At 38.6% G+C, this 105,242-nt stretch overlaps 12 protein-coding genes and 1 pseudogene across 12 annotated transcripts; 4 read left to right on the plus strand and 9 right to left on the minus strand.

Moving 5' to 3' along the window:
* Positions 1-1,323: 1,323 nt before the first annotated feature.
* Positions 1,324-4,417, minus strand: LOC136276887 (uncharacterized). Its single transcript, XM_066160602.1, has 4 exons — positions 3,857-4,417; positions 2,521-3,520; positions 2,046-2,213; positions 1,324-1,772 (listed from the first exon to the last, which is right to left on the minus strand). Exons 1-4 carry the CDS (start codon positions 4,415-4,417, stop codon positions 1,324-1,326), a joined length of 2,178 nt encoding a protein of 725 aa, XP_066016699.1.
* A 4,394-nt stretch (positions 4,418-8,811) lies between these two features.
* On the minus strand, positions 8,812-9,747 carry LOC131789586 (histidine N-acetyltransferase-like). The gene has a single exon (XM_059106742.2). The coding sequence runs from the start codon at positions 9,745-9,747 to the stop codon at positions 8,812-8,814; it is 936 nt and encodes a 311-aa protein (XP_058962725.2).
* Positions 9,748-11,377: 1,630 nt separating this feature from the next.
* On the plus strand, positions 11,378-18,599 carry LOC131789625 (uncharacterized; annotated as a pseudogene).
* A 5,869-nt stretch (positions 18,600-24,468) lies between these two features.
* On the minus strand, positions 24,469-25,644 carry LOC131789624 (RYamide receptor-like). Its single transcript, XM_059106783.2, has one exon. The coding sequence runs from the start codon at positions 25,642-25,644 to the stop codon at positions 24,469-24,471; it is 1,176 nt and encodes a 391-aa protein (XP_058962766.2).
* Positions 25,645-27,183: 1,539 nt separating this feature from the next.
* On the minus strand, positions 27,184-28,362 carry LOC131789620 (substance-K receptor-like). The gene has a single exon (XM_059106780.2). It carries the CDS (start codon positions 28,360-28,362, stop codon positions 27,184-27,186), a length of 1,179 nt encoding a protein of 392 aa, XP_058962763.2.
* A 7,270-nt stretch (positions 28,363-35,632) lies between these two features.
* LOC131789596 (RYamide receptor-like) lies at positions 35,633-36,808 on the minus strand. The gene has a single exon (XM_059106752.2). The coding sequence runs from the start codon at positions 36,806-36,808 to the stop codon at positions 35,633-35,635; it is 1,176 nt and encodes a 391-aa protein (XP_058962735.2).
* Positions 36,809-38,759: 1,951 nt separating this feature from the next.
* LOC131789619 (substance-K receptor-like) lies at positions 38,760-39,938 on the minus strand. The gene has a single exon (XM_059106779.2). The coding sequence runs from the start codon at positions 39,936-39,938 to the stop codon at positions 38,760-38,762; it is 1,179 nt and encodes a 392-aa protein (XP_058962762.2).
* A 1,867-nt stretch (positions 39,939-41,805) lies between these two features.
* On the minus strand, positions 41,806-42,807 carry LOC131789590 (small cysteine-rich protein 8-like). Its single transcript, XM_059106746.2, has 4 exons — positions 42,695-42,807; positions 42,464-42,596; positions 42,233-42,371; positions 41,806-42,019 (listed from the first exon to the last, which is right to left on the minus strand). Exons 2-4 carry the CDS (start codon positions 42,588-42,590, stop codon positions 42,013-42,015), a joined length of 273 nt encoding a protein of 90 aa, XP_058962729.1. The 5' UTR covers positions 42,591-42,596; positions 42,695-42,807; the 3' UTR covers positions 41,806-42,012.
* Positions 42,808-45,301: 2,494 nt separating this feature from the next.
* LOC131789588 (cilia- and flagella-associated protein 70) lies at positions 45,302-68,187 on the minus strand. The gene is made up of 31 exons (XM_059106743.2): positions 67,998-68,187; positions 66,516-66,705; positions 65,119-65,217; positions 63,967-64,046; positions 63,317-63,381; positions 62,289-62,403; positions 61,285-61,338; positions 60,839-60,909; positions 60,379-60,528; positions 59,820-59,996; positions 59,105-59,291; positions 58,254-58,328; positions 57,739-57,830; positions 56,547-56,607; positions 56,223-56,284; positions 55,821-55,886; positions 55,225-55,291; positions 54,647-54,778; positions 53,866-53,949; positions 53,686-53,727; positions 53,010-53,090; positions 52,593-52,645; positions 52,380-52,495; positions 51,974-52,198; positions 50,701-51,032; positions 49,818-49,970; positions 49,124-49,285; positions 48,699-48,788; positions 48,073-48,174; positions 47,669-47,716; positions 45,302-47,165 (listed from the first exon to the last, which is right to left on the minus strand). The coding sequence occupies exons 1-31, from the start codon at positions 68,073-68,075 to the stop codon at positions 47,082-47,084; spliced, it is 3,393 nt and encodes a 1,130-aa protein (XP_058962726.2). The 5' UTR covers positions 68,076-68,187; the 3' UTR covers positions 45,302-47,081.
* A 2,660-nt stretch (positions 68,188-70,847) lies between these two features.
* On the minus strand, positions 70,848-79,188 carry LOC131789591 (neuronal acetylcholine receptor subunit alpha-7). The gene is made up of 6 exons (XM_059106748.2): positions 78,965-79,188; positions 75,661-75,809; positions 74,773-74,817; positions 73,944-74,053; positions 73,276-73,511; positions 70,848-72,404 (listed from the first exon to the last, which is right to left on the minus strand). The coding sequence occupies exons 1-6, from the start codon at positions 79,017-79,019 to the stop codon at positions 71,689-71,691; spliced, it is 1,311 nt and encodes a 436-aa protein (XP_058962731.2). The 5' UTR covers positions 79,020-79,188; the 3' UTR covers positions 70,848-71,688.
* A 10,128-nt stretch (positions 79,189-89,316) lies between these two features.
* Positions 89,317-90,446, plus strand: LOC131789617 (histidine N-acetyltransferase-like). Its single transcript, XM_059106777.2, has one exon. The coding sequence runs from the start codon at positions 89,317-89,319 to the stop codon at positions 90,268-90,270; it is 954 nt and encodes a 317-aa protein (XP_058962760.1). The 3' UTR covers positions 90,271-90,446.
* Positions 90,447-93,207: 2,761 nt separating this feature from the next.
* On the plus strand, positions 93,208-94,845 carry LOC131789608 (histidine N-acetyltransferase-like). The gene has a single exon (XM_059106771.2). It carries the CDS (start codon positions 93,268-93,270, stop codon positions 94,186-94,188), a length of 921 nt encoding a protein of 306 aa, XP_058962754.2. The 5' UTR covers positions 93,208-93,267; the 3' UTR covers positions 94,189-94,845.
* A 1,812-nt stretch (positions 94,846-96,657) lies between these two features.
* On the plus strand, positions 96,658-98,313 carry LOC131789594 (uncharacterized). The gene is made up of 2 exons (XM_059106751.2): positions 96,658-96,810; positions 97,411-98,313. Exons 1-2 carry the CDS (start codon positions 96,718-96,720, stop codon positions 98,254-98,256), a joined length of 939 nt encoding a protein of 312 aa, XP_058962734.2. The 5' UTR covers positions 96,658-96,717; the 3' UTR covers positions 98,257-98,313.
* Positions 98,314-105,242: the final 6,929 nt, after the last annotated feature.

The raw sequence follows: 105,242 nt of genomic DNA on the forward strand, positions 1-105,242 counted from the left end.
ATTTTGCTCAAAGATACCCTTTGATAAACTATTTTCAAAAATCATGTTTTTAAGTTTCAGCGATTATTAAATTTTCATAAATTTGCGAAAATCTGAAAACACGGTTTTCAGGCTTCCGGAGCTCAGGCTCCGCATGACGCACGGTCAAAAATTAACTGCAAAAAACCAAGCCCCGTTTAAGGATGAAAATGGAATCAATCAACACCAAACTTCACACGATATTAGGACAGCTATTCTCATTCAATTCTAGTGAGTGATTTTTTTTGGGCACATCGATTTTGGGATTACTTAAGCCCTTGAAAGAACATCCTCACAGACCGCGTAAAATGGCAGCGAAAAACGGGTGATATTTCACGCGAAAAAAATGTACCTGGTACCACATATTTTAGATTTTCAACAACATATTCGTGAAATATTGCTATTTTCCATTCATTGTGGAAAGTGTGATGCTCGGAATCGCATTGCTTCCCTTCGAAAATGGCAGAAGTGTTTGTGACTTGAGCGAGCAAAATGATGCCAAGTGTGTAAACAAACAACAAGGTAATTTAATCAAATCGAGTTGTTAAATCTCCAAATTCAATCCGGCCTCTGCTGTGTCGGTTTGTAGCTCGGAAAATGTAAAGTGACAAGTAAATTATTCCGTAAGATATTTGAAAAGGTTCTACAAAATATTTTTTGGCTAAAAATCTGCAAGTGAAGTACATATTACATTAGCACCAACTCACATTCAAGTAATGCAAAAGATACATTCGAGAGAAGCTACTTAGTAGATTAGTACTTGATTCCATGCTGATAAATTAGATTTTTTTTATCTTTTACTTTGAGAACTCATTTTCTGTAGGTTTAAATACATGGAAAGGCGACTTTTGACCTTCAAAGTAATTAAATGCAAGGCGACAGTTCTTGTTATCCTAGTGATTATCAATGTCACGCAACGTAACGCCATTGGAAACGTGTCGGGGGTGCTGAAACATACCCGCGTAGAAACCGCAAATGAAATAATTATGTCGTTAAATTATAAAAAGAAATCCCGCACTTCAAAATGAGCGGAAAGAAATGTAGGTTGAATACTCTCACGTCTGTCAGTTTGCATGTATCAGCTACCAGATGAGTAAACTTCATTACCGATGTGAAGACCAGAAAAGGAAAGTGAGGGTCAATATTGGCATGATTAAAAGAAAAACAGAACAAAACGAAAGAACTTCTAATTACTCTACGAGCTTTAAAAATGAGATAACTAGTAACTGACGATTAGGAACGAGTCACCGTTAATTCGTTTCTTCCTCACTTTTCTATTCTGCTAAACTAAAGAGAAAGTCAGCATCACGATGACTTTTGGCAAGTACATTTGCTGACAATCTCTTTCAGTAGAGCCAAGTACGGGGCCTTTTTACGCATGGGCTTTGATGGTATATCGAGGCCAAGGTCTTCACACATGTGCTGCAGCATGGGTAGCTTCAAGATCTTCAAAGAGTCATTTAGCGCCATTTCACAAAGATCGTACTGATCGTAGATCAGGGGATGGTCAAGTTGTATTGACGCGACAGTCTCCTTTGCTTCGCTAAAATTACTCTCCTCTTGAGCTGCTCGGATATCAGCCTCATCAGGATCTCTCTGGCGTACTAAGGCACTCTGTCTTGAGAAGAAGGAGGTGATCTGGGTGGTTGTGAGGAATTCCGATGACTGGAATAGTCGTGCACCATCGGTGCCCCGGGCACGCCGCATTTCTCGAGCAACTACCTCTGCGTCAAGCTTGTGGCCTGTCGTCTGCCCTATTCGAAATTTAGATAAAAGTTACGACTTTTGCTTTTCACTGAACCTGTAAGCCTTCCTTACTACTCTAAGAGCCCATCCTTCTTTCAGAGAAACACGAGAATCTTCCTGTCGTACAGGGGCTTGAAGCGATGGCAGCTTTCCCACACCTTCCTCCAAATACGATTTGTAGCCAATTTTTGCCAAGTCCATTAAAGAATTTTTTTCTGGTACCCTGGTACATTTTTCAAGTGACAAGTGCTTTTATAAGGCTGAAAGCCTTTGAAAAACACGAGTGCAGCCGTCTTGAGGACATGAATACACCCCTGCTGCCTGGCCACGTTCTATGGAAGCTGTCTCTTCAGCCACATTTTCTTCCCCTGACGATTTGTGTGGGGTACTTTTATAGGAACGGAAATCTCCTGCAGAAAATGATGGCTGCAGAATCCCTTGTCCAGGACCTTCAAAAGATATAAGAGAAATATAAATATGACAGCCACACAGCTAAGAAATAATTATCTTGCATCAACGCGTAGCCCTCAAAGGCAGCCCACGACAGAATACCGTGTAAGAGGGGTTTAAAATACTCACCCCTTTTTCTTGTGTTTTGTTTGTTTGAGCAGCGTTTTGTAAACATTTAATCTCTTATGGAAAGTCTTTTATGATGCATTGCGGATAAAATTTTTCCCTTATTAATAGAAATCTTACAGAACAGACTGTCATAAACTAGCAGAAAGGCCTGGGCTCATTCAAGAACCATTAACTCACCAGAAGAGGATTTTTCAATTTTGATCACTTTCCCTTGGCCGACGGAATATGCGCGCCAACAGGAAATAGAGCCCACTGAACTAAACTCAAAGTTGTTCAACTTGGTGATTCCTGTAATGGTTTGCACATCGTCTGGCGTTTCTTCGATGGTATCCAGAGAAACCACTCGTACACCTTCCAAACCGCCATGGGATAGCAGAGCTTCCTTCAGGTCGCTGGCGGTGCAGACATCATGGCCTTCATTAATAAATGCCCTAATGTGGCTTTTACAGCTCGCAGCTAGTCGATCTGCAGCCCCTTTCCCGCCTTGCGGGTCGCTGAAATCAACGCGGACTATCTTCACTCCGGTGTTCGCTGAAATTTCTTGGCACTTCGTTAACGTGCGGGAGGAGTGGTAGCAGCCGGCGTTATCTTGCCTGAAGTAGGCCTTGTTGATTTCAGGATACTCTTGCTTCAATGTGGCTAGAACATGTTGCATAATCGCGGTAACAGCAGAACTTCCTTGGGTACAGGACTGAATCACATGGATAAAGGCTTGCCACTGTAGCACACCCTCTATTCGTCTGTATACCACAGATATGTGCCAAGAAATACCCCGCTTACCAAACCAGTCTGTCTGTGACTCGCGGTATCTCTGAGGCAAGAACTTCATGGCCCAGTCATTTACAATGAATACTGTTCCAGAATTAAGGGCATCGATGACGTCCAAACGAGCCTGATCTTGATGGGTCGACCTCAGCAAATGGCACTTCCATGACTGGATGGCAAGCGTAGCAGAGCTAACGAGAAACAAAGCTTCGTCTTTGTCTTCTTCTGTGGTAAAAGATGCTTCATCGACCGCAGTAGATATGTCGTTCAGGGTCGAATGCAAGCTTTCACATTGGTCACAGAGCTCGTCATGGTTGTGTTTGCATTGCTGCCGCAGGTCAGAATCTTCGGTGTCACTCAGAGCAAATACACTGCAATGACTTGCAACGGGAGAAGAAGAGCTCACGTGAACCTGAGTGAAAATAGGAAACACAGCTTGACACAAAGCATGGATTACCATGTTACTGCAACATTAACGACAAAAAATATTTGCAATATGTATGCTTCATGTTATCTAAATCGAATAACCTCAATAATCTGAGAAGATAAAATCTATTACAAGCATAATTTATACTGATAAAAAACGAATAACAAGAGCAAAAACCGACGTATATTTCCCAGTCAGGGTGGACCTGTCATCGGAACGGTTTTTTCGTGCCATACTTCCATCCATTTGTGAAATAAGATCACCCTGCTTGAAAAACATAATCCAATTTTCTTGGAACTCTTGACACTTTCGGTTGCTTACCTTGAAATCACCCTTCAGGTAGAATTTGGCCACCTTTAATGATTTCACGTATCGCACTTGCCACTCCTTTCCACGACCAAGCTCCCCCAATTGAAGAACCAAGCCTTCTAGTTCATCGAACGCACGCGCCCCGTCTGCTGCAAAATAGTCAAGGCCTTGGAGAGACTTTCTGGTCGAGGCCTTGCATTCATTTAGAACACGCAGCATCGTCCGCTCGCTGAACGCCTCAAATCCAGTCTCTTTGCAGTACTGGGTATACTGACGCACTATCCTTTGCGGTATCATGGTGCGAATAACATTGGGTACTTCAACCAGTTGTCCAGAGGAGAGCTTCAGTGTTTTTTGTCCAAATGGCAGATCTTGCACCAAATGGGGGCTTGTTATATAAGATAAAAAGTGATCCAGTTGTCTTGGGTCGACTCTTATCTTTGATGAAGGCTGGGGGGTCACTGAAGCGCCGCTTCCGTGCTGAAGACGATGCAGACTAGCTATGGTAAAACGATATCTACTTAAGCCAGGTATGAATCTAGAGATATCATTATAATTGGAAACGCCACTCATCATCGAAAGAATTTGCCGTCTTGTGTCCCACCCATGGGCTTTGTCATATGCCTCAGCTAAGACCTGGAGGTAGCATTAGGAAGTTTCGGAGAGTTCGTCCAGCCCGAGTGCTTTGTTCATGGCAGGATAAGAGACGACTGCTTGCCAAAGAGAACCTGCACAACTGGGTGTTAGGTCGTGGAGCACAGAAGAAAAAATCTCTGCGGTTCGTCTAGTATACCGAAGCTTAGTGCTGTCACTGGCCTTTTCCCACTCAACCCAAGGTTGAGAGACAGGTTCAATGTTTTTGGACATTAGATACTCGTTCAACTTTTCACGGGAATTTGGCTTTGAGGTGATGCTCTCTTCACTCGTTGAGGAGACGAGGCTTGCAGTATCGGGACTGAGAAACGTCTCGTCATCCTTCAACCACTGGGATGATATTTCCAGAAACATCAAGTCCGTCTCTAGACCATCAGAAGATGACTCACTGCCAGCACTTGATTCCTCTCCTGGACGGTCTGTTTCCATCTCATGAACCTACGAAAAGGTTTGCTCTATAAGCATCAAATCTCTAAAACTGATTTCTTTGTATATGTTTGTAGGGAATCAGTTTCGGGTAATAAAAAATCTCAGCAGCACCAGGTACTGTTTCGGGACATCCAGAAAACAAACAAATGTGGGACAGGAATTAGCCTACCAAAGTGCGGCATAGCACCGCTCCCCTTCCCCACCCCTCATATAAAAAAAAGTGACCGAAAAGCAGTGAGTTTTACTGGTCAACGAAGAAGCCTTGTCCCAGATTAACAACTGTGTTTGTCACGCTGTGTTTGTGTTTGTCACGGGTTTTTTTTTCCTCGATTTTTTTCCCAATTTCTATGCTCTTCTAAAAATGACTCTTTTCCTTTTAAAAAACAAGATTGAGATCATCAATTCATATTTGAAGCTTACCATTGTCTGTTGTTCAGGTATCTGCACCACTCGAGGCTCTTTAGGGGTAGACACAGTACTTGCTCCAGCGCCCTCCGCCGGCGTCTGTTCATCTGCAACTTGCCTGCAGATAAACTCGTCGCATCGCCTACAAATTGCTTTTATTAAAAAAAAGTAAATAACTCATATCAATTACTATTTCTAGGTATAAAGTAATCAATCTGTTATCAATCAATGGATTATCAGCTACTCAGACGAGAAAAAAACGTTGGCAATATAAATTGCAGTTTCCTCACAAATATAAAATTTGCTAGCTTGAGGAAGTTGAAACTTATAGTGCTTTTTTTGTGTGTAAGGTATAACAAATAAACGTGAGAAAAAGCAATTTCATGAGAACATTTATCAACAGAAGCAATTCAACTTACGCGACCCAACTGGAACTAAGGTGTTGGTGTTGCAAAAAATATACATCGATTTTCGGCTATCCACACGGTTGCTTCCTTTGGCACTTGAGGACTTATGTGTCGCTAGATCCTTGGGAATTGCACAAAGGGTTTTCCTAGTCCTCCAACGTATGCCAAAGTCTTCCCTATGGCGTGGGCAAATAGTCAGGGTAAGATGTTTTTGCTCAAATGAGAAAACACCTGTAAAAAATATAACACCAATTAAATCTGTTGCAGCACTCATTCATAAGCACAATAAAGTTACCTGAAAACACACAAAATCAATATTTACCGGCTCTGGCTAATAGCAGCTTCATTTCAGTTCTAGAACCTTCATCTGCACTCAGTCCAAGAGTCGATAGATGTCCAGTTACATCTTTCGTGCAATCCTCGAGTGTAATGCATTCCACCTGACCAGGATAATCAGGAGATCGCCCGCAAGGGGTCACCTTACCAACTAGCGTTATATAGCTACAGAGAGCCATAAAATGACAAGAAATAATAACTTCTGATGAGAGCACGTATGAAAGCTCAAGACTCGTCCGTGAAATAACTTTCCTTAGATCTGTTACGAAATTTCAACCATTTGCGCAAGAGCTTCGTGGACAGTGATGACGTGACAGGCTTTACCACGAGAGAAAATTGTGTTTGAATTACAGCATCTTGGTCAAGATGGTGCGAGATGTTGGAAGCTCAATGAAAATACATCTGAGATTGAAGTATAATAGTGTTATCGTGTAGTTATCAGACCTTGAGTAAAGTTTTTGTTTTCAGTCTTTGGTATATTTCATGATGACAGCCCATTTAGGGTCTCATGTGGTGCGGCCAGTGTTTGTTGGGACCGGATGTCGGTTAATTATGATTAATAGGAACAATTCGCGTTAATACACTGAACTGCTTGTAAAGAATGCTGTTCTCCTTCTGTATTCGCTGGAATTCTTGATTTATATATACATATATATCTAAAACAAACTAAAACAAAGCCCTTGCAGATGAAATATTTAAAAGTCATTCAACAGACTGATCAATTGTCACAATTTTCGTAATCGTAATACTTGTAATGGTGATCGATGAAATGACTGTAAGAACATTTTCGACGGTGATTTTATTTTCTCTCAGCTCTCACACAACTCTGAATGTACGACTTCACTATAACTCAATATTTTGTGGAATACAAGTCAAACATTTCCAGAATTAAAGTTTATTTTAAAACCTTTTTCCACCAGGGAAGGAATGATAAGATTAGCGTTTGTTTACACAACACACATCATTTTGCTCGCTCTGGACACAAACATTTGTGGTATTTTCGAAGGGAAGCGGTCCGATTCAAAGCATCAAAGTTTACTCAAGAAATAAATAGTATCATTATATTACGAATATCAAGTTAAAAAATTGAAAAATGAGGTACCAGGTACACTTTTATCGCGTTAAATTTAACCTATTTTTTGCTGTCATATTAAGCGCTCTTTGAGGGTGTTGCTAAGAAGACTTAAAAATTCTCAGTATCAATGTGTACAGAAAAGTTAACATAGTGGAAATGGATGGGAAGGCTTTTTCTTATATCGTGTGAAGTTTGGTGTCAATTGAATTAATTTTAAGCCTTCAACGGAGCTTGGTTTTTGCAGTGAATTTTGGACAATTTGATAGGCGGAAAACCGCACTTAAACCGCGTTTTCAAATTTTCGCCAATTTCTAAAAATTTTATAATCGTCGGAACTTTTAAACTTGATTTTTGAAAATAGTTTACCAAAGGGTATCATTGGGCAAAATATGAGCAATTCACCAAAATGGTCGTTGACGGACGATTCTCGATCCTAACAGGCAGCCATTCTTAATAACTGTAAAATCAGGTAGCATAAAAGGTTTTTACATAAACAATATCTAGAACCTAATAAATGAGTGTTTTAAAGATAAAGTATGTGGTGTATTTTCATTATTTGAATGTAAGGGGGAAAATCAGCATGGAGAGGAAAGAGCCCTCTACTTTTGAAGTGGCCCACATTGGAGCTGAATTGGCTCTTTTTAAAGGGGCCATTTGTGAGAGGGCTGAAATTTCGGGGGCTGTTTGGCCCCTATAAATTTCAAAGTGGCCCCTGTAGTTTTCAAATTCACCTTTCACATGGTCCAATTTGGCCCCTACAACGGGGTCAATTCAGCCCCAAAATTGGTGCCAAAAACAGCCCCATTTCAATGGGGCCGAATTGACCCTTAGCGAGTACTAAACTGGACTCACTCGTTTTGGCCCCATTTTTGGGACCAAATCAACTCTTTTAATTTTACAGTGTAGGGGACAGTTGTAACTAAATTGCCTTCAAAATCGAAACCAAAGGAATCAGAAATACCACTTAGAAAAGATTCCAGGGAAATATTGCAAGGGCCTCAAAAGAACTTAAGGGAGAAACAACAGCATCAAGAGAACGGCTTGGAGCAGGGAAATAGCAGTACAGTATTTGTTTGTTTTGTTGTTGTTGTTATTGTTGTTTTTTTTCCATAAAAGTGGTTGAGAGGGTACTATATTAGTTGAGGTTGCGCCTAAAAAAAATTATATTTTCAGTTTTATACAACAATTGATTTGGCTACGTCTAGAACGTCAACGTCACCAGTTTTATTTCGATTTCATCTTTGGTTATACTATAACACTACAGGCCGGAGTTGCTCTTAGGATAACTGGATAAAGCTATCCAGTGGAAAGGGCAGTGCGATTTTTTGACACAATTATTAATCTGTTAGTTAGTGTTATCTACCCGGTGAACAACTGGGCCCAATATATAAAGACTGAATGAAGAGACTGGCTTAATAAGTTATAAATTTAGCAGGTATTTCTGTCTTGCTTAATTACTTCAAATCACATACAACTTGCTTTTCATGCAGAAAATTGTAACTGGTGGTATAAAGGTGATACAAATGCTATGCTGATAATCTCGTCACACTTGGATTAACAGAGAACGCCTTGCATGTTGTTATATGCATCAAACCAAAGAATTTCGCCATACTTGGGATAGATGTATGGCTTTCTAATAAAACAGGGGCTATTCGTACCGTTTATGCTCCTTGGGATTGAATCACATTTTCACAGAGGAAGAAAGTGGACCATGCTTTGTCAAATTCTACTTGAGGCAAACATTCTCTGAGAAGTCTTCTCCCTCGATTTGACAAACTTTTGTCTTGGATAAAAGAAATAAAAAACTCGCCTTTAATAACATTGAACGCATGCTGTAGTTGATGAATAACTTGAGCTTCGTATAGGCTTGGATCACTTGTATAAATAGTGACATTCCAGTTCGTGCATTCTACCCTTGGTGACAGAGCGCCAAAACTGACAGATCTGTGAATACCATCTTCGCCACATTTATCAACAGCGAAATAGAAATCATGACCAAGTTCATGTTGGAAAATATTGATGTTTGATCGCGAAGCCTCCATGGGAATCCAATCAAGTGCAATGTAGTTATCGGGAAACAAGTTTTGCGCAACAGGGCTTGAAAAGATCGTGTCACAAAGGTACTCTTTCGTGCAAGGCTCTATCTGGTATGAAAAATTGACTTTGATAGAACTGAGGGCGAAGAGCTTCTTATTTACAGCAGAAGTCCTTATATTTGTCATCTGTGTAATTTCTCTCGCCGGGGAAGGACACGCAATAGATGTAAATATCTCTCGCTGTACATCCGGGTAACGCCTTCGTACGAATTCGTTCATTGCTTTTGATAGCCGTTTGTAAACACCCTGACCACGAAACTCCAGTGATGTCCTGGCAGCTCGTCGCACTGCTGTTCTTCCATCGTCAACAACCGAGCACTGAACCAGTCCAACAAGTTTTTTGCTCGCGTGAGCTAACATCACCGCAACGTTGTCCATTTGCATCCAGTTATGAAATCTGATTGGAAGATAGTCTTGGCCATCATAGACACCCTCTGACAGTATTAGGATCTCGTCAAAATCGCTGGTTTGAGCAAGGCGGAATGTAAGCTGAGTATTCATAGCTCTCTTTGTAGCACTGCTTGAGGGTTAGTCGGTCTTCCCAAAGGAACGAGTGATCATGTCACTGCACTTGAAAGGCTGGCGTCATTACCATAACAATTGTTTGCTGCGTGTAAAAAACATAAATTGGCCACTGTAAAGAGTTTAAAGGCCGACGTCTCGAGCGTTAGTCCGTCGTCAGAGTACTTATACACCACAGTTTTTTTAGAAACTTACCCCTTTATTAATTACCATATCAATTTGTTTGGTGCGTTTAGCAACGTGTTTATTACATGCAAATCGCCTTTCTAGAAGGAATGAATGAGAGCATCACAACATCTGATGGTCTGTTGCTTGTTTCTTTTTTTCCGGCCCGAGAAGATGCGACGAAGATTATTATTGATGACTAAGCTGCAGCTAGAACATCTTTCTTACTGAATAGACCTTCAAAATTTTTCATTGTAATAAGATTTTGTAGGCTTAATCATTTTACGAATGTGATATATTTATCATAACTTTGTTATTTATATTTACATTACACGCTATTTTTAGTTTGTAAATTAATTCCAGTTGCCTAGATTTCCTAATTATCTGTCAATTCTCCTTCGGCGCCGTCTCTCTGAGCTAACAAGCCAAATGGGAGCAGGTCATCATGCTGGTTGCAAATAAACCCGTGACGTGTGAATAAATGACTGTGAATGTATAAAAATCATATATGTAAACTGCGGTGGTTTGAGGGAGGCGGAATGTAAGCTCAGTATTCATAGATCTCTTTGCAGCAGTGATTGCGTGTAGATCGCTTTTCCAGAGGGAATGAATGAAAATATCACTAAATCGCAATAATGTTTTTTTGTTTTTCTTTTTTTTTCTGGAAGATTTGACGAAGATTATTGTAAATGATTAAGCTGCAGCGAGAGCATATATTTTTCCACCAATAAACCTCCAGAACTATGTCCATCGCTGAAAGGTTCACCCATACAATATAATGATAATCATAACTCAGATAGTTACTCTTCCGTGTCAAGCTTTTTTAGTTTGTAATTTACATCGAATAATCAAGATTTATTGTCTATCGATTTTTTTACGATGTTACGTTGTACTGTGTAGTCTCTCTATTGTCAGAATAAGTAATTATGTATATCAAGTAAAGGTAACAAAAATTGCTTTATCATTTTGGTTTATTGCGTTCATCGAAGCATTGACAGCATGCAAGTCTAATGATTTCACCACAACACCTAATTGTTAGTTGCTCATTTCTTTTTCCGGAAGATTCGACGAAGATTATTGTCGATGATTATTAAGCTGCCACGAGAACATTTCTCTACCACAGAGGACTCTAGAACTTCCCGTCGTAACAGGTTTCATGGGCTAAAACATTACACGCATCGGATATAATTATCATAACTTAGTTATTTATATTTGCATGTCAAGATGTTTTCAGTTCGTATTTAAATCGAATAATCAAGATTTCTTAATTGTCTGTCAATTATTTTACGGTGTTGTTCTGCATGGTCTCTCTATTATCAGTTTAAGTAATTATAATTAATTAAGTACCTGTGTGAAATCCTATTGTCGAGCCAGGTGACAGCTTAGCCCAAGAGCAATTGTTCCGCCGCACTTTCAGAGGGTAGGAACTATCTCATGATTTCACATGAAAGGATGCTATGGTTTTTCCAAGGGAATCGAGGTGGCAGGGAAGCTTGTGGACAGGCAGTTGCAGATAATTGATGACGCTCAACAAAAGGCTGCAGATTTTCTGAAAAAGGAGGTCAGTAAATACGACGCGGGGAAAGAGGAAAATAAAACTGTAAGCCAGCACCCACTGCTCATTATTTAAGAGGAATCCTACAGAGTTAATTTTGAATCACTTCAGATCGGTGTACACCAACTGAAGATCCAGAATAAAAAAATTTCATCCATTTAATTGGGATCACTCGAACAAAACCGTTCGTCTTAATTATTCAATTTTTCCATGAGCACGTTAGGATTGAGATGGTAAAAGCTAACAAGGCGCCGAGCTGCCTATAACCAATCTCGTATCTAACAAGTGCGAATGGACTACAAGGTAACTCAGAATATGAGCTGATAACCGAAATTGAGTAAACCAATGAAAAAACTAGAAATGCAATATTCGAAGTTGAAAGTCTAATAAATCGGTATTCTCCAATGAAAGCATCCAGGCAGGTGATGGCATCATTCTTGGCAGGCAGATACATTGGCAATAAATAAATCACCCAAGCAAGTTTCCCGATGGAATAGGGAACGTTTGGCTGGACTGTGTCCATTAGCCTTTTTTCCCTCTCTCTCTCTTTCTTAACCACTGATTCAAAATTGGGAAAGAATTACCAACAATGATTCCTACAAATCACATGACATTTTAAAACAGACGATTATTGCCAAAAAAAAAAACAAAAACAAAAACAAAAGAGACATGTGTTCAATGAGATAAACATGCTCTTCAGGCTTTATCACTTCATAGCTCTCAAATATTAATTCTGTTATGGGATAAAAGAGGTTAATCTCCTACCCAGATCGTACCGTGTAACTGTAACTAATACACAACCGCTTAGCTGTGAAAGGTCTAGGTACGTGACATGATGTGACTTGCAAAGAACATTTACCTATGTCACTGGATATTGCAAATAACACAGAGGCTGATCGAAATGATGGCAGATTTTTTCTTTTGATTGATTGATTGATTGATAGATCAAACTTGACATCACTCCAGACAAAGGATGGGAAAACGATGATTTGTTTCTCCCCGCTGGATACCACATCGATTCAAGTGTCTCAGGAGGCGAAGAGTCGCCAAAAGAAGGAGGTGAGACTCCTTATGTGTTTCCCGCTGGCCTTGGAACGGCACTTATGAACGGGTGCCGGGGAACCGGATACAAAGAAACTGATCCTTGCTATACAGCAAAGTGGAAATCAAACGTCTGCCAGGTCAATAAACATTAACTGCGAATTAATTATGAGCGAGCTAAGATATGAATGCTTCTCTGGAAATTCTTTTTGTGACTGTGAATATTTGAAAGTCATATAATGTAGACTGCGGATAAAGACGTGAATTTAAGAGTTTCAGGGCTCTTGATGAGGGTAGACGAGAAGACGTTTTAAAGTATCACGCGCCTAAGATTTTAAGCTTTGTGCCAACGACTGTACAAAGACAAATTTAAGAGATTTAACTGAAGCAATTCGGCAGTGTCGTATAAAGTAAAAAATCCCCCAAAAAAATGGCACTAGAGAAACATAAATCTTTTCTTAAAACGCTTAAGTTTTTCTGTGAGGAAATCTGCGTCTCGCTTTGTATATATGACAGTGAAGTCGTGTTTAAAAGCCTGTCAATCTCCGTCATTCCTAAGTGGATACTCTCAGTCTTCTATTGCTCATTAAAACTAATTTGCCATTTTTTTTGGTATTCCTGAGCTGGTGTTAATTAATACAAAAGTTATATAAAATATTAATAAATAGCAGCAATTAAAGAGGTGCGTACCTCACCCTCCTCTAACCCCACAACAGTCAATCAATAACAAGTTAGGATTGTTTTTGGGTTAGGGGAGGGGTAGTTGCGCAGCTATTGATCCAAACTATCGTAACAGCTCCTTTGACCGCAATTATTTTTTGTTTGGAACAGAAATCTCATTCGTTCGTATCATTTAATTCCTGGCAGTGATTACCTATGCTTGAGTTGTGGAGGAGATTAAAAAAAAAATTTTGATTCGTAATGTTTCCTCGGACAGAGTATGATCGATGGTGCAGCTTTTATGGGAGTTGGTTTCAATGGAAGAGGAAAATACAGCCCAGAATCCAGAAAAATAAGTATATTTCAAAGAAATTGTGCCAACAAAGCCACGTAAGTTATTTGAATTTGAAAACCATACTACCCCGGTCACTAAAACATCGATTGCATTGAAAAAAAAAAAAAGAAAGAAAAGAAAAAAAAAAAACCTCCGTGGATATCATACATCTCGAACTACTCTGGTGTCATTTTCTCTTTAAGGTACGATGGCGTGGATGTTCCTGATACCATGAACGTCCACAGTATCTATGACACATCTTCCTCGTTAGTAACGTACGAGAGTCGTGAGGAATACCAGAAGTACATTCAACAACAGGCGGGCGTTTCTGGCTCATACTTTGGTTTCTCTTCAGGGGTTAAAGAAGCCTGGGGAGATTCTACAGCATCTGCTCGCCAGAAGTACCTGGCAGTAATGGATGTTGATGTTGACAGGTAAAATTTAATTTGAAGCCTCTAATGAAGCCTGAAAGTTGGAGGGGGAAAATAATACTCAACCAAGGAAACAACTATGAAGATGGGGATGTGTGATCTTAGCAGTAATAAACACTACTTTAGCAGTAGTGAAAGTAAAGCCTGAAAATATTTAGGCTTGCACGAAAGTGGAACCCATGACCTCTGCTATATGCATTGCTAATAACTGAGCTAACAAGCCAACTGGAAGCTGGTAATTCTGTTGGTTCGTGATAAACCTGTGTAGTGATGATTGGACAACTGTAAATACCTGAATATGGAGATGATGATGATGTTGCCGTTGATATCGTTGGGATGACATTACTGCCACAATTGGCAGTAATGATGCAATCTGATTGGAATAAGCTGATCGCCGTCTGATAAGAGTACTGACAACGCTGCTCGCGTCAATGTGTCATGTACTGAAAAAAAACCGTTTTACTTGACGTCGATATTGTGGTAAAAAATAATCGACAGTGGCAAGAGAATGTGATTTATCACATAAACTACGATGTTATACAGGGATTTTCGGCCTTGAGAAAAGCCGTCCCAACACACGTGAAAAAATTTGTGTTTTTTCACGTGTGTTGATATGGCCAATCAGCTGCTGACACACCACTCGCCTTTGGCGCCACTCGGCCAGGTTGATGAATGAACGGCAAAGCCTTCACGATCCTCAATACAAGTTGTTTGTCGGAGTTTCACCAAATTATGACAGCTAAAACATTTAAAAATCCGTATCGCTGACAGACAGAGAGGTTCAAACTTTCCTACAAGGCGAAGAAAACCAATAAACTAAAAGAAAAACCGAAAGTTACGCATTCAGTGGCTTAAGTGTTGGCATTTCTCTCGGCTGAGAATGAAAATCGACAACTGGAAGATTTGCCACCGGCCGATTTGGCCGTTTACCTGAAAGACTTCTTCTGTCGGTAAGGACAAAGTCAATAAATGAGAATTTTGTAAATTGAAAGTTACGACCATTGTTGTTTTTGTAATCATGATTCAACACATTTTTCCGTCTTAAGAGTTAGCGCCGACGCACTCTACGATTGTTATTTGGGGATTGTCGATTCATTTATTTTCATTCATTAATGAAGGCAGATTTTCTTCTCAATAAAGGGCTATTGTGTTTATATGATAAACAAAATAATACATGGTTGCTTGCAGATATGGAATTTCTCTTCTCGTGTTCAACTCGTCATCTCACTCTTTCGCTGCGCCCATGCCACTCGTGAGCTATCGAGTTAAACACTCGAAGAGAAATTCCATATCTACGCACGCCCATCTATTATTCTCTATTTCTTAACAGGGGTCAAAATTTGTTGCCTCGTGAGTCCACAACACTTGACCACTGTGATGAGGAATATCGCTGTCGATAAAGTACAGACCACGCTAAACCACTGTTGATCCGTTAAATAGACTACAGTCAGCTATTTTTCTATTTCAAACAAACCAATTTTTTTTGCCTCTCAGATATGAAATATTTATGGATGAAGTCAAGCCACAAGATCTTAGTATGTCATTTCTACGAGAATTTATGAATTTACCAACTTCCTCCTTCTTGGCAGGCGGACCTCTGAAATACCGTTAAGTATCTTTTAATGACAGCTGGATGAATGTAAAGCATCAGCTTTCCATTAAGAAACTCTGCCCTGACTTTGATCGACAGGTTGTTAGGAAATGGTTGTGAGCAAAATGTCGTGAAGAATGACAATTCTATAGAATTTCTAGATCAGCTACGCACCTTCTCCTCCCCTGACATAACAGTATCCTTAAATTTTCATCAGTTGATTGTTGCTGGGTGACGAGAGGGGTAGGGGTTCTGTTGCTCTGATAATGACACAGATCCGAACTTCTCATCCAAAAGATATAGGCCTCATTCAGTCTGGTTGAGACAGCGATTTTTCACTGATTAATGGAAACTATGCATTTTAAAACAAACCGATTAATTATTTTTAAGAGTCTAGGTTTCAATCTGCATTAATTATTCAAACGTACAGTATCTTTGATTCTCTAGAAAACTTTATAATAAAAACTATATAATATAGAAAAGATGTTTCTCGTCTTGTCAAAAGCTTGAGACAAAGAAAAATTCTGAGTCCCCATGAGGAGTCGAACCTCAGACATTCGGATTCCACGCCCCGATGCTCTACCACTGAGCAATAGAGACTCTATGGTGAGCGAGGTCCATTACGAAGTTCTTATGACAGGTATAAAACTTAAGGTTTTCGGTTCTTTTGGGAATCCAACAGTAATCTTTTACATTAATTAACTTAAATGACTGCTACATTGGTATAACGGTGTACGTACCAAATTGGGATTGCTGATTCATGCGAATGAAATTAGAGACTACACTGCATTGAGCAAGAAGAATGAGACTAGGAATTAAATAACTTACGACGTAACAATTATTCTTTATTTGAATACCCCTAATTTGTATTTTATTTAAGGGTGTAATGTCTATTTCTGATATCGAGTTGAATGCCTGCAAATCACAAAATGACCAACCCTTCAAAGATGATCCAATTGCAAAGAGTCCCTTTTTTAGAAAGTGGTGAGATTCCAACTTGGACGAATATCATGAAAGACAGCACAACTTGGAAGGTATCATTTGACATGGTAGACGATCTTCCCAATGCACACCGTTCAATATTGGTCATGACAAGACCCGCCTTGTTAGATTATATAAAAACAAATGGTATAAAAGCGACAGGAGTAATTCTTTTCATTTGTTCGGTGTGTACAGTAATAGTAACACCAACAAAGTTTCTCTGAGAAAAATGTCTATTTTTGGACTTGTGCTTACTTTTAATGAAGCCGATGGCAGTCTTGTTCTGTACCCCAGCAACTTCAAGGCATCGAAAACTTTCTTTCCTCTCTAACGGAGGAAATGATCGGCACTCAGTTAGCACGGGTGTATAAGTTTTCCACAAGATCTGACAAAAGATCCACATCAAGTCAGCCTCCAAAATCAGTCCAACCCTGCCGTGTAAAATGGTCAAATGCGCTTCGATTTGATCCAACGGACACTAAGGGTAAATGCTTGCATTTTACTGCATCATTGTTTGTTGTGTTCGCAGCTTTACCTAAGGAACCAGATTCGCCTTCTTTAGTGCAAATATCTCCTGGCATGATTTCTACTTATAAGGTAAGACTTCGCGATAGAACTTCAATTTTTGATTTTTAAGAAGAAGCAATTGTTATTCCTTTTAGTGTTAAAATTATAGGATATTCATTCAAGATAACACTGGAACTAATCTAGATGCTGAGCAGAACAACACTTTCCACTCCTTTACAAAACTTGGGGCCTTGTTTGCAGTTGAGTGTAATTGTTTATCTCTGATAGTGAGACCCCAGGTACCACTTCACTACAGTGTGTTTACCTTGTGAATAACCACAACCTTTTTGTGACGATGATTATACGATCAATAAATTTGAGTTTGGGTTAATCTTTCCTAAAATGCAATTAATTTGAATCTGAGCTGTTTCCAACTTCAAATTTACCTTTTTATTCAAGTGTTTCATTATCGATCATTACCTCACATAGGGTACTTCTCTAAAGACATCAACATCAAACCTAAACGCTCAGGCACTTGGAGATGCTTCCCTTTATCAGTCGTACTTTGTTTGTATCACGGAATCGGAGAAGAGCACCCTTATTGAGTATGGAAAGAGTCTGGGTACATCTGAGAGTGGAGATATTTATCTGAACCTGATTGATAGCGGCAGACACCTCAACGTACGATTCTACGTGTTTGGAAATGATCAAAGTCCCGCCAAAGTAATGAATGCCCACATCGTGTCTCGCCCTTTGACGAAATCAGAATGTAAAGGAGACACAGTCAAAGATTTGGAGACAACCTTTGCGTTCAGAAGTGCCATAAGGATTGCGATCCCTTGGCTGGTGAGACCTGCAATCGAAAAAAGTATCAAGTTTTAGATTTACTTCAAGTTGTTCTTATCTTTGATTCTCGCTGTCTACTTTTGTTATTTCTTGTTTTAATATTGCAATTAGTGAATTTATTTGTCGATATACTTTTAACAGCTTGTACACATTTGGGTCACAACCCATCCTTGGTACTGCATAACATCAAAATTTCTCTCAACTTTGCAGAAGAATTCTCACAAACAAACTTTGCGTTTGTTTTAGTGAATATTTTAATGCCCAGCTATAGAGCTATGTTGAGATAAACAAAAACGTTGAGGTAACAAGAGAAATAAGACAAAAAATGTGGTTGTAGCGCACCTCAACATTCAGAGCAGCACCAGTGGAGAATAGGAAAGCAAACTTTGACCTATAATCCTAGAATGAAACCTTGCCAACTTTGTTAGATTGCGCCCACACTGCGACGAGGCCACGTTATGTCCAAATAACGTTCAAGTGCCCACCCACATCTACCCTAAGCCCGTTTTAGATCTTTCAAAGAACAGTTTACATGTTTTATCACTTGGATATCCGATCAAAATACAAACTTCTGTTGTTTTTATAGGTTGCAAGTCCCCTTACAGCGCCCAATTTCCTGAAGGATGTAACGCTTGCAGAGCTGCTCTTGACGTAGAGCAGAATAAATGCATACCTGCATGTCCAAAACACAAAACACTGACGAAAGACAAGAAATCGTAAGCGTCCGTAAGTGTCATGATACTCTTTTTCTTTTTAAGATTATAATAACCGCATAAAATTTAACAGCCTCTATTAATTCAGGGATCTTCAGGTGAGTGTCTATTTCTAACTGGGTATTCAGGATGCTCAGATACGAAGATCGCTTCCATATCCGTTTCTTTGTCTGCAGTTGACATAGATAATTTTCATATATTTACAGTCATTTATTCATCACTTCGCTGGTTTATTTGGAACCGCTTTTATTTTGACCAGCTCCTAATTGGTTGTTTGCTCAGTTGGTAAGGCTCTGCACCGGTATCGCAGGGGTCATGGATAAAGGAATTTGGCAAATAACCCGGCCAAAATCGACTTCCTAAGAAAATTGCTGAATCACCGATTGTAAATGTCTTCGGAATTTTGCTTTAGATTTTTTCTCGGGAATTTAAGTTCTTAGCTTGCAACCCAATGCAGTAACTCTGAATTAATATAACTTGTTACCATTCATTCTTCACCGCAGTGTATCATAAGCGCTGTTCCAACTTTTTGCCTTCATCCATATACTATTCTTAATTTTTTTGGCAGGCTAACGCTGCAACAGTTGGGAGACTTGCCGTGGCATCAGTTTTGTGTGACTTGGTCCGTTTTTACAGGAGTGATTCAGTACTATTTAGACGGAAAGAATATTTTATCAGCCACCTACCGTCAGAGAGGCGAACTTCGAGGAGGGGGAAAACTGATGGTTGTTAACAGCCGCGGACCCCCCCCCCCCCCTTTCCAGGTCGCGTTAGATACATATACGAGAGATTTTCAGTACAAAATCTTAAATAGAATATTATTTACTAACTCTGAACTATTTAAGCTTAAACTGGTTGAGTCACCTTTATGCTCATTCTGTGATAAGAACGAGGAAACCCTTGAACATCTTTTTGTTTTTTGTGAACACTCTAGAGCTTTCTGGAAAGAAATCTCTAGTTGGTTACATGAATGCGGTATTGAAACGCTTCCTGATCTAACAGATCAAATTAATATTATGTTTGGCTTATTTGATGTCGATAATCACTTTATGCTTTTAAATCACATCATGTTAATAGCGAAGCAGACCATCTTTCTCTGCAGACAGAAATCTATTACCCCAAGCTTTATTATCTTCCTCGCGCACCTTAAAAAAATTTTTAGAATAGAAGAATACCTAGCTAAAGAAAAGAAAAAACTAAACCTGCACTTAATGAAATGGGAAAAACTTTTACAATCCCTCAGTTGAAATAACTTTACCTTGGGTAGCCTTGTATTAATACTTTTGTTTATTTATTTATTTATTTATTTACTGACCTTATACAATTTTATTTACTTTATACTGCTGTAATTTTTTTTTCTTCTTTTTTTTTTTCTTAAAAAATGTAAAACGGAAAAACACAATAAAATATTAAAAAAAAAAACAGCCGCGGACAACTTATCACAGAGGTTAACGTGTGGGATCGAGTCCTTATTGAAAAAGAAATCAGTCAGAATCTGAAAAATGTGGTGCTGGTAAAGGCAATATCGTACAGTGGCATCAAGGCTTTGAATTCCTCAAAAAGAGCAAGAAAATGTACTTCATCCCTTCGGTTTAAGAAGCCCCAGGTTCAATACCGGTCTTGGTTCAAGACAAGCTGAAGACTTACCCTTGGGGATGTCGTGAATTTGGACGATAATTATTAATGTTATCATAGACAAAATATGCAGTTTGCAGTTATTATACCTAGAGGTGGGAAATAATGCTAACTGAAACCAATCAAGTCCAGAAATCGGAAGGAGGCTGTGTTAATGAAACTTTCATTTCATTTTCTTTTTGCAATGGAAGGTTAAATCATATGAAAAGCTCGTCACATTTTTCAGGTAATTGCACGGTGACAATGTAACAGAAAATGGAGAACTTTTAAAGATTTTGAAAATAAATTATTTTCCCAAGTAAAATAATGGATTTCTTCAAAGGTTCTTTGTGTTCTTAATTGGTCTGTTTCGCCTGTTTCTGCTTCTATTTTAAAACTTCCCTGTGTGTTATGGTCTTTGTGATAATTACTTCCGAACGACGCTTTGCACTTTCTTCCAAAGTTGTAAACAAGTGCTCTTTGATAGTTGTGTGCTCGACAGTGGGACTTCTGCTCCGCGTTCGAGCAGTTCTTTCTATTTCAATCAAGCTCCAGTGGCGAATAAAATAAATAAAAAAAAAGATATCGAGTCTCGTTTCTGAAGAGTTCATTAAATCTTAATCCTAAAATGAAATTGTGCACAAATCAGAGAAGAACTTCTTTAAAATTCTTGTGCCTATATTTTGAAATTGAAAATGAAATGAGGTGTGTCTTCTTTTAATCATTCAGTGGAGTTGAAGTTGAAGATAATCTGTTCATAACTTTATGCATTAGCCTAATTCAGCTCTATCTTTATTTAATCTAATGTCCGAGTACCTTCGGAGTGTTTAAGATTTTGAAGTTCAATTTGTTCTTTGTAACAAATTGCGTACTGTTTATCAAATAACTGTGAGATCGTTAGACCAGCAAATATCGACTGTCTCTCAGCCAACCAACTGTTAGGGATTTTCTAACGCTCAGGGCAAGTTTTTTTAAACCGCTATTCTGCCGTCATACTAATGATAGAATAATTTGCGAGAATGTTAAACTCCAGAAAGACCCAACGCCCCCTCGTGAATAACTGCTGAGTGGATCAAAGTACCATCCATTGTTACACCCTGGTTAATATCGACACCTATTTCAAAGTAATCACTTGAATGATGCATGCCGGTCAATTGAAGAAAGGTATCAATCTTAAGGAATGAAATTAAAGTCATCTCAGTAAAAAAACTTGTCTCCTAATAATGTTGAACAGATGTGTTTGTGAAAGCTAATAGTCGTGTGGTGTAAAGGTGAAGTAATGAAATACATTGGATGGGAGAAAACGTACATGATTTTCAAAGTAAAGACTTTTAGGTATCTTAGTGACGGCTGATTTAACTCAAATATCTTTAGTCAGTTATTGCCTTAATTTAAGCGTATGACAGGTCGAATGTGTCATTGTAGAAGCTCAAAGTTATTTGGCGTAAGTTGATGTTTGTATACCACAATGTTTTAATTATGAACTTAATGAGCCGAGCTGGCGTCAAACAACCGATGCTGTTCTTCTAAACTGCGTCTCAAAGTTACTCACGTGAAACTACAATTGGTGTCATTAGGATGTCATCAATGATTAACTATTACGTTACATCAACAATTAAGGAGTGGCTTAGAGGGTTTCCAAATTGTATCGCCCTAGTGCTAATTTTTTTCCCTCTAAAAACTTCTGATACCTTCAAGATGGAAGGCAGCTAAGAACGGACAATTTTATATGGCGGTAGGGTGTTCAGAATCTTAGAATTCAGCATTATCATGGCTGATGAATTAGACTTCTTAGAGAAGGAAGCTTTCGCCCTGAAACAGTAGCTCAGTTCGATCAAGATTTCCATCGTCACCAGCCATTAATTTATTTTCAGTATTCCTGCATACACAATGGGCTTTCACTTTCAAACATCATAGCAACCTAGGAGTTTGGATGCTCACCACATTTTTCAGTTGATGGCACAGTGACAATGTAACAGAAAATGCTATCTAATGAAAAAAGTTGTGGTTGAGAACTAAAGAAATATTTAAATAACTTTCTCATTGCACATTAGCAATGCTGAGTTCTGAAATAATTCTATTTGTGTACTTCACAGTTATTTTCCCTCACAAACATTGCCTGAATCTACCATACCAAAATCCCTTTCATACAAGAAAAGAGATTCATTCGTATAAAACTCATCATGCTGCAAGTTTAGTTTCTCTTCCAGTGTCTTTTTTCCAAGGTTCCTCAGCCCTTTGTGATGGAAAGACACAAAAGTAAATTCTTCCTTGATAATCTTGCAAGCGTGGTAGTAGTGTTGAATAACATGAGCTTCAAATAGCCTTGGGTCGTCAGTGTACACTGACACGATCCACTCCTTAACTTTTGCTTTCGGTGACAGCCGACCAAAGCTAAAAGACCTCGGCATCTCGTATTCGTCACATCTTTCGGTCAGTAATAAATCGTCGTCTTGTAAAATGTAATCGATATTTGAACAGAGAGCCTCGAAAGGGCACCAGTCAACAATTAGGACATTAAGTGGGAAGAGTTTGTGTGAAAATGCGCGAGACAGAATGACTTCTGAGAAATATTTCTTAGAACATGAAACGAGCTCTGAATTTTTCACCGAGCAAGGCATGTGAGGATCAAGCGGTAAGTGCTCTACTCTGTACCCTAAATTATCCAACTCTAAAACCATCTTCGTTGCAGACGAGTATTCGCGATAAACATAGTTTGTAAAACGCAACCTCCGAACACTTGGGAAGTTCTTCTGAACGTAGGCATCCATGGCTTGCGAAAGTTTTCGCGAGAGACCTCTGCCTTGTAAGTCTGGAGCGAACCGCATCGCCTGACGAACAAATGTTTGTCTCTCATCCACGATGAAGCAAGCTTGTAACCCGACTAACTTCTCATCGACAAATGCAAGCAATATGGCCAAATTGTTCATCTGAAGCCACTTATTGATCTTGTGCTGAAGATAGTCATTTCCACTTGGGAAAACTTCACTTGATAACCTTATAATTTCGTCAAAATCGCTTGGTTCTGCTATACGAAATGTGAGAGGGAGATCTTTCGAAAGATCCGCCATGTTTTTCAGGCCTTCGTTACTCTACAGCCAGCGGAGTATCAGGGCTGTGGTGTATGGGTCACTTAGCGTGACAGGTCCAAGCGCGGCGGCCCAAGGGTACACTGTGTGATTTTTAGGTATAAAGGTCATCAATAGGAGTAGATAATGAATTTTAAGAGCAGAGAAAAAGAAGAAAAAAATACAAACAAATAGAAATGATAATGAAACAAGAAATATAATGTGCTAATTCTCTTTACCTTTACTCCGATGCCGCCTTGTCGCTTCCGACCGTTTTAACGCTATTTTGTCGACTCCCTACCGCACAACACACGGAAGGAAGGTCGGAACCAGTCCCGAGGACCAACCGTCCCCACTCGAGGGCCAATAAATTCAATAACAGTTGACGGATCTCTTCAAAATTGCTACCCCCAAAGGCGAATAGCAACTACCCACTCGCTCGAACACAAAAGTTTCCAAATTTCGCCTTGTCGGCCTTTGAGGCACTCCCTTTGTTGTTAGCCTAATTGCCAACAGCCTTAATTTGGAATATCAAATATCAAAGAACATCTGACCAAATAAAGGACTCTAGTGGATCGATAGGAAGGTTGTTACTTTTGTCCACGAGCTTATGGTCTCTTGCTTATGCCCAATTGTCAAACAACACCATGCAGGGAGTTGGCGCGTGTAATTCCACCCGAAATTTAAAGCTATGATTATTTTGTTGTTGTTTCTTTTTTGTTTATTTTACTGTTAGCAACGCGTTATACAACAGTGTCGGGCTGTGTCATCGACATGATCTGCATCGCACAGATCACATGACAAGTGTCAAACAACTCAGTGTTGATTCACAATGGAAGGCTTGACTTCCTTTGGCCTAAGGTCTTGTAAGGTCTAGTTTTCTACTGACAAAAATTGGCTGCGGGGTAAGGTCGATCCTATTACTACCATCAGGTAAATACCTATGGACAGTATTGGCAGAGATACGATCTTTGAAAGGACTAAGTCGCTCGTGTCAGTTTAACTTTCCGCTAAGTTTGTTAAGTGGATGCATAAATCATTTCCATTTATAGCTTGCAAGCTGTGGAATAGGCTACCGTCATACATTAGACACTCAGATAATCTCAAAGTGTTTAAAAGGCTCTTCAAAAGTTCAACTTAGAATCTTTATACTAGTTTTTGTCTTGCATATGTTATTAGGTTCTTATTAGGATCTCACAGCTCAGTGGTATCAAAGCGCGTTCTGTCCGTTCTAGAAGCAGTAGTAGCTGTCGTTCGTTCTTCTGACGGGAGCACTTGATTATTGCCGCAGCGTTGACAAATCTTCCGAAAACAGCAGCATGAAGCAATTTGCCTCAAAGCATGCAGGTAACCTTCTCGAAAACTCTGATTGAAAACAGGGTAGATGTACGGTGTCGCTGCACTGTTTGAGTAGCACAGGAAATACCTGATGTAAGCGAAGTCATCATTGTGGCACATTCTCGGTGGTGGCACATTCAAACAGGCCAAGGCAACCCAAGTTGGCATCCAACAAATGCAGAATGCAATGAGGACTGCAACAAGCATAGATATCACCTTACGATTAACTGTACGATTCCGGGCAGCATTGGCGGCAGTTTGATTCCCTGGAGTTACTCGAGTGCACATTTTCACCCCAATTACGATGTACAATATTGTAGTCGTAGCAATCGGTATTCCAGTCACGAGAATAAAATCGCAGATCAAATAAGAACGGAAATTTTCCTGTGATTTCAAAAGATCTCTCACAATACGGTTAGCACAGTATGTCTTTCCATTTATTTCTACCAGCGTTGCGTAATGGAATACCAGAGCGTAGCAACAGCATGACAGAATCCATGTGAAGGCGATTATTCCAACCATAATTTTTTTGGTCATGGGGCGTCGGAGTGGAAAAAATACTGCTAAGAATCTATCCAAAGCGATAAACGTAAAACTCAAAGTAGAAACGAGCAAAGCAACAAAAGGTACAGCGCTGGTGACTTTACACAAGAAAAGAGCAAACTTTCCTCTTATCAACAACTCGTAACCCACCAACAATATGGATATTATACGTGGTATGTTACATACAGTAGCAAGCAGATCCGCCACACTTAGATTCACAATCAGATAGTTGCTCAGAGTTCGCATTCGTCTGTTCATATTCTGATAAACTGAGGAAATTGTGAGGAAATTCCCAACCAGGGATAGAATTATGACGATTGCCAAAGCTGGAACTTTAAAAACCGTTGAAGCTAACGGCTCCTTGACTAATATCTGGTTACCGAGTGGTCGAGGAACCGTAGCATTGCTGTTTGTCCAATTTGAAGATCCATTCGACACATTCGAAAATAAAGAAAACGATTCAGCAAATGCATGGATGGCGAAACTCATGATCACTGCTCGAAAGACAACGTTTAACCAAAGGTTTCGACACAATTTCTTCCCGTCTTGCTACTTGAAAAGCTGTTAGTTCAGCCAACAGATGTTGTCAACATAATATTAAACTGTGGTTGCAATTACAACGGCAACTGCTCCTTAAAGACAATCATATGAAAACAGTTATTAAGCCGTTGTTCTTGTGAAACGATAGTCTTTGTGTCTTGGCAGCTCACTTCTATCAAAAGAAGACATCTGTATTTAATCATTCGTTGAAACCAATTAGACCTTCAAAAAAGCTTCAAAGAACTTGTCATAGGTATATTAACTTTTTTGCTGAGAACACCTTTCCAATTGACTTTTGCACTCAAGCTGTTAGCGCTTAATAGAATTCAAAGCTCGAGAAAAACAAAGATATGAGTTACATTGAATGGCTGTCATGGTGAAGACAAGCAATACGTCAACACAAAGCAAGATGTTAATTGTTGGCTTCATCGCTTGCCAAACTTCAAAGGAGTTGTTAAATAATCATGTTGTCAGAATTTAACTGCCTTATTCTAGACCTCTTATTGATTTGTTCAACGTTATTTAATGTATTATCAGTTTAAAGCGACAACATGACCGATATCTAGCCTTATAGAATAAAAAAATTGAAACAAAACAAACACTCATGTACTCAGGCGACACCAAAGTTATGGAAACCGAGCTTAGAGATGTTGAATTATCTATATTTTTTACCGTTACATCATTAGATCGTAAAAGTAAATAATTTTCATTTGGTACACTGAGAGAAGCAAAGTGATAATTTTTAGCTTTATCTGTTGCTCAACTTTAAGGGTAGTTTTTAATCGTGCTGTCGATCAAAGTTTAATTGCCTTATTCTAGACATTTTATTACTTTCTTCCACGCTTTCAATGTGTACTTAGTTTTATAAGACATCTTCACCGATTTCGCGCCTTATCGAATGAAAATATTAAAAATTAAAAAAGAACAAACAAACGAAAACATTGATGTACTAAGGTGTCACAAATAATTTATTTTTGACTATTATACCATTGGCACCCTTAAAAAAATTTAACGGACACGTACATTTCTTGAGGTCCAAAAGCAAGAGCAGAACTGTTAGCTTCATCTATTTCCGCACTTAAAAGAGTTCTTAATAATGTTTTCATCAAATTTAACTGCCTTATTTAAGACCTTTTATTAATTTATTCATTGCTATTGAATGTGTTCTCAGTTTTAAAAAAACATCATTATCGATTGCACGCCTTATCGAAAAAGAAAATTGAAACAAAACAAATATTTGTGTACTCAAGAGTCTCCAAAAGCATTGTGATCTTCTGAGCATTATCATACACTCTTTCAAAAATCGTGCAGGCGCGTGCTCTTTCTTGAGGCAAAGAAGACCTTTCTTAGGAGTTATTTCCTTTGTTATTTCCTATTTTTTGCTTGTTTCGGGCCTCTCATGTTTTTCAAATTGCAATAAGCACCCCGTCAAGAGTCCCATCAGATAATTACAAGCATCCCGAAGTAATCCTATCGATTTTTTTTACATCAGAGCTCAGTTGTGTTTAAACACAATCTTTCAGTTCTACTCGAAGTTGTGCCTGGCTTTTCTTCCTGTTGAGGGAGCACTTGAGCATAACTGCAGCAGCGGCACATCTTCCAAAAACAGCACCTCCCAGTAATTTGCGTAAGAATGTACACATATCCTTCACGGAAGTTCTGATTAAAGACAGGGTAGATGTAAGGCGTCACCGCACTGTTAAAGTATGACATGAAAAACTTGAAGTAAAAGAAGTCATAACTGTTGCAGAATCCCCTTTGTGGCAAATATAGACAGGCCAAGGAAGCCCAGGTTGGTATCCAGCAAATGCAAAATGCTATAAGGACCGCAACGAGCATAGATATCACCTTACGACTGACCATACGATTCCGGGCGGCATTGGAAGCTGTTTGAATCCCAGGGGTTACTCGAGTGCACATTTTAAGCCCAATAGCTGTGTAAAAAGTTGTGGCAGCAGCGATTGGAATTCCAGACATGATGATAAAATCGAGGATAAAGAAGGTACGAAATAATTCTGGGGTTTTCAAGAGATCTGTTTGGATAGAAGTGACACAATATGTCTTTCCGTATATATCTTTCAGTGTTGCGTAGTGGAATAGCAAAGAATAACTGCAACATGGAAGAATCCATGTGAAGGCGATTATTGCAACCATAACATTTCTGGTCATGGGGCGTCGCAGCGGAAAAAATACGGCAAGGAATCTATCCAAAGCGATGAACACAAAGCTCGATGTGGAAACGAGCAAAGATAGTGAAGGAACAGTGCTGGTTATTTTGCAGAGGAGAAGTCCAAAGTTGCCCCCGATGCGCCACTCAAAACCCACCAGGAGAATAAGTATCATTCGAGGCATATTACATATAGTAATAAGCAGATCAGCAATGCTGAGATTGACAATCAGGTAGTTACTCAGAGTTCGCATCCGCTTGTTCACGTTTTGGTAAATTGAGCCGATTGTGAGAAAATTCCCGACAAGCGAAAGTATTATGACAATCACCAAGGCCAGAACTTTGAAAACCGTTGAAATTAGCGGTTCTTGAGCCACAGCTTGATTTGCAATATTTATGATAGGAAGGGAAACCGTTGCATTGCTCTTAGTGCAATTTGTAAATCCATTCTTAATTTCCGCATTGATGCAGATTAAGTAAGGAGACGAGGTGTTGTTCATCGTAAGGAAGTGCACTGTAAACTGGAGGATTCAAAGGAATCAGTTCTTCTTTCGTTTTCCCTGCGAAATGTTTGTTATTTCAGCCTTCAGATGTACTCGTAGGATTATCAAACACTAGCTGACTTTTCAATGTTAAATGTTTATTTATGGCAATTTTAAGTCAACAGCTATTGCTGCGAAGCGGGTGTTTCTTCAAGTAAGATCCTCCAATTTTTTTTTCTTGCGAGTGACTTCCGTCAAAAGATATTTATGGTTATCTCACCCAAACGCTTCTAAACAGAGTGAAATTAAGTCTGCGACGGTAACAGTTTTTCCACTGAAGATTTTTCTCACTGAAATCGATCCTATCCATTCAAAGCATGAGAAAATGCAAAGAAACTAACAATAGAAAATTCCCAATTAATATTATTGAGGACAATTTGTACGTTCGCCAACTTTATTAAAGATTTCAATTAGGTTGTCTTTGAAGTTAAAACGCGCTATTTCCGATTTTTCCGATGCAATTTACTTTGTGTTCCGTATTTGAGTACATTCTCGCTATTTTCTCACCCTACTCTTTTAGAATGCTTGAGACAAAACAAATACAGCTTTAACTTTGGCGACACCGAAATTGTAATCTAAGACCCGTTAATGAATTGAACCCTTGGGGATCGAAAAAAAATGGAAATATTGTGACTTATTCAAGAGGCCTTTTTTTTCTTCCATGCCCAAAGGAACTGCACAGTTTGCATTGGTGTCGGGGCTGTTAATATTAGTAGCTGCCGAGACTTTCGAGTTTTGATCTGAGTATCCCGTATCGTGTTTGATGAGTGTCGAAACTGTAAGTTTACTTCCCACACAAAACTATGAGTTGCACTCGCATCGTCTTTTCCATGGAAGAGTTAATTCGAAAGATCCTTTAATAGCATATTCGCTAAAGAACAGAGTTGCATAATTTTAAAATGCAGTTTCATTAAAGTCTAGTCTCAAAAGTGAGCTAATAATTTCATAAAATGTCCTTGCATTTATCCGAAAAAGGAAATATAATGAGTCTTCTTAGAATGCGTTATTTGAGAGTTGTGTACCGTATTTCATAGCATATACTACATGCATCCATATTCCGTTATTTTAAGTTCTTGTCCGTTAATTTCAGTGCGTTTGAGATGCTCAAAGAACCAAAGACTAGCCTAGATTGATTCAGGTCTCATCCACTCAATCATTTGTTGGGTGTTCATCGAGTGCTCTTATCAGTAATATGTACTAATCATAACCTTTGTGACACATTTGAGCTAAAGTTGAAAACTGAATTTCGGTGACTTGTCATTAAAATGCAATTTTGAGACTAATTTCAAGATTTTGTTTCGGAATATTTACAATCCATAATAAGTCACTTTGAGTTGGATTTTGAATGATAAAAGGTCTCATTTCTTTGAAAACATTAATTTAAAACAACGGCCAAAATAAACACGTATTTCTCGAAAGACGGCTCATGAGTCACATATGATTTATCAGCACTATAAATATGTATGAACATGAGAATAAAGGTAAAGACAGACCGGCAAGGACTCCCTATGTGGCTTTTGTGGTCGCGTCGCATTATTGCCTTCAAATTGTAATTTTGCTCTCACAGGCACGTCTTTAAGGGATTTTCCCTTTTCGCACGAAATGATCGGAGGTTTTGTAAATATTTTTTCGACAAGGGTTGATTGTGTAACGGACTCGAATTTTCCATCAATATTTGTTTCATATTTTTAACAGCCAATATATTGATACGTGTCTCGCTTTACAAATTTATTGTTGGTTACAGTTGCAATAAAAGGGTTAACCAAGTGAAACTTATATTAAGCAACTTAAGAATCTTTTCATTGTGTAATGTTGTCAAAGCTGCCAATAATTAACGACTGTGACTGATCAACTGTAAAAAAGTGGAATTGAGTGGGATGCATGACCTAGTAATAAAATTTACAGGGTTTTAATTTTTCTGGATCGTCAAAGTCCAGCTGCGGAAGATAGATAAGCGAGCCCCTGCTGTAATCCATTTTGCAATTTCAATGAATGGAAACAAAAAAAACCTCATTTCCATTTCTTTCCGAAGCCGAGACTCCAATGTGAAGACTATACCTCCCCGCTCCCTTCATAAACTAGTCCCATGTGGATCACATTAACATGTAATGAAAAGTCTGAGAGTATCAAATGTGCACACATCAAGTAATGAAGTCCACTGGCCAATAGAAACAGGACAGGAATTTCGTTGCAAATGTAAATAATAATAATAATAACTTTATTTGTATAGCGGTATATACAAAAGCTCTATATCGCTTTACAGTCAAAAAAGAAAATAACTAACTTACAATAACACTAAAACAAAAAGTCAAATGAAAGCGAGTCTGAAAAGATAAGTTTTCAATCTAGATTTAAAAACATCAACTGATCCTCTTAATTTAATGTCTAAGGGAATATCATTCCATTGCTTTGGGGCAGCGACCGAAAAGGCCCTGTCCCCATAGCTCTTCAGGCGCACATTCGGTACTTCTAATAAATGTTTGCCAGCAGACCTAAGATTTCTTGTAGGGTTATATGGGACTATAAGTTGACTTAAATACGGAGGCGCCAGATTATTGAGAGCTTTAAAAGTTAACAGTTATACTTTAAAGGTAATTCGCTGCTCCACAGGTAACCAGTGTAGCTCCTTAAGGACGGGGCGAATGTGCGCAGCCCTAGGTTGCCCAGCTACAAAATCTGAAAACACGACTGGTGTCAGTTATTCTTCTGTTTGTTAACCCAAAATACCGACGCAGTTTATCAAGAGCCGCGTCATACAGTTACTCGCGTGAGACTACTCTAAGTCAAACTGTGCTATTTTTTTCTGTTATTTTTCCATTGAGTGATATTTCCCTCTGGCAGGTATTTATTTGTTACATTAATGATTCACGAGGCGTACTGCTCATGTTCAAATAGTATTGTCTGAGTATTGATCAGTACTTTGTTTTCTCGACCTAGAAGGAAGATTTTTTCCAATAAACTACCAAGCTTTCAAACAAAAGGGCGTCTGAACCTTCGTTTTAAATTTTGAGATATACACTTTGATCACAAAGTTTCCGGTAATTTGAATCGACGCCAAGTGAATAAATTAAAATTTGGCTTTCTTATGATTAATTCCGATTACCAATTAACCCTGACCAGTGGGTTTATCAAATAGTAAAGATATTTGCAGAACTTTTAAGGAGTTTGAAAATAATTCATTTTCCCATGTAAAATGATGGATTTATTCAAAGTTTCTTCGTGTTCTTAACTGGTCTGTTTTGCCTGTTTCCTGTTTCTATTTTAAAACTTCCCTTTGTGTTATGGTCTTTGTGATAATTACTTCCGAACGACGCTTTTCTCTTCCAAAGTTGTAAACAAGTGCTCTTTGATATTTATGTGCTTGACAGAGGGACTTCTGCTCCGCGTTCGAGCTGTTCTTTCTATTTCAATCAAGCTCCAGTAGCGAACAAAATAATAAAAAAAGGTATCGAGCCTCGTTTCTGAAGAGTTCATCAAATCCTAATCCTAAAATGAAATTGTGCACAAATCAGGGTAGAACTTCTTTAAAATTCCTATGCCTATGTTTTGAAATTGAAAATGAAACGAGGCGTGTCTTCTTTGAATCACTCAGTGGAAGTTGAAGATGATCTGTTCATAACTTTATGCATTAGTCTAATTCAGTTCTACCTTTATTTAATCTAGAACTAGAGTACCTTCGGAGTGTTTCAGATTTTGAAGTTCAATTTGTTCTATTAACAAATTGCGTGCTGTATATCAAATAACTGTGAGATCGTTAGACCAGCAAATATCGACTGTCTCTCAGCCAAACTCTGCTGTTTATTTTAATCACAAAGTTCAGATGGAAACAAATATATATCATTTAAAATATAACTTAGCCTAAAACCAACTGTTAGGGATTTTCTAACGCTCTGAGCAAGTTTTGTATTAAACCGCTGTTCTGCATTTATACTAATGATAGAATAATTTGCGAGAATGTTAAACTCCAGAAAGACCCAACGCCCCCTCGTGAATAACTGCTGGGTGGATGTGGTCAATATCGACACCTATTTCAAAGTAATCACTTGAATGATGCATACCGGTCAATTGAAGAAAGGTATCAATCTTAAGGAAGGAAACTAAAGGTATCTTATTAAATTTTGTTTCTTAATAAGGTTGAACAGATATGTCTGTGGAAGCTAATAGTCGTGTGGTGTAAAGGTGAAGTAATGAAATACACTGGATGGGTGTAAAAGTACATGATTTTCAAAGTAAAAACTCTTAGGTATCTCAGTGACGGCTGATTTAACACAATTATCTTTAGTCAGTTATTGCCTTAATTTAAGCGTATGACAGGTCGAATGTGTCATTGTGGAAGCTCAAAGTTATTTGGCGTAAGTTGATGTTTATACTCCACAATGTTTTAATTATGAACCTAATGAGCCGAGCTGGCGTCAAACTACCGATGCTGTTCTTCTAAACCGCGTCTCAAAGTTTCTCACGTGAAACCACAATTGGTGTCATTAGGATGTCATCAGTGATTAATTATTACGTTACATCAACAGTTAAGGAGTGGCTTAGAAGGTTTCCAAATTGTATCGCACTAGTGTTAACTTTTTCCCCTCCAACAACCCCTGATACCTTCAAGATGGAAGGCAGCTAAGAACAGACAATTTTATATGGCGGTGGGGTGTTCAGAATCTTAGAATTCAGCATTAGCCGCGTTCATGGCTGATGAATTAGACTCACTAGAGAAGGAAGCTTTCGGCCTGAAACAGTAGCTCAGTTCGATCAAGATTTCCATCGTCACCAGCCATTAATTTATTTTCAGTATTCCTGCATACACAATGGGCTTTCACTTTCAAACATCATAGCAACCTAGGAGTTTGAATGCTCACCACATTTTTCAGGTGATTGCACAGTGACAGTGCAACAGAAAATGCTATCTAATGAAAAAAGTTGTGGTTGAGAACTAAATAAATATTTAAATAACTTTCTCATTGCACATTAGCAATGCTGAGTTTTGAAATAATTCTATTTGTGTCCTTCACAGTTGTTTTCCCTCACAAACATTGCCTGAATCTATCATACCAAAATCCCTTTCATACAAGAAAAGAGATTCATTCATATAAAACTCATCATGCTGCAAGTTTAGTTTCTCTCCCAGTGTCTTTTTTCCAAGGTTCCTCAGCCCTTTGTCATGGAAAGACACAAAAGTAAATTCTTCCTTGATAATCTTGCAAGCGTCGTAGTACTGTTGAATAACATGAGCTTCAAATAGCCTTGGGTCGTCAGTGTACACTGACACGATCCACTCCTTAACTTTTGCTTTCGGTGACAGCCGACCAAAGCTAAAAGACCTCGGCATCTCGTATTCGTCACATCTCTCGGTCAGTAATAAATCGTCGTCTTGTAAAATGTAATCGATATTTGAACAGAGGGCCTCGAAAGGGCACCAGTCAACAATTAGGACATTAAGTGGGAAGAGTTTGTGTGAAAATGCGCGAGACAGAATGACTTCTGAGAAATATTTCTTAGAACATGAAACGAGCTCTGAATTTTTCACTGAGCAAGGCATGTGAGGATCAAGCGGTAAGTGCTCCACTCTGTACCCTAACTTATCCAACTCTAGAACCATCTTCGTAGCAGACGAGTATTCGCGATAAACATAGTTCGAAAAACGCAACCTCCGAACACTTGGGAAGTTCTTCTGAACGTAGGCATCCATGGCTTGCGAAAGTTTTCGCGAGAGACCTCTGCCTTGTAAGTCTGGAGCGAACCGCATCGCCTGACGAACAAATGTTTGTCCCTCATCCACGATAAAGCAAGCTTGTAACCCGACTAACTTCTCATCGACAAATGCAAGCAATATGGCCAAATTGTTCATCTGAAGCCACTTATTGATCTTGTGCTGAAGATAGTCATTTCCACTTGGGAAAACTTCATTTGATAACCTTATAATTTCGTCAAAATCGCTTGGTTCTGCAATACGAAACGTGAGAGGGAGATCTTTCGAAAGATCCGCCATGTTTTTCAGGCCTTTGTTTCTCTACAGCCAGCGGAGTATCAGGGCGGTGGTGTATGGGTCACTTAGCGTGACAGGTCTAAGCGCGGCGGCCCTAGGGTACACTGTGTGATTTTTAGGTTTAAAGGCCATCAACATGAGTAGAAAATGAATTTTAAGAGCAGAGAAAAAGAAAAAAAACAAAAAACAAATAGAAATGATAATGAAACAAGAAATGTAACGTGTTAATTCTCCTTACCTTTACTCCGTTGCCGCCTTGTCGCTTCCGACCGTTTTAACGCTATTTTGTCGACTCCCTACCGCACAACCGCGTGTTGTGCGGTGGGGAAGGAAGGTCGGAACCGGTCCTGAGAACCAACCGTCGCCACTCGAGGGCCAATAAATTCAATAAAAGTTGACGATCTCTTCAAATTGCTACCCCCAAAGGCGAATACCAACTACCCACTCGCTCGAACACAAAAGTTTCCAAATTTCGCCTTGTCGGCCTTTGAGGCACTCCCTTTTTTTTTTAATCAATTCTGGCCTAACTCGCTTTGTTGTTAGCCTAATTGCCAACAGCCTTAATTTGGAGTATCAAATATCAAAGAGCATCTGACCAAATAAAGGACTCTAGTGGATCGATAGGATGGTTGTTACTTTTGTCCACGAGCTTTGGTCTCTTGCTTATGCCTAATTGTCAAATAACACCATGCGGGGAGTTGGCGCGTGTAATTCCACCCGAAATTTAAAGCTTTGATTATTTTGTTGTTGTTTCTTTTTTGTTTATTTTACTGTTCAGCAACGCGTTATAAAACAGTGTCGGGCTGTGTCATCGACATGATCTACATCGCACAGATCACATGACAAGTGGTGAACAACTCATTGTTGATTCACAATGGAAGGCTTGACTTCCTTTGGCCTAAGGTCTTGTAGGGTCTAGTTTTCTACTGACAAAAATTGGCTGCAGGGTAAGGCCGATCCTATTACTACCATCACGTAAATCCCTATGGACAGTATTGGCAGAGATACGATATTTGAAAGGACTAAGTTGCTCGTGTCGATTTAATTTTCCGCTAAGCTTGTCAAGTGGATGCATAAATCCTTTCCATTTATAGCTTGCAAGTTGTGGAATAAGCTACCGTTATACATTAGAAACTCAGATAATCTCAAAGTGTATAAAAGGCTCTTTTTCAACTTTCAAGGTTCAACTTAGGGTCTTTATACTAGTTTTTGTCTTGCATATCTTATTAGGTTCTTATTAGGACCTCACAGCACAGTGGTATTAAAGCGCGTTCTGTCCGTTCTAGAAGCAATAGTAGCTGTCGTTCTTTCTTCTGACGGGAGCACTCGATTATTGCCGCAGCGTTGACAAATCCCCTGAAAACAGCAGCATGAAGCAATTTGCCTCAAAGCATGCAGGTAACCTTCTCGAAAACTCTGATTGAAAACAGGGTAGACATACGGTGTCACTGCACTGTTTGAGTAGGACAGGAAATACCTGATGTAAGCGAAGTCATCATTGTGGCACATTCTCGGTGGTGGCACATTCAAACAGGCCAAGGCAACCCAAGTTGGCATCCAACAAATGCAGAATGCAATGAGGACTGCAACAAGCATAGATATCACCTTACGATTAACTGTACGATTCCGCGCGGCATTGGCGGCAGTTTGATTCCCTGGAGTTACCCGAGTGCACATTTTCACCCCAATTACGATGTACAATATTGTGGTCGTAGCAATCGGTATTCCAGTCACGAGAATAAAATCGCAGATCAAGTAAGTACGGAAATTTTCTTGTGATTTCAAAAGATCTCTCACAATACGGTTAGCACAATATGTCTTTTCATTTATTTCTACCAGCGTTGCGTAGTGGAATACCAGAGCGTAGCAACAGCATGACAGAATCCACGTGAAGGCGATTATTCCAACCATAATTTTTCTGGTCATGGGGCGTCGGAGTGGATAAAATACTGCTAAGAATCTATCCAAAGCGATAAACGTAAAACTCAAAGTAGAAACGAGCAAAGCAACAAAAGGTACAGCGCTGGTGACTTTACACAAGAAAAGAGCAAACTTTCCTCTTATCAACCACTCGTAACCCACCAACAATATGGAAATTATTCGTGGTATGTTACATACAGTAACAAGCAGATCCGCCACACTTAGATTCACAATCAGATAGTTGCTCAGAGTTCGCATTCGTCTGTTCATATTCTGATAAACTGAGGAAATTGTGAGGAAATTCCCGACCAGGGATAGAATTATGACGATTGCCAAAGCTAGAACTTTAAAAACCGTTGAAGCTAACGGCTCCTTAACTACCATCTGGTTTCCTAGTGGTCGAGGAACCGTAGCATTGCTGTTTGTCCAATTTGAAGATCCATTCGACACATCCGAAAATAAAGAAAACGATTCAGCAAATGCGTGGATGGCAAAACTCATGATCACTGCTCGAAAGACAACGTTTAAACAAAGGTCTCGACACAATTTCTTCCCGTCTTGCTATTTGAAAAGCTGTTAGTTCAGCCAACAGATGTTGTCAACATAATATTAAACTGTGGTTTCAATTACAACGGTAACTGCTCCTTAAAGACAATCATATGAAAACAGTTATTAAGCCGTTGTTCTTGTGAAACGATAGTCTTTGTGTCTTGGCAGCTCACTTCTATCAAAAGAAGACATCTGTATTTAATCATTCGTTGAAACCAATTAGACCTTCAAAAAACTTCAAAGAACTTTTCACAGGTATATTAACTTTTTTGCTGAGAACAATTTTTCTATTGACTTTTGCACTCAAGCTGTTGGCACTTAATAGAATTCAAAGCTCGGGAAAAAATAAAGATATGAGTTACATTGAATGGCTGTGATGGTGAGGACAAGCAATACGTCAACACAAAGCAAGATGTTAATTGTTGGCTTCATCGCTTGCCAGACTTTAAAGGAGTTGTTAAATAATCATGTTGTCAGAATTTAACTGCCTTATTCCAGACCTCTTATTGAATTTTTCAACATTATTTAATGTATTATCAGTTTAAAGCGACAACATGACCGATATCTAGCCTTATAGAATAAAAAAATTGAAACAAAACAAACACTAATATACTTTAAGCGACACCAAAGTTATGGAAACCGAGCTTAGAGATGTTGAATCATCTATATTTTTTACCGTTACATCATTAACTCTTAAAAGCAAATAATTTTCATTTGCTACACTGTGAGAAGCAAAATGATAATTTTTAGCTTTATCTGCTGTCCAACTTTTAAGGGTAGTTTTTAATCGTGCTGTCAATCAAAGTTTTATTGCTTTATTCTAGACATTTTGTTAATTTCTTCCACGCTTTCAATGTGAATTTAGTTTTATGAGACATCTTCACCGATTTCGCGCCTTATCTAATGAAAATATTAAAAATAAAAAAATAAAACAAACAAACAAAAACATTGATGTTCTAAGGCGTCACAAATAATTTATTTTTGACCATTATATCATTGTGGCCACCCTTAAAAAAATTTAACGGGCACGTATATTTCTTGAGGAGCAAAAGCAGGAGCAGAACTGTCGGCTTCATCTATTGCCGCACTATTAAAAGAGTTCTTAATAATGTTTTCATCATTATTTTACTGCCTTATTTAAGACCTTTTATTAATTCATTCATTGCTATTAAATGTGTTCTCAGTTTTGAAAAAACATCATCATTGATTTCATGCCTTATCGAAAAAGAAAATTGAAACAAAACAAATATTTGTGCACTCAGGAGTCTCCAAAAGCATTGTGATCTTCTGATCATTATTATACACTCTTTCAAAAATTGCACAGGCGCGTACTCTTTCTTGAGGAAAAGGAGAGCTTTTTTAGGAGTTATTTCCTTTTTTAACCTAACTACTTTAGAAAATTATAAAAAGAAAACAAACACTAATGTTCTTTAACGCCACCAAAGTTCTTCAAAACCGTCAACTTTCCATTCAGACTCTCAGATATAATGTATTCTTTATTTTCGACTTTAAGGAGCTTCATATTTTTCTTATAAGTAACTCGTTTGTCTGTTATATTGAGCAGATGCTACCTCTCTTATAATAATAATAATATAAATAACATAATTGATAAATATGATTTATTTGAATATGAATAAAAGACCCGTAGAAATCAATATATTTCCCTTCTTTCCCTTTTGGCTTTCTTTTGCTTTATTCTTATTCTGCTTTATCAGGAGAATATAATATTCCATTAGTCTTTCTTATTATGGACATTTTGGTTTTTTATGTTAACATATTTATTTTTTGCTTGTTTCGGGCCTCTCGTGTTTTTCAAATTGCAATAAAGCACCCCGCCAAGAGTCTCTTTCCCCCACCAGATATTCACAAGCATCCCGAAGTAATCCTATCGATTTTTTTAATATCACAGCTCAGTTGCGTTCAAACACAATCTTTCAGTTCTACTAGAAGTTGTGCATGGCTTTTCTTCCTGTTGAGGGAGCACTTGAGCATAACTGCAGCAGCGGCACATCTTCCAAAAACAGCACCTCCCAGTAATTTGCGTAAGAATGTACACATATCCTTCACGGAAGTTCTGATTAAAGACAGGGTAGATGTAAGGCGTCACCGCACTGTTAAAGTATGACATGAAAAACTTGAAGTAAAAGAAGTCATAACTGTTGCAGAATCCCCTTTGTGGCAAATATAGACAGGCCAAGGAAGCCCAGGTTGGTATCCAGCAAATGCAAAATGCTATAAGGACCGCAACGAGCATAGATATCACCTTACGACTGACCATACGATTCCGGGCGGCATTGGAAGCTGTTTGAATCCCAGGGGTTACTCGAGTGCACATTTTAAGCCCAATAGCTGTGTAAAAAGTTGTGGCAGCAGCGATTGGAATTCCAGACATGATGATAAAATCGAGGATAAAGAAGGTACGAAATAATTCTGGGGTTTTCAAGAGATCTGTTTGGATAGAAGTGACACAATATGTCTTTCCGTATATATCTTTCAGTGTTGCGTAGTGGAATAGCAAAGAATAACTGCAACATGGAAGAATCCATATGAAGGCGATTATTGCAACCATAACATTTCTGGTCATGGGGCGTCGCAGCGGAAAAAATACGGCAAGGAATCTATCCAAAGCGATGAACACAAAGCTCGATGTGGAAACGAGCAAAGATAGTGAAGGAACAGTGCTGGTTATTTTGCAGAGGAGAAGTCCAAAGTTGCCCCCGATGCGCCACTCAAAACCCACCAGGAGAATAAGTATCATTCGAGGCATATTACATATAGTAATAAGCAGATCAGCAATGCTGAGATTGACAATCAGGTAGTTACTCAGAGTTCGCATCCGCTTGTTCACGTTTTGGTAAATTGAGCCGATTGTGAGAAAATTCCCGACAAGCGAAAGTATTATGACAATCACCAAGGCCAGAACTTTGAAAACCGTTGAAATTAGCGGTTCTTGAGCCACAGCTTGATTTGCAATATTTATGATAGGAAGGGAAACCGTTGCATTGCTCTTAGTGCAATTTGTAAATCCATTCTTAATTTCCGCATTGATGCAGATTAAGTAAGGAGACGAGGTGTTGTTCATCGTAAGGAAGTGCACTGTAAACTGAAGGATTCAAAGGAATCAATTCTTCTTTCGTTTTCCTTTCGAAATGTTTGTTATTTCAGCCTTCAGATGTACTCGTAGGATTATCAAACACTAGCTGACTTTTCAATGTTAACTGTTTATTTATGGCAATTTTAAGTCAACAGCTATTGCTGCGAAGCGGGTGTTTCTTCAAATAAGACCCTCCAATTTTTTTTTCTTGCGAGTGACTTCCGTCAAAAGATATTTATGGTTATCTCACCCAAACGCTTCTAAACAGAGTGAAATTAAGTCTGCGACGGTAACAGTTTTTCCACTGAAGATTTTTCTTACTGAAATCGATCCTATCCATTCAAAGCATGAGAAAATGCAAAGAAACTAACAATAGAAAATTCCCAATTAATATTATTGAGGACAATTTGTACTTTCGCCAACTTTATTAAAGATTTCAATTAGGTTGTCTTTGAAGTTAAAACGCGCCATTTCCGATCTTTCCGATGCAATTTACTTTGTGTTCCGTATTTGAGTACATTCTCGCTATTTTCTCACCCTACTCTTTTAGAATGCTTGAGACAAAACAAATACATCTTTAACTTTGGCGACACCGAAATTGTAATCTAAGACCCGTTAATGAATTGAACCCTTGGGGATCGAAAAAAAAATAGAAATATTGTGACCTATTCAAGAGGCTTTTTTCCTTCCATGCCCAAAGGAACTGCACAGTTTGCATTGGTTTCGGGGCTGTTAATATTAGTAGCTGCCGAGACTTTCGAGTTTTGATCTGAGTATCCCGTATCGTGTTTAATGAGTGTCGAAACTGTAAGTTTACTTCCCACACAAAACTATGAGTTGCACTCGCATCGTCTTTTCCATGGAAGAGTTAATTCGAAAGATCCTTTGAGAGCATATTCGCTAAAGAACAGAGTTGCATAATTTTAAAATGCAGTTTCATTAAAGTCTAGTCTCAAAGTGAGCTAATAATTTCATAAAATGTCCTTGCATTTATCCGAAAAAAGGAAATATAATGAGTGTTCTTAGACTGCGTTATTTGAAAGTTGTGTACATTATTTCATAGCATACACTACATGCATCCACATTCCGTTATTTTAAGTTCTTGTCCGTTAAGTTCAGTGCATTTGAGATGCTCAAAGAACCAAAGACTAGCCTAGATTGATTCAGGTCTCATCCACTCAATCATTTGTTGGGTGTTCATCGTGTGCTCTTATCAGTAATATGTTCTAATCATAACCTTTGTGACACATTTGAGCTAAAGTTGAAAACTGAATTTCGGTGACTTGTCATTAAAATGCAATTTTGAAACTAATTTGAAGATTTTGTTTCGGAATATTTACAATCCATAATAAGTCAGTTTGAATTGGATTTTGAATGATAAAAGGTCTCATTTCTTTGAAAACATCAATTCAAAACAACGGCCAAAACACCACGTATTTCTCGAAAGACAGCTCATGAGTCACATATGATTTATCAGCACTATAAATATTTGCATATCTTGCTTTAAGGAAGTACGCATGTATGCATGTGTGTAAGAGCCAAAGATCTTGGACTAGTTCGGCTACGAAACGGAGAAACCGTTACTTAGTGCATAAATGTCATCAAAACATCAAGTTACGTTATCTATCAAATTGAGATTTATTCAGTGGAGAGCGTGTTCCATCCTTCGAACAACCAGGGCCTGATTAAAATGCAAAAATGTATCTTTTCAATAGCCCACTAAACTGATAGCATTCAATTTATCAAAGGGATATTTGGACATGCGTTTCGCTTCCAACAGACAAATAATTTACGTTGCGTCGGCAAGAGTTATATTTGGAGTAGTTTTAATGAAAGAAAAGATGACAGACAAGCATTCATATGCAATAAAAATGCTTTTATTTTTTATCACTAGTTGTGGAAAAGCTCTTTCCCTTTAAGACAATTTAAAAGTGACCGCATTCTAAGAAGAGATTCCGCTCTGTCCAGCTTCAATTCATCTGCATTTATTGTTGCTACTCGTTATTTTGTCGCTACGGTTGGAAAGCCAACCAGGCAACATTCTCATCATCAAAAAGGTTTATCATTTGCTGAAAAAATGGAAAAAAGTGTTATTTAGAGAGACGATTAAAAAAACACACACATGTGCATATTTTCTTCAGAAATAATCACATCGCTGATACGTTGAAAATGCAAAGGGAACCTTCACTGTATGTAAGAATATAAGCGAAGTGATTCGAAACTTTACAGTCAGGATCAAATATAAAACTGTCCAACAGGTATACAAATCATTATATACTTACCCTGCACCAGGGCAGCAGCAGCGCTTTCCTGAGCCAAATGGACATAGGTGATCTCTACATTCTTCATCGGAGAAGGGAGGGCAAGGCTCAGTGTATTTTACACATGTTCCGCTGCCGGGAATCCTGCCACAGATGACGTCTGAAAGCAAAAATAGGAAGAGGTCCTTATGTCTTAAACCCTTAATCTTATACAAATCTTTGCCTTCACTTGATTAATAGCAAAAAGCTCACCATACTGACGCTTGAAATAAGAATGCAGACGGCTCATATGTCTGTGACTTTGGCCACGCCGTGCACCCAGTACTTGAACAGCTCCCAACAAAACCAAGATCAAACACAAACGAAACAAAGCAGCCATGATTGCCTGAAAGACAAAAACCAATGAGTAAAAAACAATGTATTGATATAAAGCAAAAGCGACTGGAAAACGAGAGAAGAACAAATAATAACTGCCTCTCTTACTTTCGCTCGAGTTTGCAGTCGCACAAGATTTTATAAATAACTGTACGTCAAATGAACCACACTGTACGAGATGCAATGAGTTTCTGGTGCACTGAAGATATGTGCGAAGCTATAAGATGGTTATCAATCTGATCAAAGAGGCTTAAAGTTCATTGTTTGCTTGAGTACTTGAGTGTCTTTCTTTGTTTGTCAGTGTTTTCACGGGGCGTCCTTTTACAACACCTGTCAACTGCTCCAATGAATGCGTCTGTTGAAATTGACAGCCTAGATGCATTCTAAGTGTCTGCTGACATAATCAGTCCAAAAGAATGTTCCATTTGCAGCTCCCTTGGTTGTGAGAAATGCCTCTACCAGTTAAGTCCACGATTTTGAAGAGAATGAAAGTGCATGGTCTCATTGTTGTGAAATTCAAACTTCAACCTCGAACTGAACACAGATACCAGTGTAAGCACCCCCCCCCGTCCATCCATTAATTTTTTTTATTATTATTATCATTGGAATGAAAGGGAACAGTGTCTGTCTATTTTAAACTATTTGAAAGTTCTACACAACATGTTATCAACGTTTTTATCTAAGTTCAAGTCAACTTATTTCAGTGAGTTTGAGACTTTGGAAGCTAAGTCCAAACTATATTCCATTCATTTCGAGGATTTTATATCAAATGTGTATTAACATGAGAATAAAGGTAAAGACAGACCGGCAAGGACTCCCCATGTGGCTTTTGTGGTCGCGTCGCATTATCGCCTTCAAATTATGATTTTGCAACACGTCTTTAAGGGATTTTCCCTTTTTGTACGAAATGATCGGAGGTTTTGTAAATATATTTTCGACAAGGGCTGATTGCGTAACAGACTCGCGTTTTCCATCAATATTTGTTTCATATTTTTAACAGGCAATATATTGATACGTGTCTCGCTTTGCAAATTTATTGTTGGTTACAGTTGCAATAAAAGGGTTAACCAAGTGAAACTTATATTAAGCAACTTAAGAATCTTTTCATTGTGTAATGTTGTCAAAGCTGCCAATAATTAACGACTATGAATGATCAACTGTAAAAAAGTGGAATTCAGTGGGATGCATGACCTAGTTATAAAATTTACAGGGCTTTAATTTTTCTGGATCGTCAAAGTCCAGCTGCGGAAGATAGATAAGCGAGCCCCTGCTGTAATCCATTTTGCAATTTCAATGAATGGAAACAAAAAAACCTCATTTCCATTTCTTTCCGAAGCCGAGACTCTAATGTGAAGACTATACCTCCCCACTCCCTCCATAAACTAATCCCATGTGGATCACATTAATATGTAATGAAAAGTCTGAGAGTACCAAATGTGCACATATCAAGTAATGAAGTCCACTGGCCAATAGAAACAGGACAGGAATTTCGATGCAAATGTTAGGATAGAAGGCTAATTTAATCAAATCAGCATTCTTTAGTTTATGTCAAATAAATTTTTATAAAATCTGAAACATGCACGGCGTCAGTTATTTTTCTGTTTGTGAACACAAAATGCCGACGCAGTTTTCAAGAGCCGCGTCACAAAGTTACTGGCGTGAGACTACTATAAGTCAAACTGTGCTTTTTTTTTTCGTTATTTTTCCACTGAGTGGTTTTTCCCTCTGACAGGTATTTATGTCATATCATTCACGAGGCGTACTGCTCATTTTCAAATTATATTGCCCGAGTATTGATCATTATTTTGTTTTCCCGCCGGAGAAGGAAGATTTATCCAACAAACTACCAAGCTTTCAAACAAGAAGACTTCTGAACCTTCGTTTTAAACTTTTGAGATATACACTGTGATCACAAAGTTTCCGGCAATTTGAATCGACGCCAAGTGAATGAATTAAAATTTGGCACTTTAATGATTAATCCCGACTACCAATTAAACCCGACCAGTCAGTTTGTCAAATAGTGAAGATATTTGCAGAACTTTTAAGGAGTTTGAAAATAAATTATTTTCCCATGTAAAATAATGGATTTATTCAAAGGTTCTTTGTGTTGGAATTCTTAATTGGTCTGTTTTGCCTGTTTTCTCTTACTTTTTCAATACTTCCCTTTGTGTTATGGTGTCTGTGATAATTACTTCCGAACGACGCTTTGCTCTTTCTTCCAAAGTTGTAAACAAGTGCTCTGTGATATTCTATGTACTTGACATTGGGACTTCTGCTCCGCGTTAAAGCAGTTATTTCTATTTCAATCAAGCTCCAGTAGCAAACAAAATAAAAAAAAAAAAAGATATTGAGTCTCGTTTCTGAAGAGTTCATCAAAATTTAACCCTAAAATGAAATTGTGCACAAATCAGGGTAGAACTTCTTTAAAATTCCAATGCCTATGTTTTGCAATTGAAAATGAAACGAGGCGTGTCTTCCTTGAATCATTCAGTGGAAATTCAAGATGATCTGTTTATAACTTTATCCGTGAGCCTTATTAAGCTTTACCCTTATTTCACCAAATGCCCGGGTACCTTCGGAGTGTTTAAGATTGTGGAAGTTCAATTGGTTCTATGAAACAAATTGCGTTCTGTATATAAAATAACAGTGAGATCATTAGACCAGCAAATATCGATTGTCTCTCAGCCAAATTCTGTTCTTTATTTTCATCATAAAGTTCAGAATGAGACAATTATATCGTTAAGGTTGTAAGTTTGCTCAGAGCAAATTTTATTTTAAACTGTTCTGTAGTTATACTATTGATAGAATAATTTGCGTGAATGTAAAAATTCTAGAAAGAGCCAAAGCCCTCTCGTGAATCAGTGCGGAGTGGATCAAATTACCATCCATTGTTACACCGGATGTGTTTGTAGTGTGGTGTAAAGGTGAAGTAAAGAAATACATTGGATGGAAGAAAAAGTACATGATTTTCAAAGTAAAAACTTTTAGGTATCTTAGTAACGGGTGGTTTCACTCGATTATCTTTTGTCAGTTATTGCCTTAATTTAAGCGTATGACAGATCGAATGTGTCATTGTGCAAGCTCAAAGTTATTTGGCGTAAGTGCATGTTTGTATACCATAATGTTACAATGTTTTAATTATGAACCTAATGAGCCGAGCTGGCGTCAAACAACCGATGCTGTTCCTCTAAACCGCGTCTCAAAGTTACTCACGTGAGACTACAATAGGTGTCATCAGGATTCTTTTTTTCTTGAAACTTTCTATTGAAAGACTCTTTCTTTAACAAGGGATTAATTGTTGTGCTACATCATCAATTAAGGAGTGGCTTAGAAGGTTTTCAAATTGGATTGCATTAGTGTCGATTTTCTTTTCCCTCCAACAACCTCCTATGCCTTAAAGATGAAAGGCGGCTGAGAAAAGACAATATGATGTGGCGGTGCAGTGTTCAGAATCTTAGAATTCAGCATAAGCCGTATTCTTGACTGAATGGAGGATTTTATGTTTTAAATTCACTCTTTGGAGAAGGAAGCTTTTTGCCCTGAAACTGTACTTCAGTTCAATCAAGATTTCCATCGTCACCAGCGATTACTTAATTTTCACGGTGGCGAACTGGTATCTCTGATGTAAATACTTCCACTATCCTTTCGCGTTAATTAACAGGTGGTTCATACGTCAGCGTGCGTTCATCGAGATATGAAGCACGCGGGAAGTTTGGAGAGCACGAAAGATGCGTAAGAGTCGCTCGAGGTGTAGCCGAGAGCAACTCTAGCTTCTTGAGTGCTCTCCAAACTTCCCAAGTGCTTCATATCTCGATGATCGCACAGCTGATGTATGAACCAATTGTTTTATAACATTTTTAACCCAACGGAAAATTTTTTTTCGCGAGGGATTTGTTTGCTGACGTCATGAGCGTGCACAATAGGAATATGAAGCACGCTCGGGCAATTGAATTTGATTAGACAAATTTACGCGCTATGTTATAAACGCCTATAGAGAATAAACTGCCTTCAAAATCCTCACTCAGAATTCTAGTTTTGAAGTAAATCTTCATACAAAAATAAAATGGAACTGAGCACATACATTCATATTTTGAAGACGTTTCAGACGGATTTTTACACCACTTTCAAGTCGAGATTTGAGATCTAACACGATATTAATAAATGACATCCCTTAAAATGCACCACACATGCACGAGGCTGGGAGGACACATGCACGACTTTAAAAAGTTACCGTTTAGAATGGCGCAAAGAGCGCAGAGTTAACTGTACAAACCACTTACTCTGGAAAAAGAGAGATTACAAATCATAACATCTCTCGCTCCATTTTACAATAATCATAAAAACAAACAAATAAATAAAGGCCAAACAAAACAAGGAAGTGTGTACATAAAAACAACAAGCTATGCGCATTCCACAATTTTTTTTTGAAAAGAACATTCGATGGAGATGTCAATGGTACAGAAAATGGAACAAACTAACTGCACTGAAAAAAATTCTAGGCCACCATCGGATTTCCAAAGCCGACTTTTTGTTGCAATTGATGAATTTCTTCTAGCAGGTTTTTGTCTTGTAGATTTAACTGCAAATAGATCAAGAAGAAAAATCAATCTTACATATTTTCTCCCTAACTTAGGGAATCATTTAGCTCTAGATGGAGGATTGATGTCGAAGCTGTAAAGTTGTACAAAATACATTAAAATCCTACGAAAGTGTTCAACCTCGTTTGTCAGGTCTCGAGGCTAATCCTTTCCACCGTAACGTCAGTAAGCATATTCTGCTTAGCTCGGTGCCCATTCCTTTTGTTTTTATGACCTAAATGTTTCATACACGGGTGATACTGTGGGAGAAATTAGATACTTGTGGGGATTAAATTGTCAGTAGGCGTTGATGTCCAGGATTTCCAGAAAAAAGGCTTCTTCAAGAGTGGGAGGGGAGTTAAATGAGGTGGTTTTTAAAAAGGAAGCAAACATTTAAAAAAGGGGTCTTTAAAGAGAAGGAGGCTTATCAGCCTGAACTAGCCTAATCCAAGAAGCTTTCTTTCAGATTACGCAACGGCAAGACGGTTGATAAATTGCCCCTTACCTTCAGAGCGTACTTGTACGACTGCTCGGCTTCCAGCTGTCGACCGGTCTACAAGAAAATATAGAAAGGGGATAAATATAGAAAGGGGATAAGATTCGCCTAAACCAAAATGCTTGCAAGGCTCTTAAGCGATCTAAAGTGGAGTACAAACGTATAGAAACAGGCCAGTAAACTAGCGCCAGAAAACTAGACGACACAATAGTGTTACTGAATAATGTTAAGCAGGATAAAGTATTCACTCTTCCGCAAGGGTCTACGTCTAGCTCGAACAAAGGATTACACAATAACTTAGCTTGCCTTTAGACTACGCTCGGAAGAACTGGAAGGAAAACGAGAAAAAAAGAGTCGTTCTACTTTTGCAAATCCTAAAATCTTACAGAAATATGAATTTGATTTAAAGTTACCTGTAAACACACCAAGGACAGATAAGCCCATACTTCGGCGTCTTTGTTGTTTAATATATTTGCTTCAGAAAGAGCGTCTTCGGCTTCGGCCAAATCTTCCAGCTAAAATAAATCAAGAGTGGAAGTCAGGATAAAATTGTAGAGATTTGACGAAGCTAAAAACTTAACATCCACTTGATTTATTTCATAGCTTCAAAGGTCCCTTTGTTCTATAAAACTAGTAAAATGATTTCGATCTAAGCACTAATTCCAACGCCAATTCGCAACGTCAAATTCTGGCCACGGTCCCAAAAGTCAGTGATTAACACATACAGTCTACGTGGTGTACGGCAGTCGCAAATCCGAATGAAAGTAAGATGACAAAGTATGGTATATTTATAACATCGCAATAATTTGTTTCATTCCTTGTGGGCAAAGAACGCTTGACGTTTAAGTTTTGCAAAGCAAGTCATTCAAAGATTCAAGCTTAATCTCTTCTACGATCGTGTAATACCAATAAAACCTTTTCTCGTAGTAAGTCAATTTAATAACTTGTGCAAAATGATACATGCGCGGGTGCAGAAGAGTAAAGGGAATTTTTAATAAACACAGAGTAGTATCTCAGTAAAGTTATTTACAGTATTTACCCTGTAACACGCAATTCCAACTCCAAGCCACGAAACACAGGAAGGCGAGCGAATGCAGGCTTTCAAGAAGGTTGTCTTCGCTTTATCAAACTGAATTTGAAGAGAGGAGACAACCAACAGGGTAAAATGTCAAAATTTTAACGTCCCAGTCAAACATCAGATGTCAACCATGAAGTGTCACACGTCAAAATGTTAAAAGTTACACGTCAAAGTTGAACGTCAAATATTAAACGTCGAACTCCAAACGTCAGACGTTAACGTCAAATGTCAAACGTCAAACATCAAACATAGAAGGTCAAAAGGTCAAACGTCAATAGTGAAAACTTCAAGATACCAACCATAGTAAGTGGACAATAGAATGGGATACAAGCGATGAATCAAAAGCTTTTCAACCAAAAACTTAGATAGTATAACGTTGCACCAACCTCTCCTTTCTCCAAGTAAATCGAGGCAAGTCTCAAATAGATGGCGTGCATGTCTGAGGCTTCGGTTGTATAGGCCAGTGTTCTCTCGTAGCAGTCCTGAGCTTCCTCAGTGCGGCTTGTCAAATAATAGAGGTGTCCCATCAAGCCCCAAGCATCTGGGTTCTGATATCGAATAAAGAGACAAACTTCAGCGTTTGGCACTGCGTACATTTCAATCACACTCAATAAGACAACATGCCTCCCTATTCCAGAGGGTTTTCATTTTCGCACACTGTCCGCATTGCAGTTTCTAAGTCGCAGGCACGTTTACATTTTTCGTGCTTATAGTAAATCTTTCTGTAAAGCAGGAAGTTTTCGGCTCAATGGGCTAAAACATCAATAGTCTATTTCGCAGCCGTTAGAATTTTTTTACAAAAGTTACCCGAAGCTTTTTTTGTTTTCGTTTTCGTTTTTGTTTTTTTTGTTTTGTTTTTTTTCAGTTTGACTTATTGCAAGACGGCTGCGGCGAGGGAGACAAATGGGGGATGCAAACTCGAAAAGTTAACAAGATCAAACTCTCAAAGATTGCTCGAAAAATTCCAGGGATAAAATCTAATAGAAGAGAACACATATGCTGTTGTTCTACCAAGTTGGAAACTAAAAGCAAATCACACAATTGTATTGAAACTCCAGGAAAGCCTCTAACGCAAATCACCTGATGCTTCAACATGACAGCTTGTTTAAGATTCTCCTCAGCCCCGATGAAAGATTTCTGTTGTATCTTCAGCCTCCCAAGAAGCACATAGTATCTCGCTCCAGGCTCTCCGTTGGCTGCCACCAACTCGTGCGCCAATGCCGCGTCCGTAAGCTGGTACCCAGTAACAAAAATACAAACGTTGATTGAAACAACGGGGAGTGGTTGAGTAAAGAGACTAACAGTGTGTTTTTCCCCAGTGTGTTGGTCCCAGCCAGGGCATAAGCGTAGAACTTCACTATTCACGAGCCTACTGCTTCCATTACGAAAGGATTTTAAATTCCAACCAACAAAATACCGAGAGTGGGATCGAAAGAAAACCGCGATAAAAAAGGTCGCTACATTTGGTGTGTTAGGTAACAAGGCTGCATGCCCATAGTCCGAAGTTAGCTTTATCTATACGAGCACCTAAAGGAATTTAGACAAATTTAACTTTAATCGCCAAAGGGAATAATCATTTTCGTCGCCAATACATTCTGATTCTTATCTTCTTTTTTTTGGTTGACTTCGAACTGAAAAAAAGAAAATCTACAGACGTTTCATTACATAAAACACATTACAACGCTTGAACGATCACCGGCTAAGTTCAGATGACCGCAGCAAAAGATAACATTTGTTTTCTTCTTGGGTGTTGATCGCTGATTTACGAGAAAAACATTCGCAAGAGTTCAAAATAGTTGCCTGCAAGCGACCAGCATTAGAATTATAGTGAGGAACAATTAATTCTCAGTCCCGTTGGTGACCAGTGTGTCCAACATTTCAGACCGGGTTGTAGAGCAAACATTTGACAACAGCAACACAAACACATTATCACTACCGCTTAGAAAAACCACCAAAACACTACCTGTAGAGCATTTACTTCCAGCAAGAAATCAGCAACTTGTAAGAAAATACTATCATTCGGCTTGACCTCCGCTGACTTCTCCTCTGCAGGCGCTACAGGGTCAGTTTCCGTCGGAGGAGGTGATTGGCGGTTTGAGCCGGCAGGACTTGGAACACGCGAATTCTGTTTGGATGTCATTTGTGTCGTAGACTGAGGTTTCACTCCAAGCTTCCCAACAGGCGTTGCAGAACTGATCACTACAGATGGGGGAAGGGCTGCAGTTGGCGGGGCGGAAGGTTGGGCGGTGGTTTCTCCACTCGCTGACCCAGGCTCCTCACGTAGTACATCATCAACTAAAGAAAAACAAATATAACTTTCCTTTTATATACACTTTTCACATTCCGTGTAGTAAGCTGATAAATTTTTAATTTCGGTCACTGTTGGAAAAAAGTTGTTGCCGCTTGTCTCTTCTTAGACAGTTGTTGCCACTTGTTCTATTCTTATACCTTCCTGAAGCTAGCATTCACGCATTGCGGGCCTATCATTATGCACATCGCCGAATCACTTCAAAAAAGGAGGTAACGATATTTATACTTCTTGTTCACGTGACAATGACAAGCAGGAAGAAGTAATAGGTCAACAGAGAGCTCAAACGCCTGCGTGTGCGGACATCGTAAAAGCGAGGGCGTATTTTTAGGCTTTCAGATCCAAGTTGTATTCCGTGAGTTACAGACCTAAGTTCAAACCAACCGATATTCATTCCCTTACGCATGTGCAACCTATTAACCGCTGGCCTATTCTTCCCGCATGTTATTGCCGAGTGAGAGAGAAGTTTAGACCGCCATATATTTGGTGATACGGCGTTGCTTTTGTGTTCTTGACGTTGACCTTGGAGAGAGCCGTGGACAATAGTTAATCGAATGTTAGATTTAGATATTTAGATGCTAGAGGTGAAAAACAGTCTGCAAGTTTGTCGTTTACTAGACCAAAATTCTGGCCAGTGGAGGCTGTTTATCATCTTGTTTAATGATCGATTTTGTTTTGAAAAACCTTCCCTAGGCTATTCGAGCTGTTGAGAGTTCTAGGATTTTGCTGTCTTATGAGATAAAGCATTTGTCGCTTCTTAACCATGGTTTACGTTTTTTATCTTTACGCTAAGTCTACGCAATACTAGATATTTCGCGATTGAATGCTCTATTTCTTAAATAAAGCAAAGGAAAAATGCAAAACATAATAAAACAAAAAAAGGAGCAATAGCAAACAAACAACAAAACAAAAAGACCCTCAAACATACCATGGACCTCTGGCAGTTTCTGGTCCTCAGACACAGCAGTTCCAGGAGCCCCTTCTCCAGCAGGTTCGTCGGCAATAGTCTCCGAAACAGAATCTTCAACCTCGGCCGGTCCATCTACTGGGGCTATCAGTTCAGAAGAAGACGACGTTGCCGCATTTAAGCGGTTGGCTTCTAGAAACGCACGCTCAGCTCCGATGTCGTTTTGAATGCTGTCATAGTACAAACCTGTAACATGAATGAAGATACAGTCTCGCTGTCGTGCAAAAATGTCAAACTAGTAAGTACCTGCTGGTCTTTAATTTTGCCTTTTTTCGCTTTTATTCTAGCTTACAGAAAGACAATTCTTTCCTTTTCTCAAATGATTTAAAGTTTACAAGAGAGCTCCTTAAAATAATGACATATTTACCCAGCATGGTCCATGCAATGACGTTCTTGCTCTCAGCACATGTTGCCGCTTCAAGGAAAGTCTCGGCTTCTTCGTACTTCTCATTCATCAGAGACATGCAACCATGCATCAGAAGACTGTAGAGATAAAGCTAGATCAGTCGAGAGAGGACTGGGGCGGCTAAACATCCCTGGCACACTCAGGGTCAGTAAAGAAAAATGATACCCGACTCACCCTGGTACGTGTTTCTGCGCAATAGCTACTGTCTCCTTGAAACACTCCTCAGCCTACAGAAAAAGACACATCACAATAGTAATTCCTTTGCAATATTTGCAGACAATTTTCCAGGGGTCTGATCCAAAACGTTGGAAAAACCGACTTCCCCTCTTTCCAGTCGTATGATTCTAACACACGTGTTGACCAAACGATTGAAGTTTGAATGATTGAAGTTTGCAGCCATCGATCTTATTATGCTAATGTTATAGGAAATCCCATTCAACAGTTTTTGATGACGGTCTCGGAAAATTCTTTGTATGATTTTTTTTCTCAGCTTCAGGATTTTCTTGTTTCTGGAAAAGGCCTCGATTCTTCATGATTCAAGAGCCATGACAAAACTTGACGCGCGAATATAACCATTGTTAGAATTCGTACCTTCCCAAAGTCGCCAATGAGCAAGCAAAACGCTCCATAATCAAACCAGTGATCAGGATCATTCTTGTTACGAGACAAACGCTGATAAAAGAGGAAAAAAAGTTAAATAAGCAATGCTTTCGGGAACACATTAAACAAATGAGCAATTCAGAATAGTGAGCAGGCGGACAAGGAGGTTTGAACACCTGGAGAGCCTCTTTTTCCACTCCGCGCAGGTCCAGGCTCCGGTGAGAAACTTTGGAGATCAAAACTTTTGCTTTTGAATGTTTCAGCATTTTGAGGTTTACACAATTAAAGTCGTTCTGTTGTTTCCCGGAGTTAACCAATTTGAACAAATCCGTACAGGATTACATGTGAATGGGCTATTTCTTAATTACCTTTTGCCTTTTTCTCAAAACGAGGCCTGGTGCTCAACCACTCGTCTGGAAACGAGTTTAATTTGCATGTGAATGCAAACTTATGATCAGATGAAGGAATGAGCACCAGTACTCGCTTTGAAAATGAGGCCAAATGTAATTCGGAAATGGCCTATTAGGGCACAGTGACATTTGTGGAAAGGTTAGAAGCGGGTATCCAGCGGTTACATCTGGGCAGATCTACTCGCTTCTCTGTTATTCTGCTGGAACGCTAGTAAATGAATAAAATCTTTAAATTGTCTATTTTAGATTTTTATTACCTCTTGATAATATTTCGCTGCTAGTTCAAAGTTCTGGTTCACCTTTTGATAAGAAGAGAAACATTCGTCAATAATGACATCTTAGGAAGCACATTGAAACAAAACAGACAAAACAGGTTATTTTTCGAATACAGCGTGACATGATAAACTATCACACCACACTTCAGAGTTTCAGCGTACCTCAGCCTCTCTCGCGAAGTGCTTCAGAGTGGCGGAGTCCGTGACGGGCGGTGGTTCCTCTGGGGCTTCTTCTGCTGTGAGGAACTACAAATTGAAACAAGGAAACGATGTAAGATGACTGGAACAGTCTCAGACTACACAAAATAAACGCATATACCGTTAGGGTATGACACATTTATAAGCCTATCAATAAACTTGTGATACCAGCTCGGTATAAACAGGGATATATTTTTGGTTACATGACGCAGTATTGAAACACCCTCTTCCTGTTCATGTCGGGGATTGGGGAAGGGAATTTTTTTGTTTAATTCTGTCATTGAGTAAGTTCTTTGACATGTCTTTAGAGTGCATTGTAACTCAAAAAGTAGTAAAAGTTTAAATACTGCGTTTTCTTTCCTTCAAATTTGTTGTAGCTTGAATTGAAAATCGCAAAAATTAGTCCACCAACAAAACTTTCAGACCTCTCAAACCGCAAAAAGTCGCTAATCCACAAAATAAAACCTCCCGCTAAATTCTCATGGTAAGTTGCATGCGAAGGTGCGGTACCTTAGTGGTGGATGCACTGAGCAAGAGATTGAAACCTCCTGGTTTGAGCTCTGGATACCCAAGATCATAACATGATGTTCTTTGCTAAGACATAATTGGCTTGGGAACTCGGTTTTAAGTGCTGAGAAACACTCAGCTCGAGTAAGAGACTTCACAATTCTATGTTCTGTTGTAAAAGTTTATTAGCCTAAAATATAGAGTATAACATTCCATTGACAAATGATGTAAACATTACCTTGTTCAGAGCCACGTGCATCTGGTCAATTAAAAACACATACAACTCGCTGAGGAATGCTTGTAGTTTTTCCTTGTCTGTAAAAGCTGTGGTGTTTAAATACTTCTCTCGCACGATCTTTATGACGCTATTCTGTTAATCAAAGGGAAACGTATGTTAACTTAGTCTACCAATGAACTTGCCTATTTGTAGACGATCTTCGAGTAAAAAGGTTACTCTTTGGAATCGCAAGACGCGGAAAATTGTAAATGAGTGTGCAATTTGTTTTCTTTCCTTTTTCTTTTGGTGGAAGCAAAATTCATACAGTTTTTAGTGCATACTTCTTCTTCCATAAATACTTCAGATTTAACAAAGTATTCTAATTAAACGGCAAGCTACAGTTATGTTAACAGCTGCGACTGGAGCCATCATCAACCATTTTACTTATAACAAGACATGACTAGATGGATAAGCCTCAAGAAAAAGGCAATATTAGAAAAAATAACCAAAAGACAAAACAAAACAGATGCCAAGACTAAATCAAGCAGTGTATAATCAACTTATTGCATGTAATGTACAATCGATATCGTTTGTGCTACCTTTAACTGTTCTTTAAAAGCGAAATATTTTCCGGATGTATTTAGTTCGTACAGAAACTTCTGCCTCCTACAAAAAAAAGAACCAACGTTATTTCTTTCATTAGTTCAAAATTATGACCGCGGGAAAACGTGGGCGATCAAGTAGTGATTGGGCAAGAGAGTAGCGCGAGTTTTCCGGACCAATCATCAGTCGAAGTAAATAAAAGCCAATGCATTTCCGGACTACTCCTAACACTCAATTGAGAATTGCCCTAAAATAGATGTTGCAGAACCGAAGTACTTGCAACCTGAAAACGGCCGATCAGAACAAGGCTAAACATGACCAGTCTGCCTGAATCAAAAATTTTAAGAGGAGAGGAAGGCGAAGGTAAAATCTTCAACTAAGGTAGACGTGCATCGACCAAATTCTCCAAACTCACACCGATTAAAAATACATGTAGTTTTTAAGAGAGGAAAATCTCTTTCTGACTGTTATAATTTATAACAATTACAATAAGATTTCATTTTTAGACCTTAGAATGGGAGATTTTCAGAGCTAATTATTAGGCCTCTTTTTCCTTCTTCCTTATTTTGCGTGCGAAAGCAAAAATATGTACCTCTGGTCCATGGCATCATTTGACTGCGGTAGACTTCCCTTCAACAAATCATCGCCGTACATTTGCCTGCAACAAGAAACACAAGATGTTACCGAAGAAAATTGGTCGTAAGATGATTGTAAGAAGTGTAAGATGCCGAAAGTTTCGCGTTCATCCTCTGATTTGCTCATCATATTCGAAGCTTTGGGTGTCTTTAGGAAGTTGATTGATTGGCTATAAGCGAAGACGATGAGATAGTGCTTGATTAGCAACTTTAAACTCCCCGAGTTTGTAACGAAAAACCATTTTCTATTGTGAGACTTGGTTAAAAGGCAAGATACCGTTAAGGTTTGGTTGTGTACAGGAATCAAATAATCGAAAACCAAAAAAGAGTACTGCTGCTTTCCTCAGAACGTTACAAACCTGAATTCCTCGAGCAGGGAATTTGCAACAGTGGTCAACTGACCGTGGAAATCTTCCACAGCCTGTAACAAAACAGATAGTTTTACAAATTTGTTAATCAAAGTTTACGATGCTAAACTATTAAATTATTATAAAGCAATCAAAACGTAACAAATTTTATTTCCCCAGTGCGCTGCGTTCCTTATCCCAGTAAATCTCTGAATTTGCTGCCCTTCTTCCACTTTCTCAAATAAACACAATCTTAAAAATGGCACATAAGGAGTGGAAAAAAAACGTAGTCAACTTCAGTGTTCGCAAAACTAAATGCATTCCATGATATGCTACCTTTTTGGAGCCTCCTGTTTTCCGGGCAAAAACTGGACGTGGAGGAATATATTCTGCAACTCTACAAGCGGGGAAAAATGAACAAAGTACAAGTGAAATTGACAATATTGTAAATAAAACTGGTTGATACGCCAGCGTGCGTTTACAGCGGTATGAAGCATGCTGGAAGGTTGGAGAGCACAAAGGGGGCGTAAGTGTTGTTCGAGGCGTAGCCGAGACAGCTCTAGCTTCTTGATTAGGGCAAAAATGACAAAGAAATGTTTCGAAGTAAAGCGTTATTCAAAGAAATACTACATTTGCTATTAAGAGGCGAAAAAAGGTTAAAATCCCTCGAACACAGGCGGCCCGCGCAATGCTTGAATCGTTGTTTACCTGACTTCAAGGCCAGGAAATTGTGTAGCGTTGTGTTAAAAATTCTGAAAGTTCTCAGATTTAAAGTTCTCAGATTTAAGACAAATGAAGTTGCACAATACTTCAAGGACATATCAACTCTTAAAGATAATACTTATCGGGCCAAAGAGAGGTGCAAAACTGGCGAGGCCCCAATGATGTCAGCAAATTCAGTTTTCATTTTCCAGCCATTCGTATCGCGTTTGAGAATTGTAGTATTATTCACTCGAAAGCTCTTTTCGTCGCTTTGAAGGGTTAAATGTCCGTTTCCTTTCCACTTCATTATGAGTTCTTATAGGTCTATCCCAGTCGGGATGGAACGGCTAAACAATTTTGAAAATCTCAAGACTCGCGGACAAGCTGAGCGGGAAGTTTGCAGTCAAACGCGGAGGAAAATTTTTGGCTCGCGAGGCGTTTGTTTGCTGACGTCATAAGCGCACACAACAGGATTTTAACGTACGCTCGCGCACAACCTCGTTCAGGCGTGGAGAGGCTTTCTGGGAGCTCTTGTCACAACTCAAAATTGAGTTAGGAAACCACAGTTACGTTGCAACTAAAAGTTCTCTCTTGTAATGGTCTACATGTCACTTTCTATACGCTCGTTTTGTTTTGTCGACTGGCTTCATTGTCTTCAATTTAGTTTGGTTCTAAGATATTTTGAGTTTTAAAGATTTTTGCTTACCGGTTATGTACAGGGTCAGATAAATTGCTAACTAATTAGGCCCAAAAATATCAAACTGCAAGTCTAAGTCGAGGAGGCACAACGCAACGTATTTAGTATCATTCAGTATCGCCGACTTACTTTCTTGCAAGCGAAGACGGCGGCCGTTTTGGAACAAGCGGCTTGTCGAGGACAAATTCCAAGGTGATAAAAGTTCGTGACTCCAGATATTGCTGTAAATAAAAAGACTCAGGTTTTATTGTTTTTACTCTCATATCAATTTATATTCAAGACAGAATTTCTCCTTACAATATCAATACAATATCAACCAGATAAGTGATGAGAATAAAGAAAAATATCAATTTGGAGATGATTAGTTGATCCAATCTTAAATTCTCTGAACTAGCAATATAAGAATTGTTTGGTTGACTGTAAGGAGAACTACAAATTTGATCTGGGATTTAAAGGATTAACTGAAGGGTTGAGAAGTCCGTGTTCCTCTTGGAACCCAGACTTGGAACCCGAAAGAAGGTGAAATCCTAGTAACCTTTTTGGTTAACGTTTGTGGTAAACTCCACCTGAATTCTGCATTTCTTTATCGACAGACATTTCTTGTACAAATAAATGTTCACTCATTATTGCACATCCAGCCTCACCTGTCCTTCAAGATTTTTAGCCTCGTTACCCTCTCCTTCTGCTAAAACGTCCGGTTTGAGAACAGCACCTGATGGCTAAATAGTTCAAGAAGTCGTAAATGAATTAAATTTCCCTTCAGTTTCGGTTTTTTGGCAATTTCACGAAACATCAAGTCTTAGTTGAGATGTTTGCAGACAAAAAGGGTAAATTTGCAGCCATTCCCGTAGATCTAGAATGTGGTAGACCAAACATTCTCAAAAATGGCGAGCGGAGACAAAAATTTTTCGTTAGGAAAGACAATCCCCAGACCTAGAAAGTAATTGGTCGAAATATTGCGCGCTAAAAATATCAGCTACAAGAACTCTAATTACGGGAATAAAAGACAAACTTACTGTTCGTATTCAAAGAGTTGTTTGACAACAGTTTTGGCAAATATTTCAGCCAAACTGCATATACTGCCTGTATGTTTCCAAGTTCAAAATTATATTTTCTCGGTTGAAACAATCCTTGAGTAGACGAAACTTGCCAACATTACCTAACAAAAGCTGTTGACTTTTTTTGCTGTTATAACGTGTGAAATTGGGAGATTTTCATCCACAGTCATCGGTTTAGCAAAGGTTCTGATTCTTCTTCGGGAGGTTCATTTCATTTCAGCGTCAAAAGTAAATCGGGAATGCATTGGTTTTGCATTACTTCGCTCTGTGATTGGTTTACAAAACTCGCACCATCCTCTCCACCAATCAGATGAAAACGTTTTCAGCTTTAGTTCTCATTGGTTATTTGTGACATTTATCTTTGATACAATTGACTGTTATTTCAGTTTTATAACACCCAATCGAAATGTGCTCTAAAGACACAGCAGTAATAGTACCTTTGTTTTTGCATCTGCTTTGCCTTGTTTGGAAGGTGGAGGGGCCTTCTGCGCCATGGCTGAGGCGAGAGTTCGGCTCATTCCGCTGGCTATTCTGGCAGCCTCTTCCGCCAGTGTACCTTTGCGCTTGGTTTTATCAAACACTTCATTCTCGATGAAGGGCTTCACAAGGTATGCTCCTCTTATTCTGGGTGAAGAAACAACGCGTTACATGTCGCTAAAACGACGAGGGGAAGAATGCTAAGTGTCAGAATCCCCTCTCATCGAACTCAATGGAAACATTGACAGGTAAAACGTACAGTGAGTGGCAAAAGTCTTGGCACAATTAACTCATTTTTAGTTTTTCCCATGAATTTTAATTTATCACCCCCTCTCTCCCGTTTCATTGTTGCCTGGTGCTACATAGTGGTCACATACATCGGGCAACATTTTTTTTTTTTGGAGGGGGAGGGAGGACTTGCAAGTGACTTATTACAGATGAATTACTAGACATATGTTTATTATGGTAAGTCTCCTTATAAGGAAAGGCGTGCCAAATACTTTTGCCACTAACTATAGTTTATTACAGGACTCTTAAATGCAAGAATCCGATCGATACGTTTCGTTTCTCTAGAGACACACATATGCGACTCGCTTATCCAAAGACAAGAATCCCTGCTCGTGAGACGAAACTTGCTTTAAAAGAGACTCTGAAGTGGAATGCGAAGAAACAAACCTTTTCACCCCAGGGTAGAGTAAGGGCGCCATGTTAACATAAGCTACTCCGTGGAATGATATGGGAATATCTTCTTCTAACGAGCCCTGTTTTCCTTTTGTCTTCGTGGCTTGTTGTATTGGGGTCCTCATTATTTCCAAGGGCCAGTAACGATTCTGCGCGATCTTGTTCTGCAAACTAGAAGATAAAAAAAATTAAGTCTAAGAAAATGAATATATTGATAAATAAATGAGTACACTAAATTAAGTGAACGTGTGTTCATGAACTAACAACACAAATGAATAGAGGAGGTAAGTTTCTGAAGAAACTGTGGTACTGCGTCGCATCCGCCCATAGACCTGGGAAGCATTTCCCTCCCTTTTACTGAGGAAAGAACTACGTAATATTGCTTCATCCCATATGGGCCCCCGATATTCCAGCGGGGCTGAGTTGCTATTACATGTACAATTAAAGAATACATAAGAAACTCAGCACTGCTGGAAAACAGAAGCTCACTTGGTTTGAGGCAAAGTCACGAAGAGCTTTTCTTTTACAACGCCCTTGTGAAGGACGATCTCACCTTTCAGCGGCCTCTGCATTTAAGAAACAGCGTCTTTCTGTGTTCCACGTAACGTGATTTTTCTCATTCATAGCTTCCTGACGAAAAACGATATCTTCTCTATCTCTGAGATCACCATCTTCGTCCTCGAACGGCAAAATTTCGATGTTACTAGAGAGGAAAGTTGAAGTTAATAGCAACTGATAAATACATGTCTGACCCAAATTATCACGACAAAGCTGCTTCAAATCTTAGCATGCGTCATCACATCTCAAAGTTCAACTCAAAGTCAAAGTGAAGCAGATTCTACAAAACGCGGGAAAACGCGCGTGACCAAGCACTGATCGGCTTCAGTTTTGTTTCTGATTGGTGGAGAGGGTGGCACCATTTTTGTACACTAACTACAGAGCATGGCAAAGCAAAACCCAATAAGTATCGAAACGCGATTTAAAATTGCACTTTAACCACTTGCAGTTATTACCTGTCAGTAATGTATAGACAGGAGCCAGAGGCACTCGGAGCAGCGGACCACTTCCGATGATTTGTAGTTTCCTGGTAAGTTAAAAAATAAATTAATATGTAAAAAAAGAGAAAGCTTCAGCAAGTCTGCAGAAAAAAACAAAACGAAACAAAGCAAAACACACTCCGTCAACAAAACACCTGAAGATTCCCTGCGTATTAACCAGCGGGCTTTACACCCTAACATCAGTATGCAATATTCTACATAGTCCTCTATACACGTAAATTTCCTAGGGTGCTGATAAGGAGAAATTGTTTAACAGTCATGGGCCGCTTGAAATGGTGATCATTTCTGTATTTTCGTGACCTTAATGTGTGATTCGGAAGAAATTGGATACTAATCACTCTCAGGAGTCAGTGGGTTGACGTGCTTGTTTCATATGACAGAACAAGTGGTAACAGTCTAACCTTTTCGCCTGGTGCACGAAGCTGTCCGTTGGATAACACTATTGTACTCTCTTTCTGTAACGTTGGGAATATAAATAATAATAATAATATACATGAGAAAATTAAGCGCATCTGATTGGCCGAAAACGATTGTATTTTTTACGTACTACGAGTGCAAAATTGTTAGTGTAGTGCAAATTACAAATAGCGCGCGCGTATCGCCGAAATTTCGTCCGTTTTGACTTTCTGTGAAGCTTTTTTCATGTAAAATTAATTAATAACAAGCAACAACATGATTTCTCGTGCAATTTAGTGAAAATAAGCACTTGTAAACTTTACAAATTTTACAAGCCCTACGGGCTCGTGCAATTTTTTCGCCTTTATAAAAATTCACTCGTACCCATAACACTAAATTGCACCCGAAATCATGTTTTTACCTACACAAACTATCTAGCAATTATGAATCGAGGTTTCAAAGATACAACGAAGACAGAGGCACATTACAAAAATTGTTAACGAGTGTCACTTTTGATAATACCAAATTACCTCAATAAAGTACTGAGATAATATGATTTTAACCATTTCATGTGAGAAACGATTACATTTACCATCAGAAGACTAAGAAAGGTAATTATTCACTCCAGAGAAGATAAATTGCATTAGCGCTGAGCGGTCTTTTAGCCACAAAGAACCAATCATCTCCGGAACTTCTTTGAAGTTGCGAGTGTCTTTTTCAAAGAGGGTCTTGCTCTTTTGGTAGCACATACATGTACATTACAACTGATGAGCCACTCTGTGAGATATACTCCTAGCCCCCCCTCCCTCCGCCCTGTACCTCTGGTGAAACTGTTCTTTATTGGGGAGGAGGGGGGGCATCTACATATATCAGCTTTGCATTCAATTGCCAACTCTTCCCTCCTTGGTATACAAAGTAATCACTGATGATAAACCCAGATTCTTGAGGAGAAACATAAATCTCATTTGTTTAACTTAACTTAGCAGTCATTTAGATGTGAACTTCTTACCTCAGTGGATATTGGAACAGGCAAGCTGGCAGTGTAGTTAAACTGCTGAGCCATCTGAATCTGCCAGGAGTCTGGTACAGAGAATGCACTGTCCAGATGGACACTCAATAAATTGCTGTCAATCAAAACAAAATTAAAATGAAAAAAAAAGGGAGATAAGACAAATAATTCAAAATACATAGCTTGAATTCTCTACAATGACTAATTTTCAAAAAGTTACATTGAAAAATATTTGTAGTTACAATTTACCCTTTAACTCCTGTGAGTGACCAAGACAGAATTTCTCCTTACTATAACCATACAATATCATGCAGACAAGTGATGAGAACAAAATATCAACTATGAGATTACTAATTGATCTGATACCAAATTCTCCAGACTAACATAATGAGAAATGTTTGGCAGAAAGTAAGGAGAATTACTAATGGGATCTTGGTACAGTACCACTTGCATATACGTTAACTGCGCAGATGAATTTCATACACACAGATGCAGAGTAGTGTTGATATGAAAAGTTTGCTCGTATGTTTTTGACAGCCTAATTTAAAAGCTTGGTGGGATTTGCAGGGAGTTTCAATAAAAACTGGTTTCTAGCACTCTTTTGCCACCTATAATACTGTATCTCTTGTCACTGTCTGTTAAGCCTTGCAGTGAGCATTGCTCCTTTATTGAATTTTGCCTTACTCCGCAGTCACAGACTGTACCACCAACAGCTGCTTAAATATTGAAAATGTTACTGAAAACCATAGAGTGAAATATTTGGGGAGGAATGCTGGAGTGCTTCCTGTTTCAGGAAGCAACAGTAGCATTAAGGAAGGGAATTCAGCAGCACATCCACACCGTCATGAAAACTGCATACATGTGCCTGCACATACATGTACTTCCTAGATTGCTACCAACTGTGCTGGTAACATTCTGTCCCGTGCATGTAGTTACAGCCATTGATATCTTCTGAAAACAAAATTTGTTGAATACTTATAATGATTTAGAGTTAGTCTTGTAATCAATATTTTAGAGCCTGTTCAAACCTGTTATGGAGCTGTGTTTCTGTAAGAAGAGGTTGTGCTACAGAAACTTGCACTTCAATTTCAGGCTAAAAAAAAAAAAAGAGAGAATGAGCAAACATAAAAATTTTAAAACTCAATAAATAATCATTAATAAGTAATAGTAGTTACTGTTATATAATATAATAAAAATATAATAATAAAATTATCATTATTAATTAATTACTTGTTAATATACAGTTACTAACTGTTACATTAAGAATAATAACTGGGAGAGTTTCACTAATACAAGGATCAATTTCAGTGAAGCGTATACAATCCTCATAGTATGTGTGTATAATTTAAATAGACTTGGTTTCACTATGTACAGTAAATGATATGTCACAAACAGAAGAAAAACTTTCTTTAAATGGTTGAAGTCCACTGTGACCCAATCATCTCAAAAAAATCAGGGAAGCGGCTAGTGGAATAATGTGGCTGTATCAATGTGCTTATTTCAGATTTGATCATTTCCTGACTTTCCTCATCACAACAATTAGACTGGTAGAAATAAAATCATTTATATATAGTCAAAAAATAACAGATCAAATCAAGAAATCAGTATAAGTCCCATATGAAAGCATAACATTGAGGAAAGAAAAGAAAATGAAAAAATAAATTAGGATATTTCTTACCAAAACATGTTCAGTTGTGGCTGGTTCAGTTGGAACAGTGACAGGATGGACATACTGGATAACACTGAATTTGGTCTCTCCTTTTAACCATATGGGAAAATACAGTATTATAAAGTTATTAATATAAAAACATAAATATAGCTAAATCTAAATGTGAATAGAGATTGAAATATCTCTTAGATTCAACACATTCTGTTATCCATAATTGGTGGCGTGAGATCAATGTTTATTTAACCCTTTACACCCTAACATCAGTATGCACATTCTCCATACTGCTCTTTATACATTTCCTAAGGTGCTGACAAGGAGAATTTGTTTACCAATCAAATGCTTCTCTTGTGTGATCGTTTCCTTTATTCTCATGACCCAATGCGTGATTCAGGGGTGATATTATAGGGAAAAGTTAGGGTTTAAATGGTTAAAAGGACATGTATAACAGCAACTCTGAGTCTTTTACATTCAATTTGAAATCATATGTGATCCTTGCAATCTGATTGGCTCTCATCAGTGCAAGCTTATGAGACAGCTTTACTAAAACACAACAACCAATCAGATATTAAGACTTGTTTAAAGGAACCAATCAAATTGCAGGAAAATGAAAGACAACTTTTGCAACTTTTCACAAACTAGCTCAGAACTGGATCAACAAAATATTTGTAAAGACTGAAAAAACCTGTATGTGAATAAATGAAATTTGCAGTTTCAAAATAGATATAATAAAGCGGTAATTGAACCTTGTGTCATGCAATTTTGGTCTTATTTGATTATGAAATTCTGCAAATCATTTCTAAGAACACAAGAGAAGTGCCAAGAAGAAGGAACCAAAAGCAATTGCTTCTTCGCACTTCTCAAGTGTTCTTAAAAATTCCCAAGTGAAAAAAAAATTACTTATTTTTGAGAAAGCATAAATTTCATGAAAAACCATCATGCAGCAGGTGCAGGTAGAGGTACCTTTCTTTTAAGATTAAATCCTACAAAATGAGGATCTTCATAAAAATACAAGGCTATATGTACAAATTGCTAATTAATATATAATTATGATGTTGTTAAAATGACTTTTTACAGCATCTACAATGCCAAAATGATAACAGTGTAACAAAAATATAACCATGGTTGAAGTGTACAAGTATCTACAAGTATTATGTGCCTCACCATGAAGAAGTGGCAGCAAATCAATACAGGATTGGCCCAAAATATTTATTTTTTCTTCCTTTCCCTTCTTGTCTTTAGGAAGAACCTCAACAACAGTAACTGAAAAAAAAAACAAAAATCTATTTTGAAATTCAAAAATTATAGTTGTAAGATATTTTAGGACTATGTACTTATATCAGCACTTTAAAAACAGGTCAGTCTCAATAACTAGTGACTTCCCCCCACACACAATTGCTTTGATAGCACCCTCCCAGCTTCCCTTCAACTGAAACTTTTTATTTCATTATTTTGCAACTGTATTAACCCTGTATAAACTAGAAGTGACCAGCATCTATATGTTAAGAAAATGATTGGATTGCAACCCAAGGCCTTTTGATTGCTAGACAAATTCTTGTTTTCAGCGCTTTCAATAAGACCCGGCACCTGCCAGAACTCTGGCAGGACTACTCTGTTGTGAATTGTTGGGTATACTCTGCAGGGTCCCAATCAAAATTACAGAACAAAAAAATGAATAAATAAATGACATGCTGTAAAAGATTACATGTATAACACAATTTGGTATTGGAGTATTCAACTTATTTATTTTTGAAATTCTGTGGTCTTTGATTTATTCATTCTTTAAGTGGTGGTCTTCTTTATTCGCTTGTTTTGTGTGTTCTAGCCACATAAATTCATCATACATGAAGTAGAAGTATGACATAGGCATTTACTTATGAAAATACTAACTCAAATTGCAATAACCAGTAACTATTTGTCCTTTCAGAGGACTTTTGTGTGAAACTCAGGGAGCAAGTTTACATTGCCAGTAAATGGAAGATTTTGATAACTGTAGAAATAAAATAATCAATTAAACAACTGTTACAAAGGAAGCTAATACTTCATGATCATTTGCTGAAGTTTAGCACAGAAATGTCTGTTTGAAGCCAGTTTATTCTAAATTGCACTAATGGGCTGACAAAAGGGAAATTGTTTTACATACATTCTCCAGCAGGTGCTTATTGAGGTAGCCACCTACTTCAAATCTTATTGAAAGCTCTGCCTTGTCAGTGCCAGAGGAAGGGTAGAGGAGAATGGAGAATAATTTACGAATACTAATGTAAATGGTTAACGATGATACTGATGTAAATTTTTTAATGATATCTTTACCCATCCTCAAAAAATAATGTAAACAACATCATACAGTTGCAATTATATTTAAAATTGCACACATCATTAGTAGCTTTCAAGGGTAACAAGCAAAAATTGCATTTTTTGAGGGGGCATTCACTCCTGTTAGAAGACAGGAAGAAACTCCCACTCAAGAAATTCAAGTTTTGAACAAGATAGTCAGTAATGCTATGTACATGTACACTGTACAGTATAATTAATGAAAGTCAAACTAGAAAATCAATACCTACCTATCACAGGCTTATATGCTATAGAGTCCAGAAAAGTAGCATCTTCAAATGTACAGTCAAATGATGCATTAAAGTTGTATTCTGTGCTATGGGTCTCTGTGTTTGCTTCAACTTTTGGAGATTCTCCGAGCAGATTAGCACCAAACTCAAGCCTCACTAAGGAATTCAAGGAATCACCTTTAGACCCTTTCTAGAAAGTGAGAAGAAAAACACTTTTAAGCTGAATAATTAAAAAACAGATTAATACCATTTTGCCATGCATCTGTTCATTAATTGATCAGAAAAGTGGCACACAAGATGTGGCAGAGTGTGTCATTGACATTCTAACACATTCTGACATCATTTGTGATCAAATACTACACAGATCAACAACAAGATAGCTATAGAACCTTTTTGTTTTCCTTGATGAAAAGGGCAAATGTTTTTTTTTAGGGTGACATCATCTCTTGATGTACATTAAAAGTAAGAATGAATCAAATGCATGTATAATTAACATTTAACTCCCATGAGTGACCAAGACAGAATATCTCCTTACAATATCAATACAATATCAACCAGATAAGTGATGAGAATAAAGAAAAATATCAATTTGGGGGTAAGTTGATCCAATACTAAATTCTCCCAACTAACATCATAAGAATGTATGGTTGACAGTAAGGAGAATTTCAAATTTGATCTGGGAGTTAAAGGGTTAAGCTTATCATATAAATGGTTATAGGTAATGAGGAGAGACAATTTGCAGATGGATGTTGCACAGATTTTGGATCAAATAGTCTAAGGTTCTGTCACTGTTCAGGGCCAATGACTGTAACCTTCTGAGGTGTTTCTTTGTCAAGGAGAGCTAGGAGTGGGAAATGGAATCTGATCTCCAAATATCATCAGCCTTTCCAAGAAGTCTCCCAAACATGTTTGTGCCACTATTAGGTTTCGCTGGCCTCTCAAGAAAAATTAAGAAATCAATTTTTGACCTTTTTTGTAATGAGGGCAACTACACAATACAGACCACCTTTTTGGTATGCTTTGAAGAACAAGGAAGAACACAAAATGATGTATGGTGATTCAATAAGAAGTAAATACTGTAAGTGCACGGCCCTGTATTTTGTAGTTTTACCCTGTAATTTAAGATGACGACTTTTCTCTTTTTTTTTTCTTTTTATTTCCAAACTGAAAGAGGTTGAAATTGTAGGATGTCCTGCTGGAAAGCATACAAGACTCAGTTTCAAAACGCTGGTTGGGTTTTTATGTTGTGTCTCGACTTAACCAAGACCCCTAAATTGCAAAGCTTACACATGTCCGACGTCTGAAACAATTGATATCAACGAACACATGAAAGAATATAACCACATTTGCAAGCAAACTTTCCCTTAAAAAGTCTACGTAATGGAAATTTCTTGGTTTTTAGAAATTTCTTCATTCAATACAATTTAATGAACTGGAGATTCGTTAAGAATTACAAACAGGCTCAAATGTACGTACGCTTACCAGATTTTTGCATCGAACCACGACAATTGTAACCGGTTCTGGCGGTCTGATACTTGCGGCATCTTCTTCATTGGCCATCTTTTAAGGCTTTTGTTGTTCAAAAGGCTCTTTTCTGAGATTTTAAGCTTTTTCTAACGTCTTTAATCACTGTTAACCTCTCCAGGCATGCACAAAAACAACCGCCATATTGACTTTTTAACAGTTTTCATTGTTTCTATGACAACTAGCGACTTCAGTATACACCGCTGGCTTTTTCGGCGCACAACAGAAGTATTTCATAATGGACTGGGACCAACATTGCGCGTTCATAGCGCGAACAAATTTAAAGGTAGATTGAGTTCTCATTTATTCAAAAATCATTTCGATTCAATTTCCTGATCACTTGTCTTCTTTTTATCTTCGCCCATAGAAGAAACAATGGAAAAAAGAATGAAGAATGCAAGAGTTTCCTTGATGGAGAAGAACAATGGGACTCAGGATAAAAAAGGATTGGGAAATTGGCATTTTTTGTTCAGAAAAAGAATCTGGATACCAGGAACTATGCGGTACACCCTAACTAGAATATGAGAGATGATACACGTTATATAAATAATTAAATGAATGACGGTAAAACTGTGATGAGTCTATTTAGCACCCGCATTCAAGTAAGCGCCCCTTCTCTGATAAGGGCTCCCCTCGAATTTAGCTTTTGTTAATAATTATCCTTGTCCTAATAAGCGCCCCCATTGCGTAAGCACCTTTATTTCTACAAACGCCCTTATTCCATTAAGCGCCCCTATTCTGTTGCAGTGTAAGCACTGCTTAAATACATGTATACTGAGATCAGTCGTGGTTCATCTTCATTTATTTTCTTACCAAAAGGTGCTCTAAGTCTCAGTCTCTCAGCTATTATTTTTAAGTGACTGCACAGTTCCTTCAAAGGAATCACCTCGTCTTAAATTTATCAATTTATTCTTTTCTAACGTAGGGAATAAGCTAAATAACTTACTGCCAACATCAACGTATCTGCAACCTATAACTTTGGAGAACAAAAAGGTACCACTTTTGTCTCAGGTTGTCTTAAACAGAGAAGTGGTATCCAGGAAGATTAACTCATTGCAAGTGAAAAAGTCTGCTAGAAAATATTCATCCAAAGTTATTAAGAGTGGCTGGAGACGCAGTGATCCCATCTTTAGTCAGCTTATACCAGCACAGTATTGATCGTGAAGCTGTGTTTTCGCAATGGAAAGTGGCAAGGATTACGCCAATACACAAAAAGGACGATGAGACAGATATCACCAAATACAGACCAGTCTCACTTCTGAGCAAATCAAGCAAGATACTTGAAGAACTTGTGAATGACACATTAGTTGATAATGTTTTCACAGCTAACGACCTTGCTTCGGACAGACAGTGATCATATTGCAAAGAATATTATACTGAGTTACTACTAACACAGTTGACTGAACTATGGAGAAAAATAGCTTGATAAGGGAAAAGCCATTGCAGTTGCGTTTATAGACTTCAAGAAAGCTTTTGATTGCTTCCAGTACTCTCTCCTGATTGCAAAGTTACAGCGCAATTTTGGTGTCTGTGGTCTCTTGCTTAACGGGTTAAACAGCTTTCTAAGTGACAGAAAACAGTTCACTGTGGTCAACGGCGCCGAATCTGGGACCCAGTCAGTTCAAGTTGGAGTCCCACAGGGCTTAGTTTTAGGACCGACATTATTTGCTTTATTTTCCAGCGACCCTCCATCCTCTGTGGCTTCGGGAGAGACATATATGTACACTGACGATACCACAGTACACTGTGTTGGGATCAATAGGGATGTACCGGTTTCACTATTTAACAGAGCGTTAACAGAGCTTTACGAGTGGTGTCTCATAAACAGGCTCACACCACACCCTAAAAACTGCGAGGCTATGCTCATGACTAGGTCTAATTATATCGGACCTATTCCGCCTGTTTCTATTGGGGGCTCCTTGATAACATGGGTTGAAAATCGCGCTTACTAGGAGTAACGGTCGACAACAACCTGACATGGTCACCACACTTATCAGAAGTGAAAAAGAGCTTCGTAAGCAAGCTCAACTTGCTGATAAAATCAAGATTTCTTCCCAAGAGTGTACTAAAAATTTCTATTTAAGTGTTATTCTGCCATCTCTCACCTACAGTCTGATCACTTGGGTAAACTTCAGTAAATGCAGAGCTATTCGGGACGCTGGAGAATCTCGATAGTCGAGCAGTAAGGATTATTTATGATTTAAAGGACACGTCGAACGAAGACTCCCTAAAGATAGCCAAATGGTAGACTTTGGCATACATCTTCAAGGACAAACTCTCTAAGTTAATGCATAGTGCTTATAATGGCTTATTACCGAAACAACTATGTACTAGTATCATTAACAAGAGGGTGTCGTGTTATGCATTTAGGGGGACAGATTATATTGTTGTACCTAGATTTACATCTCGTTATTTACAGCAATCTATTAGTTGTAGAGGAGTAGTCCTCTGGAGTGCAATCACATCGAAATACTCTGATATTGCTTCTGAGCCACGTAGAACTATCAGCTCTAGATTAAGTAAAATTAAAGATTTCACAGAGTTTACTTTTAAAGTAAAATTAGCCTTTACAGTTGATTTTAACAATCAGGATTTTAGATATTTTTAGGATTTTAAGATGTTACAACTGTATTTACGTGATATTTTAGTATTTGTTAGGAGCCTTAAGCTATTTATTAAGTTTCTTATTAATTCGATTAGATAACTAAACACAAGACCCTGTAAGCGTTTAGCTTTTATCATTCATCGTTTACAAATAAAGTTGATGTATTTATGTATGTATGTATGTATGTATGTATGTATGTATGTAATTGAGCGCCTCAGGCGCTAAATCAAATCATTGCGGTAAGGTTTTAAAGAAATTGTAGCGCTGTGCTGGGAGTTTTATAAGATAATTTGAATTAAAAAACTTAGTTGACAATGTAAATTAGCCACCGTAAAATTATTCGTAAAGCTGACGTTTCGATCGTTAGCCCTTCGTCACTCCAGATATCAGCTTTAGAAACTCTTTACTCATTCAGTTATCTTTGTGAACTTAGTTGATAAAAATAAGTTGTCATATGAATCATTAACTGTTGATTAATAATTTGATAATATTTTGACATATGGTAATAATGAAATGATTTTCTTCCAAGTACCACAACGATTATGGAGCATGAATGGCTATTTCAAAAGACTGCGCTGTGGGCGATGCGACGTAACAACATATGTTACATATCCGAGCATTCATTTCTGATTTTTAACTTGCTGGAAATACAGCCGACCTAAATGGATCCTAGTTGCCATTTTCAGTTAGTTATTATTCTTATATCGGAAAACGATCTGCACGTTTTATTTTATTGTGTTATGAAGAATCCGTTTTGTGCGACTACAAAAAGTACTGCTTAAATAAATAGATATACACACGATTCGTACGCATGCGCAAACAGTTAACTTAACACGTGGGAAAATATCACGGCGGTCTTAATGATACAGGTTTGATTGGTACATTATGTCATTTACTCTAGCTTCTTCTCATGTGTCAATTTAATGAAAAGTTGCTCGCTCTGATCAGTTGTAACTAAATCAAGGATACAAGCATCAACTTTCGATTTACAGCACATCAAGGAATATTGTCACTGTGACAATTTTAGGATGGCTTGTTAGAGGTCTACATCGGTGATACAAATGTGACAATATATGCCACAGTCGCAATGATAAGGAAAACCAGAAGAAACATGTAATCCATTCTTTTAGCCACTCTTTTCCACGTGTACTCTGGTTCCTCGTCTATCCTGTCATCTAGTGGTGGGTTCTTGTCATTTGACTCCGTCATCTCAACACCGTTAACTGTTACCGAGGATCGTCCACGAGCCTCATGAGACCCACTGTTAGGCCGCGATACATTTATCCTCCTCACCCTTTTCCCCTTCTTGATGCTGCAGAAGTCGCAGAATCTTTCGATCCAGCCAGGGGGGGTTCCTTCCTTGAAATACACTCTCACTACAAATATGTTGGCGAACAACACTAACGCTATGATGATCATAGTGACCTGGAGATTGACCCCCAAGATTGGGAGTCCGTCCGAAGTGACAGGCAGGAAGGATGGGATAACGAGCAGAAACACTGTCATGGCCAGGAGAACCGTTGTCACAAAGCCAATACGTTCTCCACTCTCAACGTGGATTAGGAAGCTGCTTAGTGCGAGGACGGTCAGTAAAACAGAAGGAATAGTGAGGTAGAACATATAGTACAGTGACTTTCGTTCCATGGTTAAGGTGTAAACCACTTCGCTGAAGTTAAACGGGCAGCAGTCGCCGTGATCAGTGCTTGATATCGCGGCCGTAATATTTTTGATTTCCCAGTCTCCACTCTCAACGAAACGGGCTAAAAGAGATTATAATAAAACTCTAATGAATATAATCGTAAAACAGTTACTGTAGAATGTAAGTGCTTGGCCGGTTAAACCTAGTAGATCAGTTTGGTGAAGTTTGGTGCAATTTGGTGTAATGGTGTCCATTTCCATTTATATATTAAGCTCAGTTACGCACGCATTCTGATTGGTTCTCACTTATGATCTATTGGAGGACCGACGTATAGATGACGTCATCATTAAAACTTTTTTAAAGTCATTATTATATAAAACAAATAGATTCCAAGTTGCCGTGCGTCTGTTCAGTAATAGATCCCAGAGGACGTCAAAATGTGGTAAGAACATCAATGACACACTCTGCTGCGCCTCGTGTTCCACTTTTTAGTTCTTACCACATTTTGACGTCATCTGTGATCTATTACTGAACAAACGCACGGCAACTTGGAATCTATTTGTTAAATACTTAAAGTAGTTTGACGTAGTCTGATGTAGCTTGGGGATTTTTTTTCTCACTAAACTCCACTAGATTACATCACACTGCACCTAACTACACCAAAATTGCACCAAACTACACCAAAGTACGCTAAACTACACCAACTACACGAGCTACTCAGTATAACTACACCAAACTATATCAAATCCATAAACCAGGCTACACAGCACGGTAAAAACAGCACGACAGAACATTAAAACAAAAACTAATCAAGTTGCATTAAGTTACACACTACATCAAGCTGCAGAGAATACATTTCATTAACTAGTTTGAGCTGAAGACTTCTTTTAACGGTTTCTATCTGTTCATAAAATATCCAGTCGGTTATTTCAATTTTAAACACTCTTGGAACGTCCTTAAAGGTTAATTATAGCACTTGACAAATTCCTTACTTGCAAAGTTACTTTGGTCCTTAAACAGATTTAACTTCAGAAGGTTTTCTCCATAACTGAACGAGCCAAAGGCAAGTTGGCACTCCTGTTGATCAAATGGCCACAGGTCTATCTTCATTCTGCAACTGACTTTAAATGTTGCCGGTCCACCCCAAGAACACTTTCCTGTATGATCTACAGCAACGTCGGTGACAAACTTGCTAGGTCCACCAGCCAAGTTGATATCATCGTCACCGCTAAAGACAAATAAATGCTGTAAGCGAATTCCGCCAACTGACATTGGCAGATTACAATCACAGCGGTAAACCTTGACTAAGTGGAGTGATTTCAGGCTTTCAGTGTCAAAGTGTCTCAAATAAGCCAGTAATTCACGGCAATTTAAAGCGCACAACCTTTTTGGTAAAGCCCAAATCAACAAGATACCCAGACTTGAACAAGCTTTGTGTTCGTAAAGATTTTTTGTTGTTTTTAAATTCTAAAATTTTGTGTTATTGCATATTTCCAGAAATGTTATCAAATAATACCCTAATCATTCCCTAATCTGTCGACAGATTTCAAAGAAAAAAAAAATTCTTAAAAAATTCAAGGATATGATTGTCCATTCCTTTTAGGGAAACTAACAATTCAAAACTCTAGCCACACGCATTAAGGAAAGGCAATATTCTTACTTGTTAAACAGGGCTATATCAGGAACCCAGATTTCCCTGGGCTCAAAATGAACACGATCCACGTCTCCGTAATCACTAATATTCCAAGTTAAGAATTCGTTGTCCCATCTCTGTAAAGAAAGTGATACGCCAATATTGAAAAGGACATCAAAGTGCTCCGGCCCTATCTCTCTTTTTGTCACAAGATGATTGTTACAACGGTTTACCAAATCAAATTGGGGTTAAAGGGTAATTTAGTTTTATCTGCTGAGTTGATAACAATTGGCTACCGTAAAGAGTTCCAAAGCTGACGTTTCGAAGGTTAGCCTTTCGTCAGAGCGAAATGTCAGCTTTGAGACTATTTACGGTGGCCAATTACTAAATTACTCTAGCTGTTATACTCTCCCACCGACGCAGCACCAAAGTTTCTTTAGAAACTTATCCACTTTGTGGATTGGAGCGATAATTTTGTTTCTCGGGAAATACATACACGCAGGACGACTTTTCACTGTTCACTGATTAACAAACTGTCACTGCATCTTATAGTAGGTTCCTCGTTTAGACACCGTACTTTCTTAGTTGTTTCGGAATTTCTCAGTTTCCCGACCCTCCAAAAAAAACTCTTGACAGTAAGCTCTTGGAACAATCCACTGTTCTTCTTTAAAATACCACTTCGACCCACGATGCACCGCGTGTTTTTCTGCACGTCAATAAACAGTATCATTTCATACGCCGCTTAAATTAACCACATTTGGACATTGGTGAAGAACCAATCCACCAAATCACCCTTCGTGTTGAGTATATCACTTTAGGCTAAACAGCACCTCATAAGATTGTGTGACACGCTTACCTGTATGACCCAAGTGTCCAGAATAACTAGCTGTTCTTGATTATCCTGTTTGAAAAATAGAGCAAGTGGACATTAAAATATCATATCGACTAGGCAGTGGAGAAATATTTGTTACAGAAAAAAAGCGGCTGGGACGAGCCAGAAACGAAATAGTTAGACGATAAAACTGAATTATAATTTACTCTGCAAAGATGATCCAACTGAGGAGACTGCAAAAGGGGCGAAGGTGGAAGGCGGAACGAGGTAAAAGAGTAAAGGGTGCGTGAAGAGGAGGGAGTAAGGTAGAGAGCGAGGTAATCTCCTACCCAGATCCTACGTGTAACTGAAATTTTGGTAGTGGCTTGCCTTGGCCGTGTAAGGTCTGGGTACGAGACTAAGTGCATGGTAAGGAAGCCAGGATAAGGGGCTAGGCGAGGAGGGCGGAGTGATAGGTTATGAGAGGGGAGAGGTAAGGGGGGCAAAGTTAAAGGGGGGCGAGAATAATGGGCATAGTATGGAAGCGATCTTGAGGTAAGAAGAGGGAGAGGGGTGGTAACGAAGCGAGTTACGGGTGAAAGGTGAGAGGGGTGGGGGAAGTGGGATAGAGGTAAGAGGGCGAGGAAGTGAGGGGAGGGGGGGGGTCGAGGGTAGAAGGAGGCCCTACCCTTAGTGTGATTTTAAAAGAGCCCTCTTGTATCTCTAGACAATCCAGTTGCTTCCTGATATATCTTGAATTTCATTCCGACCTTAATTACCACAACAAATTTGCTTGACTTAAATAAAAACAACAAAACATTTCCAGGCCAATGACTGCTACTAAAATTGTTATTATGGCTCTTTAAGAAAAAAAAACGCCCAGAAAACAGAATTTCAACTAATTGGAACCTTATAGCTGTAGGCTTTGCTTACCACTTTGACAAGTCGGCCGATTCTTAAAGCAAATTGAACTTTCACGTTCTTTTTGCCTCTTAGCACTGGGCGGACTTTCCTATCGTAATTGTCGAGGAGGTCCCGTCGGATAAGATGTTCCCATGAAGAGTTCGTAGAACCTATAGAACCTACCAAATCGAGTACATTCAATGATAAACGAAACGGAATGTTTGATGAAGATAGACAAACTTAAACACACAGATGGGCAAACAGACCCGAAAGACAAACAGACTGACAGACAGGAAGACAGACCAGTTGACAAGTAGAAGAGGGAAAGACAGAGAGAGACCCTGAGACAGTTGACGGGGAGACAAATAGGCCGACAAAACGACAGTCAGATATAGAGAGACAAAATAAACGCGCAGACAGACGGAGAGACAAACAGATAGAAAGACCAGAAGACATACAGAGACGTGGATAGACCGAAAGACCTTGCGCAGACAAGTGACGGATAGCCGGGAAGACATGAAGTCAAAAAACATACAGAGAAACAGATAGACAGAGAGACGGACGGACAGACAGACAGGCAAACAGATAGAGGATAGACAGATAAACAGACAGACAGACAGATAGATGGACAGACAGACAAACAGACAGGAAGATAGGAAGACGGACAGACGGATAGACAGACACACAAACAGACAGACTGTCAGACGGACGGACGGACAGTAGGGTAGACAGACAAAAAGATAGATAGACCGTTTGTCTATCTGACAATTGGATAGGCAAAGGGAGCGGAAAGATAGACAGACAAGAAGACCTGCACGCAAAAGGAGTGCTTAAAGGTGTGAAAAGTGGTTGAAGATAACTAATTGTACAGATATTCAAATCATTTCGAATCCAGTTTGGAATGAACACAAGTCACTTTTTGCAAAGACCAACAAAATTACATAAGCCCGTAGGCATTATGTGACATTGTACTTTTTGAGAACAATTACAAGTGCTTCGTCATTCCGAATTGCGCAAGCGACGAACTCATTAATTATGTACAAGGTAAAACTTGAGGCAGCTTTTCATAATTATGCAGCAGCACGACGCATGAATCGTTTCTTTTTATCCTGAAGCTCATATCAATTAAAGTTCATCACCCATGAAGTCTGACAGAGTTTTAATCGACTTTCAGGCAGCTCAGTGAGTTTTTGAGACGCATTGATTTCATCATCAACAATTTTTCGAAGCAGCATTTAAGTTTCCCTTAAACTGACTACGAAATTTTTAAATCCTGGCAAAACTTATACAGCACGATTATTCTTTCCAAGAATATCGCTTCGATGATTGTTCGGATACATGAACTGGCGTTTATGAAATAAACATAGAGTCAAGGCAATAACAATTTGAAACTTGACAAGATTTTTTAGATAAACCTTTAAGCTAAACAGTTGATGTCGCATTTTTAGTGGAAGATTTGTTGTGTTGATAACATGTTTCCAAGTTGCAAGGGTAACTTGCAACAGTCGAACACCAAAGAAGGCACGCGTTGAAAACCTCATGAGAAATTAAAGATGCAACCGGCTCGAATAAATGAATTGCTAAAAGTAACTGCGTTCTCTTTGAACGCCGGATCCGAGCTTTCTTCAGCGAAAAGATGTGTGAGGTCTATTTGGCGTTCTCAGTCTTATTATGGGAAAATCAAAATTGGAAAGTACAGTAACTGTAATTAAAATTGTTTTAATTTAAGGCAGAACGGGTTCCAGAAGAATAACAAAACAAATTCATCGTAGTTACGTTCCCTCAAATTGCTATGTTTTTGTTCTTAGACCCCTCGTAACTAATTAAAAAACCTCTACATGCAAATACGTTTGTTATTCCGAGCTCTTCCTATCTTTAGTTTTCAATTTGCACAACCCGTTATTTTATTTACACGAACGACGCAATCAGCCATTCAAATTGTGAGCTGCGAAAACAAGTATGTCATCCTACGATGGGTTTTGAAGATACCACCGGCAATAAAACTCTGAACTTCCTGTATAGATACATAGCGATGTCTCTGCTTCTGGCCAAATATTTGCAATGAAGGTGTTAACAATGTGGAACTCGCAGAAATGTTTTCAGCCTGAAAATGTCAAATTCATAAACATGATGTAGACCTTCGACATGGAAAAAACAATATTGGTCCTAGTGCGGTTCAACTGAAAGTTTGACAGTTTAGGAGAATAACTTGCGGCACTGAAACTATTTTCGAGATTAACGTACTTGTAAATAGCAAGAACTTTGAGATATTCAAATTTTTATTTCCTTTGTGGTACAAATTCAATACCATTTAGTTTAACAAGCACTGAAATCTTTTTACATTACAAAATGATTAACATAAACTTTTCTTGAAAAGGTAGTCATTAGCTCTCGAAAATTAATTAAGTTACAGGTTTTGAAATGTAATTCTAATAACTTTTCCCGATCCATTGTAGTGTAGAATACTGCGCTGCTAAACGTTCAACTACAACTAGTTGTGAAATGTTAAGGAATATTTAAGTCGTTAAATTGTTATTCTGCTTTTTAATATTGCGGAGTCATGCAATCAACAACTCCTTCTAATCAAAGAAATACAGTTCGAATGGCAAAACTTGAGGTGAAGCTAAGCTGTTGAAAACATTGGAACAGAACTATTCTCAACCACAAATTGTTGTTGAGACAAAAATTGACGACTGGGAAATCGAACATGTCTTATGCTCTTGCATTAAGTGAGACGTGAGCTTTATCATTGTGCGTCATGCTTGTGAACATGTTTGTTTTGTTGCTCCGTAAGCAAGTGTTTTCCCTTGAGAGAGACTCAGATGCAAAATTTGCTGATCAATTCATGTTCGTGACTGACTTTTTAAACAAACTTTCGCTATGTGGGGCAGGCAAGTGATATTTTGGTGGTCGCAGGAGATAAAAGTGAAGTAATCGAATGATATATTTCAAAAAGGTTAATGCTCCGATAGCGCTCTTCCTGTCATCGGTGAAAATCTTAGGTGTGTATAATAATACGCAAATATTTAATGATTCAACGAAAGTACGCAATAATATGGTAATAATATGAAAATGTTTCTCTCAAGATCTGGTTGTTCCCCTAATTTACTCGTAACTATGGCTCTGTTCCTCGCGCATGGAACAATTTCATGGTGAATATTGAACTAGACAAAAACCTTCGCAACTGATCCTTGTCAGTTTCTGATTAATGGCATAACATTGAAATTCAACTCTAACCCGGAGCGTTTGCCTATTTCAAAAGTAGTCTCCCAGTAGTGTTTAGAACAATAAAGGTAATTTCAAAAGTCACTTCAATGTTTTGCTGAACACTTACCTGCCACAAAAGATAGTATTTTGACGCACATTAGAAGTGCTGCAACTCGATTCATCTTAGAAACTTTGAAGCTGACGACTTCTTTTCGAACTCACTCTATCCCGCTTGTGATCGGGATCTCTCCCTAAGATAGCAGTTGATTTCTGTTCAATGTTTCAATTATAATAACGATATCCACGAAACGATGAAATATTGGACAAGGTTAGCAGGTCGTTCGCGCTACTCACGCACAGTAGCTGGATGACGTCGCACATATCGAGTGACGTCACGTAGGGCCTTAAAATTTATTGATAACCAATTTATTATTTGGAAATTCATTATCATGATAGTAAAAAGTCTGAAAGTGCGTCAGTGACAATTTGTATCATGGGGAAGAATAGGGTTGCAAATAACGACCAAAACACTCAGGGATGGTGTACTTTTGCGAAAATTTAGAAGGATTCAAAACTTTCGTCTCCTGCAGTGTCATATTTGGTCAACATGCCTTGCTGAATTCAATGTTCTCTGCCTAACAGTAAGTCTACGAACTAAATATAAGTCAGAACATAAGTTTGCTGTAGCACCTTGCAAGATTATTTGTTTTCATCATCAGAGTGGGTACAGCAAAAATCTTTCCGCTATAAAGAGTTTCTAAAAATTATCTTTCGAGCGCCCTTCGTCAAAGCGTTAGCTCCTTGTCCTTTAATCTGACGAAGTGCTAAAGCTCGAAAGATCATTTATAGAAACTCTTCGCAGCGGCAAACTCATATAATCCATTCAGTTGATAAAACTGACGTCCTGAAGAAACGGCAAAGGTACTGGCGGCCTTTATAATCCCTCTTCTTCAAAATCCATATGGTAATAGTAGTTTATTCAAAGTGGTTTTAGTGAAAACAAGAAAAACATGCACTTCTCTTGTGACTTATAGGCCATTTTCTCTCTTGTGTGGCGCGCGTTTCGCCAATTGAGTTTCAAATTTAAACCTGGTCAGTCTTAAAAAGTCCCGGATATGTCACGGCATTCTCTGCGATGTCAAATTATTCTGTGTAAACAGACAACTTCCCATCGACACAGTGCCACAGTTTCTTTAGAATCGTCCCCTCTGGTAACAGCTCACGGCGTGGTTGATAATGAAGAACCACGTTGGCCAGAGGTTATAATCTCTTGGCTAAATGAAATAATTTCATTGGACCTGCGGGTGAATATAATATAAAGAAATCATCTAGCAGGAGGTACGAATCCCGTCGAAGCTTAAACTACTTCACGCTTCTTTACTGCAATTGTTTGAATTCCAGTCCACCTAGGATGATCATTTCTTTGCCTGAGAATTTTTCTGGTAAGAATGCATTGCATCTGAATATCTTGAGAAAAATCTCTATTTCAGAAATTTGTCACAAGAATCGGGAATTATTTTCTCAAGAGCGAGAATTCTTTGTAGCAGGCAATGAAGAAGAGTTCTGCTGAAAAGAGTGTTCAGTTGCAAATCTTATGAATAGAATCGCAACTTCAGAATTCAAGGTAAGAGGCAGAATCTTTGTTACAACAATGAGAATTATTATAACGAAAACTTTAATTAAGTAAACTTTTATCGCCAGGAATTTTGAAAATTATACACGTAAACATGTAATGTAGCCTGTTAAGCTTTGCTACATTACAGCGCCGGTTGGAGTAGGTAATATAAACGAACGATTCCCTGGGAAAGCGAAAAATGATGTCGTAACCGCCATAATTTATATAAAAAATTCGTGAGAAAATTCACAACAACAAAATTAATACCTTTCGAAGCGAAAAACTTATCTGGAGGTTTGAGCAGTTATAAAATACTCAAGTGTCTGTCATTAGAATCTATCTTGCAGTTCTAAGCTCTTAAGAGGAACGCGATCGACGTAAAACGCTTGGTAGCCGCCCTATATTCGAAATCGGTTGCGTGGGCTCAACGTTTTAACGGTTCCGAAAATGGGGTTTATATTCTTCATGAAGTATGTACCAGGGCTGAGTTAGGATTTTACCTTCTTTCGATCTCATATGAGGAAGAAGATTTCAGCGGCTAATAATGCCTTCCGCTCCAAGAGGACATTCAGATCTGAGTTCATATCGAGTGATTCAATTGGTATACTTGGAGTGTCAGGTGGGTTCTTGTTACAGTAATTTAGTGTCAACCGATCGAAGGAAGCTGGCATCAGTAAGATGAGGTCCAAGAAACTGAATACTGCTTGATCGGACTTCTCCTTCGTTGGAAACATGCTGTTAACAAAGCTGTTGGAAGAAAGTGCTCTTCAGCAACTGATTAAACCCTGTTCATACTGTTCTGATTGCAGGACTGGTAAATTGAATTTTAGTACTTGTTGCAGAGCTCGAGGTTGAGATAAATTTCAACTGAATGGTGGCACATTATATGATACCCTGGGTGGCGGTACAAAATCTTTACTTGTATCCATACAGGAAAAATTTAGTCCTCTCCGAAAAACGCTCAAACGTATGCGCATTTGCGGACGTGCTAGTGACTAAGTGGTGTGCTTTCAGGCTGACAGTAGAAATTTTTATAAACCATTCTGCCCGATGGGTAAGTATAGTTTGAGCTAAGGAGAAAATTGGATTGAGTCAGAGTGACATCCAGAAAAGGATTTAGGTAGTTGTTTCACAGCTGGCTAACTGTTTGTGGTAAACTGTTCATAGAGGTGCTAATGTAATGTTAACAACTACGCTTTCAGATTATAAAGCTTCTGAAAGCAAAATATGGTTTAAAGGTACGGTTGGGAAAACATCACAAGGAAAATACCACATTGATATAGTTTCACGAACTTCGGTTTATGAGGAAAGAATTGAACTGAAATAACGTTCGATTAATAGCATTGATAATTAATTTTTTTAGCCTGCTTCCGCTGGCGACACGCGATTTATCATTTATTTATTGGGTATTCAACGCCACTTAATTTGTGCAATTATGGAAATTTCTTTCCTAACAACAAAAGAAATTAGAATCTATTGGAGTGCTGAACTGCAAGCCTTCCCTCGCGCTACTTTCGTCACAAATTGCCACTGTTAAAGGAAACAAATGAAATGCTTTCCTCGTGAATAAATAATGTACGTTCTGATACCATAACTTGGTATGAAAATAAATAAACATGTCCTTGTTGAATTTCCTTAACAGTTTTTTGCATTAAACCCAAACAATATTTGTCTTCTACAAGCTGATGAAAACCGCAAAATTCGTTTGACGTCGAACAGTAATCATATTGTAATCACAAAATGAACTTCACTCTACAAGTTCGAATAGGCGTGCTGTTCAGCAGAAAATCGAACATTTGTGAGGTATTAAAACATCTGAATATCTTTGTATGTCGTTTGGCGTGGCTTCAAAAGTTCAGATAATAAATATTCTTCCACGAGTAGAGCATTAAAAAAAGTGTCCGTAAGTAGAACTGAACGTTTATATTACGGGGGTGTCCGGTGGCAGATGATTGACTGTGTTCCACTTGTTTCGTTGTCTCGTTCGGCCAAAGGTTATTTAATTAATGTTAGTAAAGCTGCACTAATCAGTCACCAGTCATGTCAAACGGTAAATAAAGTTAAACTATCACTGGAGTGTGTTGCCGTGGGTGTACTTCATGGATTGCAAACATCCATACGAGAAATGAAGATAGGATACACTTGACACTTACAAATTTCTCACATCTCTTGTAATTTTCTATCAGTCAGCGTTGAAATACTCTTGAAATAATGTGCGATAGCGATGTATACCTACCTTCAGCAAGCTCTGCCGATAGCTTTGACATTCCGTACTCAAGTAGTAAAGAGGAAATGGAAGTTTGCAGTACTATTCAGCCCTACGAAGGAGAACCGCGTGAATCAAACGAAGATTTCGACCAAGACTGACCGAGACGGTTTCTCGCGTGCGGTGTTCAGGTCAAGATTAGAACAGAAAACTCCCGTTATTGAACGTTTAGTTTGCTACGTTTGTGTTTTGTTTTCTATGGCGATGTCTATGTTAAGAATGGGTAGCTGTGTTTCTTTTAATTTTCTGTTGACATAACGTTTTATTCCTTCGCACTAAGTGCGGCGAAGGTTCCCTTTGGTCAATGCTCTTGAGTTTCGTTGAGTAATTCTTTCAGAAAACCACAATCTAACTTTTGACGAAAGAATCGACTGTATCACGAGACACAATGATTTTTCGCCAAGAGGTCATTGAGCGGTTTCACTGCAAGTTGCTCCCTTCCCTTGAGATTGCGAAGGCAGAGGCTATCGTCGTCGAGCCGATCAAACGGAAAACGAGTGAGTTTATAGTCATCTGATTCAAGTTAATCTCCAATAGAGATTTTACCAAAGAAAAACTTTTTTGAGTTTAAGTGCAGCATTGGCATATAACCCATTCCGCTTAATGACAAGTAACTGACATTAGTATTGTGAAAGAATATTTCGCATGCATCGATTTTCACACTTAGATTCGCTACCATCTAATTCAATAAAATTTGCGAATGTTTCTTCATTTGTCTCGTTACAGTGCTGTTATCACAATGACATTGCTACTGTTGCTATTTTTAGTTCCTTGAGGGCAAGGGGGGATTGATGGCTCGTGGGATGCATTTTCGGAAACTTAGGTGAGAAGAATACACGGCCTTCGAGCTTGTGTTTGTACCAATAGCCACCAGAGGTTTCGCTCTGTTCACGCAACGGGATATCGGTCTATTCAGGAAAGGGCTTTAACTTTGTCACAAACAATGTATTTCTAGTAACAAAATACGATTGAAACTACAACTGGCAGCATTTTCGTACAATAAGAAAAGCACAAATGTAGTCATGTGGAAAGACAAGGAGTATAAGTACATCTCAAGCGCGTGAAATAGACAACAATAGACTCACCATTCTACGCTCGCGACATGCCAGCCGTAAAGAATGTTGAACAATCGTTTACGGTGTGGAAACAGACTCCTTAATCAGCATTCTTTTGAGCTGAATTAATTGGTTATCTTTCCCTGATTTTTCTGGTGGTATGTGTTCATAACAGACTTCTTCGACGCCGAATAAAGGGGTAAGTTTCTAAAGAAACTGTGGTGCTCCTTATGCTCCCTACTGCGGTAGGGAGCATAAGGCTGACTACCATAGTTTCCGACGTGTCTTCACAGTTTTCTACGTCACAACGATGTAAAATGATCGTTTTGGCCGCGCGCTTAATGGGGACACCTTTTGGCCACCAAATCGTACTTTCAATGCACAACAAAATGGTCAAGGAGAACTAGCCAGGCGCTTAGGTCAACTATTTCTAATTTTGAATACCGCTATCAAGCAAAAAATGCCCAAAAAATTTCAAACTATAAACTGTAGACGGCAGACTATGTAAAAAATGCAGACTGCAGACCGGGTACAAAATACAAACTGTAGACTGCAGACTTGGTATAAAATGCGCGCAGACTGCGAATTTATACTGTTTTGTTGCATCTGGTTCGTGTAAAATGTCATCTTACAACTTACCGAGCGTCACGAAATCACTTTTCCGCGATCATCTTTCCCGATTATTTGCACTATTGTGGAATATTCCTTGCCCGTTTCTTGATCACAATCGTTCTTAATATTATTTCAAGCCTTCATATAGTCTTTTCACTTTGCGGGTAAAATTTCCGCACAGCCCCATTCTTAATTATGGATTCACTTCTTGGATAGAGAAAACAATGACAAAAACTATACATTGCCATTGGGAAAACAGATTTGTTTCACAATAGTGTGGGCCTATGCGGAAATTTTACCATCCGGTTTTTGTCAATTTGATCATTGAAAAACGTACAATCTTATGGGTAATATATGATGGTGATAACTTTCAAATGCTTCCAATCTTCTCTGCTGTACTGTCCTGTTATGCAAAACTTCATACGAAGCCCATCGCGCAACACATGCAGAGAAGGCGTTGTGTGACGGGCTAACACGATGTCTGTGATTGAGAGATGGCACTAACTTCAAATGTATCTTATCTCGTAAATTCCTTCTCATAGAGATACATCTTCCCTTGTCCTAAATAATGATGATAAACGTTCAACTGTAGTTGTTCCTCAATCACTTTTTCGTGAGTTCTGTCCACCTCTTGTCCTGAAAACAAACAAAAAAAATCGCTTTTGATGAATTCACATGCACGGTTGAGTTGATGTAAAAGATGTGCCTCAAAAAGAGTAGGGTCACCTGAGTAAATCGCAGTTCGCCAATCTAAGAACTTCTCTGTCGGTAAATAAGTTCCAAAACTGATCGATCGTTGAATGGAATCGTCCACAAAATCTTCGGCAAAAAGTTCGTTGCAATCTTCCAAAATATGGTCGATATTAGATCGAAGAAAGGGGTAAGTTTCTAAAGAAACTGTGGTGCTGCGTCGGTGGGAGGGTATAGCAGGTAATTTAGTGTTAACAACTGGGTTGAAAACGTAAATTAGCCACCGTAAAGGGTAAAAAAGCTGACGTTTCGAGCGTTAGCCCTTCGTCAGAGCGATTGACGAAGGGCTAACGCTCGAAACGTCAGCTTTTTTACCCTTTACGGTGGCTAATTTACGTTTTCAACCCAGTTGTTAACACTAAATTACCTGCATTAGATCGAAGAGGTTCGAAAGGAACCCAATTAAAGAGAATTATGTCTTCTGGAAATAGTTGTGCTCTTTCAGTACTTGAAAGAATAACATCGGAGATATATTTTCGCGAGCATGGTTTTATCACGATCGATTTTTTCATAGCAGCTAAGGCTTGGCTGCAAGATTTTAACTTGACCTCATATTCAAGAATATTAAATTCCAAGTCGTCTACCTGTCGTTGGTAGACGTAAATCGTACTCGTTTGAGGTTTGGAAAGCGCTGTTTCGCATGGTTTCTTGCTTATTCCCTGAGCTTTCTGACAAGGCCCTGGCCACGAAGATCTTGATGAATACGTTCAAAGCGGCGGACAAATGTTTGACGATCATCGATAATGAAGTATGCAATTAAACCAATTAGTTTGTTGTCACTAGATTGAGCCAGAATGACGGCCATATTGTTCGTCCGAAGCCACTTGTGAAACATCAGTGGTAGCGAGTCGTGTCCTTGGTAGATTCCCTCCGAAAGTGTAACGATTTCGTCGAGATCGTCTGGCTCAGCCAAACGAAATGTTATGGCATCCATTGCAGAGACGATTCTCAGGATTACAAGCGACTTTTGATTTAGGAATAGCTCATTTCAGAGTTCATCATGACTGGAGACTGGTGCTAAAATAAATGCGAGAGCGAGGCTTCGCGCGAAATTACCCTCAGAGGCGCGAAAAAAAAATACTCTCAAGGGTTTATACAGCAGTTGTATAATAAGCAGTAAACGCGGCACGGTTAATGGTTGTGACAAAATCCTACTTGTTTCAGTGAAAGACAAACGCAGGAGTACCAGAAACGACTTTCTGAATCGTTTGGTTTTCTTTTCAAATATGATAGACTATTCCAGTTACATAACTTGTAAATAACTAATCGTCAAGCAACGTCATTGAACAAGGCATGAACATATTAATTTATTTACTTCACATGTTAAGTCCTTTACCGGTCGTAAGGTACCCAATTTAATTTTACTGTTCTGTACTTGTTCTGGAGAGTGAAGTGTCTTGCCAAAGCTATGGGTTAATGCTTCGTATTTCGGAAAACGGAGCATTAAACTATACCCAGGAACCAATCCTGAACCTAAGGCCATTACTTCAAAATCGAAATCGAATGTAGTAGTGCTGGTCATATCTCATAAACTAGCTCACATTTCGTTTCTTCCCTTGATGTTTTTATAGCTTTAATTTCAAAATTAGTGCCTTCTCGATCATGAATGGGATTGTGACAAACAACAAAGATGAACTTTCTTTGGACAAATAACTACCGAGACCTTGGAGAAACAGGCATAGGAACCCTTCGATTCGGACTCTAAAACGCAATACTGTTTGCTGAATCCGTATCCTACATAATCAAGCTTAAGCCAGTAAGAAGGAAAGAATGAGCTCGGGCATCATCCTCAAAGCAATGAACATATTCATACAAAGGTTTGATCCACCGGTGATCCATTTCACCCAAAAATAATGCCCTATAAGAGATCAAAGATCTCTGATGTTTGTCATCCCAGGGGCTTTCATAGTCTTTCCTACTCGGCGGCAACAACTGGATTAGCTAGCCAATGACCAGGGATACTCTCTCTCCCCTCCCCCCTCCCCCTTACCCCCTCCCCCTTCCCGTCGTGGACAGGAGATTCATCATAAAACGTGCTTTCTATTCTCTGGCTGTTGATATTTGGCACTCAGGCGATTCAAATTTTTTTTTTTGGATAGAAATGATTTATAGAAGATGTTTTCGCATTAATAATAGAGAAAGGTGATCCATATTATCTGTAAAGCCGTCACAATCTCTACAATAAATGCAAATGAAGACTTATGAATTTTGCATTGTGTACATCTATGAATTATGATAAGCGCATCTATCCCAGTGTCAGAAAAATAGACGGAGAGGAAAGAGAGGGAAAAAAATATCGAGCTCAAAAATACCGTTTCCTGTGGAAAAACAGTTTCAGTAACTGAACAAAAAGAAAAAAAAAACTGAAATAATCTGACTGATTTTTTTTGCTTAAATTGTGCTTAAATAATGCTTCGAAGGCATTTGCCAAGAATCTACAATCAAACGCATTCGAAAGCAAAACAAAATCTAAAATTTAAATATTGCCTAACCTCAAAATTTCAAAACGTTTATTAACAATAGAGTGCGCAGATAGAATCTATAATGAAACCTAGTACACTCCTCAGAGCTCACTCTCATTTCATTATGAGGACTTGAATAATTCACAAGTCTTTTGAAAACTTCCTTTTATCGACAACGCGATAACAATCATTTTGCAGCTCGCTAAAAAATACCTTCTGTACTCCCTTGTCACTTTGTTGAACCTTGCAAGATTCTCCCCGTCTATACATTTGGCGTAATTTCACGGTTCTTATGCCATTAATCATAACGGCAACACATGAACGCAATACCAAGGAAAGCGAGAAAAGAAAAACCATGACTTTTGTCAAAACCTAGTTCACAATATTTTGAAATCCTTTCAGAGAAGTCCTCGACAAAATTTCAAAGTATGTTTTTATTTATTTCAAAAATCATAATGGAACATAGGTACACCACACCGAGGAATCAAAAACCGAAAAACCATGGCTGTTGTCAAAACCTTGTAGGCAATAAGTGAAATCCTTTCAGAGAAGTCCTCGCCAAAATTTCAAAGTATTTTTCTATTTATTTCAAAAATCTTAATGGCAACATGGTACACCCCACCGATGAAAGCGAAAGAAGGAAAATCATGGTTGTTGTCAAAACCTTGTTGGCAATAATTGAAATCCTTTCAGAGAAGTCCTCGCCAAAATTTCAAAGTATTTTTCTATTTATTTCAAAAATCATAATGTCAACATAGGTACACCACACGATGAAAGCGAAAAAAGTAAAACCATGGTTGTTGTCAAAACCTTGTAGGCAATAATTGAAATCCTTTCAGAGAAGTCCTTGCCAAATTTTCAAAGTACATTTTTAGAAAACGATACGAACCGCAGTTATAGGTCGAGGGATTAATTTTTTTTACATAAGAATAACTTTCGCAAAGGGGTTTGATTTCTGATCTTAATCGATTTTAGAAGAAACCTTTTATTTTTAAATGCTTTCACTAACTGTCCATAACTCTCCAATAAGTGAGTTTTCCAATAAGTGAGTTTTATCTCACAGTTTAGGTTTTGAAGGTCTACCATAGCAATGCATAAATTTTACCCGCGAACTCAAATGTTTGCCGTTTGGCAAGAGAAAATTACAGTACGCCTTTGTTTCTCAATAATCGCAGTCCTAGTCCATAGGAAGATATGATGGTTCGAACTAAACACAATACGAATGAAGTTTTAGAGTTTAAACATACAGTATAAAAGAAAACAACAACTTTTGAGTTCACTTAAGCTGGAGTGTTGATCGCGAGACTGTTAAGAGGGTATTATCAAGGTTGTCAGAGTTTTCGTCGTTGTCCATGGTAAACCATTTATTTCTCATAAAAAAAAAACACAACAACAACAACAAAGCAACAAACAAACAAAAAGCAGCGCCAAAAAAGATTAATTTTTTGAAAGATCTTTCAGAGCCGTTTTAACTCGCATCAATCTCAAAAAAAACTATATACCATTGGAGAGCCATTAAATAGGAATTCAAACAACATTTTCACCGTTTTGTCTCGGTAACAAAAGTCCCTTCGAGCAGCAAATCAGTTAAAGGCTATTGTTTACCTATTGTGGTCTCTCGTTGGCCCAATCACTTGAAATACCACAGGCTTCTACTCGTGGAATAATATTTATTGTCTCAACTTTTAAAGCATCCTAGTCACACCAAACGCATTTGAGATGGAAGAACTCAGTTTTCGCCTGGCGAGGCTCAGTGATTTTGATGAGATTGTAAGTTTATCCAAAGGAATTTATAAAGGGCACGACTACCTACCTATTGAGTTTCACAAATGGATGAAGATGGAAAACATGGCAATCATGTTGGTTCTTTCTGGTGACAAAATAGTTGGTTCAAGAGCCGCTTATATCATAGATGACGGGAAGACGTACATTAGAAGAGCTGGGCGCGTCCTTCCAGAGTTCCGTAAACAAGGAATCAGCCAAAAGCTCTCGGATGCATTGGATGAATATGTGCGCTTTAGCTTCCCAACTGTTGAACGAATGCGTTTCGTGTCAAAATATAACAAATTTAGCGACAGTTTGAGATTAAAGAAAATTCTACAATTTGAAGTCTTGTCCTATGACATTGACGAAGAGGAGTACCGTGAATCCCAAACATGGAATGAAGAATCAACTGAAATTGCCACTTGTACTAAAGATTACATTTCAAATGTTTTGTTTTCTAGTCGTGTGGTCGAACTATTGTTTCCAGACAATATTCTCCTGTATGATCGAGTGCCCGTCGAGCCTTGTAGTTCAAACTTTGAGCATATTGTGCAAGAGTTTGACAGTCTCACATTTTGCACAGAGAAGAACCCAGCCAGCTCTTCGCCTAAATCGTTCAGCTTCGGCGGTGTCGCTCAAAGAGTTGAATATGTTCACTGGACAACTTATATTTACACCAGAGACGTGAGCCTGTACAAAGAGCATTTGATGTTCCAATTCAAACTTGCTTGCAAATCTATCAAAAGTCGTTTCATATTCGTTTCATCAGTAATGAGTGAAAGTATGAGCGCGCAGGGAAGGAGTTTGATGGAAGAGAAATTAAATCTGAAAGTGTCAGACAATATCAGCGAGAAGAGATTGAATATGTATGAGTTGGATTTAGTACAACAGAACGTCACTGAAATTTAGGAAAAACCTTCACTCGCGATGAAATTGAGCGTGAGGAAACATGTAGCAAAAACACCAGAACTAAATGATTATGATGACTGAAATTTTTATGACTAACGGCATCTGATTAACCGAAGGCAAATAGTATTAGCCTCCTTCATAGAAACTTAGATTTAGCTCAAATTAAGATTCAGAAAGGTTACAGCAAATATATAAGTATAGAAAAAAATCCTTTTGTTTTTCTCGAACTTTTGTTTTGTGACATAAAAAGATATCCAGATTTTTTAATACCTCACAAGTGTTCGATTTTCTGCTGAACAGCACGCCTATTTGAGCTTGTAGAGTGAAGTTCATGTTGTGATTACAACATGTTTACTGTTCGACGTCAAACGAATTTTGCGGTTTTCATCAGCTTGTAGAAGACAAATATTGTTTGGATTTAATGCAAAAAACTGATAAGGAAATTCAACAAGGACATGTTTATTTATTTTCATACCAAGTTATGGTATCTTAACGTACTTTATTTATTCAAGAGGAAAGCATTTTATTTATTTCCCTCAACAGTGGTAATTTGCGACGAAAGTACCACGAGGGAAGGCTTTCAGCTCAGTATTCCAATAGATTCTGATTTCTTTTGTTGTCGGGAAAGAAATTTCAATAATTGCACAAATTAAGTGGCATTGAATACCCAATAAATAAATGATGAATCGCGTGTCACCAGCTGAAGCCATCTAAAATATTTATCCTCAACGTTATTAATTGAACGTTATTTCTGTTCTATTCTTTCCCCATAAACTGAAGTTGGTCAAAATATATCAACGTGGTATTTTCTTTATGATGTTTTCCCGACCGTACCGACCGAACCATACTTTGCCTTCAGAAGTTTAATAATCTATAAACGCGTCGTCATTAACATTACATTAGCGCCTCTATGAACAGTTTACCACAATCAGTAAGCCGGCTGTGCAACAACTATCTGGATTCTTTTCTAGATCTCACTCTGAATCCATGCAATCTTCTCTTTAGCTCAAAATATACTTGCCCATCGGGCAGAATGCCAATACTGTTCTCGCAACATTCAATTGCATAAATGAAAGTCTGACATAGCATGGGGAATATAGAGGCATTTCAGGGTAGATGTCTTTGATACAGAGCGCTGCCCGATAAGGGGTGTAGCTTTCGAGAATGTTCACTAAATATTCTGTATTGAAGCCGGCGAATAAACCCTCCATGGCCTTCAATTTTAATGACAAAAACAGAAGTTACAGGGCATGCGTGTTTATGAATACGTCAGAGGGGATTTCACTAGTCTTTAAAACATAGGGGTCTCACAGCCCTTATTCCTTAATTGTAAGAGGAATTGATGAATGAATTACCTAAGGAAAAATTTATGATCTCTTTCTCTGGAGATTTGCATAATTCAGAATTGACTACCTGGCATTATGCCTTGACTTGTGAGCCAACTTTGTCTTTTCCGAATTTTAATGCCAATGTTTATTACCGTAAATAAATTATGGCTGCACCCTCTAACTGTCTGTAGATCGAACCGTTATACTGTAAGTATGTTGATCTCAATACGAAGTCTGTGAAGTCCGCTATCTGAGCAGGTGTTAGTGTCGTGCGGTCTGCAGGGCTTGCATCACTCTCTAACTTTTGTCGTGCGGCTTCTATAGTACCCTTGATTGGGAAGTTGGTGAACAATGACTCCACGTCGAAGGACACCATGATTTCGTGGTCCTGAATCTTCTCGCTGCTGATGGTGGAAGGAAAGTGAGCTGAGTTGGTCACCGTAAAATCTGAATTTCCTGTTAGCTAAGAAAGCAGACAAGTCATACGCAAGAGTTGTTATGCAAGAAACAGTAGGCCGCAATTGTACATTAGCCTTGTAACCATAGATTCTAGGTGATTGTTTGTGTTGCAGTTTGATCTTCTTATAAACAGCCTCTGATGTGTGCCCGTTCCGTTTTAAGGACAGACAGTTTGCGAGTCAGACGGTCTGTCGGATCTTTTAGCGCTGTCTTCTTAGCATAATATGTGACAGTGTCGAGGACTGTGCTAACACGATCCTTATCCGCCGGGAGGATCTAGATGGAGTTGTCTTCTTTAAGGCTCTTAAGGGCGTCGCATAGTTCTGTCGTGATGTTCGGCTTTGGTGGGTCTGCGTGTTGAAGGATATTGTTGAAGGCTCCTTGTTCCGCATTGAGCGGTCTTATTGCTGATTCAACATTAGCGATGATCTCGGTAGCTGGGATGTTTGCAGGAGTCACGGAAAACTTACATTTTTTCTTTAACAGGGACACCTCAACATCGCTAAAACCAGTACTCACGGCAACAATGGGAATCGACATCCGCCAATCGCGTTAGATCGCCGTGATACAAAAGGTAACGCGTGAGCAGTCGCCCAAATCGCCTGATGAAGACTAGCATTAATCAATTGAAACGTCATGATCTACATCTCAAGTGACTACCTCGATCGTGAGACAAAAGATTAAACAGTTTATAAAAGTTTATACTGTCAGCCCGAAAGCACGCTGCTAGTCATTAGAACGTCCGCACATGCGCATACGTTTGAGCGTTGTTTGGACAGGACTAAATTTTTCCTGTATGGATACAAGTAGAGATTTTGCACCGCCACACAGGGTGACAAAAGGTGACAAAAGGTGACAAAACGACGATGGCTCTCCCAGTGTCGCCTTATATCTGTTGCGTGACGATAAAAAAAACTGAAAACTTTTTGTTTGCCCAGCGACAGAATCTTAACTTACTTCGCGGCCTCTTGTCCAAAGGCAAATAGCAACAGGTGACTTCTAATAAGCAACTAAAACCACTTGATCGCCATTATTTTTCAAGCCGCCAAGCAAGCGTGACTTCGCTCGCGTGTCTTCGCCCTTGTGCTTTATTTCGGCACCAGCCTCCTATCATGCGGAAATTTTGAGTATTTATAATTAGACAGTAATTGGAATAGTCACGGAATTTTAGAGAGGAATCTAAGGGTTGCGTGTGTAAGTCGTCTCTACAATGGACGCTATAACATTCCGCTTGGCAGAGCCTGACGACTTCGATGAAATCGTTAAACTTTCTAAAGGAATCTATGAAGGACACGACTATCTACCGTTAAAGTTTCACAAGTGGCTTCAAACAAACAATATGGCCGTCATTCTGGCTCATTCCAGCGACAACAAACTGATTGGTTTAGTGGCATACTCCATTGTCGACGATCATCAAACATTTGTTCGCCGCGCAGAACGCATTCATCAAGATCTTCGTGGCCAGGGTCTTGTCAGAAAGCTCAGGGAATATGCGAGAAACCATGCCAGACAGCGCTTTCCAAACCTAACACGAGTACGATTTACGACCACAAGTGAGAATGTGAATTCTCAGCATCATAGAAAACTCCAGGAATGGAATATTCTTGCATATGAGGTTGAGATAAAATACTGCAGGCAGGCGCCAGCGCCCATGAAAAAATCGGTCGAGATCAAATCATACTCACGTGAATATTTCACGGATATTATTCTTTCTAGCCTCGGAAGAGCAAAACTTTTTCCTCGAGATGTCATCGTCGTGAATTATTTTCCTTTTGAACCTCTCCGATCGAATATCGATCAAATTTTGGAAGATAGAAACGAACTTTTTGGCGAAGATTGCGGCGATGATTCTATGCCTCGATCGTTCAGTTTTGGAACTTATTTGCCGACAGAGAAGTTCTTAGATTGGCAAGCTGTGATTTATACAGATGACCCTGCTCTTTATGAAGCTCATCTTTTATATCAATTCAAGCGTGCATGCGAATTCATTAGTAGCGATTTTGTTTTCGTGTCTCTTCATGACAAGAGCTGGACTGAACTCACTAAAAACGTGATGGAGGAACAACTACAGTTAAAAGTTCATGGATTAAAAGGGATGATGTATCTATATGAGAAAGATTTAACGAGCTAAAACGCTTTTGAATAAGTGTTAAATTTAGCCATCCCTTCCCAGATATTGTATTTGACCGTCACGCGACGCATAAATAATTGCATGTGTCACGAAATGAGCTAGGATGAAAATTAGAACCCAAAGCCGAATAGGAGACGTGGGTTTAGTTAAATTTTTTTTTAGGTATCGAAATTAAGGAAGTGTGTCTTAGTGAACACGGTTTAGCTCTTTTGGCCCTAATGTTATTAATAACCTTCACCGATTAGTTGGTTGTCAAGCGTGTAAGTCATGTAGAAGCCAGACGTTTCACGGCCAAATGGTTACAAGACACATCAGTTGCAATTACACGGTTAGAACAGATTCGAGATTAGCTTGTAAGTATAAAGGAACTGAAAACCGGATCCAATAGAAATGATTTATTTGTAGGAGATATGACACTAAAATACTCATTCTCAGCACGTTTGTTCGACTTTCTGTCCTTAAATTAAGTTTGTATTCATTCGCTCTTTCCTTATGTGTTATTTAGTATTTAACACAAAGGTGAAAAATGCTTTTTGCGCGCGCTGATTGGGTTGGTCAGAAGTGAACAGCAAGTTCTATTCACCTCCTAGCAGCCGATGAGTTAAAATCGCCCACAAGAGTTTAATTACCAACGGTATATTAAAAGAATAAACCATTTGTTTTTGTATCTGTGTGGTATATACTAATAGGTGAAAAGTATCACGACAGTAGCTGAATAGGAAAATTATTGATGGAAGTTGTTTGAGCCAATCTCAAGTTCCTACGTTTGTCATCTATCGCTTAAGGGAGGTTGAGGTGGGGGGAGGTCGATGACGTTTTACCAGGTCCCTACATAAGGCTTTGTTATAATCGTTATGATCCCCCTTAAGTGGGAACTAATTAGTAGTCAATTATCTATATTTTCTCCCCTTTGACTTTACTGGCGATTACTGACCCCCTCCGTTCCACCTAAAAACCACGCGATCCTCTCCTCCCCCCCCCCCAAAAAAAAAAAGAAAAAATTCCTCCTATTCCCCTCCCTCAAGCGATAATCGAAGTTCATGGGAAAGGCTGTTCCACAACATAGCACCTTTTTAGGAAGAACGTTTCTTTAAATAATTGACGCGGGGTTGTGGACGAGCCATTTTATTTTCAGAATTCCTCAGTTGGTTCGCAGTAATATGTAATATCATTTCGATATTCCAATCGAAATTATAGCTATTTAGGAGTAAATCCATGTAAAGTTTTGTGCATTATAACAAAGAGGAACATAGGAATAGGAACATCAAAAGGAACCGGATGCCTTATTCTTTTAATTTCACCCAAGGCAGAGGCAATCTTTTTACAAATACTCTGTGTATGACGATCCCATTTTAAGTTTTGATCAATATGTAACCCTAGAGATTTCTTGGAGGCAATGGTCATTTATCGTGAAATTAAAGATGGAATCTCAGAATTACGGCAGTTGATAGCCTCTGCCTAGATGCAATTCATATAAATTAATTAGGTTTTGGTTAAGTTAAGGGTGATTTTTTTTAGCGGATAGCCAGAATTACATTTAAATCGTAATCAAGACAATCGTCATTGCACGTTTACAGAACTGCTTAAGTATACATAAGAATATATTAAATTGTTGTCATCTTAATACATTCTAGATTGTGAAAAAAGTGTGAAATTTAGAAATAAACACCTACAAGGGTTTAATGTTTTATAATTGATGGCACACAAAGGTTTAATGTTTTAAATTGATGACCTAATCTCTATCTTATCTTCATTTGTTGTATGGATGTTTACAACCCATGAAGAACACCCACGGCAACACACTTCAGTGATAGTTTAGCTTTATTTACCGTTTGACATGACTGGTGACTGATTAGTGCAGCTTTACTAACATTAAATGACCTTTGGCCGAACGAGACAACGAAATAAGGTGTGCGCAGTTAATCATCCGCCACTGGACACTTTCGTAATATAAACGTTCAGCTCTACTTACCGACACTTTTTTTAATGCCCGTTTTGCCTCCCAGTCAAACTCTGTATTTAACATTCCCGTAAGCGACACACTCTCGCAAATGAACACTTTTGAAAACAGAAATTGGAGTTTTCTTCTCTTTACGTTCTATCGGATGCTACCCAATTCATCTTTGATGTCCGCTTATCAGAAATTCTACTAACAGACACTTTTTCCCGAGGGCGTCTGCTTACGAGAGTTTACTGTATTATCAAACTCCTTTATCGGGTTGCTGTCGACCAGGTTTGGAACGATGGCATGTTACATAAATAAAGGCAAACACCTAATGTGAGTGTAGAGGTTCGAAAGGTGAATTATTTTAGACATAATCATCCATGTTAAGACAATATTCAGGCCATCGACTAAAAAATATATATTTGTTCAGCATTGCTTTCCACCTGATTACATATCTCATTAAATTTACGCCGGACCAATCCTAAAAGAGCTGAATATACAACAAAATTACGGACGTGAGATAATGTTTCTCAGACGATCTCTTATAGGTGGTCCGATTCGTTTGAAGTTGAGTCTTTTTCACAATGAAAAGATTCTGTGTCTCTTTGATTTTGTTAGTCTCCCTTTTCGACGGAATGCTGCGAAGTGTCGCTGGTGAAGATTTTTGCTCTAACGAGGTAAAATTTGATTTTACAACTATGCTGACAAGTTTTTGTAAGAAAGCTTCAAGTTCTCTAACAGAGGGCAGTGATTATCTGAGTAATTCTCTTTTTCTACCGCAATGATGTATTGCCGTGGCCTTGAACAGGCTCTAAGCTTAATCTTGCTTGTCAGCATCCAGAAAAGTTTAATAAAATTGAGAAACTATCATGCAGATATCGTGGATGTAGAGATGATTTAAATCAAATTCATGTTAGGAGTCCGTCGTTATTTAGCAGCTGAGGTACACGTAAGAGAGGGGAAGAAGGAGTCGGAAGACTTCTGGCGGGATTTGCACGGGTTTCAGTTGGAACAGTGGGGGATCAGTCGTCATCAGCAGAGTATAAAGGGGACTATAGAAGGTTGACTGCCCCAGTAAGGTGATGAATATATAATGACCACTCGCTCAAATCTATCATGAGCAGGCAGAGAAATTTGAAAATAATTTTAGTTGATATTTGAGTGGTTCACAGTTAGATCTTGGTAAAGAAATGTTAAAATTAAACAGTAGGATTTTAGTTTTAAAGCAATTCTTGAGTTTTATAGACATGCATGTTCCACTTTTTTCTTCAATCCAGGATGAAGACTTATCGTTTGAAACAATACCTTGTACTGCGGTTAGGACAGGAATGGTGCGCTCCACTGAAGGTCAAAAATTTCTAAGCCTTTGCCTCAACAACCAATGGAAGCCATATTACCCCCTAGGAAGCCCTGTTAAGGGTTGCTATAACAACCGTATTCCTGGTCTGATTGGTCATTGGCGCATGAATGAGCAGACTGGAGACGAGGTGGCTGATGACTCGGGTTATGAGAACCACGGCTCGGCTGATGTCCCAGTGCCTAAGTTATCCAAGTTCACACGTGGTCGCCATTTTGACTCCAGTGGACTCATCTCCGTCCCAAACTCCCCGGTATTGAATTTGGGGGTGTCAAGCTTCACCGTGACTGGATGGACAAAGATTTTGGACGTCACCTACCCTCTGACAACCTTTGCTGTCCAGAAGGGTGGCTGTTATTATCACCCAGGCCATTCGGGCGTGAAAGCCGGTTGGGAAATAGGACACGGTTACAATGCCAAAGGACTTGACGTTTGTATACGAGACAAAGAATCCAGAATGACTCGAAAGAAAATCGAGTTTGATGATGACTTTCAGCAACATCATCTTCTTGATCAGTGGGTTCATTATGCAGTTGTCTTTGATCGCCAACAGCAGAAGAAAGTCTTCCTTTACATCAACGGCAAAAAGCAGTCCAAGTACCTCGACATCTCAGCAGTACAAGGCAGCGTTGACAACACCAGACCTCTCATATTCGGTTACCTCTACGGCTGGAAAACTAAGGGAACTCTGGATGAATATCGAGTTTACAACAAGGCTTTAGACGACTTCGAGGTGGGGGCCATCTTCAAGAACCACCTTGTGTAACAAGCACTAAAAAGTTTTGCAAATTATACAAACTGTCTCCTCGTGATATGTTGGCAGAATAAAAAAATTGATGATAGTGATCTGATTGTGATGCATCGAATTGTTTAATTCAAATTAATTTCGAAATTTGCATCAAATTTTAGGAAATATACAGAAGGATGATGTAGGGCTAATGTCAAAAAACTATTTTATTCCACGTTGTATCGTGGATGCTGCCTCTCCACACCCTAAATTCCCCTTCGTCTTCTTCTTCATGATCTGTTTAGATCCGAGCTGATTCGTCTGAAACCAAATTGTCTATCACTTCTCTAGTTTCTTCAATCGAGCCGCACCTTCAATAGGAAATGCCATACGCACATTTTTTTGTGCGATTCCCTTACTTGCGTCACAATCTCAAACGCACTTGCCAATTTAACGGTGAAGTAACGACACCAACCAACTTATGAAGGGGTGGTTCTTGGTGAGGGAAGAAAGGACTGGGACTGAATTTCATTTTAACAGCTGCTCTACGAAACGCTTTTCCTAAATATTTCGGACATGTTTCGCCAAATTTTGTTGGAGCGGGAATGGAAAATGTGAAGACGTAATTTGTTTTTAAATCATGAATTTTAAAAAGATGTTTTTTCCCCATAAAATTTGAGCCTCTACATGGAGTACTTTTAAATGGCGAAACAGTGCTCCAAAATTTGAATTAACAGTTCCTTTAAAAAGTTTTCCCTTTTTTCATCAGTGGAAATGTAGTTGGCTGAGCAGTTTCGCATATTTCTCGCAAACCGTTTAAATTTTGTCTATAGGATTTTCTAGGCGCTGCAAATCTTCAAATTTTCGCTCTTTCCTGCCTCCGCTGCTAAATGTTTTTTGTGCCCGGCGACAGAATTTCACCCAACTTCCAAGCCTATTGCTAGAAGAAAAAAATAAAATATGACATCACTTCGATTGTGATTTCCGTTATTGCAACGGGCGACCGAGTGATAGACCACTTTATAAACATCAAAATATTCGAAGCAGAGTGATCCAATCAGGAGAGAACTCGGAAATGAGCTATTCGTAACTCAACAGTCACTGGAATTCACGGAATTGTCCGTGTTTTTCCATAACAAGTGGTGGACTGAACTCACGAAAAAAGTGATGGAGGAACAAATGCTGCTGCAATTTCATCGACATTTTATAGGAGAAAGGAAAAGGTCTCTCTTTGTGAGGATTTTGCAAGCTGATACCTTCCTTTTCTTAGTTTCGGAACACTTCGTTTTTTTACTTTGTATTAATGTTTTGTTTTTCTTGACCTGTAAGGGAAAATGTCGAACAAATCTCAAAGCACTAAGGGGACCAAGCTACGAGTCTGCACAGATAATAATAACTTTGTATTAATGTTTTGTTTTGGTTCATGCCTTGTTAGTTAATGGTTATGATTTAACAAATGTGTCAAATCTCTATCAGCAGATCAGTATTTGTATAGCTTCACCAGTAATCGGATCTTTGTGTTTCCGCAATGAGCATGGACAATTAACATGTATATTAACATTGGATTCATCGTAACCGTTGCAATTTCCTCAATGTGATTGGTGCATTTGCTGCATAATTTTTCACTAATCACTGTGTACAGTTGTAATCGGACAGTGTAATCGGACAGTTGGCTGTAATTGGACACGTGTAATCGGACAGTTGAAGTAACCAATCATAAATCAGCGAAATCCACCAATAATAGAATTAATCACAATAACCACAGCAACAACCACTGATCCCGAAACAAAAGGGGAAATTCCAAAATAGAGGAATTTTTTGCTTGAGACATCGTAAAGCACGTAAATCGAACTCAGAAAAGCACTGGAACACTTACAGGAAACTGAGGAACAAAGTAAACCGCTTAGTAAAATCTGCTAAGTCGAAATATTACTGCGAAATGATCGAGGAAGCCAGAGGAGATCACGGCAAAATGTGGAAAGCTGTAAACGAAGCATGCAATCGTAATTCATCCTCAGAAAAGGTTCAGTGCATCATTTCCGATGGCATTCAGCACACCACTTCCAAATCCATTGCTGTTGCTTTGAATAGCTTCTTTGCATCCATAGGCAAGCGCCTAGCTGACAAAATAACGACTACCTGGTCGAATTGCAACTTGGTTTTAGAACAACCGTTGTCTCAGTTCCAGTTAACTGAACTAGAGGAATCGTTTGTGCTTCAGCAGCTTACCTCTTTGAAGACAAATAAAGCAATTGGTTTGGACAAAATTAGTGCTAGACTACTCAAGAGCTCTGCTAATACAATCACTCCCTCCATCACTAAGCTGTTGAATCGATCGATTCTTACTGGTAAATTTCCTAAATTGTGTAAATGCTCAAAAATTACAGCCTTGTTTAAATCAGGCGACCGGTCAAATGCATCGAACTATCGACCTATCTCTATTTTACCGACACTCAGTAAAATTCTCGAGAAAGCCGTGCATTCCCAGCTGTACCAGCACTTGGTTATTAACAACCTTCTCACAAGGAAACAGTTTGGATTCAGGAAGGGGCTCTCTACTGAATCTGCTTTGACATCATTTGCTGATGAAGTCTTATTGAACATGGAACAAGGTAAACTGTGCGGGGCCGTGTTTTTGGATTTAACCAAGGCTTTCGACACTGTGGACCATCGGATTTTGTTACGCAAGCTCTCCAAAATTGGTTTATGTGAGAACTCGCTTCAGTGGTTCCGCTCTTACATTACTGACAGGAAACAGCGTACATGTTGTGGGAATGAGTTGTCTGATGAATTGCCAGTTACCCATGGGGTCCCTCAGGGAAGTATTCTGGGTCCTCTGCTATTTGTCATCTACATTAACGATTTGCCAAGCGTTCTAGATGCCTGTCAAGCATCACTTTATGCAGATGACACGGTGATCTACTGCTATGGGTCTTCCTCTCAGGAGCTGACTGAAAAGCTCAACCAAGACCTCCTGGCTGTGGCGAAATGGCTGAATGAACATAAGTTAACACTGAATCTGGACAAAACCAAATGCATGCTTATAGGCAGTAACAAGAAGTTACAGAGGAAAATAGCTCTAACTGTTTCAATCTTTGATCATTGTATAAACAATGTTACTTGTTTTAAATATCTTGGAATCTTAATATCGTCTGATTTTTCGTGGACAAATCATGTCGAATACATGGCAGGGAAAGTTAATCAAAGGCTTGGCCTACTTATACGCATTAAGCATTTGTTACCGTTTAAGGCGCGCATCCTTTTTTATAAAAGCCTTGTTATGCCCTTATTCGAGTATGCTGATTTAGTTTGGGGAGACAAACATAATGTAACTTTAATGTCTAGTTTGCAAGTGCTTCAAAATAAGGCGGCTAAAATAATATTAGATCGACCACTGTATTCCTCTGCGTCTGATGCGTTAAGTACACTGAAGTGGTTAACACTAGAAAAAAGGCGCTTCCAGCGCCGATGCGTACATGTATATAAATGTCTTAATGGTCTCACGCATCACGAACTAACATTAGTCACTCAGCAAGAACAGCATAGTTACAACACAAGAAATAAAGCAAACCTCAAAATTCCATCCGTTAAAAGAAACTGGGGCAAACAAAGAACTGGCTATCATGCTGTAAGTGATTTTAACTCGCTGGACAAAACTATACGAGCCTCTGATAATGTAAATATTTTGAAGCGTCAGATTTTTAATTCATTGATTTAAGTTTTGTATTACACATAAGATACATTAGTTTTTAGTAGCATCTTTTAGCATTTTTATTCATTGTAAATTTTTAATTTTTAATTTTCGAGGTCCTTTTTGTAAACCACTTTTTAGTGAAAAAGTTTCCTCATTAAAGATTGTCATTATTATTATTAAGGAAAATTGAGCTGATTATCAAGGTTTCCTTTCCCACCAAAAGAATTCTTGGCTAATGCTAAAAGAGGAAATGTTGCTCCCCAAATTTCACGTCAACTAGTCGACTTCCTGTCTGGTCTAGATAAAGTTCTGAGCCTTAAGCTTGAGCTAGCAGCTATCGTTCATGTGGGTGAATCTTTCGTCAAAGCCATTTACGTTTTAAAGGGAGATGGCCCACTAGTCTTCTCGTGCATCGAGAGATTACAAACGGTTGCGAATGCATGTCAGGTGCCACATTTCCGAAATGTCCACGCAGTAGCTGTCCCTATAGCGGCTGGATATCCCACAAAAAATGTTGCAGCACTGGAACAGGAAACCAAAAGGAGTGTCGAGCCTGGAATTCAGTGGTTTTTGCGAAAATTCAATGCAGATTTGTACAACACGTTGAGCGCATTCAAGGCTGCTAGAATAATGTGCCCGGAAGCTGCGCTGCGACCGACGCCAGCAACTGCAAAAGGCTTACGATTATTTCCGTTTTTGGACAGTAACCATGTAATAAATGGCTTAATCACGGAACTGCCTAACTATGTTGCTGCGGCCCATAACGTCACAATGGCCTGCGAAGAGGACAAAGTGAAGTAGTGGCGACAGCACTCAGATCGATTGCCACATTGGTCGTCTGCAGTCATGAAAGTTTCTCCAAGTACAACCCTCATCTGCTGCTGCAGAAAGAGTATTCTCAATAATTAACTGCTCTTTTAACGACTCGCAAGACCATGCTTTAGTAGATTATGTTCAGGCTTGTGTTATGCTTCAGTACAATAAGCGCTGATAAGCGTATTACTCTGCATCCTTACTTTGACTAACGAAGCTCCATTGATTGAAAAATGATGAGCGGTGTGTTAATCAATTCTGAGGAACAAATGCAAGGGAAACGTGTTACGACACATTGTTTGATAGTCGGTTTATTAAAATGATGAGCTGCAGTCACCAGATATGTAATCATTTGCTGTTTGTTTTGTGTTTACCTTGGTAAAGATACCCTGCCTTTATTTTGCTTAAAAATTAAGTAGCATAATTTTTATGCGAGGAACATAATTTAGAGAAACGAGCATAACTCGGGTATAAATTAAAAAAAAAATTAGCAGTGTTAGGAGCATAATATGCCAGTTTTACGAGCACAATCTACGACACTAGCGGCTAAACCCCAGAGATTCAAGCAGGAGAACAAAGAGATCGTGTGACAACGGTGTTAGAGGCCTGGCTCAAGAACCTTTCCAGACCTCTCGCCCGCTCTCATCCCTCGCCTCTCCCTCAAGAATCAATATCCACTAAGTCCGTAAAGAAATGTGACGCTTTCATGAATTAATCGTTTGCTCTTTATCGAGACGTGAGCTTGGGACGCCTTTGTTCACACGAATCTGCACTCGAACTATCGCAAGAAGCTTGCATCTGTCTACTGTTTTTCTTTCGATATATTAACGAGTAAAGTTAGAAATTAACCAGGCGCTAATCTTGCTCTCGTTGGGAGTCCTAGTTCGCGGTAAATTCAAACTAAAAATAGACTCGTCTGTGAAAACACCGTGACAAAAATACAGGGCAGTTGAAGGCTCCAAGTGATGGGCTCGTAAAATATATATTCTGCATTATAAATATTTAATCTAAAAATAATAACATTAATTTTCCATTTTCAATTTCCCATTTTATTTTCTCATTCTCTAATCTCTATTCTTCACTCTCCGCTCTCCATTTTACATTTTTTATTTGTCATTTTCCTTTTTCCACTCTCCATTCATCGTTTTCCACTCTCAATTTTTCATTTTCCATTTTTCATTCTCCATTTTCAATTTACCATTTTCCATTGTCCATTTTTCATTTTTTCATTTCCTTTTCCCATTGTCCATTGTCCATTGTCCATTGTCCATTGTCCATTGTCCATTTTCCATTTTCCATCGTCCATTTTCCATTTTCTCATTTCCTTTTCCCATTGTCCATTCTCCACTTATCATTTTCCATTTTCCATTTTTCCATTTTCTGTTTCCCTTTCTCTATTCTTCACTCTCCACTCTCCCTTCCCTATTCCCAACTCTTTCTCTCCATTTACCCTTCTTCATTTAAATATTTTTTGCATTTTTTATTTGCTTTTTTCCAATTCTCCATTTCTCATTATATTTCCCATTCCACATTTCCCATTCCATGGTCCACAGTCCGTATTCCACATTCCTGCCTTTAGTAACACACGAAACTTTCCCCGGCCACCGCCAAAACACTCGCAAACGTAGATGGAAGCGGCAGTATGTAATGCATTTTCCGTCAACCTTTTCAAAAGCCCCACGTCTACGCGTCTACAGCCCCAAGTCTACGCAAAAAACTGGCCTTTTAGAGACGATGTATTGACAAAATGCGGCCTTAATTTTGAAATCGTTTTCGACAGGTTTCGCTACCATAAGTACTGATTTTTGACCGTCTTCGACGTGAATGATCATGAAAAAAACGCATAAGAACATTAGTTTCTAGTACTGACGAAACCAAACTCGTCTGGTTCCACGTTGTGCTTGTCTTTTCGATTATGGAGTCGTCTCGGGTTGATTCGGGCTGAAACATGATTTAGGTGGCTCTATGTAAATTATTTTTCAAACCATTAAAAAACAAACAGCGAAATAAAACCACGATAACAATAGCTATCTAAGAACATTTTATTAAATTGTGCAAGTTAAAATTATAATAAGTCTTCGCAGCATTCAAATGAAGCAAGAGATTATTTGTCTTTTCTGTGTTTAATGTTCTGAATTCTTAATGACACCTAAGAAAAAAAAAAGACAAAAAAAGGTATGAAACAAAGAAGTCCGATCATCCATCAGAAGAACGATATTTGATGTGTCTGGATTTTGATTTTGATAACTGCTTATGCATTAGAAAAGTTACCCAAATATATTTCGTTATAATAAGTGTTTTTTACTTGAACTCTATCGAAGTAATATCGATTGCATGCTTTTAAAAAACATGACAGTCTAGAAGATCCTTTTCGCTCCCATTTCCAAAGAGAACAGTTATCGCAAAAGAAAAAGGCCTTGTGATCTTTCATCATTATTTTTTTTCGTTATGTAATCGCAAGGAAAGCTGGTATCATAAGGTAGTAATAAACATATTCAGGCATCGTTTGAAATGCACA

Source organism: Pocillopora verrucosa, chromosome 13 (assembly GCF_036669915.1).
Source record: "Pocillopora verrucosa isolate sample1 chromosome 13, ASM3666991v2, whole genome shotgun sequence".
NCBI lineage: Eukaryota > Metazoa > Cnidaria > Anthozoa > Scleractinia > Pocilloporidae > Pocillopora > Pocillopora verrucosa.

What these genes read in the sequence shown, in the direction of transcription:
- LOC131789591 (XM_059106748.2), bottom strand. Translation starts at nt 79,019, where the DNA reads ATGAATCGAGTTGCAGCACTTCTAATGTGCGTCAAAATACTATCTTTT. An exon ending in TCGGCCGACTTGTCAAAGTG is followed by an intron (nt 74,818 to 75,660) that starts GTAAGCAAAGCC and finishes TTTTTCAAACAG; the next exon opens with GATAATCAAGAACAGCTAGT. An exon ending in GGACCAAAGTAACTTTGCAA is followed by an intron (nt 72,405 to 73,275) that starts GTAAGGAATTTG and finishes AATCTCTTTTAG; the next exon opens with CCCGTTTCGTTGAGAGTGGA.
- LOC131789608 (XM_059106771.2), top strand. Translation starts at nt 93,268, where the DNA reads ATGGACGCTATAACATTCCGCTTGGCAGAGCCTGACGACTTCGATGAA.
- LOC131789586 (XM_059106742.2), bottom strand. Translation starts at nt 9,747, where the DNA reads ATGAATACTCAGCTTACATTCCGCCTTGCTCAAACCAGCGATTTTGAC.
- LOC131789620 (XM_059106780.2), bottom strand. Translation starts at nt 28,362, where the DNA reads ATGAACAACACCTCGTCTCCTTACTTAATCTGCATCAATGCGGAAATT.
- LOC131789588 (XM_059106743.2), bottom strand. Translation starts at nt 68,075, where the DNA reads ATGGCCAATGAAGAAGATGCCGCAAGTATCAGACCGCCAGAACCGGTT. An exon ending in CTAAAAATCTTGAAGGACAG is followed by an intron (nt 57,831 to 58,253) that starts GTGAGGCTGGAT and finishes TTTTATTTACAG; the next exon opens with CAATATCTGGAGTCACGAAC. An exon ending in AATGATGCCATGGACCAGAG is followed by an intron (nt 55,292 to 55,820) that starts GTACATATTTTT and finishes TTTTTTTTGTAG; the next exon opens with GAGGCAGAAGTTTCTGTACG.
- LOC136276887 (XM_066160602.1), bottom strand. Translation starts at nt 4,417, where the DNA reads ATGAGTGGCGTTTCCAATTATAATGATATCTCTAGATTCATACCTGGC. An exon ending in AATTGAAAAATCCTCTTCTG is followed by an intron (nt 2,214 to 2,520) that starts GTGAGTTAATGG and finishes TATCTTTTGAAG; the next exon opens with GTCCTGGACAAGGGATTCTG. An exon ending in TCCTCAAGACGGCTGCACTC is followed by an intron (nt 1,773 to 2,045) that starts GTGTTTTTCAAA and finishes AATTTCGAATAG; the next exon opens with GGCAGACGACAGGCCACAAG.
- LOC131789594 (XM_059106751.2), top strand. Translation starts at nt 96,718, where the DNA reads ATGAAAAGATTCTGTGTCTCTTTGATTTTGTTAGTCTCCCTTTTCGAC. An exon ending in AAGATTTTTGCTCTAACGAG is followed by an intron (nt 96,811 to 97,410) that starts GTAAAATTTGAT and finishes TCTTCAATCCAG; the next exon opens with GATGAAGACTTATCGTTTGA.
- LOC131789590 (XM_059106746.2), bottom strand. Translation starts at nt 42,590, where the DNA reads ATGGCTGCTTTGTTTCGTTTGTGTTTGATCTTGGTTTTGTTGGGAGCT. An exon ending in TTATTTCAAGCGTCAGTATG is followed by an intron (nt 42,372 to 42,463) that starts GTGAGCTTTTTG and finishes TTTTGCTTTCAG; the next exon opens with ACGTCATCTGTGGCAGGATT.
- LOC131789617 (XM_059106777.2), top strand. Translation starts at nt 89,317, where the DNA reads ATGGAAGAACTCAGTTTTCGCCTGGCGAGGCTCAGTGATTTTGATGAG.
- LOC131789619 (XM_059106779.2), bottom strand. Translation starts at nt 39,938, where the DNA reads ATGAACAACACCTCGTCTCCTTACTTAATCTGCATCAATGCGGAAATT.
- LOC131789596 (XM_059106752.2), bottom strand. Translation starts at nt 36,808, where the DNA reads ATGAGTTTTGCCATCCACGCATTTGCTGAATCGTTTTCTTTATTTTCG.
- LOC131789624 (XM_059106783.2), bottom strand. Translation starts at nt 25,644, where the DNA reads ATGAGTTTCGCCATCCATGCATTTGCTGAATCGTTTTCTTTATTTTCG.